This window comes from Polyodon spathula, chromosome 9, assembly GCF_017654505.1.
Source record: "Polyodon spathula isolate WHYD16114869_AA chromosome 9, ASM1765450v1, whole genome shotgun sequence".
In the NCBI taxonomy this organism is placed as follows: Eukaryota; Metazoa; Chordata; class Actinopteri; order Acipenseriformes; family Polyodontidae; genus Polyodon; species Polyodon spathula.
Window position 1 is genome coordinate 23,015,553 of NC_054542.1, and position 117,347 is coordinate 23,132,899.

General features: G+C 40.5%; 3 protein-coding genes across 5 annotated transcripts; all 3 read right to left on the reverse strand.

Moving 5' to 3' along the window:
* Positions 1-3,970: 3,970 nt before the first annotated feature.
* appa (amyloid beta (A4) precursor protein a) lies at positions 3,971-72,750 on the reverse strand. Of its 2 annotated transcripts, XM_041258918.1 has the most exons (17): positions 72,572-72,750; positions 44,865-45,032; positions 38,526-38,655; positions 37,961-38,073; positions 37,198-37,385; positions 33,882-34,066; positions 27,980-28,147; positions 26,290-26,423; positions 25,013-25,087; positions 24,013-24,171; positions 22,118-22,246; positions 19,855-19,954; positions 14,137-14,358; positions 13,799-13,852; positions 13,357-13,457; positions 7,190-7,336; positions 3,971-6,648 (listed from the first exon to the last, which is right to left on the reverse strand). In XM_041258918.1, the coding sequence occupies exons 1-17, from the start codon at positions 72,629-72,631 to the stop codon at positions 6,547-6,549; spliced, it is 2,235 nt and encodes a 744-aa protein (XP_041114852.1). In that variant the 5' UTR covers positions 72,632-72,750; the 3' UTR covers positions 3,971-6,546. The 2 variants fall into 2 exon arrangements, with proteins under 2 accessions (XP_041114852.1, XP_041114853.1); XM_041258919.1 differs by lacking the exon at positions 27,980-28,147.
* A 6,391-nt stretch (positions 72,751-79,141) lies between these two features.
* On the reverse strand, positions 79,142-89,410 carry cyyr1 (cysteine/tyrosine-rich 1). 2 transcript variants are annotated; one of them, XM_041258921.1, is made up of 4 exons: positions 89,127-89,410; positions 86,147-86,246; positions 82,673-82,830; positions 79,142-81,649 (listed from the first exon to the last, which is right to left on the reverse strand). In XM_041258921.1, the coding sequence occupies exons 1-4, from the start codon at positions 89,203-89,205 to the stop codon at positions 81,519-81,521; spliced, it is 468 nt and encodes a 155-aa protein (XP_041114855.1). In that variant the 5' UTR covers positions 89,206-89,410; the 3' UTR covers positions 79,142-81,518. The 2 variants fall into 2 exon arrangements, with proteins under 2 accessions (XP_041114855.1, XP_041114854.1); XM_041258920.1 differs by having other exon boundaries at positions 79,142-81,652; positions 89,127-89,347.
* A 14,293-nt stretch (positions 89,411-103,703) lies between these two features.
* On the reverse strand, positions 103,704-109,948 carry adamts1 (ADAM metallopeptidase with thrombospondin type 1 motif, 1). The gene is made up of 9 exons (XM_041258922.1): positions 109,314-109,948; positions 107,627-107,967; positions 107,336-107,468; positions 106,647-106,814; positions 106,174-106,463; positions 105,828-106,014; positions 105,453-105,628; positions 105,119-105,294; positions 103,704-104,820 (listed from the first exon to the last, which is right to left on the reverse strand). The coding sequence occupies exons 1-9, from the start codon at positions 109,936-109,938 to the stop codon at positions 104,103-104,105; spliced, it is 2,814 nt and encodes a 937-aa protein (XP_041114856.1). The 5' UTR covers positions 109,939-109,948; the 3' UTR covers positions 103,704-104,102.
* Positions 109,949-117,347: the final 7,399 nt, after the last annotated feature.

The following is a 117,347-nucleotide window of genomic DNA, read 5'->3' on the forward strand; positions in this document are numbered from 1 at the left end:
TCAAGTGGTCAGTGTTATGCTGAATGGAACTGTATGTTAACGAGTCTGGTTGCCGTTATGCTTCATGAACCACTGATTGGCTAAAGGGGGTAAAGGTTAGTTTTTCTTGCTGTAATCTTGTGTATGGAAGAGAGTGCAGCAGTTGCCAGGTATACCTGGAGTTTTTAGTATTCACAGGATTGCCCACCCAGACAGATCCTGTAACCTCTTTGTGTCTTGGCTCCTCCTAGCTGGAAAAGCAGAATGTCTTGTTGGAAACAAGAAGAGTGCTATGTTTTCTTTCTATATATATATATTTCTTCATTCAAATATTACTCTGTACCCAGTTTTGGTTTTCTGATTTAAACAAATTCCTAAATTGACACTTTTGTTTTTGCAGAACTTGCTAGAAAATGTGTGTCAATTATTTATATATATATATATATATATATATATATATATATATATATATATATATATATATATATATGTGTGTGTGTGTGTGTGTGTGTGTGCATGTATGTGTGTTTTTTCTTTTTAAAGGTGATTATATTTTGTGGGTTCAGGAAAATGATCAGCAGTGTCTGTGTAGGAATGTGTGTGTGTGTGTGTGTGTGTAGGATTTAGCATAATCCTGCCACCATGTTCGATGGCAGGGCGCTGTATAGTTTGCAACCAGTTGAGGAGTCACTCCAGGTGACTGATCTTGTTTCCTTTTGCATATGTACAACCTTGGCATTTACATTGTATATAATTACGTTTTGATAGCCATATTCCCGTTGTGTTCTGTTCTGTTTTATACAGTAAAGCTTGATTTTCTGCTTGTATGTTTAATCTGATTCCCTTGTGTTGAAATTGGACGTGGAATCAAGAGTAAAATTTTTTTTTTTTTTCTTTACATTTTGCTTTTTTTTCTGTCAAAAAATACATATTCTCATCTGTAACCTCTAGGTGTGCTGGTATATGCTGTTTTATTGGGTAAAATGTCCTTATACTTATAGCTTTAAGCTGCGGTTAGGTTTGTTACTGAGACAGGTAATTTCATTATTCTCTGAAGACACATTTGATTGGACTTCTATAACCTGGAGATATGAATGAGTTTTGCTAATTTACAGCCCAATGGAGAAGTCTGATTGATTGCAACACTCAATCATGACAGATTTAATGTAGAAAAAAAATTATATGTATTTCAAACTCCCTGATTTCTTTTGTTCAAAAATCTCTTGAGCTTTCTGCCTTTTAAAAGCTGTTCAACAGGTGCCATTTCCCTTTGCCCTGTATTATTTGATTTCTTCACCAGGGGGCAGTGGTGGTAGTAACCGTGGACAAGCTAATATTGAATGTTTACATCGTACGGTCTTATTCAATTACCAAGAAGAGATTGGGCAAGACAAGACAGGACATGACAGACTAGTTGCAATGCCTTACATGCAAGAAAAAAAAAGACATGGTACAAAAACACAACTTTAGGTTTGGGATAACTCATTGTAACTATATAAATAGAGTAAAGGTATTTCATTTGGAGGCACTTGTCAGGTGTTGCTCTGACTTAATTTTAAGAGTGTGGATGGGGGTTGTTCGTAACTGAGATTTGTCTAATATCCAAAATAAAAGCCCCTGACAGAATGATTGGCTCATCTGAGTCCCACAGGACCCCAGAATTCCAAGAGCATTCCAACTCCATCTATGAGACCTCACCTTTTAAGTAATAAATCAGTAAATTCAGTGATGTGGGCAGCACTATATATGGAGGGCTGTACATGTTTATATTAGTCATTAAAAAAAAATACACATTTGTCAATATGTGACCCCAATTCACTGCAGTAAATTCAGTTGCATTGAAATCAAAATGATTGTATCCTGGACTAAAGTTCCTTAAGTTTATTTAATGTTTATGTTTTTTTTTTTTTTTTAATTCTTAATAATTACGATATTGCATGATACAAACCCTCTTATCAGCAAGTCTATTTAAGCCCTGTTTTGTATGGCTCTCTATGGGGGACCCCCAGCCACATCTATACTTTCGCAGCTTATGCGCAAGCCTTATGCAGGCCACAACCTGCTATCGCTCTCCCTAGTTTCATTTCCAGGTCTGAGCACCTTTCTTACCCCCTCTGAGGCAGCTGCCTGCTGCCTGCTGCCTGACCTGACCTGACCTGACCTGGACTTGAGCGTGTCCTTCATGTTTGTTTTCTCATTCTCTTTGTTGCCAAGCAGCTAAATGGTATTTAGGAAATAAAGTACAGCTAACTACATCATAAGGCTGTAATTTTATCAAGGTGTTCTGGTAAAACAATAACCCCACCGAAGCAAAGCACCGGAACCTAAAGGTAAATGTACTCTGACTGTAGTTTATATTGATATAAATTCTTACTACTAATTGTATTAATGTATAATCATCAAGTAAATACATTACTGTGTATTACACAGCTGTGCTCTATTCCAATGGTTCCCATTTGCTGGTTTCCACAAACTCTTCACATTTATAATAAACACAAGTGTGGCTAGTGAAACAACTATCAATTGAAAAATAAATTGACCTTAACCTATTTAGACAATGGTGTCACATTTTTAAGTTACAGTATATTTTGCCTCATCACGTCCAGGAGGTGAAGCCAGGTCTCTTGTCTCTGATGGTTTGAATAAGCAGCTACTCCAGCCAAGCCAGTACAAATCCTTATCGCCTCCAATTGAATGGCTGGTCAAGAAGCTATCTCCAGCACATTTGTGAGTGACTGACAATCATGGGATCCCAAGGGTGAGGGGTCAGCCAGGATAGTTACAGGTTCCCTCATCAATAACTCAGCAGCCCCACTCATTATTTAATACTTGCTAAGTTAAACAGCTAAATCACAGCTCAGACAAAACCACTCCTCAATCATACAGGTCTTTTTGCGTAATGGCTACAGTACACTGTTACAGCGTGTCTTTGGTGTTAGAAGCTTCCTCCATTAGGAAATTGAAAATATGCTGCTGCTTTTGCTTATTCTTGCCTTCCCTGTTTATACTGCAGATATTGACGTAGTCTTACCATGGCTTCAGTGCAGTTAGGGCACAACTGATCCCACCACACAGAAGCAGATTCTTCAATCTGGAGCCTGTGACCAGATTAATGCAAACCAGCACTACAGTGGAAACCGAGGGGCATGGCCATAACCCGGCATATTTGGCGTTTGGTTCATGTTGGTTGTGCTCAGGAAGAGATTGGGAGTTATACAGGCATGTGCTGTAACATGGGTGTTTGTTGTGTGGCATCCGTCAGGCTCATACTTAGTTTTTATTTATATTTATTTACTATGTCTTAAAAAAATATATATATACATTTTGTGATCGACCTGTAAGTATATAGTAGATAAATAATCTTTTGAAAAAGAAGCCTGACAAGATGACAGCAGAAAATTCCTTATAAATGGAAATATTTATGTAAATGTAAATTAATGAATTCCTTCACTTATATCCACGATGTCATTGACATCGTATCACTACACATTTTGTTTTCCTTACAGTTCGAAGTTTGAGACCCACCTAGCATAATTTGCATTGGATACTCATCAGGCAAGTTTCCCAATCAAAGCCAGTTGGAAGGACAGCATTCTGCCAACTCATACAATCCTAACAATTCAAACTGGTTTGATCTTGGTCTGCTGTCAATGAGAATGATTTTAAATCTATTCCTATACAGGAAAGTGTTTTGGACTATGCTATTATACACAATCCAAAACGTACCCAAAACATCTTACACACCTGCTTTGTGGTAGAATGGTTTAATGTTTGTTTTACATAACCCTGGTACACAAAAGGCCCGACTCAGATCTGCAATACCTACTCATAATGTATTGTAATTTAACAGCTGACAATTTAAGGGTGCTGGCCTCCTACTTTTAAAGTACTGTGTAATCATGAAACCTTCTCCCAACATGCCCTCTTCGCAATACCCACCCCTCACAAACCTAAATCGTTACACAAAACCAAAATGCAGGACAGACACTTCTTTTTCCTTTAAAGTTTATTTATGTAATACAGTGTAGAAAGCTTTCTGAATCAAAGCAATGTTTGTACAGTCCCACAGAAGAAGAAAAAAATTATTATTTGCGAGTCCCTACTAGTTATTCTGAACCCAGAGCCAGCGCAAACCACTGCAGGCCTGTTCCACTGAGGGTCGGGGATAGGGGGCTTGAAGAAATTCCATTCATGGATTTAATAAGAGAAATAACAAAGTTCCTAAAATACAGTGGCCAGTCCTCAGTATAAACTGTAAATAACAAACTAATACCTATGTGCGGAGGTGAGGCCGTGTTCCGTTTGATCCCTGTGCTGTGGTTGAACAGGGTTGGCGCTTGTATATTGTACACCCCAGGATTATCAAGGCCGGGGTTGAATGGGGTCTACTACTGAACCCTTTTAGATCAGCAGTATCTGGGCCTGAAGAAACTTGAGTTATTTTTCCTTGTCGTCTATTGTCATCCACGAATACAAATTTATAAGCAATCAATTTCCTGCAACAAAAGCTAGCCAAAATAAAACCATCACAATCAGAAGCACATTGGTTAGGTATATATTATCCACACCACTTTGAACTTTGGGACAGTCCCGACTGGCAAAAAAACAAAAAAAGGAGACACACCCCTTTTGAGAATCGAATTAGAACAGCTTCTAACTCAACCTGATGGCATGAACCTGCAGGAATTAACTGGTTAAGAAACACAATAATACTGCAGGTGTGGAGTTTACAAAACCACAAATCTCCAGAGCTGTGTTTCTTGTCTTTGTTTGCGGTTAGGAATGTCTTCAATAGAATCACTCCGGCTGAAAAGTCTGGTCAACTTCAGGCCTTTGGCATTCTTACCAAAACAGAATTTGACTTTGATCCTCATTAGTAAGATGTTGAAAAAAAAATTTCTTTCAGCGCAATTTAGGCCAAAATGGATGTGCAGAGTGCTTGATTGAATGAACTGCACACTGGCATTTCTCCCACAGGACACTAACCATTCTGTGGAACAATAAAACTGGCCTGAGAGGATACCTTAGACAGTCAGGCTCCCTCACTCATCCCCGACATCCCAAACTTCAAAAAGGTACTACAGAATTAACAGGGACTCCTCGAAATATACATCTATTAAAAACAAACACAACAAACCTCAACATCATACAAAGGAAAAAAAAAAAAAAAAGAGTACAGAATGGAAAGGTGTTGAACAGCCTGCCTGCCCTGTGATCCCCACTTCTACCAGCCTGTAGCTATTCCTACACTCTCTCTGCTGTTACAGGACCCAACAAGTGATACCAGCAACCTGGCAGTGAGGAGAGAGAGAGATGCTGTTCCTTCATCCCTCTCCACCAGGCCATGCAGACGTCTCAACCCCGTGCTGGAGGCGTGAGAGCAAAGAAACGCACCGAAAACATTCCAAAACAGCAAGGTTTTTTTTTTTTTTTTTTCTATTCCTGTACTTTTTAATATCATAAACACAGAAAAAGCAGCAACCACCACCTTTACATGAATGCAACTACACAAAAAAAAAAATATTAATAGAATTTAAAAATAAACCTGAAAAAAAAAAAAAAAGTTGTAAGGAACTTCAACGGTAGTTTCTCACAATGCATAGTAAGCCAAAATAAAAATGTGAATTTAAAAATAAAAATAGCCTCCGACACCAGGAGGAAGAGAGCCGACATGGAAGACAAAGCCTGGACACAGAACTGAACTGATTTGATCTTAAAGCATGTTTCTCATTTTGTTTAAAATCACGTGATCACAAGATACTAACTTTACAATCCTGCTAACACAGTCTCTACATCTTAAAATAGCAGAACACATTTTTATGTTTTTTTCTTTGTAATTATCGTCATGCACTAAATAGTTACAGCTATCTTATTTATTTATACATTACACAGAAATAAAAAACATTCAATTTCAGCGTGTCGCCTTTTTTCTTTTTGGAGAGAAAAAAACAACAAAAAGCTCGCTGAAAAGTACATTTCACGAGGAACCCTCTGTCATCCAAGCGTCTAACACACAGCACAGCTGCCACCCGAAAGAGAGGGAAAGAAAGTTTACATTTAGTTTTTCTTCCTTTAAAATAACTGAATGCAAATACTAAGGGAATAGAAATGTACGTTCTGTTCGGCATGGAATACAAGTGCAGGGTATGGAGATTAGAAAAGACTGGTAGTAGGTAGGGCTTTGGTGATTAGGGATGAACTTTAAGTGTCCTGTAATAAGTCTTCACACAGCAGTGTGTAACAGAAACAGCTAGTGAATGCATGTGTGCAATGTTGAATTAGTCGTGTAGCCAAGCAGTGGAATATTAATGTGGGAAAATGTTAGTATTCCTGTTAGTACATACTGAAGTGAATTACATTTTAAATGCTGTTACACTTATTAAATGGTAGTTTGTGTTTTGTAGGTTGAGGCCATTTAAGGGTTAGGTAAAGAAGGAACAATTATTTAAAGGGTAAGGGTTAGGGAAGTAAGTACATTTTCTAGTTCTGCACTGTGTTTTTGGAAGGTGGGGGGTATGATTTGGGTTGAGGGAAAGAGGGAGGTGTGGGGAGGTGAGGGAAGGGGCCCTAGTTCTGCATCTGCTCAAAGAACTTGTAGGTGGGGTTCTCGTAACCGTTCTGCTGCATCTTGGAGAGGTGGCGTTCCTCAGGGGTCACTGCTGCGTCCACCTGCAAGGGAACAAGAGAGAGGTCAGGAGATCATCGCTCGCAGTCTGAGTGTGTGTGTGTCTGTTCATAACCATGTCAAGCACCTGTACCTTTCTGAATTTGCTATTGACAGCTGTTTACCCTGCACTGAATTAGCTTGTATGGTTTTTACTTATGGAGTTTTGTATGTGATGTAATAATTGTATGGAATTGTTGTATTAAAAAAACAAAAAAAAAAAAAAAAAAAAACTTGTTTTCACTTGGGTTAAATACAGGATTGAAAGACCACAATAGATCTCTTAAATATTTTATACAGAAATACATAATTTTGCAAAATCCAAAATTGCATCCCAATAAAAACAAAACTACTTTCAGCAGAACTGGTCTGTACAATTGACAAACAGAGACAGTGTGTGGTAATGGAGAGCTTACAATCCAGATCAGACTGCCTCCCTCCCATTCCCTCAGCTCACGACTAGACCACACTGCCTCCCTTCCAGTCTCTCAGCTCTCACGACTAGACCACACTGCCCCCCTCTCCCAGAAAGGACTGCCTACTCACCTCGACCACACCGTGATGGATGGAGGTGTACTGTTTCTTCCTCAGCATCACCAAGGTGATGACAATGACCGTTGCTATGACAACACCTCCCACCATGAGCCCAATGATAGCTCCTTTATTCGAGCCCACATCTTCTGCGAAGAAAACCTGAAAGACAAAAAAAAGAATGTGAGACAAATAGCAGTTCAAGAAACATTACTCAGCTCAACCAACCCCCCACCTCGTCTTCATACTGCCTGCTGTCTGTAGCTGTAGAATCGGCCTGATTTAGGTGATTGTTAAGCTGGCAGGAAGCCTCTGCATATTAAATTCAGAGTGAATACAGCACAGCAATAGACTCAGACTGTGATATCCGAAGGATCGACAGCACTGTCCACCCGTTGGTGTTAATCCAGCCTTGTGTAGGACCTGCCCTTTGGAGGGGCAGTTATTATTATTATTATTATTATTATTATTATTATTATTATTATTATTATTATTATTATTATTCCTTTGTTTTTATTTTTTATTTTTTTTAAATCTATGAATAAATACATGATTACTTAATCTCCATCCCAATGTTATAGAACATTTTCAAACCTGGTTTCACAATGAGTAGTCAAACGGTGAACTCCTGCACAACCCTACTTTAATCTCCAGTGATCTATAGTGACTTGAAAAGTGTGATAGGTCTAGGATCTAGGACTGCCAGCCTCACCATGTATCTGCGCTTCAGTCAGGACACCCACAGTTTGCAGGCGGCTGGAGCAGTAAGGTAATAGCACTGTGAAACATCAAGGCACTGCAGGTGGCCAGCAATCTGTCAGGGAGGTTTGTTGATGATGTGGGTTTAGCAGACAAGAGATCCAGACACCTTGCAGCACACCTAGACCGGCTACTTGAAGTTCGACTGTGTGTGTGTGTGTGTGTGTGTGTGTGTGTAATAGAGGGAGAACTCCAACAGCTCCTTTTAATAAACCACAAATTGTTTATCAAGCTATAACAGTATTTGACCATGTCATTTATAAACCACCCAATGCTCCTAGCCACATGCATGAATATTTAGCCTTGTTCTTTGCTTGTATCTTACTTTAACTGGAGAGAGGGTACCCCGTGTGAGCAAGTCTGACACACAAAGTAGAGGTCTTCTAGGAAGAGCAGTTCAAGCTTTCTAAAATTACAGTGGAATTTGAAAAAACTACATGACCCCAATTAAATGTAATAAAACAACCAATTGGGGGGGGGGGGGTTGGGGCAGTAATCATGAAGCTAATGGTCAAGACAGCTTAGAAATCAGACTTTAAACTCTCTGTTCACAAATCTGTGTAACTAGCTATTGCTGCTCCTGACTAGGATTCTGGGGAAAATAAACAGATCAAGAGGTAATGAGACAGAGAGGTAGAGGGGGGTGGCTGCTAATGGTAAGATCTTCACAGTAACAGTGGAAGGCTTCTCAGCAGGCTTCAGTTTCCACAGCAACACTCCCTTAGCAACAGTGCCCAGGAATCTACAGTCCCTGATAATTAACCCATCTGCTTTTAAGGATAGGTTTTCCTTTTCTTACAAGAATTATAAAAAGGGGGAAAGGAGACTTTTAGCACTAGTACAGACGTTAATAAAAGGAAAATTTCACAATCTATACATCTTTCAGACAGGAATATAGGTAATGCATCTATCCATCATTTTGACAGATCTTATTTACCTCACTATCTGCAATCCTCTTTCACCCAAGAGATGCCAAAGGGTGTGTACGAGTTTAGATACCAGTTACTGGTACAGCTCTTATGCTTTATGAAATTAACAGATGATGCATGTATTTGGCCCTGATGACTTACATACATCACAAATATGCTAAATAATCCTGCTGCGAGCTGCAATACAGTACAATAAACTGAAACGCAATTTGTGTCGAACTACATCTTCACCTTGAACATGGCTGATAACACTACACTTCAATTACAAACCAGCCAATCGGAGTACTGTACTGCACACCCAAGGGAATACTTCCATTGATTTGATCTCTGCTCTACTGTGCTAGCGAATATTTTGAATCTTGTTTATACTAAACGTTCGCAACAAAGGAAACTACCAAGACAGTTAGCACTTGCACTGCGATAGCTATAATCTGTGTGAATTCGAAATGTGTGATTACTGTTAGATGTGGCACTGGGTGGACAATGGTTTAATTGTTCTAGATATAGGACCATTCCTCAATGGATTACCAGACTCCAGTTTCCTCAGATAATTTGGTAGAGGAAACCTGCAGGCTCAAGAAAAGCTCACTAAATTTGTGCAGTTCTGGATATGGAAACGCCTCCCAAGTAAGCACTCGCCATCAGCCCTTCATCAAAGTTAGATCTGCTGTCATGCTCATCTTGACTGACCTTTAGTATACCCCATTTCCATTGCCCATCCAAGCCGAGCCAGAGCCAAGCGGGGCTGGCCTGTTCGGTCAGCTGAAGATCCTGTTCTAGTTTTCACTGTAGAGCCATGGTCCCAGTAGGATTAGCCATTTAAAAACTGATATCAAGTTTATAGTAAATTAATGAATACAGTTAAGTGAGCATGTGTTTTTTTTTTTTTTGTTGTAGAAAATCGGTACTATACCAACAGAACATAGAGCAGTGATGTTACCTTTTCACCGCATTGCTATTTACTTTGCTTGCACTTTGTTTAACATTAAAACAATAAATTAGACCACTGACATCCAACAAAGGTGCAGGCACTTTTTTTTTTCTCCTTTACACAACACTTTGCTTGTGGTTATACATTTCTTTAACAGTTTACATGAGGTGACTGAAATAAGGATCACTCTTGTTGAGCTGTAGGCTTATTTATCGTTTAGCATACAATGACTACCTACAAGTGTCAATTATAACTATGCTCAATTGTTTTTGTACAATAACATTTATTTTCCGGTATAACATGCAAAACAAATGTGTTGAGGAATGGAATTAATAATATGCTCCTTGGTCTTTACAAATTCACTGAACATTCTTTGAAGTTAAAAAGGTTAAAAACAATGATCAATTTAACACTTGTGCCTACATGCCAATATTACCACCAGGCTGTAGGGGGCAGTGCTTTCACAGATCTCCTGTACTGGAACTTCAGTGTGAATCATGTTCAACATTGTCCAGATCCAACACTGCAGCATGACTCAATGTTTAAAAGGAAAATGTAACTAATAGTTAAAATTAGGTTAATTTGTCATTTATATTCAACAAAATGTAAACTTCCCTGCACCTTTAGCCACTTCTCCCCTTTTCCTCTGTCACTTTGGCCACCAACGGCACTTCTAAATGTCAAGCACTTATGTAAAAATATTTGTCAAAACCCTTGATCTCACTCTGCAGTCTAAACTGATTTCTTCCCCCCTGCTCATTCAGGAAAACACATTTCTACTTTCAGCTTTATAATTGGGACATGTGCTGTAATTAACATGCAATACAATTTCACAATATATTTCTGTATTAGGGCTTTAAGTAAGCTACACAGATCACAGTACTGGGTTGTCAATGCAGATGTGCTGCAATTACAAAAGATTTAATTTTAAATGCGAACCAAACATCATCCAGTGTACACAGACAATCAAGAGGTTCATTCCTCTGGTTCATTTCTGCAGATGCTTGCAGTGATATAGTATTGTTATCAGTGCTGAGGTTACACATTACAGCAAGATTCTTCTGTGAGGTTTAATAAATATTTAAGCAGTGTTAATGTGCTGCTCTGCCATTCTGTGTGTGTCTGTGGTGTGCACGTCACGTCTCCTCCGCTAATCTGCTTCTGAATGCCACTTCTACCTGCCGGTGGCAAGACACTGGTAAAGCAATAGAATGCTTGTTATTATTTTGTTTCTACTAGGGCTATTCCCATTAATAAATTAAATCGCACCGATTATTCAACTAAAGTGTTGATCGCAGATTATTATTTTTTTTTTATTTAAAATTGTGCACAATTACATTTTTTTATATAAAATAAAATCAACCAATAGAAACGTTGCATTTTCTCTGCAGCAGTCCAATCATAACTGAGCGGAAGCGGGACAGAAACAGTTGAAGGTATTCTACGCCTCGGCTGAATGGCTTGAGTAAGTTTAACCAATTGGAATGTCAAAGATCTGCCCTGGAGCTGTTCAATCATTAGTGAGCAGAGAAGGGACATTAATACGATAGGGTAGCGGTGTAAGAATAGTTGAACTTTGTGCGATATTGATTGTTAAAGAGATACCCAAACCAACACAGGAAGGGGAGGGATATACTCACCACTTAAATGTAAATTATTAAAAGGCATCCATGGCTTACCAGTAGCTGTCAATTAAAAAAATGAACACTGCTGGAACTCTTGTTCCGTACAGAAAAGGTGATCTGGAACAGCACTGGCTACAGCAATCTAGGCTATCTAATGATGCCAGCACAAAAACACGAGCGTTCCCAAATCCACTTGTGAGCCACTGTAACACTCAAAACTTTTGGACAAACCCAGATTGACATTCAACTGGATAAGCAGAAGCCTAGGAGATACAACACACCACAACGAGCAGCAAGAACTGGTAATTATGTGGAATTACTTTCTCTGATAATTTCTATGACAGGATGCTAAGCAATCACTTGTCACTAGCCACTGTATTCTCGGGTACCACAAACAAGATTCAAAATGACTTAATCTCTTCGGTGTCTCAGATTTTTCTAGATGCAATAAGAAGTACTAAAGAAAGCCAAGTACATAGCTGTAATTGTAAATGCAGCTCAGCTGTCTTGTGTTTTCAGGTATGTGACTGACAGTGGCCCGAATTAAGAGTTATGTGAATTTGTTACATAAACAAACAAACAAAAAAAGATATATATATATATATTTTAGATTCTATTGAGTATTACTATGCAGGACAGCCGCTGTAAGATTGTACCTTTATTAAAAATGTGGACTAATTAATCTACAATTAGTCAACAGATACCCATAAATTAACCAAATCAAAAACTGAAAAAAAATGGAGGGACAGTCCTAGTTTCTACATGTGTGCTGCTACGAGTGCCTCCATAAATCCCCAAATTCTGATAAGCTCAATAAGTGGTTCTCTGGTTCGCAACTAGTATACACTTTAAAAATTTACCAATTTCTGAACTGTCACTTTTGTAGTTCACCATTCAGTACTTCCCCTACTCTTGACTCAAGCAAACATGTGTAATATATGTGATCGTTTGCAGACCAGGCTCTATAAAAAGTATCTAAGTCATACAGCAAATGCAATAACTGAAACCTTGTCTTGAATTGTGATGGCTTGTGACTTTCTCTTGGGGTCTTGATTGTGTTTTTCTGAGGGTGGTGTTTGGTAACAGGTTTATTTATTTATTTAGCTACTTAATTTACTTAAAACTTCACTCACTGGGATAGACTCATGAGAAGCAACACCATATTTTCATTAGCGGCCCAGGGAACTGCAGGTACACATTAATCTGTTACAGCAATCATATCAACATCACAGCCATGCACCACATTTATTACACAAAGAACCGAATAAATGAAACAAGGTTTATTACAAAAAAAATTAATAAATAAATTAACCCTTTGCGGTCCTATGTCGGACCAGGTCCGAAATTCCGATTTTCCCTTTCCGGTCTGGTATCATCAAAAAGACATAAAGCACAGGTCTCTAGTCATTTTTTTCTCTGGAAAAAGCAGAGAAAACCATTCATTGGCCGAGTGAGACCGACAGGAGCCGAATGGGGAAAAAAAAAAAAGGGGGGGGGGGGGGGGGGGGGCAGGGGCGTGGGAGCAATATAGCTAGCAGTTGCACCACAGAGATAACGATGGACACAAACAAAGGAGGTAGCTGCTTCCGCATCCAGCGCTCAAAGAATATCATGGACATTTGAAGAGCTTTTTGAGCTGTTATAGTAAAATAATGACATGGATCGCATTATTTAGGAGTTTGGTGATAATCCTCAGGAAAGGATTCATCAGTATGCACATCTATAAAGAGGTATGTGAAAAATGCAGCGAACAAGGGCTGGGACTTGGCTGGAGATCAAGTAATGATGTCGTTTTGCCATGTAATGTGTTTTAAACCTGTTTTACTCTGAAAAATAATAAATTTAAACAGCGTGTGTGAAAATAACTTGGACCTGACCCGCCTGACCAGCGCTAAATAAATGGACTCCACAAAGGGTTAAACAAGGTTAGACTCTCACCAGTTTCTGGTGGTGCACCTCATATCCAGAGTTGAGTCGGACCTCTGCCTCCATCCTCACTTCAGGGATCTCATCCATCTTGACGCCAGTGAGGCCGGAGCCTGGGGGAGGAAAGGGGGGTGAGACAGGCAGGAGAGGCCACTGCAGCAGAGGGGGGTGCTCCAGCTGAAGAGGGTCTCTGAACTGAACCAGTCAGTTACACTGAATATACTTGAAGACTAAATGACCTTTAATTACCAGCAGAAACCCATGACATAATTGTGATTTTGGAACGAGAGTAGGGAAGGGAGGAAGAAACCTTTGAGAAACAGTTCAACATATTATTGGGAAGCTATCTATGTACAACAACAGCAAGAGTGTCAGCTTGTACATGAGAAGAGGGGTGGAACTAGAGAAGGGAGAGGCGATGGGAGGGAGATAGTGAAGGAGTAGCGGGATGTACCTGGCCGGGTGGTGAGTCCTCGGTCAGGAGCAGGTCGAGCATCCACAGGCTCCACTGGGGAGAAAAAACAAAGAAATCAAGCCAGGAACAGGACAGTCATGGGGTCAAAGGTAATGTCCATCCTTCTGCAACCACTTTAATAACTACAAAAAGCTACTTATCTTCCTTAGGTGTTTCTGACTAAAGGAATATATCACCCATACACCTCCTCTATGGGAGATTCTGCTAAATTAAAGCAGCAGTACAGCTATTTCAAATAGGTGGTATTTAGACTAATTAGACCCCAGTCTATATTTCTGCTGTCCTCCCTTACACCCCCAGATATTACAGACTCCTACCTTCGTTCTCGGTGTTGACGGGCATGAAGCCAACGGGGTGTATGTATCCCAGCCCGTCCATGCCGATGCCTCCCTCCTCGGAGGGCAGCATGTCGATGGGGGCAGTACGGCTCTCTGTTAATGAGGGCATGAGGGCATCATTCCCGTAGCTGACCCGAGGCTCGCTCTGCAGGGCTGACAGCTGCTCCTCCACCTCATCCTGCTCCTTCTTTACCAGCTCATCTAAAAAGGGGAGAGTGGAGTGGGGAATGGTCACACACACTGAACACAGGGGGCACACGACCACACTGTACTAACACACATTCCATTTCTCTCAACACCTCCATGTTATATCTGCCGTATATTCTATGCATGTGGGTTCCTAAACTTGCGACTCTATTTATGTCTTCCCTCACTCAGACTATTGTTGTGTTAACCACATATAACTATTTTGTATCTTCTTTATACACTCCTAGTGTCAAACATTATCCCCCTTTTCCAGAATGTATTTTCTTTGACGCTATCTATCCTGTTTCTATGGGCTAAGGAAAATGCCCATTTTCTGCTTAGTTGCAGAAAGAATCTGTTCAATTGTTTAGCTTTTTTTTTTGGTTCCCTTTCAAGTACGAAATGTAATCATTACTGAAAGGTTATTTACCTCCTAAAAACCCAAATCCTGAATGCTTTATACCAAAGCTGCTCTTTGAGCCTGTGACGCAGTTGTGACCCCGTCTGAGTGATCTAAAGCACTGCAGTCACAGATCTCAGCACCATTTTTCCTTCCAAGACTGACCTGATCGGAGAGCTTTGTTCAGATAAGTACATTGTTGCTTATCTCTGTATATATTGCGTATTTTATGTGTTTTTACACATTTTGTATGTGATAATTAAATGAATTGGATTAATAGTTTTTATATTTACGCATATTTGTGTGCACTACAGGCTGCTGCTAGTTAAGTCTTGCTTTGTGCCCTGCATGAAGCCAGCGGCTCAAGTCGCCCCTTCCCAGAGACCCAGCAGCTTAAGTCGGCTGAGTTTTTGCTCTCCCCCCAGGCTGCATAGTCAGGCAGGAGTTTATTTTCTTTCTCATTTTTGCTAATTAGCACCATACAAGACGCAGGCTCAGCCACAGGCAAAACAGAAGCCCTAGGAGTTTGCTACCACAGGCCAGGGCCCCTTCTCAGGGAACCATCTGGACTATTGGCACCACAGACATCTGGGTGCCAACTACTGTTCAGACCGGCTATTCTCTATAATTGATGCATGGTCATGAGGCATGATTACAACATCAGTCACAGACAAACAAGATGCTGCTGTGGTGTCTTAGGAGGCGACAGCTCTGCTACAAAAACGGTCTACTTGCGTGATAGACCCCCTCGAGATGGAAGAAGGGTTCTACTCCAGATACTTCCTAGTGCCAAAAACAAGACAGTGGCTTCAGACCGATAGTCTATCCCAGACAGGTCAACCGGTATCTAAGCTGAAGATGTTGACAATGCAACAGCTGTTGCAGTCAAATCAGAGTGTGCCTAGACTCCAGGTACATGCTGACCACACTGTCTGATGAGTCTAGAGAACAGCCACCTGGTTTGAGCTCTTTCAGCTCAGTGCTCATGGTAGTAGCGTTCCAGAAACTTCTTCCATTGGGTGTCCTGCATATGTGTCCTCTGCAGTCCTGGTTCAATCGCAGGGTCTTCCAACTCCACGTTGAACCACGTCCACCTACTGACAGTGTCCCACCTGTGTCTAAGGACCCTCTCTTAGAGGAAACAGCCAGCCCATCTACGTCTAGGTGTAGCGCTGGGTAGTGTCACCAGAAGGGAGGTCATCACCACGGACACGTCTAGTCTGGCCTGGGGCGCTGTGAAAGGTATGTGGGAACCTCCCAAATTTTTTTTTTTTTTTTTTTTACACAAGGCTCAAGGGAGACATGTTCTTATACGGACAGACAACACAACAGTGGTGGCTTACATCAACCACCAGGGTGGCCTGCGGTTGCCCAGTCTCCTTCGTGTGGGCCGCAAGCTTTTGCTGTGGGTGCACAAGAACATCCTCTCACTGCAGGAAGTTAATCTGCCTGGGGTGACTAAACGGGCGGCGGACCACCTCTCAAGGAAACTCCCCAGCAGTTCTGAGTGGAGCCTGCAGCTCGGGGTCTGGCCCTTGAAAGGCTGCATACGAGCCATCGGAGACTTTCCAACAGGGTTATTGACACCCTACAGAATGCCAAGGTAGCGTCCATGCGCTCCCAGTATGGGTACAAGTGGGGCGTCTTCCAGACGTCACGGCTGCCTCGTGGGTTCGACCTCACAACTTGTTCCATGGCAGTTGTACTGCAATTTTTGCAGGACTTTTCTGATGAGGGGCAACTCCCCTTCATTTTAAAGGTCTATCTGGCAGCTACTTCAGTTTGCCATGTCAAGACTGACGGTCTCCCCAGAAGCTAACTTCCTGGTGCGCAATTTTTAAAGGGGCTAAACAGACTCGTCCACTGATGAAGGACATTGCTCCTCACTGGAGGCTAAACGTGGTGCTTAATGCACTCATGAAGCCTCTACTTGAACCTATGCATTCAGCTGAACTGAAATTGCTATTGTTTAAGGAGACTTTCTTGCTCGCTATCACCTCCGCAAAGTGAGTGAGTGAGTAGCAGGCATTTATTTATTTATTTATTTTCCACAGAGGCCAGGCCAAAGGTCACGCTCTGTATCAATCCTGCCTTCTTGTCGAAGACTATCTCGGCTTTTCATGGATGCTTTCCATCCACCTCCTTTCCAGTCTGCCAGGAAGCAACAGCTCCATATGCTCTGCACAATTTGGGCCCTGGAGTATTATGTTGGCAGGACAAAAAGTTGGAGACAGTCTGAACAATTTTTTTGTCTGCTATGGGGCAAAGTCCCGTGGTCAAGCCCTGTCTAAGCAGTGGCTGTCCATGTGGATAGCAGACACGGTCAAGACTGCCAATGAGCTGGCCAACTCTCCAGAAAAGCTCAATGCCCATTCCACCAGGGGCCTCGGTTTCCCATACCTTCACTAGGTTTTACAGACTAAATATCGTAGCTCCTAAATAAATACCCATTCAGTAATGGTTACATTTCTATTTCAGGGAACCAAGGTTATGATAATAACCTAAAGTTTATATCGTCAATTAACTTGTTTTTGGAATTCAAAATAAGATCCCGCGAGCTTGAAAACACACACACTTCCAGGATCATGTGGGATCTCAGTATCTGCAGCACAGCAACTGAAGAAAACACACACAGCAAGGGAACAGTAAGGGATTATGACAGCAAGGGACTACTGGAACTCAAAATAGATAAATAAAAAAAAATGTTATTACATGGCTATCTACAGCATTCTGTCTGCCTGAGGGCTACTCAAGCTTCACCTTTACATTCTTAGCTACTCTTCTCACATAAAAGCCATAGAACAGAAAATATGAAGCTAAAAATCATGAGTCAAACATAACTTCAGGTCCAACAAGCCACAGGAGAATTGTCTGAACCACCATCTTGTAGATCAGGGGCCATACTACAAAAGCATCCTAAGTGACATTCTTATTTTATCTTCACAGATAGAAAGTCCTAACTACAAAAGTTTAGGAGAGCTGATATTACAGAAAATGCTCCCCTAACTTATTTCCTATCTTAATTTAAGATAGGAAATAGCACATTACAGAACATTCCTAACTTGGTCATTTCCTAAGTTTCTTTCCCAACATTTAGGACCTTGGGGAAACCTTTCCTATCTGTCTGTTAGAAAAAGAAACTAGTTAGTTTGCAAGATCTGAACAAACCAAACAAAACCCTAAAAAGAGAAAATGATGCACATGTATTATTGTTGCTGTGCTTAAGATTTTAAGTTTTGTATCGCACAAGTATTTCTTTGGGTCTTATTATATACAGCAAATTCTACAGTGAACCATAATGATCCATTGGTATATTAGGGCTAGCTGTAAGGTCTAGATCTAGCCCCACCTCCTGAGGTAGTGGTTCGTGTTATGCACGGGGCAGCAAGAAGGACGCACTCACAAGTTACTGTTGGGGATTATGACTATGGATATTTTAAACTTTACTGAGTAATAAGATATTAAGTATTCTGTCATGTTATTGTATTACACAGTGAGACACTCCATTGAACTATAACCAGTGGCTCATATGTAATATAACTCGAAAAATACAAGTTTAGACTCTAATGTATAAAATTATATTACTGTACACTTTCTTTTTTAAATAGTGATATTTATTGTTGTAACTAGATTTTATTATAGATTTTTCTGTGATCAAAACCTTATTCTCTTCCCAGATTAAAATTTAGAGCCCCACGTTTTTGTTTAGATGCCATAATTTAAAAACATGTGTATTCAAGTGACAGTTACCTGAAGCTTGAGCTGTATCCTGTTCTAGTCAGAATCGGTCAGTTGTTTACGGATAAGATTGTCGTTAGATAGGATTTCCTAAATAAGATTAGGACAGGGGGAAACACTTAGGAAATTGTAGGCACTGCTGACTTAGAAAATGCTTCTGTAATACCAAGTTAGGAAAAATCCTATCCTAGCCATGAAAGATAAGATAGGAAATACTTCTGCAATGCAGTCCCTGGTTCATAAAAGACTTTGGTATTTTTTATGCAACAGTCAGAGATGAGAAGTGTTCTGAACTTCAAACATGTCTCCCAGCCCTGTTTCTGCTGGAGCTGCTGAAAGCTGGGAGAATAACATCAAAGTGGCTCTGGTGCTGGCAAAGCTGGACTGCCCGAAGCTGCAATTATCTCTCTTCCTCGTCCAGCCAATTAGCCAGGTCTACCGGGAGCTGTGGAGATATCCCACCCAGCAAGAAGCCGGCAGCTGCTCACGGGAGACTGCACTCTTAAACACACACGCAAAAAACTGCGGAAAACTACCAAGCCAATTACTGCAGGAAATTCAGATTGGACTTTTTAGCGCTTATTAACACTTGTTAATTGCCATACTAGAAATAAACACAGCAGACAGTTTAAGTAAGTAAGGTTGTTTCACTTTTCAACCTTTAAAACAATCCCTTCAATCCCTCAAAAAGCTAAGTGATCCTCCCATTGTTGCAATTTCAACAGATTCTTCACTGCATTTGACTGATCTCCAACTGCAACAAAACAGCAGTGTTAGAGCAATCATGCTGCAGATTGCATCACAAATACCTGTGTTCTTAACTTCTGTGACAATTATACAGAGATTACAAACTCCAAAAAGGATCCAGGCTAATAGGTCTAATTTGAGTTGTTTACATTTAACTGTAATCCTCCTGGGCTTATTCCCAAGGACATACATTAATTACCCAACTGAATTCTCTTTACTATCTGGCTGCTGCTTTACTGAAAGACACCTGATCGTATGTGAGAATGCTGGATTTAATCTAAGGCTTGGGATGTAGGTTCTCTTTGCACTATCTCCTGAGACATTCTTGAAACAAGATGCTTCATCTAAATGTGCTTCTCTTGGTGGAAACTGTTGAATAGATAAACACAACGGCTAGACCTTCCCCTGATGGAGTCAGGTCTGCAGCTCCATAGCAACAAAGAGAAGGCAGCTGTAGGAAAGTGATTAGTGCTGTGTGGAAGACAGGTTTGAATAGCGCAGCAGTTACGAGCGCTGGGTTGCAGTGTGGAAGGCAGTGGGTTTGAACAGTTCAGTGTTTAGAGTTCTGGGTTGCAGTGTGGTGAGTAGCAGGCCAGAGGGTGTATCTGGGCAGCTCAGTAACTCACCCACTTGATCCTGGATCTCTTCTGCAATGCCGGGCACCTTATAGAGCAGTCCTAGACTCTGATTCATTCGCTCCTCGATCACCCGCAGGTGAGTCAAAACCTGAGGGATGAGAGGGGAAAAGATGAGGCAGAGGGGGAAAGGGACAGGGAGCAATAAAATTATAGCGGGGGTGTTTGTGAGCAAGTAGAAGGAAGGACAGCAAGGAGCAAGGCATAATAAGGACATTTGAGAAGAGAGAGAGAGAGCGAGAGAAGTAGGGTTCAGTCTTACAAGCAACAGATGCGTGTTAATCACCTCTGCCTTGAGTCAGGGCGAATTGTGTCGAGCAACAAGACCGTCAGCCCTGTATTTCAGGATATTTAATTAGCCTGTGGTTTGGGTTTTTGCTAAATTCTGATACCAGCCAGCACCTTGGCTGTTCTCCACAGTTAGATTCAAAGATCTGTTAATATTAGAAGCCCAAGCGAAAAAGGCCTTGTCTTTCCAGGTATGCAATAATTAAGGCCCTGTGTAAATCGTGATTTCACGGGCTCCGCGGAAATTATGAAATTAGCCCAAGACAGTGATTTTTACAATATTAAGAAATACAAATAATTTCATAATTATTTTTATTTCATACAAAATAAATAAATAAATAAATCACATTAACGAAACTGTACAGCTGTTATTTGCCTGCGTGTAATATTCGCCATGCACACAGTGCTGTGCAGTCATTGTGACGTCACTATATGCAAACTAAGTGGAAAATTAAAATATTACACACTATAAACAAGAAAATAGATGTCTCTAAAGGGTAAAAATGTGCCTGCAGCAGATCACATAAAGCAGTATCCAGCAGGAGTTTTACAGTGATGGAGGTAAGCTCTTCTGTACATCCTGCAACTTTACTGTAGATCACTACCGAAACTAATCTGTTGACAGGTATTTAGATTCACAGAAAGAGAAAGGCAGAAATCCAGAACAGTACTGAGACTGCTTTACTTGTAAAGAAATAAAAAACGGTGACTTACATATTCCAAAAGTCCACTTAAAACTGTGAAGCACAAAACACATTAAATTTGGACCTGACAGAGGTGTTTGTTACAGAACAAATGTTACAGAAATTCTTCAGACTAAGTGTATAAAATGGTGTAATGATTTCTTCATGAGCCCAGCTGAGACATGAATACTTACCTAAAGTTGCCAAGTATCACAAGCAGGGGATTATGGAATTGGTAAAACAGTCTGATAAGGTCGACAGATGCTCAAGATCACTATATTTTACACACTGTATTTGTTTTGCAAGACCTAAATGGTGAACATGCATCTGACATACCAGAACTGAAAGCTGTCCTTGCAGATACACTTTACCTACAGGCTGTTAATTACAAGACTGTTTCTCAAGCTATTGTAAAGTGCTTGAATAACTTTGACGTCGATTTTGATGTCAGTGCATTTATCTGTGTATTTGCCGTTTAAAAAAAATACAAAAATTTAAAAAAAGAAACACACTGTACACATAATTTAAAACAGATTTCTGTGCACTACCGTGAATACACTTTGAAAGAATTTCCACAATTTTCACAGGGCCTTAGCAATGATGTTTCAACATTTATCCTGGAGGTCTTCTTTATCACCAGTGCAATCAGGTAAAGGGTATATAAATGCTAAGTAATCCCATGTGCAGCCTCTGCCTGCTTGCATTCCTACAGCAGAGTGGGCAACACAAGATTAGACTGTCATGTCAATCTTCCATTCTAATGCTAATTTTGACGTTTCCAGGGCAACCAGGGAATGTCAGCTAAAGGGAGGTTCCTGTTAGCCCTTCACACTTTAGAATGCAAGTCTCCAGAGGTATTTAACAAAAGTGCCAACTAAAATGTGACAGGCATGAAACAGGCTTATTAAATTATCCCTGGGCAGTACGGCTGCTGCTCGGGGCAGGGAGGGTAGTTTTTCAGCCATCCCCGAGGACTGGAACTAGCCAGTGCTTTAACACAGACCCACTCAGTAAGACTTCCTAATGCTACAAATGTAAAAAGATATGTTATTTTATACATATCCGATGGAACCCAGGAACCAATTAAATCGGATATGACAGGTTCTACTGTAGAAAAAAATAATCCCCTACGCAATAATGCAATAGGGGTGGAATAGAATAGTTTGAAGAGAAATTGATTTGAGAAAAAAATATCTATTATCTAAATATCTATAAAAATATACATTTGTTATGTGAGAGGTTAAAATAATACGCACAAGAACTTATCCCCATACTAATCCTACCTGGGGTCGGATCTGGGCAGCCTTCTTGGGGTCGACCATGTGGACGTGCTCAAAGTGCTTGAGTGTGTGCTGTCGGTCTTTTTGCTCGGCACGCACATACTTCTTCAGGAGGTTGAAAACATGACGGGGCTGGAAAGAGGGAGAGGGAGATGGAGAGGGTTTAATGGTATATTCCTAGTCCAACAAGCAACAGTATTAAAATCACTTCTCTAATCACAGGCTGAGTGGATCAAGCAACAAACAAACAAACAAACAAACAAACAAACAAACAGTCTCAGAATATTAGGTTACTATCATAACCCTGAAACAGAAATGTAACCGTATGGGCGTTTCTCATAAGCCCCCGAAACCTGATTATAATATGCCAAAGTTGCTTGTCCGACCCAGTTACGCAGTCATGCCCACCCCCGAAGGTATAAAACGACTGTTTGCACAGATCTCAGAGTCATTTTTCCTTCAAGCTTGCTGCAATCATGAATGCAGCAACCTTGAAGGTTAATGGTTACATTTCTATTTCAGGGAACCAGGGTTATGATAATAACCGAACATTCCCTTTCAAGGACGAAATGTAACTATTACCAAATGCGTGAGTATACCCAAGCCGTCGCAAAGCAATACTGCAGAACGACTGGAATGCTACAAGGCTAAGTCAAGAAGCTGCCTTGTGCGTTACCATTAGCAACCCCAGTAACAAGTAGCTAGGGCTAAAAACTCTAGTTCCAAAATATATATTACAGCATAACTAAAATATCACATAAATTAAGATAAACATAATAAATCAGCAAAAATTATACAGTCATAAGCAGCAAGTACGGATACCAGGTTCCCATCAGGTCAGAACTTGAGAGGAATAATGGTGCTGAGATCTGCGAAAGCAGTCCTTTTATACCCTAGGGGGCGGGCATGGCACAGCAGCTTTGGTATATAATATTCAGATTTCAGTGTCTTTAGGAGGTAAGCACCCATTAGGTAATGGTTACATTTTGTACTTGAAAGGTAACGGCCTGTGATGATATTGACAAAGCTCAATATAATATCTGTTATAGCTTATGACTGGGGGTAAACAGGCCATATATTTCAAGACACTGGGATTCACACCGTTGCAGTTCTAGAAATGAGCACCATGTGATCTATAATGTCATTTAATGTGTTCTTATAAAGCACAGGCTGGAACACTGGTGAAGCTTAAGTGCGAGTGCCTTCTACCGAGTCATCTATAGTTTAACACTAGAACTACCGGGCGTACATACATACCTAGAACTACCGCAGCGGTCTTTTTTACGTTCTATTAAAATGTGTTTAAACCTACTGCAGCGTCTCAAGCTATGAAACTGTTCTGTGTTAAACGTAGTCAAAATCGCATGTTTATTTTAAACATACCAAACATAGCGCTTACCTTTAATTCTGATTTCCTCACTCGTATTTTCTCATTTCTTTGTAAATCAGACATTTTGATGTTATTTTTTGTTTTTGAAGCCTGCTTGTTACACATGAGGGAAACCTGTTACACCACGAGCACTGACACAAGACTTGGGGGTGGTGTTGGAAGGGGACTTATGATTGCAAATGCTGGGGTATAAAACAGAATGGCTTTAGTAGCTCAGAGACGACTTTTAACATGCAGCGGGGAGCTTACGACACTCTGTGAAGCAATAGAGAATAGTGCCTGAGATTTGTTTGACTGTTTTATACAGGTGTTTTCTGTTTACCTTTTTATTTTGTGTCTGAGTTCGACTGTTAGCTATTCAATGGTAATTTCCATCTCCGGTCTTGCAATAGCTGGTTTGGTACACTATTATTACACAAGTAAGACCACTCCGGTAGTTCTAGTGTTAAAATAGTCATTCATACATTCTCAGGTAAAATTAGTATTGACTCATTTCAGCGACATATACCTTTGGGGGATCGGCCTGCAGTGCAGTGAGGTAGTTCTCGAGGGCGATGCGCCTGCGGTCGTTCAGCATGGCCTCCACACGCGCCATGTGAGTCTCAACCAGCTGCTGCCGCTCGCTCGCTGCCTCCTGCTCCAGAGACTCTACCTTCTCCTGGAAGTGCTGCCAGAGAGAGAGAATGAGAGAAGTGAGAACACGAGAGAAAAAAGAGTGAAAGTGTGGAAACAATGGGGGAGAGGGGGAGAGAGAGAGAGAGAGAGAGAGAGAGAGAGAGAGGGCATGGGGAGATAACATGAGGGGAAGGAGATGTTTGGCAGTCTTTGTATATTTACTGGGTGCAGGAGTGTATACAATGGCAGCACAAGCTGTGAAACTAACAGAATTAGCTGTCATTCTTATTCAATGTACTATTTAATGACATTAATATAATCAATACAGTAATTGCTTCTCTTCTCCTGAACTGTACATCGCTAAAGGTCAGGGTCGAAGAGGTGAAATTGGCTAATTACCAGCAGCCAGAACAAGTGAGGAATGTTCAATGTTTTGGATTTAACACCATGTTATCTGCTTCTGCAACATGATCACTTCTGAGCACACCTCCCTGCTTGGTTCACCCAACTGCTCTGCTGGGTCTCAATCTGCTGAAAGCCCTCTGGAATGAATGAGACTGATGTCTCCACATTGATGCTTATGGAGGACAATATGCAGGATGGGTATGGGGGGGCAGAAGTGTGTGTACAAGATGGTTAACAAGCCAGTTTGACAATTTGCAGTTCTGCTTTGTTTAAAAAAAAACAACAAAAAACAAGTTCCTATTGAAATGGTACCTGTCAGATGTACAGTATTAAATAATAAATTATGTTTTGATCTATATCAGTAATTGTATGTGTAACTTTAATCTCACCTACTCCAAGATGAAGAGTCATTTTCTGGCCACTGGGGTTCACAATGTTACTGGCATGTTTCATTCCTAATTTTCCACAGCAGCCTGCTTGCTACTCACCTGGATGACAGCCTTCTTGTCAACCCGTGGCATGTTCTTGGCCTGCCTCTCTGCCTCCTCCCATTCTCTCATGACCTGGACAAAGACAGGGATAACCTCTTACATCTACAACTCTGAATAAAACAGCTTTTCCAGTAAGCAAGCACTTCCAAGAGGTGTATTGTTGAGCGGGTTTCATTGCTACACACCATGATGTAGAAATGTGCCATCTTAGATCGGGTTCACATGTATGTTGTTTAGGATTGGGAAGACTCTTCTATTGAGTTAGGAGAGAAATAAGCGGTGGAGGGAGGGCAACCAGTCCAGTATTGAGTTTTTGGAGGCTACTGGGACAACACCAATAGAGAAGACAATAATTCAGATCCATCCAGTGTGACCCTCAGGCACCAGGAATTGCCTGTTTATGATAGGTCTCTTTATAAACAAAACCAATCAATCTGCATGAAAGCAGGAGGTTTTGCAGAATGTTATTGTTACGGGCAGTTGAGTCAAATGGATGAAAGGGTAAACAGAAAGGGAGACCACTGTGGCTGCCCATCACAGCACCTAATGGAGCCCACGCACAGCCCTGCTCAGCGTAAGATCACATCAAATTCCTCTTTTCTGTGGCTGCAGGCTTCAGTGGTGAGCATTAACACTGGAGTTCATCATGCATGGAGGTCACCGACACAGCCAGCATTGCAGGTCCTGGAGCTTTGTCAGACCTGCTTCTGATAAGAACGAGGACGGCTCCTTGAAATGCACACAATCAGGTGACTCAACTGGAATGTGCACAGAGGCAGTTTAACACTGTCTGAATCTCCCTTAGCTCATCATAGTCACAGCTCAGCAGTGTGCACAAGCCTGCGCTACACTGGAGCCTGAACTCATATGGGTCAAAGCAAGGTTGGGCATGGTTAGCACTATAATAAGATAGATGGATTGGAAAATCAGGTGTTGCACAAAGTGGTGCTTGTCATTCAGTATAGGGGCCCTCAGAGTTCAACCAGTGGTGTCAGAAACATATTATTGTACTTCTGACAGCATATTCTTGAATCAAGTTCTACAGGACAACTGAAAGAAAACAGGAGGTGGTTTGTGGCTGGATATTTTAACAACATGTTATTTAAATACTCATTTCCATATCATTTTTTTCAAGGAATTCTAAAATCAATGGTTTATTGTCAAACTATATATTGTTTTGAATACAATGTCTTCCAAGTCACTGTACGATTATAATGGATTAAGTCTGTTCTAAAGCCCCCTCCCAGGGGAAGGGCAGTGATGGGCAGCCCTACCTGAGACATCCTCTCCCGGTGCTTGGCCTCCAGGCTCTCCTTGGCCTTCTGGAAGTGAGCGTGTTCGTTCTCATCACCAGGAGTCTCCAGATACTTGTCCACTGCATTGGGGGTGCTAGCAGCTGTAGTTGGCACTGCACACAGAGAAGGGACCGACAAAAGGAAAACTTAACTGCAGGGAACTAACAGTGGCACCTGAAACTCTCCAGTTACTATTGGGCCTTCCCAGTACCTCAGCCCTAACCACTAAACCTCACTACATCCCGGTCCCTCGGTATGAACCACAAGGCTGATTTATAGATGACATTGCCACTAAGACACATTGCTTCCCAGTCCCTCATCCCAAAATCAACAACAGCAGACCCTGTTCGAGGGCAGTTTATTAAAGAATTAAAAAAGGACCCCCAGAAGGAGCAGCCTGCGATGGAGAGAGCAGGCAGACTGGCGGGCTGGCTGAGTGAGGGGAGGTACAGCTTCTCTAATATTTCAGCACTCTGATGCAGGCCTGTGTTTAGTGCTGATGCGGCACCATTACTCCCGATTATACAAGCTTTATTACTCTGGAGTTGCAGGGCATGCAGACAGGTTTCACAAGTCAGTAAATCTCTCTACCTAGTTCTTATTTTCTCTTTCTCTCACTCGTCTTTCCCCTCCCTCCCTTAAATCTTCTGCTAGTGTTTAATGGCAGTGTCAATCAGCAGCTCCTCACTTCACGGGGGCATCTGCGTGCCGGTAATTTATGTTCACAAAGAAATCAATCTGCTCAGTCAACTCTGGCCGGTTTAAAATCCAGTGGATTTTTGTGAACCAGAACACTATAAAATAATTATATTTGTTTTAAAAAGAATTTGCCTTTAGAATTGTTTTTTTTTGTTGTCAGTTTCAGAATTTTTTTAAAACTTTTGTTTCCAAGAACTGTGCACATTATTATTATTATTATTATTATTATTATTATTATTATTATTATTATTAAGGGCTCCAGACTGCAAATGTGGCAAAAAATAAATAAAAATGTAACAGACACACCACAGTACATTTGTGAAAAAAGATTGTGAACTTCCAACATCACCCCACCTCCCCCAAAGTATTAACGTACTGAAAAACAAAGTATTAGATTATCAGACAAGAGAAAACTGTAAAACGAAATACTGTAGTTAGAGAAGATCAAACAACACTGGGTTAAAGTCCCCACAAGCACACCCCACACACAGACAGAAGTGGCTTCCATACCGCAGTCTGGTGAGGCGCTTCCCAAAATGCATACAAGAGTTTGACCAAACTAAAACAGGTGCCTGCAGGCAATATTTTGGGACTGAACAGATTTAGCCATACTAGTTTTTATTTACTGTAACTTAAATTGTGTTGTACTGCTGTGGGACTAAAAATTTATAAGACTTCTTGTTTTGGATACAGGAGAATGTATGAGACATACATAGGCATAGATGACAGGGAAGAAAGAGCTGTTCAGTTCTGCCAAACCTGTGTGGACTACTTGAGCTTTATCAGCACCAACATTTAATAACGCAGCCAGATGGCAAGACATACAGCCAGAAAGGTACGGAGAGACAGCAGCGAAGAGAGGGCTGAGGAAGAAAACAACGTTAACCAGGGTTAGTGACAGGGCGGAATGCAGGAGTGAGGAGAGAGAGAGCCCCTGTGCAGTCGAGGAGGGTTGTGCATGTTCACTTACGCACGCTGCCGCACACCGAGAGACAGTACACCTGCGTCTCGAAGTTGTTGCGGTTGCCGCCACAGCCACCGTAGATGAACTGGACACACTGACCGCTGGCCAGGTCGAAGTACCAGCGAGGGAGCATGGCACGGCATGGCCCAGTCACAGCCTCTTCGGAGCACACCTCTACAGGGACAAAACTCTAGCTTTAATATCACTGGGGGGCTGACAAATCCCACCAGACACTGCTTTCACCTCACAAACCGCGAAGGAAAATGCATGCTTTGTTTTGGAGATCATATTGATGACAGAGGGTTCAAGGGGTGTTTTTTCCAAATCCGTTTTTAGGACTAAAATAAACAAAGCCACAAACTGTTGTTGACTTCTTTGGGTGTCATTAATGTAAAAATTTATTTTAAATCATAGGAAAAAAAAAAAAATGTAAAGCAGCAGCTTTCAGAATAGGGAGGAACACAGTGGATAATGCTGGGATAAATATTCAAATCAATAATTCAACAAAAACTGTTTGAAATGTACTTGATGCCAAAAATGACCATGTTCATATTCATTCATATAACAATTCATAAATGACTATCAAAAAAAAAAAAAAAAAAAAAAAAAAACAGGAAAAAAAAGAAAGGAATACACAAATGAGGAAACCAGGTAATTCAAAATGAAACACTTTTAATATTTGTTTTAATTTTAAAAGAATATTCACAAAAATGCCTGTTTGTCCAAGCACTGGTGGTTAAGGATGCCGAGATGCACAATTTCACTGTCTACTAGGCTCTAATTACCCCATCCATCTCGGATTCCCCACACTGGAACTAAATGCACAGGAGTTCCAAGAAACTCCTTCATAAAATGAATTACTCAGCCCCACCCTATGTCGAGAGAGCCAGTGCTCTGACCTCCCTGCCTCTGCAGCCCCAGGACTGGGCACAGCAGTGACCTGGGAGCTCCAGAGCTCCGGCACACTGAACACAATGAGAACACTGTCGCAGGACTCCTCTGTGCTTGACCAACTGTTTAATAACCTCTGTGCCCAGGCAACCACAGACTGCTGAATACTCAGTATTGCACAGTATCCAATGCACAATGGACCATGGTTACACATTATTTGGAAAATTGTGAATGTTCCAAAACCAAGAGTGTCGCGGTTCATGGTCTAGTATCATTTTTGAAACAATAACCAGACATTTATAAAAAATAAATAGTGCATACTCGGCTCTGGAACAAAGACTTACTGAAGCAGGGCAAAAAATTTGAGAAACCTGAACATGGGTCCCTCTAAAAAACACAATCCCATTTTCTGTCTTCATAATGGATACCGGAATCAAAGTTCATACTTTGTTTTATGTGTGTCCAAGTAAGAAGAGAATAATGCTGCACAAAACAATCCAATTGAGAATCCCAACAGTCACTGCTACTGGGAGTCTGTTTGCTTTGGCCAAGCTGATATTGCTGACCAGCTAAATAAACAGGAAAAGCCATCCAGTAAAAGGCTTTTAAATCGAAAGTTTACCATTTGACTGGAAAGCCTGCTGAAGGATTCACCTCCTGGCCTCAATACAACAAGCAATTGCTGCTGCGGTGGGGAATATGAGGTTAGACAATAAATTGGGAAAAATACGTATCAGACTAATATATAAATAGGTGTCCCTCAAATTAATTTGTTATGCATATGGAATCCCTGATATTTATTGTGTAATATATACAAAAGCTCAACAGTCTAAGTCAAGCAGCTATTGTAGCCAAGATTGAACTAATTGCTGATGCTTTTGAAGAGTCAAAAAAGTGATGGGACAAAGACTGAGGCAGAATTCCCATCCTAAAAGTAGTGGCAAATAGGCGTGTGCCAATACTGATATTTTCCTTTAAAAAAAAAAAAAAAGAAAAGTTTAAGGTATTAATTCAAAATTTAATAAAATGGTAAATGACTAGATAAAACAACGCTCTTGTTTTCCCTTTTCTGCACAATTATTGTGTGTCAATCAATACCAATCTGACAGTGTATTTAATATAGAACCGATTCTTTATTGGTTTTGATATGAAATCGTTTTTATTTCATGTAGCAGGGCTGAGGCCCTGCACCTGTAAATAGTGTTTTGTTTGATTATAAATACAACTGATTTAAATTTTACAAATCACATTTGTGTTAAATATGGCAGTGCGGGGAGGTCAGAATTCCCTCCCTGCCTAATTGAACTTCAAGTGCAGCATGTGGCCAGGTGCTGAGTGATTATCAATTAACCCTGGCCATATGACTTTAAAATAGAGTCTCCAAAGCCAGTCTTTTGTTCTCTGTGTTGTTGTTCTTTGTCAGCAAGCTGGAAGTGAATGGGCTTGGAAACCTCACGACTGTGTGTACGAACCAGGGTGAGCAAACAAAGCAACCACTTGTGATCACCCTGTGTGTTAACTGGGATCTGAGTGCTCAGTATAGGGATCAGTTTAGGTGATTTTATCCCACTCCAGTTTATTTAGCGCAGGGGTGTCAAACTCCAGACCTCAAGGGCAGCAGGCTCTACTGGTTTTCATTCCAACTTTAGCTCTCAATTAACTTAATTGATCACATTATTTGTTCAATTGGACATATTTAATATTTTTTCACAGTCTTATAGTTGAGTTCCAAAAATGCACTTGATTCAAGGTACACTACCTATAAAACAATGAGTCCTGGAAAGGCGAGTTAAATGTGTCCAATTAATCAAATAATTAGACCAATTAAGTAACTGAGAGCTCAGACGGAACGAAAGCCAGAAGACCCTGCGGCCCTCCAGGAACTGAGTTTGGCACCCCTGGTTTAGTGTGTTAGGGAGAAGGTTCCTGGAGCAGGACCTCCCTTTTAGTGGGAGTAGCGTTGTATATTTTCCTCCGCACTAGGACTACCATTGTTGGTACCCTAGAGCGGCCACCTACCACTGCACATGACTGCAATTTTGTAAATAAAACCTGGACACTTAAGAAGCGTTTCAACGTTGACCTCTGTGTCTGTACTGTCAATCAGTGGATACCACACAGTAACAGAACACCCCTGTTACATTTCACTTTCCTTAAAATGCATAATCTCTGCAGTGAATTGTGGGATTGTAGTCCTAGGCAAGATGTAAACTCTGATTAATCTCAAAGAAATGCACATCCTAGCTATTCAGTTAGGTTAAGGAAAGGTCACATTTACGTGATGAATCAGCTGCATTTCCCAGTTTTGCAACATATTTTCATTGCCCGTTTACAGCCTCGGTGCGACAGCAAAGATGTCAGCGCCCACGATGAGAAGAGAAGACAATGCAGAAGTTAATTGCCACTGATTGTAAATTCAATTGTAAAGATGAAGGAAGGTCAGCTTTTTCATCTTAAAAGGTAATTATTTGGAAAATAAAGATTGGTACACCCCTAATGGTAATCACTGAGGAACGATTATGTATCTCTCAAGGACAACTGAACCCCCTTACTCTCCCTGCATTCTATTAAGAGCGTTTTGACAGGTGTTCATATTCTGACACTGTTCATGTTTTTTTCTGGCTCAAGTGGTAGGTTTCCATTTTTGACAAGGATATGACTTGTAATGAATATATGGACTTGGACTTGAAATAGCACAAACAGTTGCAGAATCATTCAAAGTACATATAAAACACTGGAGGAGAGGGTAATTGAGTTTGGTAATTGAATGGTACTTGAAGTGATGGTGCTGTTTTTGAAATCATTTTGCATTAGACGCAAATTCAAAGACAGAATGACCGGGTGAACGACACTGTTCCAAATTACGATGAGTTGCTAAGCAGATGCAGAGCTTGATCTTAGGAAAATAATTAAATCAGAATTAATTTAGAGTTAAGAACCAATGGCATCAATACGGTGTGCAAGAACGACTCCAGTGTTTCTCCGCTGCTGTTTAGATTAATAAAATAAACCCCTCTATCTTTTCAAAAATATAGTTAGTCAGTGAATGGGCAAAGCAGGGGGAAGGAAACATAATTCTGATCTTGCTTACTGATGAAAAACGATCTGCAACAACAGTTTCCCCATCAAGATAATGAAGCAGTTCCAGTGTCAGTAATCAATCTCTGGCTGAGACACCGAGCCAAGGAAGTTTCATTAAAAGAGCAACAATCCGTTATTCACACATGAACTGTTTATACCACAGCCTGATTCTAATAATTTGTGATTGTCTTTGTGTAACTTGTGCGTCAAACAGTTGTCCAATAATATACTGCAAGATAGGAAACACAGCCGCAATCATACAGACATTAAAGCTTTGAGTTTCCAAGTCTAGATATTAAAACCCACAGCATGTACCCACTATTGACAAAATACACATTGTTAGTCTAATGCGCACAAGATGAATAATACAAGAAAGCAATTCATGAAGTTCATCTGTCTCGCTGCAGATGGAGCTCTACTCCATCACCACACAGACTCTCTCACATTCCTGTTTGGAGTAAACTGTGATTGGTTCTTTACAATGAAGCATCATTATTTTAACAAATTTATTATTAAACTGACAGCTTCAATGCAACAATCGCCACCAAAGCATTTGCACAAAATGGTGGCGTCAGTCTCTGACACTTCACTCTTCTCGGGTATTGAATCCTGTGAAAACTTAAGCGAGCAGCTTCAAATACCTTTTAGCTTTTAGTCTGACCCCTTTATGAGGTTTGCTGAACAATGAACAGTCTTGGTGCTCCAAAATTGATTTATTATTTATTAATCTATAGCTAGACTTGCTACTTTGATTGTAAATCAGTAAAGCTCGTTAATCGTCGAATTCCCAAAAAATATGAGTTAGACTGAAATAAATTCTATAGGATAAACTTTTTTCTTACCAAAAATAATAATTTAAGAAATCATCTTTAGTCTGTGTAGTTTTTATACTTGCTGTCTGTCAACTCAGTGGTTCCTTAATAGGACAGTGTGGTTCCACCATCAGTCATTTCATCCTGTTCTGAAGCAGCGCTAGAATGCTCTCATTTGTTTAAATGACTGTCAGTCATCAAGACCGACTGTGCACTTTCATTTGCCAGCTACAGCACCTGTCATTCAAAGCGCCTACTTTGAAATTAGCGGGTTAAGGTGTAGGTAAGCTTTTGCTATTATGGATATATACGGTGACAGTTACTAGTTTGATTTGAAAATGGGGCACGAGGAAAACACTTAATGAGTATTGTGCACAATACCCTGATGGAGGGCCGAAGTCTCTGCAGCAGGACAAAGCGGGCCCGTCTGCCTCACCTCCAGTGGTGCTTAAGCAGGAGAGGGGCGGAGCTCAGAATAGGAAGTGCAAGTTAGTTCTGTTCAACTATCTAATGTTTTGTTCTGTGCATATTATTTTACTTGTAAACATATGCTATAAAAGTCTGTGCAATACACTTTATATGCTGTGTTTTCTACGGTTTATTTGAGACAATTTTTAATATGTGTAGGAACTTTAGCTTTACAAGGTATAAACCTCACTGTGACCAAACGTTATTTCAATCAGAATGTTGGTAACCGTGGTTTTGTTGCATGTCGAATATGATAAAGGGGTTTTTCTAAATGAGACGCTTCAATAGCATAAAGATATCCAGGCACAGCAGAAAAGCAAATAAGGAGGAAATACTCTTCAGCTATCTAATTTAAGCCTCATGTATTCATTCTATAGAATTATTAAACAAATTCATGTACAATCAACTACAGAACAGTTATTTTTAGCTGTTTCGGAAACAAATTGAAAGTTATCCCATTAAGTGGTTAAGCAACTGTGATATTTCAATGAAAAACCATCACAAAACAAACACTTTACTCTAGACAGTTGCGTGATAAAACACTAAAAATAAAAGTTTCCAATTATACTGCAGAGCAGATGAAGCCCAACACAAGAGAATGTTGACAGCCTCACAAAGAGGTTATGAAGAGAGAGCTTTGGAAAGGCGCTGCTCACCTCTGACTACCTCCTCTACAGACTCGGTGGTGGTGGTGGTGGTGGTCGTCATGGCGATGCTGGTGGTGCGCTCGTTGGGGTCTCCCTCGGGCTCTTCTTCTCCCTCATCATCATCCTCCTCGTCATCTTCACCCAGTGCTGGGTCTGCCTCCTCAGGGTCTTCTAGCTCCACCTCCCGGGGCTCACTGATAGGAGGAGACAGGGACAGGGGAGGGGCTTATATTTGTAAATTCTGTTTTCTGAGAACATGCAGTTAATCCTCTGGTTGAAGCATCATCAAAGCGTGGTTAATTCTTCAGTTTAAGCAACCTCAAGACATGGGGGCCAAGGTGTTTATAAATCTCTGCATGAGTATAGGACAGCATATTAAATTGTGATAGTAACACGTAAATTGATTTTTTTTTTTTTTTATAGATTTCAATTGTTTTGGTTATCCATTACATTAGCGTGTGCTCTTATTTGCACAATTATACAGTAAATGAATACAATACACACATACATTTATAAATACAGGTGCTTTTTAGGCATGCGGGGAGGACAGCTATGGATTGCATTCTAGAATAATTTATGAGGCTGTTAACATGGGATACAAGGTTTCTCTATACACTGTACTATTTCTGTATTATATTATTATTACCAAAGCAACAGACATTGATGTTTGATGTTTCAAGTGGTTAGCAAAGCAGAAGAATGTTCTTTTGTACAGGGTTTCAAATCTATTCTGAAGAGCAGCAAGGGAATCCTGGTTTATCAAACGTCAAAGCAACAGAGCACAGAGATAAGAGAGCAGAACAAGACCAAACTTTCTTTAACACCGCCCTTCCTTCCTGACATTTCAGACTGTACCGGAATGTTCAATTTTAATGAAAAAGCTTTTAATTCAGTACATGGGAACCAGAACAATACAAAAAAAAATATTATACAAATGCTATACAGAGAAATCTGTACTGGAGATCTGACAACCAGCAAATTCATTACAGTACAGTGCGTCATAGAAAAATCAGTAGTGTGGACCTAAGAGCCAGTTAATACAATACAGTACATAGAGAAATCAGTACTGAGGGTCTGAAAGCCATCTTATACAATACAGTATGTCATAGAGAAACATGTTCTAAAAACCTTGTAACTGGAAAGTTTAATACAATAGAATACTGAGTAGTTGGGATCTTGGAGCCTGCAAATTCAAGCTTCCATGACGAATTCAATGACATATACATGTCTACTGGAGAAAGCAATAGACACACTGGATGCTCTTCCAGAAGGACCTAACAGGGGACTTTCCACTTGGTCCTGTTTCTTTCTCAACAGCAGGGAGCTGGAATGACATTTCCCTTGTAATTTTCTCTCCTAGCTTACAGCAGTTTAGGCAGCGAGACAGAAAGAGACAGCGCTGGAGGTCTCAGCAACCCAACTCCCCCTCACGAAAAACAGCAGGACTGGGAGCTCAGCAATCATTCTGACATGGGAGAGAGAGACCGTTTGTGTGTGTGCATGTGTACTGTGTATGTGTGCAGAGCTACCCTCAGAGAGAGAGAACAGATGCTTTCAAAGTCTTGTTTGAAGCATTAAATGTTAGAACAGCTTTCCTTAATTTAGGAACAGCTCACTTGCAGCAGATAATATAGCCTGTGTTTTTGCAATGAGCAGACCCTTGCAGCAAGGTAAATTGGAGGCAAAGTAGAGCCATGGGCACAGTTTCCTTGACTTTAAGGGAGTTGGGAATGTTACTTGTGTAGGTCACCTCTCTTTATGGGATAACAATGAAAAGTGTTGAATCGGTAAAAATAATTCACCATTTAGAGTGTCATTACCAACAATTTAATGATTGGTAATTTGGTAATTGGATTTCACTTCTTTTGTCTCTCATATTGTGTCAATCTTGTCATGGAGTTTGAGTTTGAAATTCTACTTACACAGATACAAGTGCCTATTGTAAGTGAAGATATTAGCAAGCACTGTTTTATACATAAAACATGAAAAGTGGCTTTAAAAAAATAAAAATGCAAAAAGTAAAAACAAAAGGAAAGTGAACCAGAAAAGGGCAGGAAAGTTACTGATCGTTTTGCCAAATCTACAGATGCAGACCTAAATATCATTCTACTTTCGTAGACACACCCATGGGTGCCTAACTTTGCTGAAAAGTGTGTGGGGGGGTGGGGGAGGGGGGGATGGATGCTAGAGAATGCTTTTCACGTTTTGTCATCAGTTCAGCTCAGTTATCACAGCGAAACCAGCTGCTGCGAGACTTTCGGGAAAGTGAAGGCTCTCCATCGCAGGGGATTGCTTGGTGCTGATATCCTGAAATAATAAGTACCTGCCCTCACATGGAAATGCTTAGTGCTAATTGATTAAAACACTAAATGCCAGCCCCAACATGGCAATGCTAATTGGTTGAAACAGTTGATTATTACAGGCAGTGCAGATCAACCACACTTATAAGTTAAGAGAAAAGTTGCGAGTGCAGCCGCCAGCACTCCCATTTCCCGCATCCTTGGGCACCAAAATAAATACATATGTACCACTGGGGCGGGTTAGTATGTGAAATTTACCCACCTCAGACTAAATCTCACATTTGGCAGGTGCTAATTTAGAACCCTGCAATTCCTCCAAAAGAGATTTCAGTATATCGTAGACTACATTAGTAAATATTCAGGTGTGGCCTTTTCTTATCAATCAGCATAAAGTAACAATATCAAACAGGGTCCGAGAGAGAGACAGAGACACGTAACAGTTTTGTTTGCTCCTGCCAATAAAGCGCTAATAAATGTTGGATGGGAGTGAATGAGGAAGGAGATGGGTTAATCCTGCTGTTTGGGAAGGGAGAGTGGGTGATGTGGAGAGGCAGAGGGTGTAGGGCTAATCCCCCTATTTGGAGAGCTTCTGGACCCAGATTTGCTAACACAGCACTTCTGCAATGAGCTCTCTTTGAATGCAAAGAGCTGCTTCATCAGTTCTGCAGTATAAACCCCCTGCCAGTCTGTCCATCTGTAAACAGGGTCTGGTTTACATGTACTCAGGAGAATGTAGCTTTTATGTTTATCTATTTAAACTCTGTCAATACAAGTCATTTTACAGAAAGGATACCCAAGGATAACAAATTAAATTGTTTATCTATCTAAACTATGTCAATACAAGTCATTTTACAGAAAGGATACCCAAGGATAACAAATTAAATGGGAGATCTGCTGGGGCCTACTAAGCCAGGCAATTTTGCAAACTTGGTGGCTGGCGCTGTGGGCTGGATAGCTGACTCAAGAATGAGCAGCATGCAGGAAACGAACGCTGGGATTTCTCTGAACAGCATAGCACCTCCTACCTGCCGTCAGTGTAGTCTGCATCGGCACCACCCCACCAGACGTCCGAATCGTCCTCCTCCAGCTCAGTGGAGTCCAGTTGGTTGGCGTCGGAGGGGCAGCACACAAACTCCACGCCACGGAAGCGGTCAATCCCACAGGGCAGCAGCATGCCGTAGTCATGAAGATTCATCGAGCGGTCACCACAGGACTGAGGGAGGAGGAAGGGGGAGACACAAGGGGCAGGAAGCATGCATGAAAGGGGATTTATATTTCTTTTTTACAAATGGTTCACAAAAATCTAATAATTGTATTTCTATTCATTTAAATATGTATATCATTTCTTCCAGTCAAAGGTTTAAAAAAAAAAAAAAAAAAAAAAATAAAAAAAAAAAAACTTATTTGCACTCACTTTCCAAAAAGCAATTAAATAATTAACAGTATAACATTTGTGAGAAATTACTTCGGAATAGTAACAGGACTGCTCCTTGCTGCAACAGTTTTCCATTGCTAGTTTCAACTGCTTTATACCAGAAAATCTGCCTTGGTCGTTGCACGCTTCAGAATAGCTGGGTGCATCTAATCAAATGCTCTAATCACAGGACCAACAAGGTAGTATAAAAATACATACCATTGTCATTTGAAATGACTTTGTTACAAAATTCCATGTAAAGTTTCATCAAAATTGTTTAAGATATTCTGAACATACAATACATTTGTATAGGCAGCTCTCCACTATACCTGTCCCTTTTGAGAGTGCAGCCATGTGTGCGAGTCTGCCCTTACCTCCTTGGCGACGGTGTGCCAGTGCAGGTGGCTCTCACACATATCCATACGCTCCTGATGGAGGAATTTGCACTTCTCAGGAACCAGCAGGGCATCACTCACAAACTCTCCCACTGCAGAGAGATAGAAATAGAAACACCATCAGCACTGGCTTTCTAGACTCACTGCAGTACTCAACACCAGGGCTGAATACAATCTACATGTTATATATGTGTTTGCATAACTGTATATGCCTCTATGTACCAGGCTTACTGACTTGTTTCAGTCTTTTTCAGCCCAGGGTTCTTCTGAAAACATTCCTTAGAAGCAGATTTTGATCACTAGAGGGGTGTGTAAATATAATTTCTGCACCCTCTGCAACTGTGAAATAATAACTAAATAAATAACATCAATTCAAAATCACAGCTGCAGAGGGGAGAGAAATTGGTAGACAGAGCTTGTCCAGGTTATCATCAAAACACAGATATTCGCAAACACAATGCTAGGCTGCTTCATGGCAACTCCATCAATCAGTATGTCAAGGCCTGGCTGTGTTGCACATCATTCAAATTCCCTAGAGTCGTACCCAGGCAGCGGTAGGGCACCACGATGTGAGGGTGGCTGCGGCACTGCTTTCGCCCCTTCTTGCACCAGCTCTGGATAGTCACCGGCTGGTTAGCCTCCACCACGTTGGTGATTTGCAGCTCTGGATACACCTGTGGGGCAGAGAAGGTGACATGTTGAGATTCAGAGAGAACACATCCATCTTTCCACTGGGTGCACACTGCCTGCAGCAGTTCACTGCTATGATCAATTTCTTCCAGTACATATTTATCCACACAGGGATTCACTCGTTCATTAGGTGATGTAGCATTCATTCTCTTCGATTTACCAGATCTGCCCGTCAACAAGACCGGGCTACGAATGGGATTTTAGTCGAGAATGAGTCATGTAATGATAAGGCTGAAATTACTTTGGGGAAGAATTGAAGGGGAAGCTTTGACAACAGCTTATCTAATCACCTTGCCACATATTTAAGAAATTTGCTTTTTAAATATATTGACTACATGTAGCCTTCCTACTTTTCATTATACATATGGTTACATTAAGCAATTTTCACATTTTTTTGTCAATACACACTGCAATAATGCTCTCTGCCCTGGCTCAGTTCAGAAACACAGATAGAGACACGGGAGGGTGGCTCAAGTGAGAAGTGTAGCTGGGACATGACTATCAATATAACTGTGAGCTGGGGTTTTCACTGCACCACCTCACTCTCTAGAATATACCAGTGCAGCAGTATCGCTTACTCCCTTTTGAGAGAAGAATTACGGTAAATTAGGAGCCAATTTTCATGCTGACATTGATGTCGTCCTCAGAGTATAAATCAGCAGTGTGCTGCACCAGTGAATCACAGATACTCCAAAACAAAGTGCACTGTTTGTTTTGGCTAAACTCTTGTAGCATTCCAGAGATTGGATTAACAATTCACCATTTGGTTTCTTTTGTTCAGTGAAAAACGTAAGAGGCACGAGAGCTGTGGTCCAGAATAAAAACAAACAAAGAAGCAGGCCGAGGTCTAACTAACAGAGCAGTGTGGGTGTCCGGAGAAAGGGTTTACACGATGTGTGGGCCCAAAACCAACTGGCAACAGCGTCCTTTTACACGCTGGAATACAATCAGCGGTAAAAGCTATAAACTATTATGTTTCTATTTAAACAGTGCATATATAACACCAGGGATAAATGCCACTACATCACTGTTGAGGAAGAAAAGTTGGACCACAGGCACGTTATAGGGGGTGATGTGATGAAATGTCTTTTGGGACTCAATGTACTACTGTATTCCCCATGATAGACTGGCGCAAGCAGTCAAGTTTCACGGCTCTAAGTTCACTTTTGCACATGTGAGAGCTAGATAGTAAACAGACAATTGAAGTTGCCTGTCGATACTACCACTTTAAGACCAACAACAATGGGAAAAAAAAAAAAAGAAGCGACGATGTCACTTTTTCCAAATGACAGCAATAAAGCAAAAACACAAAATATAACCTTGAAGAAACCAACAGGAGTGACCCCAATAGAACAGGATTACACTTATATCCACAGATGTGTAACAATGGCTCTTCAAGACGTCTGTGTCACTGCTCTATGCCTCCCTGAAGCACCGATAGAACTGTGCATCAGCTCTCCAGGCTTTCACTGCAGCATGACTGAATCACGAGGCTGCTTGCTCATACTGATTGGAACGTGCTTTCACATCTACGAGACTACCAGAGATTGCTTTTCACACTATAGTACAGCACTAAATATTTTGCCAACACTAAGACGTAAAAGGTGCAGGCATTTCAAATCTTTTTTGCAACACCAAACTTGTATTTTAGTTTCCTCTTTCATTGAAAGGTCTTGGTCCAAACTTGCTAGTATTGTAGTATTTTTTTTTTCTTGAAGCTTTTCTGGGACGTCACCCTTTGACTTTAATTGATTAGTTCTACGAATCTTCAAATTAAAAAAGTGGTTGTGTGGTTTTAAATAGAAAGGGAGAGGGAGGCAGATACATTGCTGTTTAATAAATCCAGTTTATGTTACACAGAATTCCACAGAAAACTGTTGATTTGTCAATGAAATCACAGTCGGAACAATTCAACACAGAAGCAAATGCCATTTTATTACACAACAATCATTTTAACAATTTGGTATTTATTGTAATATGCATTTCAAATGCAACACTTGATTGAAGGAATAGGAGCACGCTAAAAGAGCAATGTTTTTCTATTGACTGTGTGCTATAGGCTCAAGTAAATATACAGAATGTTGTAAAAAGTCAAGCACTCACCAGGTATCTGCTGTTAAGCGTATATTTTTATTACTATCATTATGAAAAAACAATGAAGTGAATTCATGCAGGCGCGTTGCTATGGAGCGCCATTTGTTATCCAGTCGTTAGTTTGTCAATTTGTTTGTCAATTCGTGAATTGGTCAATTTGTCCAGCAAATCGTCCATAAATGTCAATACAGTAATTCATAAACGTATTTGTAATTCCTCTAATTCACTAATTCATTTGTCAAATTATTAATACGAAAGGCTGTACGAACCTGCAAACTTCCCAACAACCAGACAAACCTCCAACTGTCAATTTCGCACTGTGCCGAAAACACTGCAACCTTTCTAGCCAATGGGAGCACACTAATATTTTAAATCAATGAAAATCCAGCCTCCCTGAAAACTGCTTCAGTCAGTAATATTTAGAAGGGTGTTTCAAAAGATTTTATTTAACAAGTTACTTGAATCTGCTGATTTTCAATGGAGACTTCTGTCTCAGTGCACAAAGCGTTGTGTATATAGAGAGTTAGGCAAAAAAATTTCTATGCAGAGTGTAAGAAATGTTGCTGTTTTTCACCATGTTAAAAAAAAAAAAAAAAAGGCCGGTAGTTTGTTTACTGTACTATACTGCTGTGTCTTGGTATTATTTTTGGTTGTAATGTTATGTATTTCTAAAGTAGCCAGTGTTACCAGACTGTTAAATGATTTAATCAATAGGCTTCTCTAGAGAGATGTTTCTGCGCATGCGCCAACGAACGGGATAGTGCTCAGAAAATAGCATTTTTCATAATAAGTACGTATTTTGATAATTTGCTAATGTTGCCGTTTTATGCATTTTTTTTTTTTTAACATGGTGAAAACCAGCAACATTTCGTACGCCTGCATTGACTCTCCATGTTTTTTTTGCCTAACTCTCTATAGACCACAATGCTTTGCGCGCAGTGAGACGGAAGTCTCCATTTAAAATCAGCGGAGTCGAGTATCTTGTTAAATAGAATATCTTTTGAAACGCCCTTCTAATAAACTGCAATATTATTGGCTGAAGCAGTTTTAAGTGAGGCTGGATTTTCATTGCTTAAAATATTAGCGTGTGCTCCGATTGGCTAGAAAGGCTGCAGTGTTTTCGGCACAGTGCGAGACTGACAGTTGGAGGTTTGTCTGGTTGATTGGAAATTTGCAGGTCCGTACAGCCTTTCATATAAATAAACTGACAAATTAATGAATTATTAGATGAATTAACAAATATGTTTATGAATTACTGTATGAATTGACACATTTATGGACGAATTGACCAATTCACGAATTGACAAACAAATTGACAAACTAATGGCTGGATAGTTTTGGCAAAATGGCGCGCCATATGTTGCGGCCACTGGCCTTCGTCAGTGCAGTAACATAATTTAAACTGCACTGACGAAGGCCAGTGGGTGCAACGCGTCTGCATGAATTCGCTTCGTTGTTTTTTCAGAATTATGCTACAATAATAAACGTAACACTTAGCCTTGTGATTTTAGTTTAGCATTTCATAATTTTAAAGTAGTAATTATATATTAACATAATATTTTAACTGTTGCGTAATAAAATAGCAAAAAACGAATTACCAATCAACTGAATCTCATTAACTTGAACAAGTATCAATTAGGAAGAAATATTTAAAATGGCATAAAAAAAATGTAACTTAAAAAAAAAATTGGTAATCCACAGTTTCTTGTGACTACTGATTCAATACTTATCGTTGCTTATCCCTAACTTACACAGAAATTTAGGATGACATTTAAAAATCTGATTGAGCTAATCACTAATTCAAATAAAGTTACACAAACATTTAAAAATGCTGACAATGCCTGTTGTGGCTATATCCAAATGATTTTCACCTCCCTTGATTCAGCCCCCTTAAACAATTGGCACTTCGAGTTAAAGCTTAGAATAAAAACGTATATGGTTTTACATGTCCTTTTGTATTGTGCCATTGTAATGAGCCTGCTGACAGGATGTAAGCTTGAGTTTCCAAACCCTCCTGTTAGAACAGCTGGTAGCCAAAGCTCTAGTCGCTAGGCAGGAATAGATGAGAGAAAAGTGTTTAGAAGGGGCTTGTTTACCTGAGTTGAGGCCTAAAACCCTGTACAATAATTCATAGTATACTGTAAAGTGTGCTACTGAAAAGTGTATGCGCACTCCTGCTCCAAGTAAACAAACTGAAGTTATGGTTCCACTCAGCTCAACGGCTTACCAGGCACGTGATGAGGAAGTATTTAAATAGGCTGGTTAAGGGGATTGTACTGGGGCTTTGTATTAGAGTACCAGAAGAAAGGTGGGTGGAAAAGTGCCTTAAACAGTAACAAAGAAAGACAGTATAAAAGCAGAGCCTTGGAAGCAGTGCGAGGGGATGAAAAAGCAGCTTTGAAATGCGCAAGACAGAGACAGATTTTATTTACAATATTGTTGCATTATTAGGTTGGGATTGGTACTCTACCTGCAATCAAACATTAAAATAAACTTGCCATCAGATTCAAGCTGAATAATTTCCCACTGCTTACCAAAGGGCTGATGGAAATTTTATAATCTTTTGTTGGGATAGCGAGTGAGCAAACAAGGTCAGTCAAACCTCCTTCACACACAAAACCCTTATACTAGGTAATTAAATCGCTTCTCATTGCCTTCAAACATTCCAGAAATATTATCTCTGTAAAAAAAGAATTTGTTTACACACCACTATTGCATTAGCAAATGACATTCCAAATGATAAATGAGAATGGAAACAGGCTTTCAGGACAAGATTAGTTCATTTGGGAGTCAGGTTAATTTTTCCCCAGCAAAAAAATAAATAAAAAAAATAATAATAATTCTGTGAAGTCACCCTTTGATCTTTTGATTGATTAATTCTATTAATCTTCTGACTAAAAGTGGCTGCGTGGCTTTAAAGAGAAGGGGAGTGCAGGGCAGATACACTGTTGAATAACAAATCCACAGTTTGCGCTATGAATCCACAGAACACTGTCGATGATTCATCAACAAGACCTGTCAGAATGATTCAACAGAAAAGCAAATGCCATTTTATTACACAACAATCACGGAAACAATTTCAGTATTACATATTTCAAATGTCACACTTAGAAAAGGGCTTGCGATTTCAGTTCAACATTTCATATTGTTTGCATAAAGTTATACAATTATACATTAATGTAAAAGAAGAAAAAGTTGTCAAATACAAACTGAGACTATTTACAGTATAACTTTGAACAGAGCTTTGGGTTTCTAACACTCTCGACAACTAAGGATGGATTTAAACAGGGTGGTGTCTGTAAGTTTATTTGTTCTGCGGTGTCTTTTCCTGTGGGAACACAGATTATTTTAACAAACAACACAAAACTAAAGTAAACCCTAGATCCTGTTTTGGAGCGCTAACTAAATGTAACAGGACCCCTAACTTTTATACCCGTCTTGCTTGTTAAATTACAAAACAGGTGTATTAGTTTAAATGATTGCCAGTCAATCTTTTTTCTTGGTTAGCTATGGCATTCTGGTAGATATCGTTTTTCATTCCTCATTTAAACAGGAAGAACTACATTTATTTAATGCCAACCTTACATTCCAGGTAAAGACTGAACTATTCAGGATTCTATGTAGCTCCTGTCTACAATGTTATCCCATATTCTACCACAAAATTAACTTCCACATAAACACCCCCTTCAAATTTGCATTTCTCAGGTGCAGGAACAGCAGCAATTTCATCACAACTTAGTAAATCTCCATCAATTACACTGATGTTCGATTTGAACTCAACTTTTGCATTTCCTTCCTGGCTTTAACCACTGCTCAAAAAGCTTACAGCCAAGTCAAATAGTACACTGAAAGCAGCACTCGCCAACTTTGCTGGGCCATCATTACAAAGCATCTATCACTGTGCTAAGTTTGCACTCATTTTCGCAAATTGAAAAACAAAGTGCTCATGTTCTGAAACTAGAGAGAAAAAATATGATGCACGAGTGAGCTCTTAAACTGACCTTGAGAATGGGGTTAACTAAGGACAGAGTTAAACAGCCCTTAGGTTTCTTCTAGTTTTCTCTTCAGTTTGTGATTGATAGTTTTAAGGGATGCTCACCTCCTGGCAGTACTGCAGGATCCCCTCCTTGGTGCCGATGCAGCTCTTGGTCCCACTGGGGTCAGACTCCCACTTGCCAGTCTGCACGTTGATGTGCATGTTGAGCTTCCCACAGAACATGGCCACCTGGGGCTCTGCTAGCAGACCCACAGATCCATCGGTGGGCACCTGAAACAAACAAAACAGGGAATCCACAAATTAAAACATTTCAATTCTGTAGCATTTCTTGACAAGAGTTCAGCACCAGGTTTAAAATACAGTGGTACAAACATAAGCATATCTAAGCTGCATGAGTTGCAAAGCCTTCAACCACGTACTGTACATGTGCACCAACCACTACAGACGTCTTCAGTGTAAAACCATCAAGACCCTTTCTCCTGTAGTGTGATCTGCACGGGTATATTATTCAATACATTATGAATGTAGCCTGTATCCTCATCTTCACTTGTATTTGTAACAGTCCCCTTAAATACATTTAAATACATTCCAGCAAGCTGAACTGTAAGTGCTGTTTGTGTTCAGATGGGGGCGCTCTTTTCTATAGGCAAAGACCTGACCAATATCCACCCTGCTGAAGCAAGGAGACTTCTTTCAAAATGAAGATACTTTGAAATGTAGTTACTTTACAACTTCACTGCAGACCCCACAGCAATGTTTTTCCACAGATCATGAAATGTAGCCTATATCAGGCGACCTCAATTCCCTCACCCTGAACTCCAATATAGCCACGAGAAAAAACGCTCTTAATGCCACTCCATGGGCAGTACCAGTGTTGTGAGCATGAACTGGCAGAGCTGTGCCCCCACACACCAGCCTAGAAATATTTGTTTTCAGTCACCGTCAGTAAATGCAGTGACAGCAGGCGAGTTTGTTTCATGGTCCCAGGGTACAAAAAACAAGAACCAAGATCCTGAAGGACTCGTTACTGCATAAATTCAAATGTGTTCCTGTTCGTTGTTACAACAACTGTGCATTCAGAGCCCACTGAAGCAGACCCTCCCCCCCCAAACACAGAAGACATGTTCAATCAGTTACGTCTAAACTGCTCTGCAATTCCTGGATGTGCCCGACTGGATGATAGGTACTGTTCACAAAGCTTTAACTCAGGGACTTATTGTAAAGTATTTTTTGATGGATTAGATCAAGATCGATAAGCCTGGAACCTCCTGTGCTTAACTGTCAAATTGACTCAATTAAACCTGTGAGCAGATCATAAAGAACTTGCTCATTTAATAGTATCTATGAAACCTGTAATGACATGGAACTCCAGGACCAGAGTTGGCCAAAAGCAGACCCTGTGACCCTACACATTCCTCTCTCCTACCTGTGCCTGCCTCGCCCCACTCAGCTATTCCATCCATCTGTCTGAAGTTAATTAATTATCCTGCTCATTGATTATGTAATCACAGTAATGTCCATTAAGCCAGTTTGAGACTATCATACTATGCAAGTGATGTGTTAGCGAATGGGATTTTCATGAGCTCTTTAGAAGCAATCAACCCAACAATTCCTTCATAAAACATGCTCTGCTTTGACCACCCCATTTTCAACCTCCATTTTAGATTTAAACTCTCAGGGGATATTTTGGGGGAACCAGAAGTACTCATTCCAAATGTTCAATTACAAATGCGTTGACTCAAATACGTATGCTTTGATTAATCAAAACCTGAAATAAACCATTTTAAAATGCAGAGATTAAAAACAGTAATGCCAGACAATGTTGTTCATTTATGATTGTGTTAAAACATGTACAATAACACCTTGAAAGCATTACATTCCACTGTAGTTAATTACTTTGTCACATGATATTAAGTCTCAAAGTGGTTTTAATGTCAGGAATTGATCCAGTGCTTACTACTTTAATATCCTTCAGTATTTACTGTAGTGAAAGGCGCTTAAATGCCTGTTCTGTAAAATTGTCAGATTAGGTTTCAAAATCCTACAAATCTATACTGACCATGGTTTGCCTGTTTTAATCCTCTTCTCTTTTTATATTCCTCTAAACTCAACGTGGTCTGAAACCTAAACACCCCCAGCCTGCCTCCATGTCCCTCCCTCTTTATGGGCAACCATTAAACAATGTCAGTAGAGCAATTTGAAATTGTAATCATACAGCAAATAGTGGCATTGCAATTATGGGAACATATTTGGCAGGGAGTTGGGCCAAATTAAACAGTTTCCATAATAAAATCATTAAAACACTTTTCTGCAATCTGTCTAATATTTCTAGATTCTCAAAGGAATTACTGTAGGAACTAATTGAAACTGTACTAAATCGCTGGAACAAAAATATATCAGCAGCCCTGGAAACTGTCACAGAAAGTCATTTGAATAACCGCAGAACTCCCGAGTGTCTCAGAGCTGTGGAATGTATTGAATTGTACTTTAATAACTGTACCCATGCTTGTACAAACATGTCACCATTCTGAGATTATTGGCCAGGAATCTCATTCTAAAGATTAATTTAGAAGTGTATTTCTTTTTTTTTTTGTATTCCAATCTTCCATAAAGGTAATAGAACTGCAATCACTGCGATACACATCTCAGTCCTGACAAGGGATACATTATTGTAGAACAGCAAGTCTATTTCACGAACACAGCTGTGCGATTATTTTTAAAGTGGTGCTAGAAACATGAAAATACTTGATACCTAACACAAAGAGACACATTCAGTTTGAAGGGTTCTGGAGTAGCTAACAAAATATAAATCTAACACTAACTTCTATTCGTTATGTAGGTTTGACATTCTGTTTTTTGACGGAATAGCACATACTCATTTTTACTTTAAAAACAAATTCTGCTAAAGAAATATACTTGCATCGCTTACTTTCAGGTAGTCTATCACTTCCTGTGTCATTTCACCTCACCTTTATTTTGAGATCAAACATGTCAGCCAGTTTTAAAATTTCACTCTACGTGTGTACCATCCAAAAGGATGCAAAATAATAAACCCACAGGAACAAGGTACCAGATAGCATTATTTTGTATGTAAATGCATCTTTGCAACAATGTTTCTTTAAAAAAAAAAAAAAAAAATGCACAAGTGGGACCTACAGAGCAAATGTGTTTTTTTTGTTTTTGTTTTTGTTTTTTTAATCTAGATCCCCCAGTAGTGCCGGCAGTATTTATCTCAGCTGCTGATTACATTGATTGAACACTCTTTTTAAATGCTACATAATGTTTTGGTTTTTTTTCCATTACTAAAAATACACAACAGCTTTTAATGATTAATTACAAAAACAGACCTTCAACAACATAACTTCAGATGGGGTGAATAATATGGATAGGAACAAGTTTGGGATGTTTCACCAAACTGCACATCGGAGATCAATCCTGTTCCTCTTTGTTGTGTCTGTGCAGTGGGGAGTTATTAGCGCAGCATGAGTTGTGTGAGTGCAGGTGGTGCTACATACTTTGTGGTGTACGGGGGAATCACTTTAATAAGAGGCTCTTTATTGTTCAGTTGTGGTCTGTTAAGGGTAAAAAAAAAAAATACATAATTAGCCTTGGAAATATCTTCCTTTTTCCACTCTAAGACAGCTTGCTGGAAATTAAAGATGTAGTACTTACTGGTATTAGTGCTACGATCTGGCTCTGAGACCTGTGAAGCACGAAGGGCATTTTAATTCAGTTCGTGCTATAACTCTGTAAAGTAGGCAAGCACAGTTTTGTGTAGCGTTCTCGGGCAAGCAGGACTTTGAGATACATTCATTATTTATTTACTGTTTGTTTAACAAATCTCATTACAAATCTATAATCATGCAGTGATGATATTTCTAGCAATCAAACTTGATAATGATTTCTGTTCAGTTTTCAAGTAGCCTAAAATTACATGTAGATGAATGTCATTTAAATTATTGTGCATTTAAGTTATGAACTGATGGTTCTGATTTCATATAAATATTTCTGAAAAATCGGCTATACAATTAAGTGTGTTACACGCAACAACAACTGCCAGACTGTTTTACGGCTTCCAAGCTCAGTACAAGTTGGAAATGTTGGTAAGCTGTAACACTGCAGCAGAAGTGTCAGCAACAGATCAGTTTTATGGAGCAAATTTATTTCAAAATACTGCATTAGTTTAATTCACGATGGTTTAGAACTTGAAAACACCTTAGTAAACATGACCCTATCTACACACTGTAAGGAGTTATAAGCTAGTTTTACATTTGAACTTAGATTCTGAAAGGTTTTTAAAGAAATGTGTCAGGCAGCCATATTGGTTTACGCACAAACACCATTTTTTTAAACAATCAATTGTATTGACACAAGGATGGTGCTTGTCAACTTTGAAGTTAATCAAATAAACAATTTTTCAACTGAGTCGGTTTTAAATGAGAAGAAAATGTAGGTCTGACGGCCATCTTTTTTCCAAAAGAACACAACTTTTTTTCTCTATTTGAATTTCATTGTCCCCAGGAACATGCCTACCAAGTTCAGAGTTAGTTGGTTAAACGGTTTTCAAACAGAAGCAATTTAATGTTTGGGCGTGTTTTGGCAAATTTGTGGCAGCCATTTCTAGCATCCAACGTCTGCTTTGCAAACTTGAAGTGGGTTTGGTCGCTAGTGACATATGCGAAGCCGCCATTTTGGTTGACACATGAGCGCAAATTTTTGCATTTGAACTGTAATCTACAAGAGAGGATACCTGCCAAGTTTCATGTTGATTAATAATAATAATAAGTAATAATAATAATCATTATATCGTGCCTTTCATAGTGGACCACAATCACAAAGCGCTTTACAAAATATGAGACTAGGGTATGTGAACTATGCATCAGCTGCAGAGTCACTTAAAACGTCTCACCTGAAAGACGAAGCACAAGAAGGTTAAGCGACTTGCTCAGGGTCACACAATGAGTCAGTGGTTGGAACTGGGATTTGAAATCGGGGATCTGCTGGTTACAAACCTGTTTCTTTAACCACTGGATCACACATCCTCCCACATTACACCATGTGCGAACAGGAACAGTTTAAAGTTTTGGGAGTGAAAAACAACAAAATAAATGAATTTAAAAAAATAAGAATAAAAATCTTTACAATAACAATAGGCTTTCCAAGCCAGCTTAGAAGCCTAATAATGCCAACCAATTATTTACACATTTAAAAATGGAGATTACACTTAAGCGGGTTGGTGATTCCCGGTCCTTACATAAAATACTACTTTACCGTTAACAGAATGCATTATGCTACATTCATTATTCTACTGAACTTCAATATTAAATCACAGAACCATCATCATTTATAACATACTTAAATAAAGCAAACTTCAATCACCTGCCTGTAATTTTAGGTTACTTAAACTGCACAGAAATTGATGTACCTTACATATTGTTAATGCTGTGCTCACAGCATAGTCCTTTAGTATAGTCTTTTAGCTTAAACCATTTAGCGGTCATTTGCTGAAGTTGATTTTACAGGAACAAAAAAAATCTACAGTTACAGACGCTTCATAGAACAAGTTTTTTTTTTTTTTTATCCCCATATAAAATTATAATACTCGTCTATACCAAATATGTCATACACATTGTTTAAACTGAGAATCTATTTACAGTCCACAATGCTTTCAAATTAGACATGTAGAATCTACACAGACTACTCCACAATGATAAAGTAAAAAAAAATGCATATAGAATATAAATAAGATTTATAAGAAAAACTGATTAATCTCAGTTGCAGAAGTATTCAACCCCTTTGCTATCACCAAATCAGCTCAGGTGAAAATTATTGTTTGTAAGGTCACAAAATTAATGAAATGGTTTCAGCCTGGGTGTACTCAAAGTGGTTTAACCCTTTGCATTCCTACGTCAGACCAGGTCCGGCATTATTTCCTTTCCAGTCCAATGTCGGACCCTGTCTGACATCAAAAAGACGTAAAGCACAGGTCTCTAGTTGTTTTTTCTCCAGAAAAAGCCAAGAAAACCTTTCAATGGCCAAATGAAACCAAAAAAAAGGGGTCGTATCTCATAGCCCAATGCACTACAGAGATAACACGGACATAACAAAGGAAATAGCTGCTTCTGCATCCAGCACACAAAGAATATCATGGACATTTACTCAGCTTTTATTTGATGTTATGGTAATAAAATAATGACTAGGATTGCATTATTGAGGAGTTTGGTGATAAAACGAGTGCTCAGGGGAGGATTTATCAGTATGCACGTCTATAAAGAGGTATGTGAAAAACACAACTGAAGAAAGGGTGGGGTTTTTCTGTAGATACAGTACTGAGTGTCCTTTTGCCAAGCAGTGCCTTTTAAACCAGTTTTACTATGAAAAAAAATTAAAACAGCACGTGTAAAATAAACAGCGCGTGTGAAAATATATTGGATCCGATGCGTCTGACAAGCGCTGAATAAATGGACTGCAAAGGGTTAATGTGCTTTCCCTGTGCGGATACATCACTTTGCTCTGTGCTAATCGAATGCAGTGGCTTCTCAGTGTAACCAATCACACTTCCCTGCCGGGGTTACTCCTCAAGATGGGAAGTGCGGAAACAGACAGCCTGTGGGCAACACCAGCTCCCCTTGGGACTGATCTGGGGGGTTATTGAGGAGGACTGGAAGCAGCTGATCCAGTTGACAAAAAATACCAAACAAAATGATCTAGGATAAGGGGTGCTTGAACACCTAATCCTAAAGCAATCATCAAGCAAAATGTTAAGCAAAACAGCCCCAGGAACGACAGATTACAGCTCTGTGAATACATTCATTTTAGATTTAATGCATCACTGGTGCAATTACTAAAACTTAATCAACATGCCTGGGGAGCGATCAGAGGATGCTGGCTAATTAAAGTACTTATTCCCCTCGGGTATTCAAACTGTCCATTACACTGTGGGAAGGGTTCTTGCTGATCCAATATCACAGCTAGGTGACACACTGGTACCAACTGGTGGTGTCTCAGATGGCCTGTACCATGCCCAGATCTGAAACCACACTCCCAGTTACTCAAATCCAACCACTAGGCTGCACCGACTTCCTCACTTACACTCAACTCTACAAACACCACAGGTCTTTTTGTTATTACAACCCAAAGCTGCGTAATTCTTTCACAGTTTTTTTTTTTTTTTAAATCTCAAGTGAAAAGCATACTTGTCTGGCCTCTTGGTTTTTTTTATTTGTACTGAAAGAACCCTTTTCCTTATGGTTCACTGTGTATTAAGGAAAGCACATTAGTCATTCTGGTAGAACAGTACTATAAAGCTGCACTGTATCCCCTACTGTGAACCAGGCCACACTCTCCAATCTGGACTGCAGTGCTCAGGGAATCCAGGAGCAGGTGGGATCCCTGTTTGAAGCAGACATGCCAGCCTGTGTTGCTCCAACATCCCCTCACGCGCTGGCGTGGTAACAGAACCTACAGGCACTTTCAGATACAGTACTGGAAACTATCCTGGAAAAGATTAACCAAATTTCATAGAAGTCTTTCACCATTTACCCTTTTTAGCTTTCAGTTGAACGAACTAGATCTAGGCTCCGCAGACCCAACAGTGTGCATCACAGTTCAGTAGTGCTCTCATACAGCAACTCCACCCATTACCTCATTGCTGAAGATGAGATGACTTCTTCCGAGTAGATATCACTCTTGCCCCTTCAGAACCCAGTGATAGAGAAGCAGTGTTGAGAAGTTCTTGGGCAGTTCTTCAGTGATAGTGCAGTCTTTGCAAACACACATGAGGACATCATACTACTTTTAACATGGGCATTTCCATATTTATTTCCAGTACATGTGCTTCTTCAGGATTCAGCTGTGAAAATCTCTTACGTGTTCCTGACTCAGAGGATCCATAATACCGCAGTGCAGTTAACAATTAACAATTTGTTTTAGATAGGAATAATAAAACAGCCTATACTATTAGAAATGTTTCAGTTAAACTTTAAAAGTTTAATAACCTTTGATCATCCGAATGGACAAAAATGTATCCACTGTGACAATAAATAAGGCATTTAAATACAACACTTGCTTGTCCCCCCCCACAGTGCGTTTATTTTCAGCTTCGTGTTTTGGCACGAAATGTAGCAAGACTGTTGCAGGGTCAAAAAAAAAAAAAGCCTTTGTAATCTTTTTTTTTTTCTGTTTTTTGTTTTGCTGCAGGACAAAATATGCATACACCTGCACATTTCAAATGTTATCTTGATTTCCAGTTTACTGTCAACAATGTCAAATGCACAGTCACTACTTCATTGAAGCATTTTACAGAACTATAAAATAAACAAAAAATAGACAACGAAAAACATGCTGAGCTGAGAGATTTCAAAATGAATGTACAAAGAGAGTAATGGAAACATAAACAAAAAAACAGCTTAAGCTGGCACTGAATGCTACAAAGACTCTCTTAAAAAAAAATACCATGTGGTTTTTAAATTAAGGAGACCTCAGGTTAAACTATATGGGTTTGCAGATCAGGAATAGTACATCTTGCAGAATTTCAAATGAAAATGTAAATATGATGCTGACCCAGTGAGATTTCAATTAAAAACTTATGCAGAAAGTTGCTCTGTACGATCACCATGAAGACAAAGCTTAGCTTAACTAACCATTTAGATTCCAATCACTTATTCACACCCATATTGTACGAGGTGAAGTAAACTGTATAAAATAGTACAGTATCTAGTCTGTTGCCCAACCCTTTAATTTGTGGTTCATGTCTCATCTGATGTAGCATCCTGTATTCATGTGCAGTCACAAAAACACAATTTTTTGTTAAGCCCCGTAGTAAATAATTTTTGTAATATATCTAATGATTGTAGGTACCAGTTTGTCCCCCACATCACTATCAAAACTGTTAAATGCCAGACAAAAGGACTGGGTCTCTCTGCCGAGGCTGGGTGATAAAGGTTTAATAAGCACCAGTAAACTGATCTGGGCAGGTCACATGGGTCCAAGCGAGGGGAACAGGAGGTTTCAGAAAATAAATCATCAGAAACACAGAACATTATTCCACCATCTCCCAGACACAGGGTCAGGGGGATGTGACATCATTATTTGAATAAGCACTTTCTTTCTGGCACAGTCACTTGTTTACCTTAGCAGGTTGCTTTCTTATTCTGCACAGAAACACTAAAGCTGAACAAACAGGCTTTGCTGTTAAAAGTCTGTTCAATTTGGCAGTGATCCTGTGTGGCAGTGAATCAAGAGCAATACTTACTCAGTTGAATTGCTGCCTGTTGTTGTCTGAGGTATTAGGTGAGGAGAATGAAAGAGAGCTGTCTGCACCTCTCAGAGACCTACAGAAAGAATAATGGCTCCCTGTTCCTCTCACTAGTAATAATATGCAGAGAGTAATGGTTTTGTGTATCAGTCCATGCATCACACTACACACACACAGAAATACTACTGAGTAACCTACTGTTTCATTTGATTCCTACAGCTCTTGGTGACACTGATGGTCATATATTATTCATTGTTTAAAAAAAAAAAAAAAAAAAAAAATTCAAGGGATAAACAGACCTGTAACACACAAAACACTGAAATGGAGAAACTAGATGGTCCTGTGTCAGGTAATAATTAGATCCACACACACACAGGTGCCTGACAGCACACCTGTCTTTGGTAGAGTTCCCTCACTCACAGCAGTGGGGGAATGCTGTGAAAGCTCTACACACTGTTGAGCTTTGCTCAGAAGCAGTGCTGCTGCCCTCCCATCACAGGGAAGGGACAGAGAGGGGCTGGGAAGAGCTGCGCTGAAAGGATTCTTTGTGCTGGGGAACAGAGGAGACAAAGGCTAAGAGACAGAGAGAGAGAGAGAGAGAGAAGAGATAGATAAGGGAGGGTTGAGGGGAGGGGAGGGAGTCTCCAACAGCTCAACATAACCCAGCAAGACTGTGAGGCCAGAGAAACCCTTCAGTCATATATCCTCCATACTGGGGGGGTGGGTGTAATCTCTAATACACAGCAAAGGAAAGGGCAGCAGGGCTATCAAACCTGACACTAATGATGACACACTGCCAAAATGCAGCAGTGGGCTTCAATAACAGCCCTAAGGGTTTACCATCACCAAATACAGCAGTGTAGTCTAATAATCTTGGGGCCACTGAATCCAGCCACTAACTGGTTCCCGAGGGTCACACTGGCATCCATTTCTTTATTGCTTCTGTATGTTACCGCTCAACTGAAAACTGTGATGTCATGCCCTGGACTTGAAAGAAACTGCCTAGTGCACATTTACTTCCCAGACACTGATGGCAGAAACAAATCATCTGCCTTGAAAAGATGCAGTTATTTCAGGAACTAGTGACCTGATCAGTCCCCAGTTTGCCAAATAGCAATCTGTTGATGAGCAGTGGTGGGTCTGAGCCATCCTGAATCCATGTTCACACCACTCTCAGTGTAGCAGTGCTGCAGCCTGAGAATAACTGAGGCAATACAGAGAAAAACAAGTACAGCTCAAGGTCACAAAAGCATAACCTTGGTTTTAAAAGAGCATGTTTAAATGGGCCTTAATATTCACCCAAATAAGATACATTAGTTTAATGTAATAGTGAACTCTTGCTACAGTAGATGAAATCACAGCTGATTTTACAAGATGGTCTTCTTTGATCTTTTTTGGGGAAAAGCCAATATTATAGAAATGGACAGTATACCCAATTTAAACTATTCATTGCATGGTCTCCCTATTAAAGAGCCCAAGCAAATACTTCTCACAATTTCAGACTGTGTAACCATTTCCTATGAAATGGGAAACACCCTAGCTTTCAGTTGAGAAAATTGCAGGGGCCTGTAGATTGAGGAGGGACAGCAATTCCCAAATTAATATTCTACACAATACATTTAAAGAGTAAGTAGCAGGTGTGAGGAGGGAGAGGGTTAATTTCCTCCCTGCTAGAAAAAAACCACGGGCCAATGCACATTTGTTTGTTTTTATTGTTTAATTATCATCCTCACCTAGGGATCATTTCAAATTAGGACCAGGTGCAGGGTTTAAATAGTATACTGGCTGCTGAGTAGAAGGGCAGAAAGTGTGCTCTGCTTCCGAGCAGTAAAAGTAAGTGCTGTGTTAAACCGGTGTGGTTTGTTTATACTGTTTTATGTCAGGTAAATGGCTTGGCAATCCTGCATGTTAGTCAGGGACCTGTTAATGTATAGTCAGAGTTAGGCTTTGTTTTGGTTTTGTTTGTTGATTTGTGTTTTGTGTTTATTAAAAAGTGCGCACCGGCGCTGCAAAATTCAATTTCCGTGTCTGGGTCTACGTTTTTAAAGGGGCAACGAACCTTGAGAGTTGCAGGATCTATCACACAGGGTTCTGAAAAAGACAGCTTTACACACCCCCATGTGTTGTTATAAACTGTTCGTAATTTTTCTTTTTATTAACATCCTGTCAACTTTTTACACTTAAAACTTTACAGTGTTTCAAAGCTCTTTTCAAAATGCCTGGTCTAGTGCACTGATAGTGTATGGATTATTGTCCAGATTGTTAAACAAGTAGCACAGAAATAACGAACCATGATATGGTACGGCTCAGAAAAGCCAGAGTACTTATGTTTTTTTCTTTCTTTTTTTTTTTTAACGCTCTTCCTGCAGTGATTTAGAGGACAGATCTCAAACCCTATTGCACTAGAGCAGATATTTTGAAAAAAGCTTTGAAACAGATTTTAAAAGTTTTAAGTGTAAAAAGTTGTCAGGTTGTTAGCAATGAAAATAATTTACAGGTATGTTATTTAAAAACAGTTGTAGCAACACGTGGGGACATAAATGGCTAGATTTTTCAGAGACCTGCTATTTACTCTAACAGTGGCTAAAAAAATCCATATTGTATTAAAACTATGTCACTCACAAAAAGGTAATAAAAACACAACAGTACCCTTCACAGTATCTAAACAACCTGCCAGTCTGCCTGTCTGAGTTTCATCTTTTTATGCCTGGTCTTCTCAAGCACTTTTTTCTGTACAGGCTGCCATCTCATATGTGAGTGTTTTACAGTCTGCTGTGATGACTAACAATCCAGCTCCCTGCCCCTGCTGTATGCCACATTTCTCACTCTGCTGTCCAAATCCTAAAATGTGCACAGGCAGACAGAAAAGGCCACTTGCGCCATTGTGCTGCCCTGGGAAAGAATATTTACGGAGGAAGCTTTAGGTTGCCATTCTAAAATCTAACAGTAAGAATTACAGGGATAGTCAACTCGACAGAATGCAGCACTGAAGAACACCAAGATTTGAGAGAAAATTATTCTGGCATCAAAAGGGTGAATTCGTGACGCTAAATAAAAGAAAAGTAATTTATTCAAGCCATTAATTTGGATTAGGCTGCAGGTGTACTGTGATCAATCCACAATAGAAAATTGGCTAGATTCTTAAAGCTACTTACTTTGAACTGTCACAACAATACAATGTTACCCAACCAGAATTACATAACTCAGACATGTCTGCCTAAAGTTGTCTAGTACTTGTTTTGAAATGTAGGCTAAATGTCTTTTTTCTTTCAGTCAAAAAAATCACTGACAATAACGATTTACATAATGCAGCAACATTGCAGGTGCTTCCTAGTACTGAGTTCTGTCTCATTCTGATAATGTCGTAGGTTACACACAATCAATTTCAAGTTTAAAAAATGTAAATGTAGACAAAGATTTGGTTGAATAAATACTGCAATGTAAACAAGCACAGCCAACAGTTGGACCCATGGCTCTCTGAATGAATATAATTATTTGCCAGAACCTCAGTAAGCTGTCAAGGCTGTGTTTGTGTAACCCGACCTACTACCCAACACTGGAGCATGGTTGAAACTACTCCTGGGACGAACACAGGATTTTCACGTTCCGATATTCACTCAGTTTAAATATTCATTCTTTAAAAAAAAAAAAAAAAAAAAGCAATAAAAGCCATTATATTTCTCTGAGCGCAGGCAGAGACAGTACAGTAGCAGTGGTACGAGGTGTGGCCGTGGCCCAAGTGTGCATGCCTTTACAGCAAGACCTTACACTATAACATGTTAAAATAGAAAAATATCCCAGGAGTAAAGAATAAGTTGTGTACGACTTACTTTACCCCAGTGAATTAACTATGAAACAAAGGATGTCAAATAGCAGTTCAAGTTAAACGTCGTTTTGTTTATTCCCAAAATAAATAGTAAAGCTGACATTGCATTTTATTTATTTTCATTCCTTGCCACTTCCTCGCAGTAAACGGTGGCCAGACACATTTTCATAAAGTAATAACATGAGGTTTACTTGTGTCTTTTTGTAGCTGAACAAGCAAACGAAAACTGAAATGCAACTTTAAACACTTTAATTAAAACAAACGTGGAAATTACGTTTTAAAGCGAAGAGGAAAAAACTCACCGTTTTGATTCTCGTTTATTACATTCCACATACAAAATCGCAACAAAATATAGACATAATATATAGTCTATATAAAAATCACTACACAACATTTTCAGGAAGCTAGGTACTGTTTAAGCGAGGCATTTCAGAATGACGTACTTGCCTTATTTCTGTCCCATGAGATTCTGGCTCACTCTAAAGCAGCACAATGTAATTTTGTCCCAGATGGCTTTCCATAAAGAGCATTATGTCCGCGCATAATCTAGTTTGTTTACTTTTTCTGTCTGAGACTTTTAAATTGACTCAAGAGCTGCTATATTGATTGTGTTTCGTTTTTTTCATATACTTTTTACTATCACATCACACAGATCTCTTCTAAATTTGTCATTTTTTGAAACTCTTGAGCAAATTCTGGTGCGATTGTAATTGTGTACAAGGTATTTTTGTCATTTGTAGCGAATAAAAACATCTGATTTTTGTATCTGAATACATGTCAAAAATATTTGCTTGAGTATTTGTATATTTGTACCAGCACTAGTTGAGACTCTTCAGCAAAAAGTTCTAGTAAACAGAAGGCCACCTGGAACAGTTCTGCCAGATTGCAGGTTCAGATTGGAGACCCACCCAGAATACTATACCAGCTGTGCCATTACACACATTAACCATAGAATGCCCAAATCCTTTTGTCATAATCTTATGTATTCCTGGAAAGAAAGCCTGATGATCCAGAGGCAACTGGCAGCACGGTAACGTGTGAAAGCCCCAGTTGCAAAATTGAAAACTCTTCTGTTCCCAAATAAATTCCTACAAATGCAATGAGAAACAGGCCAAAATAAAGGATCTACTTATCAAAAATGCCTTAACTGCAGCCTGCTAAAATTAAACCTAAACTTTTCAGGGGAAAAAACAAAACAAAACAAAGGAGATGTACTATATGTGCTGACCCAAGCATTTGGTGCAGTGAATGCAGCCCTGTGTACAGTTCTGGAATTCTCCTCGGCGGTTTGTGCACTTGAGATTGCGCTGTGTTTTCATATCAGGAAGTGGGAATCTGTGCTGGGCAGATATCTAGTGACATGACTCTTAACAACAGTTTCCTTCACTCATCAGCTCTAGAAAGCACAAGAACGGAGATCAGGAGGAGATTGGAACAAAAACGGAATGTAGATCCCAACTCAGGAGATCAAGTCCCAAACATACTTACTAAACACAATGCTGTATATAATACAAGTGGCAGTATTTGCAGCCTAGAGGTTTTACACAGCGAATACTTTGTACACCTCTTTATAACGATATACTGGAGGGAATGTAGCTGGATGGATTACAAAACCAGTATTCCACTCTTTCAGAATAACTCAAACCTGTGGCTATAGCAGGGGGTCCACTTCAGGGAACAGCTAATTAAAATACAAGATGATTTCCTAATAAATAAGCTGGAGCAGTTTGCATTTGGGTTTAACCTCGTTCCGTGCTGTTTTCATGAGCTCATTGGGAGCATGCACAATGAACACAATACAAAAGGACACGGAGCAGGCACACTAACAAAATCAGAACATAATTAACACTTGCAAGACAGGAGGCTTCATGCTGATTTCCCAATCTGTTTGAGCAGGCAGGTAGTTAATTGCTAGATCCACAGCAGCCTCGTTACATTTACTTCATGCCACGGATTCCGAAAGAGCTTCCTGAACACAATATACACATGAAGCCCTCCAGGCAACGTGTTAACTCAAATACATGTCATATTTTGCCATTGGGTAATAAATTAAAGAAGTGCCTGATATATGGCAATGAGATAATTTCTTCGAATGGAGTGCAGCTTTTTTTGGTTGCTGCAGTGAAATTCACACCACTTGTTCTCACAGCATTGTAAGTCTTCCAGCAGTTATCATTTTCTGCCCAAATACTGAATACAAAATGGAAAAGGCACAATGCTAGTTATAAAGACACATATGAAATATTTAAGATGTTATGATTGCATCTGCTTTTGAAACTGCAGGTTTCTTTTTCTTTTCTAGATTAAAAGCTTAGCAGTAAAAGTGGCCTTGAAGCTAATAAAGGGAATGTACACATTTACAGCCCAGTAAACAGGTCTTAATTTCTGGAAGCCCAAACACCACCACATCTTAAATACTGGAGTATTTATTTTTCTTTCATCAGCCACACACTGCACATTTCTTAATTTTTTTTTTTTAAATACCAACCACTCTAAGGCTGGTTGCAAATTCCCATAAAGGACTTAAATGTTTTATTTAAAGACCGCTGATGCAGATCTGGAGAACGAACAGCCATACTATGCTGTGCTAATGGAAAGCCTGTGTTGCATCTTGGGTGAGCAGGTCGAATCCCTCTACAATATGCCGGGGCTGCTGCTCTATACACTACATACAGCACTGACCTGGGATTAGCTGTAACCCTAATCTACTGCCACCCTATGGGCTTGTTTCTTGCATCGATCTTTGTGGAACAGTGGTATGAAAACAGAGACAAATAATACATCAGTCAGGAGGTCAGATTCCTAGGTGATGGGACTAAAACACACCTTGCATAATAGCACGCAGTAAAAGGCTTGTGGATGCTTTCCCACTTCTCCCCACAGGAGATTATGGTTTTGTTGTTTGCATGGAGATGGTAAAAAGTGGGGAGGGGGGTGGGGAAGAAAGGAGGAGGGAAAGGGAAGGTGAAAATTAGCAAACAGGATATATGCATATGCCTGTGCTAATTTAGCTGCAAAAGCTTCTAATTGGATCTTAGGCACATGGAATTGCCAATTACTATCAAGTTGCTGATTGCTATTTCATTCCACTACTGCTAAAACACTACAAGAACTACAAACACTCTACCTTCATTTACGAGGTGTCAAGAACAGTTTGCAGAAACATCATAATTTGAACTTTCTTCTGCAGTCTGACTTGATAAAGAAGTAGTATTTTAAACCTGGAAATGTAATGAATGGCACTTTGGTGGAATTTACCTAGATCTGAAATAAAAATTGTACTTGTATCTAGTGTTGTTGTTGTAGAATGTACAGCATACATCATACGGTGGTCTCTTTAAGCTACCACAAAAAGTGATCACAAAAAAATAAAACCAAATTAAAAGGGACACTTTCTCTGTACCATTGCACCTGCTGTACACACATATATGCTACTGATTTATGTCTACAGTCACACACTCACATGACTTGAATACGACTGGCTTAGTCTCAAGAGGCTTTGATGGCAAAGAAACTGTTTTAATATCAAATCAGTCCTTTAGGGTAACAGGGAGGAATCAAGATTAACCCTCGTTTTGCATTTAATCAAACTGATTTCCCATGTGCAGCAGCCCACTTCAGATGCACAGGCTCATTTGCTGCTGTTGCTTTGATTTTTATTACACAGCTGGCCTGGGGAGGGTCGGAGGTACAGAGGTCAGGTCTCCAACTCAATACATTTCCACACTTCAAAAAACGAGCCTGCCTTTTAAAAGAGCGACCCTGTAGTAATAACTCCTCAGTAAATAAATGAATACATTTCAAAGAGATCCATTTAGGTCCCTGGCCTCCTCTCCCTCTGCCTGCAGCTCAAAAGTCTTTGAAGCACACAATGTGAAATTAGGATCTTAACAAAACTGCATTCAGAGGATAGTTGTGTGTGGATTGTATGGTAATTAAACTGAACACAGATACTGAGGAAAGCGCTTTCTGTTTCTGGCAGGAGCGATAGACAACATGGAGTTGATCCTGGCTTTTGACAAACTGCTGACCATAGACAGATGGCATAACAGCAGCTTATGTCTCTTTTCCACTGTACGACTGAGCCGCGCCAGGGACGTACTGAGCCCTCACGGTGCGGTTAAGGGAAGCCTGGGTTGTTTTTCCACTGCAGAGCTCAGCCGTGGTAACGATGTCACACGCAACGAAAGACAGTTATTAATTATTGTTATTAATTAACTCAGATTGCCAAAAGATTCGTAAACAAATGGTGTTCAAAAATTAAAGTACAATGGTACAGCTGTATCTTGTGATGAGTCAAAGGGGTTTTCGGTCTGTGATTCAGCCTCCCGACAGTAGGTGGCATCAAACCAACTCGGGACTTCCCTTACCAAGATCTCGTGACCATGGCAAAAGTCATCTTTTGAGGGGCGGCACCTTGGTGAGGGGCGGAAGTACGAGTATGTAACTTCCAGCCACTGGAGTCAAGTGAAGGAAAAGGATACGTGTCAGCTGGGGATTGGTGTTCCACTGACTACAGAGGCGGGACATTACATACTAAAGGGAACGTACTACTGTGTTCGGGGTTGGTCCGAAAGTAAAGTAGGAGGAGTAACGGGTGAAGGGAGAGACTGGTTTTGTGCAGCGGGTTTTTTTGAAATACTAACATTTCTTTTGTCTTTTTTTTGTTTATGTATGGTCACCACGAAGACAAATTAAAGACGAGTCATCACAGTTTGTTTTGGATTTCACCCCTGCACTCCTTCCCTCACACCATTTTGTTTTTTTGTTTGTTATTTAATCCTTTTTGTTGTGTATAGAAAATAAAAATAAATTATTTTATTTCTGTACACATAAATTACTGTCTGGACATTCCATTTAATACACTCTCGCCTCACACGTGGTGTCAGAAGTGAAAATGGATCCAGCTACAGTTTTGACAATGTTTAGGGAGCAGGAGGAGAAGCGAGAGGAGAGAGAGACACGGCACCTGGAACAGCTCGCCCAGTTCTTGGGACAGCTGGTAGAAAAACTATCAATATCAACATCAGAGAGAGCGGTTGCCCGGATGTTTGCAGCTCAGCCTAATCTTCAGAAGATGACCTCGGAAGATGATCCCGAGGCTTTCTTGATTACGTTTGAGAGAGTGGCAGAGGCTGCAGAGTGGCCTAGGGAACACTGGGCCATGAAATTGGCACCCTGCCTGACAGGGGAAGCTCAGGCAGCGTATCGAGCCCTGACGGCCACGAATGCAGGGGACTATGTTAAAGTAAAAGAAGCCATTCTCTCACGCCTCGGGATCACGGAGGAAACATACCGGCGCCGTTTTCGGGAATACCAGCTGTCCAAGGGGATGCGGCCCCGGGTTGCGGGACAATATCTTTTAGATCAGTGCACCCGGTGGCTGCGGCCAGAAGAACATACACCCCAAGAACTGGTGCAGAAAATAGTTATAGAACAGTTTGCGTCTATACTACCGCCAGGGAATCGAGAGTGGATTAAGAGGAATAGACCTACCACTCTCGAGGATGCCCTCCTCCTGGCGGAGGCCTACGAAGACGCAAACGAAGGTGCCGGGTCAGACCCCACTCCTGCCCCTAAACTAACTCGGACCAACCAACCAATGAAGCCCAGAGGGGGTAACCAGACCTTCAGACCATGGAGGTCGAGGTTAGCCCCATCCTGGGCGAGAGAGAATCCCCCTAACCTGCCGGTCGCGGACTCGCAGGACAGATTAACTCCGTTGATGCCTCCTAACCAAGTGTGCTACCAATGTAATGAGCCTGGACACATTGCCAGGAATTGTCCAGTAAGAAAGGTGGACCTGGCGACAAGATCCTGGTCAGCAGTAACAGGTAGGAACACTGGGGAATGTCGGGAGGGCCCTTATCAGTTAAGAGTACAGGTCGGGGGAAAGAGTACTTACGCATTTGCGGACTCTGGGTGTGCACAAACATTGATTCGGCAAGCTCTCTTGGATGGGGTAGCCTGGGAGCCACAGGGTAAAGTGGCTATCTCCTGTATTCATGGAGAAACTCGGGTTTATCCCACCACTAAAGTTAGACTTATTGTAGGTGATTATTCAGCTTGCGTTAAAGTGGCTGTAGCGCAATGTTTACCATACCCTGTTCTCCTGGGAAGAGACTGGCCGTTTTTTGATCGTATTTTAGGTCGGGAAATGGTCTTAGTTTCTACCAGGGGACAATTAAAGCAACAGGAGAAAACAATTGGCGAGATTTTTCCGTTGCAATCCGACCTGTTTAACCCTAAAATCCGCCCAAGAAAAACAAAAAGAGAGCGTCGGGTGGAAAAATATGAGGGAACTCTGAGACGACAAGGGGAGGGGTCTGACACAAAAGTAAACCAATCGCTGAAACGGCAAGGAAAGGGAGTAGGTATTCAGTGTAACCGGGGCTGCGAGGTTACTGAGGTGGAAGGTCATGTAATAAAAGACACTCCTCTCTGTGTACCTAGCCATTGGGACCGAGATATTGACTTGGGATATGAACAACAAAATGATCCCACGTTACAGTATGCTTGGAAACAGGTTAGATATATCGAGGGGAAGGATATGCAGGAAGGACAACCGGTGGTATTTCCGCATTTTTCTGTATCTGGGCACTTATTATATAGAATAACCCGGGCTCCCGGGACGGGACAGCTCGTAAAACAGTTATTGGTTCCTAGGCCTTTTCAGTCAGAAGTCATGAGATTGGCGCATGACATTCCATTTTCAGGTCATTTGGGAACTGAAAAGACTCAGGAACGAATTCTGGCCCGGTTTTTTTGGCCTGGGGTTTATGGTCTGGTGCGGAAGTATGTATCGGAGTGTCCTGAATGTCAATTAGCTGCCCCTAAGTCAGTTCGCCCCGCACCTCTGGTTCCACTTCCAATTATTGGGGTTCCGTTTGAAAGGATTGGTGTAGATTTAGTAGGCCCTCTGGAGGGAACAGAGTCAGGATATCGGTATATTTTAGTAGTAGTGGACTACGCAACGAGATATCCAGAAGCTGTTCCCTTACGCTCTATGAGTGCAGAAGTAGTAGCAAATGAATTGGTTAAAATATTTTCTAGGGTGGGAATCCCGAAAGAAATTCTCACTGATCAGGGCACTAATTTTATGTCAGACTGTATTCAGCAACTATATAAATTATTGAAAATTCGTTCAATTAGAACCTCAGTTTTTCATCCACAAACGGATGGGCTTGTTGAACGATTTAATCAGACTTTGAAAAATATGTTGCGCCGCTTTGTAGATCAAGAAAAACGCAATTGGGCTAAACTGCTTCCCTACTTGCTCTTTGCAGTTCGCGAGGTACCACAATCCTCAACGGGGTTTTCCCCGTTTGAGCTCTTGTACGGTCGGCAGCCGCGGGGTATCTTGGATCTCATAAGAGAAGGCTGGGAAGAACAGTCAAAGGAGTCTAAAAATGTAGTAAAATACGTGTTGCAGTTACGCGATCGCTTAGAATTAGTCGGTCGATTGGCACATGACAATCTCAAAGCGGCACAGCAGAAGCAGCAACAAAGCTACAATAAAAATGCAAGAATTCGGAACTTTCGACCTGGAGATAAAGTGTTGTTATTGTTGCCCTCATCGGAATCTAAGTTGTTTGCTAAATGGCAGGGTCCCTTTCAGGTTATTCGAGCAATTGGTAAAGTCAATTATGAGATCCGACAGCCTGGGCGTCGGAAAGAAAGTCAAATTTATCATGTTAATCTCCTGAAACCGTGGAAAGAACGGGAAGTCCATTTTATATCTCCTGTACAGGAGGGAGAGGATTTTGGACCCTCAATTGAGCCAGAGTCAGCAATTGAGGTCCCGATGGGGGAACAATTAACTCCTGATCAGCGTGAAGAGGTAAGCAATCTAATTAAAATGTTCAGTGATGTGTTTTCTAACGTGCCTGGAAGAACGCATTTGATCGAACATGCTATTATCACTCCGCCAGGTCTAAGAGTTAGACAGAGACCGTATCGCATTCCAGAGAGTCGGAGAGATTCTGTTCGAAGGGAGGTGGAGTGTATGTTGAAACTTGGGGTAATTGAACCTTCCCGAAGTGAGTGGTGTAGCCCAATAGTACCAATAGACAAGCCAGATGGGTCACTACGATTATGTATCGATTTTAGGAGGGTGAATGCTATCTCCAAGTTTGATGCATATCCCATGCCTCGAGTAGATGAACTCTTAGACAAACTGGGGCAAGCTCGGTTTATTTCAACTCTGGATCTGACGAAAGGATATTGGCAAATTCCATTAACGAAAGCCTCTCGTGAGAAAACGGCATTTTCAACCCCAGAGGGTCTTTTTCAATTTTGTACTATGCCGTTCGGACTTCATGGAGCGCCTGCTACTTTTCAGAGACTAATGGACAAGGTTTTACAACCTCATCGAGAGTATGCAGCTGCGTATATCGATGATGTAGTCATTTATAGTTCTTCCTGGAGAGAACATTTGACTAGATTAGAAGCCGTCTTACAGTCTCTGAGGAGGGCGGGGCTCACAGCGAACATGGCAAAGTGCGCTATTGGAAAAGAAGAAACTAAATATTTAGGTTTCATAATGGGTAAGGGTAGAGTGAAACCGTTGGTTTCAAAAGTCCAGGCTTTGTTGGATTCACCGGTACCTACCACGAAAACCCAGGTGAGATCACTGTTAGGGTTGGCTGGTTATTACCGCCGCTTTATTCCACACTTTTCCACTATAGCCGCCCCTCTCACTGATCTCACTAAAAAGAACGCTCCAAATAAAAATAAGTGGAGTGCAGAGTGTCAGACAGCCTTTGAATCTATTAAAACTAATTTGAGTCAGGCCCCAGCATTAATAAGCCCGGATTTCAGCCGAGAGTTCGTCCTGCAGACAGATGCATCGCAGACTGGTCTGGGGGCGGTTCTGTCCCAGGAGAGAGATGGTATAGAACACCCGATACTATACATCAGTCGGAAGTTACTGCCCAGAGAACAGAGGTATTCGGTAGTGGAGAAAGAATGCCTGGCAGTGAAATGGGCAGTGGAATCTTTAAAATACTATCTTCTGGGACGACCCTTTGTACTCATCACAGATCACGCTTCTTTAAAGTGGTTAGACACGATGAAGGATTCAAACGCTAGGATTACGCGGTGGTACCTGGCGCTCCAACCCTTCGCCTTTCAAATAAGGTATCGTGCGGGTAAGTTACATCAAAATGCTGATTTTTTTTCCCGGGAGGGAGGTAAAAGGGAAGGGTTAGAGGTTTCCGAGTGTTCCTTCGGCTCCACTCTGAGGGGTGGGATATGTGATGAGTCAAAGGGGTTTCGGTCTGTGATTCAGCCTCCCGACAGTAGGTGGCATCAAACCAACTCGGGACTTCCCTTACCAAGATCTCGTGACCATGGCAAAAGTCATCTTTTTGAGGGGCGGCACCTTGGTGAGGGGCGGAAGTACGAGTATGTAAATTCCAGCCACTGGAGTCAAGTGAAGGATAAGGACACGTGTCAGTTGGGGATTGGTGTTCCACTGACTACAGAGGCGGGACATTACATACTAAAGGGAACGTACTACTGTGTTCGGGGTTGGTCCGAAAGAAAAAGTAGGAGGAGTAACGGGTGAAGGGAGAGACTGGTTTTGTGCAGCGGGTTTTTTTTGAAATACTAACATTTCTTTTGTCTTTTTTTTGTTTATGGTCACGACGAAGACAAATTAAAGACGTGTCATCAGTTTGTTTTGGATTTCACCCCTGCACTCCTTCCCTCACACCATTTTGTTTTCTTTTGTTATTTAATCCTTTTTGTTGTGTATAGAAAATAAAAATAAATTATTTTATTTCTGTACACATAAATTACTGTCTGGACATTCCATTTAATACACTCTCGCCTCACACTTGTATTGCTATATTTTGTTAATATATGTAAGCAATAAGGCACGACAGGGTGTGGGATATACTCTAATATCCACATGCACAGAGTGTGTAAAATATTAACTACATTCAATATCGTCAACCAGCACTCGAAAATACTGCACTGCAGAGACCCTTGTATCGAGTAGCAAACACATGTTTCGCATCCATTTTAGAGTAGATGGAAACTATGTGTTTTTATTCCACTTCTCAGAGCAGGATTAAGCTACATGGAAACGAGTTAGATACAGTATTTATTTATTTTTTAAATTTACTTGGAAATTGCCATCCCTCAAAATCTGTTTATAAAACAGATCTACACAGGGTAAAATACAAGGTCAGATACAGGTATGTATTGTAGAATGCCCATAGTTAACAACCCCATTTAAAATCCAGTTGGGACTGCCCTTAAAAGCAACACTGGTCTGCAGAATTTTAAAGACTGCTTCGTGTTAAAGGGTTGACCAATTCCAATCCCTGTATGTCAGGTACAGTATACTGTAAGCCACTTTGTTGAGTTTATTTTTTTCTTTGTCCCCCCACCCCTCACTTAACATAAGAAACAGCTTTATGTCACATATCCCGAAATCAACCTGTAACAGCTGTTTTTACAACTTTAAAAAAAAAAAAAAAAAAAAAAAAAAAAAAAAATGCTGAGTCTGACAATACTGAGCAAAAGTGCCTGCTAAAGGACACTCGAACTGGTTTACTGAACACCAATACATCTCTAAGTGGACCAATAACCCCCCACCCCCCACCCCAAGCAACAACTGCTCTGATCCCATCTTGTTTTAAGCATTGTTTCTTTGGTATTGTTTCAGTGGTCACGTAGCAACTTGGATCCCAGGAACATACACCCCCAGCCCCACCCCTACCCTTTCACAGTTCATGTGCCTCATTCCTCATGCAACACTGCTTGGGCTACAGCATTTTAAAAAGAAAGGCTGTTTCTGGAAATTAAAAATCACCCCAGGCAATCTTATTGGATGAGCAAGGTCAACTGTAACATAGTGATTGTTTGGGCATCTAGATGGACGTGTAAATTTACAGCTCAGTTACTGAATTTAATGTCCCAATTCTACCCATTCAAGAGAACCACTTCAAAGTCAAGCTACAGATCAACCGTACAAATACTGTTCTGGTGTGAAGAAATACAACGCACCACAACAAGAATAATAATCTTTCCTTATCCTACTTTAGGTTCTTTATTTTGTAAGATCAAATAAGAACAGAAAAAAGCAAAAATTAATTTTAATGGCTCATGTCCCATACAAACTGGAGCCCCTTGCTATTAAGACTAGTCCCATTGGTGTGCACACACACACACCCAGGTCCTCAAGTCTGTCATGTTTTACAGCTACTTGACAGAATTGATACAGGAAGGGATACCACAATATTGACCATTATTGTTTCAGTCGGCGTGACAAATACAGGCCCTAAAGTGTTACTTTTAACCCCTGTGACCTGGAAGTGAGAAGATTGCATTGTTGTTGTGCTGGATAAAATGGAGGAATGTTTAGAAGCAACCATGTGGCGTTTCATTATTAGGGAAGACTACATAACAGGGCTGCTGTTTTATTGACTTAAATAACACACATTTTGTATGCAGCAAAGTTGTAGAGTAAAACCTAGAATAAAAACTTTAGCAGAGTAGAAAAATATTTTGAAAAAGCATGTTTTTCAACAGACACCAAAAAATGCTTTGTTGAAATATTTTATTTCGAGTATCTTAAAATCCATTGCCTTTCCTCTTACTAGCTTTACTAACATTATTACCGGTTCCTCTTTTATTGCAGAGTTTAATTGTTTTTTCAGGCTATGCAAATATTTAAAACACAAGGCATAAACTGCTGCAACCTAGTACTTTTGCTTTGGATCACACTGTCTGATTGCAGCTGCTCTAGAAGGAGAGGGTCACTGATAATATGGCTAGAACCAATAAGAGGTAAGACCATGGATTTTTGTACCATGATTCTTTAAACTTAAGAATGGTCCAACGTGCTGTGCAACTCTGAGTTCATACACTGGTAAACGGCAAGCCTGAGGAGATTCATTTATTCCCTATGATCCTCATCACTGTGCGCAGAACTCACGGCAAACTGGGAGGGTGAAATCACAGCTCTCATCGGGAAGATACAGATCATGCTGCAGGGATTTAAATCAGACTCCCACTGCATTCCCAGTTTTATCATGAGTTTAACAGAACACATCCAAACTTGTTACCTACAGTATAGACAGTGGTTAATCAAGCTCATAGTAAAACTTGGAATGGGTGAAACTGCAATACAACAGGAGTCTTATTTTCTTGAACTTCAGATAGGATGGTGACTGGCATCCTGACTCTAACCTGTCCTTATTCCTCTGGAGACCAGACATGCTGTGCTAACGACACGATTTGTTCTCACAAAAAACAGAAAAACAAAAAGATCTAAATAACCAAAACATTACAATTGATCCTTTTTACCCTCACTGGAATGTGTATTAACCTCACTGACCTTTTTTTTTTTTTTTTTTTTTTTTTTTTTTACATTCCTTTAACACAATGCCTAACCGGTAAGGCACACGTGAGGGAGCTGGGTCCCTACTCCAGAGAAACAGATTATAAACTTAGAATTTAAGGCCCAGTTGAAACCTGGTTTCTTCCTTTCCAGGATGCCATGGCAACATGAGTAAGGAGGGACATGTCTTTGTTTCCTTCAGCAGGTGCAGGTTTAAAATTGAAACATTCCATTACAGCAGGCACAGATACAGTTCCATCTGAAGATTGGCTGAAGCCAGGCATGCTCTTTAGTCTTCACAGCTGGGTAAAGATTGCTTTGGGGAACCTCTGGGATATAATGGAAGTTAACACAAGCATGAGAACTGCTGTACCTGGCAGAGTCAAATGTCTCTAGTAGTGAGGGCAGTATAAAGGTTAGATTTTGATTAAGGGCAAGAAACAGCTATGATTTCCAAACATTCCACTGACTGTATGACCTTGGTAGATCTGTGTGGGAAGGGAGGGGCCTCTGCCGCTCCCCAACTAAAAAACAGGGTAGGAGCAACACAGAACTGGGAAGACAACAGTGCTGCGATACACCCCTGGTTCATAATTTTGTATACAGTAGTTTTTTATTTGCAAAAAAATGGTAATATATTATATATTATATCTCAAACCAATAGGATAATATACACAAAAGAAACCTAGGCAAACCAAATGTGTCACTGGCAGTAGCCCTGTCTGGGTTTTTCTGTTTAAGACAACCCAGTCTCTCATTCCTAGGAGTGTCAGTAGTGTTCAACAATCAAGCGTTTTAACGCCTGTACTCCTGCAATCAATTTACACCCTTTCACCCACCCCCCACTTCTCCTCCTCCTCCTCCTCCACCACCACCTCCACCACTCCCTCTGCTTCTCACACAGTCAAGCAATTGAACATATATATCCCTACCCTAATCCCTGTGGATACTGGCTGAACTGTTATTACTGTATTATTAAATGCATTAAAATGTATTATAACGTGTGGTTTTACTCAAATCTCATGAATGATTATTCTGATAACAATAAATATTATTATTGATATACTATTACTATTTTGAAGTAAATTTTAAATGTCCGTAATCTCCCCCTCCATCTCTGTCTGGCCCCACCTAATACCGTGTGGCAAAATACAGATTATATGCACACTCTCCTAGTCCTAACATTACCGCTTCAACCTATCTTGTTTTTTTAATTATTATTATTTTTATTTCACATCGATATATGCACCCTAACCATAGCCCGCAGCTCAGTCATCTCATCTTAGCTGCCTACTCACTGCTAGCAGTTTTGTATTTCACTGCCCCTTGTCTACAGACTTACTGCAGTGCAGAGACGCCATCTTCTTTCTGTCTCCCTCTCCACCTCTCTCCTTTCATCTCCTCCACATAAAAAATATAATCTCCACGCAGAAAGACAACACACCTATGTAAATACGCAAACTCCTTCGCAGTATATTTTTTTTAAAAAGGGTTTCCTTTACATCTAACTAACCAGACAGATGCTATCTCTCTTTTCCAGCCTTTCCACAACGGGGAAAATGCAACGAAAACAGTCAGTTTTGTCAAAAACACACACGTCTTTTAAAAAATATACATGTAGCTGCTATTGTTCAGCAAACTATGTAAAAGGAGGGAACTCCGAATATAATCTCTTGCTGGGTTTCAGACTGTAACAGATGTCAGTTGATTGACAGCAACTGCAAACGAACGTTATCAGAAAACACGCAAATTCACAGCTCTGATTATTTATTTAGATTTGCATCTGCCCTATGTAATGAATACACGAGGCGACCAAATCTGTGCATTTTTCTGGAATGTCACAGAAACACCTATATAAAAATCGATATCAGCAATTTCAATGCCAGTGGATCAATCCAACCACAGCAATTACTACACTATCACAGAACAATTAGAAAATGATGGAATAATGATATATGTTGGTTCTTTTGGATCTGCAGATTCCCCTTTGACGTAACACCAGTAATACATACAATTATCGTTTGTAGGTAATAAAATCAATACAAAAAATAAATTAACTGCGCACACACGTATTTCCTGAACGCGCAGAAACATTCGAATTACAGCTTTTAGGTCATCGCTTAAAAATAAACCTCGTCTCGCAAAAGGTCTCAATAGACTGAGGCATTCCGGTCTTTTTTGTACTCCCGTATTTAAGTAGTATTGTGTTTATTTATTTATTTATTTACACCCGTAAATTAAATAAAGAAATGTAAAGAAAGCTCGCAGTGTCTGGATTATTCATTTCACTTGCAAACTAACCGTTCAGCTGTCTTGGCTTGACTAAAAAAGGAATTGCATTCCTTAAAAAACTGTTTTATTTTTGTCTTTCTTACCTCCAAAGCCAGAGCCAAAGTAGCCACTAATAAAAGCAGCAACGCCAAATGTTGCAGCATGTTTCCCGGCGGCGGTATGTCCAAAAAGTTCGAGGTTCGAGGGGTGGTGCTATATGCTGGGTCCCCGTATACGTGTATGTGTCCGCTCTCTGGAAGTATCGCTACGGTTTGTGATGGAGAACAAGCTGGGCTGGAACAGCTGCTTCAGGCTCCACGGTCACCTGATCAGACAGGGAGACAATAAACGAGTAGAAGGAGGAGGGGTGCAATACCGACACTATATAAAAAGCGCCACTTTGTGTACAATGTAGGCATTACAAATACGTTTCAGTATACCTGAAATAAATTATGAGAACATTTTTAGAAATTACTTGTTCACCAAGAACAATTAACCAATATATTTATACCACTGCACTTTAAGATGTTCATTAGATTTTTAAAATTATATTTTACCTTTATAAATATTTATGCAAATTGAATGTAAATTACGGTATATACACAACGTAAACAATCCACATAATGTGGAATCGTTTAGAAAATAAAATAAAACCATTAGTGTACATACCAAATGATAAATCGATTACAATATAAATGGTAACATGCAAACTAGGTAAAAAAGACAATAGTAATTGTATATAAATTAATGAGTTTTAAATTTTCTTCAGAGTCCCTTTTTGTCCTTTTCATTGTTACTTCGACTCAAGTAAAGCCCATGTTTCCTGCCACAACACAATCAGTTCACTTCATATGTTACTGGCAAAAATAAATAAATAAATAATGAAAACATTTTCCTATGTGCAACACTGAACTCCAGTTTCATCACCAGTGACAAGAAAGGGACTTATGGGCTTTACCAAAGTCAAAATAAAAATCACATGATCAACAGAAAGCACTGTTAATGTGCTAGTGAGATGAAAGGAAACGGGTTTAAAGCATTGAGTATTACCCGTGCAAAGGGGCAGTAACATTCAAAACATACTCAAAGCACACATACACACCAATAAATGCATAAATAAATCATTCTAACGCAACTAATACATTATGAGAACATGGCTAACATGAAATTGTCTCGTTAGAGATTTAATTCAAGATGAATTTCATTCTGCTGCCAGGTAATGCATATTTTTAAATGCCACTCAGACAGTAATCATTGCTCAGTTTTAAATTAATTTGACTGGCTTTTTTTTCAAAATGCTAACCAGATGCCAACATAATTAGATTCCTAAACCATTTCAAGTCTCCTTCTACTTTTTAGTCTGCATTCAAATGTTATTCTATTCATCCAGTCTACCCGAGTAAAAGTGATATAGATTTTAAAAATAAATTAATAAAAAAAAATAAAAATAAAACATTGCTGCAGCCCAGTAGCGGTTTTAGGCTTACACAGCCCATGCATTTTTGTCGTGGCTCAGTAACAAACAAAACATGTATTTACCTGAGGTATGCATCAGAATGAATGACTAATCTTTTGCCAGTTCTTTTTATCTATACGCCAAAAGCCATAAACAGAAAAAAACACGTCGTGTTAGGGTTTAAAACCGTGAGCACGTTTATGTCAGTATGAGCAGAGTAATCATGGAACACGATTTAAGCAAAAAACGGTAATATATTTTAAAATGAAATAATTTCGACACACTACAAAGTGTTGCAAATTTGCCGGGAGTACATAGGTGTCTCACACGCGTAGGGCTGCGTAGTTGAATGAACCTTGAAACAAACGTATATATGCGTTTCCAGCCAATGCATAGTCCTCGCCTGCTCGACTAATATATCTACAAGGGCATTTTCTGGGTCTCTATCCATTCCTAACCTTAGGAAGTATTATTGACTTGTGTCTGGTTTTGACTGGCCTCTCGCAGTAGTGTCCGGGGAGAGAAGCGTTTCTTGCCTGAACCCGAAATTAAAATAAATATATAAATAAATAAAGGCAGGCGTGCTCGAGTTATTCTCTGCAGACCAGATAGTCCCAACTAATCAGTCAACAGCAGTCAATTTACAGTGCTCGTTTATATGCTGCAAAACGTATACTGTTTTCCTGAAGGGTCTGCAATAACAGATCTGTATTTTCCTGCAGCAAGTCCACTTTGAGCTGAGGCGGGACAGACACAGTTGAAGATCTTGGGAATTTAACCAATTGGCAAATTCAAAGATCTGCCTGTTTGCAGCTGTCCATTCATTAATGGCTAGAGGCGGGACATACATAAACTAGCAGTTACTGGGTAAGCGGTGTAAGAATAGTTGACTTTCGCTCGATATTGCTTATTATAGAGAACGTTATTGAGAATTATAATGTATTAATAACTTCGAAATAATATTTCGAATTGCTGTTCAAGACATCGAGGCTTGGGTGTCTGTCAATTTTCTTCAGCTGAGACCCAGTGACAGGGGACCAAGGCGCAGTGGATGGCACCTGGGTTGCAGCCCCAGGCAAAGGTGCAAGCCAAGGCAACCATGCAGTGACGTCTGGGTTACCAGGGGGAGCGGAGCAGGAACCCAGACAACCAACTGTGCCTGGTGGTGCAGCAATCTGGGAGTCAAGCCCTGCGACCATAGGTCCAGACATGCAGCTTGGGTGTCTGGGAGTCCAGGTTGAGGGATCCAACCCCCAGGCACTAGGTTGTGGCACAGGGGTGGTGGTTGGGCCTGTGGTGGAGGTGGTCTTCTCACCCCCTCCCCCATTCTTTGTAGCCAGAAGCTCCCTTTTCTTGGGATCTGGCAACAGATAATCCCGCAGCAAAAGTGCTGCTTGTGCAAATAATTCCCTGGGCAGTGTCATGCAGGCATCCCTGGGTGGCGAGATGTAGGCGATGGCAAGTGGACAACCCCGGCTGAAGCAGAGCTGGCAGCAACCACAGGCGAAGCAGATCAGACGCCCCTGAACGGGGCAAGCATGGCATCCCTGAGCAGAGCGGCTTCAGCATCCCTCGAGAGGTGATGACAGGAAAGGAGTCCCTGGCCAAGGAGGTAGGAGCTTCTCTACTCCCTCTGGTGGTGGAGGCGGGCACAGCAGGTAGTTTCCCTTTTGTGGCGGAGACAGGAGCGACAGGTAGTCTATCTGTGAAAACTGGTGCGGCTCTCCCTCGGTCACTGGGGACTGGTGCGGCTCTCCCTCAGTCGCTGGAGACTGGGGTGGCGCTGCCTCGGTCACTGGAGACTGGTGCGGCTCTCCCTCGGTGCCTAGAGACTGGTGCGGCTCTCCCTCAGTCGCTGGAGACTGGTGCGACTCTCCCTCGGTGCCTGGAGACTGGTGCGGCTCTCCCTCGGTCACTAGAGACTGGTGCGGCTCTCCCTCTGTGCCTGGAGACTGGTGCAGCTCTCCCTTGGTCACTAGAGACTGGTACGACTCTCCCTCGGTCACTGGAGATTGGTGTGGTGCTCCCTCGATCTCTGGACACGTGTGCTTCCCCTTCTCAGGCTGTGGATGCTCGGCCTCCCCCCTCTTGGGCTGTGGACGCTCTGCCTCCCTCCTTGGGTGTTGGAGATGGCCGGGTCTGGTCTGGCAAATAATTCAAAACAAGCAACATACCTGGTTGTACTTTTAATGGTCAGTGCAAATGTTTACCTTACTCCATTCGTTCACAGAAAGTCAACAGCAGATGTTTTACATTGTACTGCTGTCCACAGAGTTTATTAAAAAAAAACAAAAAAAAACTTCCACTTTGTTTTGTCAGTCAAGGCGGTGTACTCCTTAGCATTTAGGATGTATTTATATTCAACATAAAGCTAAATTAGCATTCTAATTTCAATGTTACTAAAGTTAGGCTTCCTTTTTAGCACTTGCTATATCCATTTGTTTCACGACTGCCTAGCAACAGCGGCTGTGTGAAGTCATAAGGGAACTCAAACGGGGGATCTGTTAACATTAACTGAAAACAAGGCAACAAAATTGGCAACAATTTCAAACAGAATATGTTTACTGTAGAATTTTGCTGTTACAAGCATTCTATGATTAATTAAGGTCCTTACGTCTAATATGCCAAGCTCATTCATATTGTAGCGTTCTGTGCTATGGAGGTAAAACAGACTGAGGGAGACCAGATGGGATTCGAAATAAGCTTTTTAATCGTTAACTAAAATGAAACAAACAAACAGTGAGTCCTTGTTTGGGCCGGGGTTCACGCCAAAATAAATATGAAAATGAATTATCTCCCTCACTAAACTGTCATTCGCTTTCTTCTTATACACTTCTTCTTCAGACTTGCTCTGTGTTATCTCAGTGTTTCACAGTTAGGTGCTCTTCATCTTTTCATCTTTTCATCTTTCCCTCTGTCCCTCTCAGTTCCTTTTCCATTCAAGTCCACACGCACTCTTCTGCTCACAGCTATCTCCACCTCTTACTTATAGCCTCCGGGGCACCCACCCACTACATACGCACCCATACACACACGAAAGACGTGCCCCGTACCAGAACAATACACAAAACATTAAACGAGACATAACAAACAAGACAAACACAATGCCCCTGATGCCGCCATCGCCAAGGTAGTTACAATATGAATGCGCAGGGTTTAACACAGACCTTCAACTCTTGTCAAGTGGCAGCATTTAAAAAAAAGACACACTTGCTTCTACTACTAGCTAATATAAGTCTTTTTTGTGTACTCAAATATGTAATGTGCTATTTGAATATTTTACTTTTTATTTTCGTGTAATAAGTGTATTCGACTACACTGACATCCCTACTTGAGAGGGCTTTAGAGAGTTATGTTGAATTTTGTAAAACTAGGAGCTCTCTTTCCCCTTTCCAAAAAATTGGAGTTAATTAAAGACTGTGGTGGAAGCACTTTGAAAATTTTGCCCGATATCCAGTACAGAGTGCAGGATAGAGACAGATTGACCCCTGCAGATGAGACAAGGTCAAAGCTCTAGTGGCGCTGTAACAATGTTGTTCCATTATGTTAAGGATTACAATGTCTAAGGTTTCTCATTGATCAGGAATTTGAGAGTAATTAGTGTAGTAACCTTCTGATGTTAAATATCTAGGGGTAGATAATAATATTTTAGCAGCATTAGGTCACATATTATATTTAGCTTGGGATACAGTTTCTAAGGCACAAGAAAACAGACTGATTGTTTAGAAAGCTGTCAGATTCAGTGATAGCCAATAGCAACTGTAAGAACAATCTTTCCAGAGGCAGAGTCATACAGTTCTGTTTATATACAAGTTACAGGTAAGTGTTAGAGGTGTGTGGGCCAATTCTCACACAGGTGTGACATGCCAATAGCTTTAATTGTATTTATTAATACTGTATATACAGTACTTCATCACAAAAAGAAAACAAGGAATAGGGAAATAAAAGCACAGGACTGTGAATTGGGTATGACTGAATGAACAGCATAGAGAATTCCTGTATCTATGGCCTTTCCACAGTTTTCTGAAAACTCCAAATTAGGCATCAGTAGAAGTAGTGAGTGATAAACAGTAAACCTGCTGTATTGATTCACAGCTAGGCACTTAAAGGTGTGAGGTTGCATATGTGAGGTGGTTCTCCCCGCCCCTGTGCATATCATGTTTTATTATTTTGTATTTGTTGTATTATTATTTAAATGTGCTGTTTTGTGTTTGTTTAAAAACAGTTTTATTGTTATTATTGTTTGACAGCCTGGATGGGGTTAAAATGCCCCATCCAGATAAAATCGTGCGAATACGCGGTCAACAGCAAGTGCTTATTGATAAACTGGCTGTTAACCATGTATATGAGAGAACCTGTGCCGAATGTGGTTGAGGGATAAACTAGATAATTGATAACCAGTTAATCCCTCTGCCACAATGTAAAAACCCACAGCTTTGTCTGAACAAGGTGGTGTGTTCAGAGGCGGAACAAGAGACGCGAGTCGTGAGTAAGGAAAGTAAGAATAAAATCAATTGCTACCAGCATGTTACTTGTTTTTGCATGTTTGTTTTGTATAAGTCTTTCTGTTTTGTTTCAACTTTTTATGTATTAAAACTCGCAGCAGTGCTTGCATACCCCAGCACTGTTGTCTGTCTACTTCCTGGCCTGACTTCACCATGAGTTATCCCATTCACAGCATAGTGCAAATTAACTAAATCAGGCTATTTAAAATAGCTCACAGTATTCAACTTCTCAGAATAATCTTCTAAATCTCAGAATCAGGTGCCATTGTTTAGAATATGTAGGGATTGATCTCACTATTACAAGATTTAATGATTTTTATAATAGGATCAGACATTATTGAAACTGTATACATTCAAAAGTGAATAGCTTCACCTACCTTACCTTGTCACATCGTGACAAGGTAAGGTAGGTGAAGCTTGTCACAAAGCCCTTTACATATAATTTCACGGAATTTATCAGTTTAAATAATGTTTTTTGGTTCCCTGTACTGTGCTGCCTCCTGCTGCCTAAGTTATTGCACACTTCACTGCAATAAAGTCAGATCCATTGTGCAGTGTTAAGTAGGTCATAATAGTTATCAGACAATTAATTTAGAGTTGAAAGTGTTATGTTCTAAGAAAAAGGTATTCTGGTTCAGCTTTTTTGTAAATACTTACTTTTTTATTTAAAAAAAAACAAAAAAAACAAACAAACAAAAAAACTACTACACAAATACACACATTTATTTTATTGATTCATCATTTGTGCTTATCTCAGGAACAATTAAATCACTTTGGTCTGCTAAATATATTCTCAAGGTGAATTCTAAACTTTCAGACCTTCAGATATTTTCAACTGTTAAAACAATTACGAAGGTCATTTCCATTATCGAACCTGGTATGTTACAAGAGAAAAAAAAGAGAGTATTCAAATCATAGCTGGAAAACATCTGCAGTCCCATCCATCTTTAACCAAAATCCAGGCGCAGACATTCCCCATCATGCTGCTTAGAAACAACACAAGTGGGTTCAACAGATATGAAGGCTTTGCTTTGCTCTCTCTCTGCACATAGTTATCAATCCTGTGTTCATGACAGAAGGTTAACTCTTCTTCAGATGTCTTTCTGGACAGAACGCAGATAAAAACGACAATTCTGCTATAGGGACAGTCAAGCTCAGGCAATCCTTCAGTGCCATTTCTGTAGGTCAGTCTTAATTAACCACAACACGCACAGCATGGATGCTAATGTTGCTGAGGACGGAGGAACTTAAAAAAAAAAAAAAAAAACAATAGTATACAAGCTGCGACTTGTGTTCGTCCATACTACCAAATAAAAGCAGTCCTCTTTGTTCGTCCAGTGTAATCCCATATCCTTTGAGAACTTAATGACATTTTATATATACTATTGTATCCATAGGATTATTATATTAAATTCTGTAGTCCACTGCAACCTATGTGAATATTTTAGCGCAGGAGAGGACATCTAAATTACTTACAGTTTATAGCAAGTTGCTCAGATTTTAGCCAGATTATTCAAAAACATGTTCTGAAAATGTCTTTAACAAATGTCTGGCGTGTTCCTCCTCCGCTATATTTTTTTGCTCAAATTAACTAACCCCATAAAGTCAATTATCAATACACAGTCAGTGCAAACCATGTGCATCATATTTTTCAGTATGTTTTAACAATAAATTATAAAACAGTACAGTATGGTCCACATACATTGTATGCATGCCACATTTCTATAACAGTGGCCAGAACTAAAGGATATAGCAGTAGACCATATGATACACCAAAATAAAACTCTGCCATTCACTTTCATTGGGATTCCAAACTGGTGTTCGACCACAGCAATAAACAAACAAAGGCACTCCCTCAGATGTTTCTATTCTGAAGACGTAGCATTAACTATAGTAAACAATACAAGGTTTTATTCAATTCTATAGTATAGTACTTAGTACTGTAATGTTTTTATTTTACAGTGTTCATCAGCTTCATCAATATCACTCTGAATATGTTTTTGTTCTTTCCTTGTGCCCCTGATCTTCAGAAACTAGACTTCTACTAAAACAATTCAAACTTCTTTTGCAACTGTGTTGAAAGACACCAGATCAAGTAAACATTTTATACAATGTCAATCCAACATTAATATTAAATAAAAAAACAAAAAAAAAAACAGAACATTCAGTCAATTGTTACTAAACAAAATTGCTTAAACAAAGCCGTTTTTGAACAACTTAGATGCACAAAACAGCTGTTTTGATGCAGCATTATAAATGTGTTAACTCTTTTTTGACATGAATAAAATGCGCATGATTATATACAGAATATTAGAACACTATTCCCTCCAACACTGATGTTTTCCACACAGAACGTTGCAAGAGCAACTTAAGACACCTCAAACAACCATGCTGATCTACAACTTCCAAGGCGCGTACGGATAAAACGTGGTCATATGATTAATTAACTCTAAATATATGTCTTACCACTACTTTATTTGTTGAATTGGACCACATCAATTCCTTGTTTCTGTGGCATCAGCTTCAGGCATATTATTTCAAGGAGCAATAAATATGCAAATCCATTTACTGCTCCTTAACATAGAGGGTTGAACTGTGGCTAGAATGCATGTTATTATTCCATCCTAAAATTAAATTAAACATGTGAAGTCTTTATCTCGCTCTGCCTGCATTGAAATGGACACATCCCTAGCTCGGTCTTACTATGTATCTTCACCTAACATCTGCATTTTTCACAGGTTTCCAAAATTGCTGGTGACAGAACTACCTATAAAAAAAGCTCAATCTTAATGCCACACCTGTAACCAAGCACATTTCTTAGCCACAGTAGGGTTTATGAGAGGTCAACACATTCATAATGGAAGCTCACTAATTAAACATTGATTTACATTTGAAATGCCTTCCAATATGAGGAACAGACTAATTTTTCTTAAAACTGTCTGCTTGTCCCTTACAAGGCCCAGGTATGGTTTCTCAGTGCTCAGTTCGACCCAGCAGGGGGCTGTGCTGTCTTCTAGTAGTCCTCTTCAGCTCCCTAGTTTTCGTTGTGTACAGTGTGAGAGGTGTAGAGCTGGGAAGGAGGTGGAGGGGCTATTTCCTCGAGTATCCTGGGTAGGGTGGAGGGGGAGAGTAGGGGACAGTTCTGGGAGGAGTGGAGGTGTAGGGAGGTGGCAGGTCGGCATGGTAATCCATCTCAAACTCACAGCTGTAAGGAGGAGGTGCTGCTGAGGAGAGGAGAGAAGACAGCAGTTAGACAGCATGTCCTTCGAGCAGCTTGCATTTCATTACCAGAAAAAGCACAGGGTGGCTAGAAAGACACAGCCACTCTGCAATGTTACCGATTTGAAGGCAAGGTGTTGCATGCCCCTGCAAACATTCAGTCTGCTGTTTTGAATGCTTTCCCCAATAATGAAACACTTCCCAGAGACATAGGGTACCCATATTTAGCAGTTACTGCTATAAAAACTGGATATGCAGCAACTAGAGTCCTACAATTATGTTGCCTATCCTCCTGCAATCCCAGTTTAACAGCACAAATTATTGTAACAGACAACCTTTTGCTTTGTGAAAGAAAATATACTGAAGGCATAATTATCTCCTTTTTTAATAATGCAGGTTTTACAAAATAAGACAATAGCTTGTTGTATACTACACTACACTTCAGTCATTCAAGAGACAATACCCTTCCACTGCAAAACAGTGGCACCTAGTGGCCACATGGGTTCAAAACACATATAGAATATTCACAGCAAGTGTTTTTCCTGTGTTAGTTACATCACTCAAAATAGATTGTTCCAGAGAGGGTAACAGACAGGGCTTTTGTCTCTCAGACAGTCTTCCAACTTGAAGGAATAGAAAGCTGGTACTCAAATTCAAATGCTACTCTTGTGATGTGTTAGAATTTATTGGAATGCCTGAACAATATAAAAGTAAGTACAACTGTTTTAAGGAAGAAAATTAAGGCACATTTTTAGAGAGGAATACAATTCTTTTAACAGTATAAAAGGTTACTGAACATGTTTTTTTTTTCTTTTTTTGTGTCCGTTTTTTTTTTTAATTAAGGCCTTTCTCTTTTTAGCTGCTGTCTCTCTGAATGACTTGTCACCACAGCTAAGTAATGGGGGAGCCTGAAACATACCCGGTGAACTACCAGTTAGGCCATGCTGCCAGTAAGTTGTATGAATCAGTGAATTAAGGAGGAGCCCTGTCCTTGTGGCACTCCTGGTTCTTGCCCCGCCTCTTACCCGGATAGCCCCCGATGGTGCTGATGTGAGCGGTCCTGAAGACACCCACGCGGGAGCTCCGCCCACTCTTCATGCACATGCAGATACAGATGGCCACACCAGCGATCACTCCCATCAGGAACACGATGCCAAACACGATCCCTGCGATGGCGGTGCCCCTGCGGAGACAAACGGAAGTGTCATATAACAGCACAGGACTGCACTGAAACTATTTTGGGGGTTATATGCAGTATAAAAATATTATAGTACCCAGCACTCGTATCCGAACAAAACATCAGTTTTAATAACCTTTGCATAGCAGTAGACTGAACTTGGGATCACTAATATTGTCCTGATTTGGAGTTAAAACTTATAGAGCCTTGGGCATTAACAAACTGTCCACTGCTCCCCCTGGGGGCCACATGCTGTAACTTTCTTTAAATGGGACCGCTTAGCCAACATTCCTTAAGGGGTTAAGCACAGAACAGTGTCACAGAAAGCTTAATCTCAATAACAGGGATGCACAAAGACACAGGCACCCCTGTCAGACTGGGATCCCAGCTGCTCCATCTGCCACAGACAGGTCAGTGTTTGTCTGTGCCCCAGGCAAGCTCTCTGGGCTGATTCAGATCTTCCAAAGCTCCTTAAAAGGGAGCAAGTTGCTTTTTATGGCATCTTAGGACAGTTGTATCTACAAAACAGAAGACTACCTTCATTTTTGTGCTAATAGTTTTGTTGCATTTTCCCTTTCACACAATGGTGCTAATGATATGCATGTTTATGCAGTGATACAGTAAATCTCATTTTGAACCTTTCAATCTTACCTGTGTAACAAAGGCATTTGCTACATATATGCAAACAAATCTAGGTGAATACACACCCCATAATACTGAAAAATAATACAATTCACTTACAGTACATCCTAGCATATACAACACTTCCACATAGGATTGACCTGGACAATTTCAGAGCAATCCTATTTTTTATAATACTGTTCAGCACATTTACTTAGTAATAAAGAGTAACACAATCACTGTTGTAATATGGTTTCTAGTTATACATAGCTTGATAATCTGTTTTTTAATACAAAGATTACTGCTACTTGACAAACTGATGTGTAATTGTACAATTGTGAAAGGCTGATTAGTTATTTTCCTCTGCCATATCAGATCAGGGATAGTGCTTAGCATATACTCTAAATTAGCAAATAAAAAGATTTGATACAAAAGGTTTTTGTGGCATGTGGACATGTCTGATTCTTGCATGTACAAACAAAGTTTGCAATTAAAACAGCCTGTTTTCCAAATATGGGCATTGAGCTTGATTTACTTACTATGGCTGGTTAGTATCAGGCAGATCAGGTCAGGTAGGTCCATAGCCCTCTCTACTGTGCAGCGACAGTGAGCCTGTGGCTGGTGTGTTGACCTCCTGCAAACCACATACAGGAAACCTCCTTGAATGCTCTAATTGCACTTACAGACAGATGTCTGTGTGCCTGTCTGCCTAGCCACAAAGCTGTTTAGCCCATCAGTCAAGGTGGGTGATCCCCCTGTCATTTGTTGGGTAGTATTAAGTTTGGGTGAATTGAGGAGTTGGGGGAGGGGCTGCGCTTCCCTGGACTCGAGGCTGAGAGACTGGCAATTACTCTTCTACAGACTCATTAGCATTCAAAACGGATGAATTGGAGTGAAAGTATAGACAGGATGAGTTTCTGAAGACTCACCTTCAGGCATCAAAGAAACAAGTAGCAAACCCCCTCTTCAAAACGAACAAACAATAATTGTTCTATTTTAACTCAGTAAAATCATTTGTCTAATTTTTAACAAAGTTTATTTTAGTAATAAAGAGCAACTCACAGAAGTATTTATTTTCCAATTGTACATAACCATTGCTAATCTGTTTTTTTTAATAGAAAGATCACTGTTACCTGTATAACTTGCTACAAGTTAATTAGTTACTGTCCTCTGCCATACGAGATGCTGTATTTTAAATATGGTACTAAATTGAAAGTAACTTGTATACAAAGAAGTTTTTGTGGCACACAGACATGGTTTTACGCATTCACAATTTTATGATTTCAAACTTGTGAAGATTTTTAAAAAAGTCTGGAATATAAATCAGTTTTGAGTGTGTCTATTTAAAAAAAAAAAAAAAAAAAAAAAAAATGAAACACCCTGTATTTCAAATATGGGCATTGAGCTTGCTTTAGTTACTATGGCTGGTTACTATCTAAAATTTTGTGAGAAATGCTATAAACCAACCATTTAATCGATCAACTATAAACCAATATATTTAATCGATTCTCAACTCAAACAGGACATACTGTACCTAGAGTACGCTAAATTGTAATAATCCAGGATTTTCAATCATTTGTCATTTCTTTTAAGCACAAACAAGGATAGAACTGGTGAACATCTTTCACTTCACTGTACAATGCTACAGAGCCACAACATTATACTGGTGGCTCCTGGTATCCAGTCACTTCCTGTGCTGTAGGTCTGAATCACAGGGGATAAAAATCTATCTGGGACATCGCCTTTGTTAACTGTAAAAGGTCCAACTCTCTTTTTGGCTGGGGGGGGGTTTGTGGAGGTGGGAGTGGGTGGGTTATTTTTCTGAATTCATGGAAAGAGCACCAGTTGACTCACTGGTCGACTTGACACAGAATTACCCAAGTGGTGCATTATTAGGGAACATGACTTTGTGCCAACAACAGATACAGTTGCGGTTCCCCTTGATACCTGGCTCGGGAGTACTTGGCACTGCTGAGCCTGTGCGGCCCGTCTGGATACTGTCTCTGTCTGTTTACACTCCAGTGGAGGGCTAATGTCTACAAACAGATCCCACAAAGCAGCAGGGTGAAACTTTACAGGTTTGTAAGACAAGTGAAAACACAAACGCTAAACAAAACCATGCGTACCCAACCTTTCCAAATTCACAGAAAAAAGCCCTGTCACGGTAAACAACAATCTCAGTTACAGCACTGTCTCAAAACCAAAACCACCATAGGAACTGTACTAAAAATTACTAAACAACACAATTCATCTTTCACCCAAGTGCAACAGTTCATTTTAAATCATTGCAGCTGCCCTTCATAGCTATTTCTTAGAATCTTTAAGCTAATCTTTAAGCTTTAAGCTAATCTTTAAGCTAAATGCTGGCTCTTTCCCACCAATCTGAAATACTGTATTTGAGTTTGGTCAGTAACATTTTTTGAACTATATTGGATTTATTCATTACATTTTAGACACCTGGCCAGTCACCAGTTTAGCAATCAACATAATTTTTTCGCAGTATAGTTATTATGCCCTATTTTTCTATGACAGCTACTTCACAGCGAGTGTTTGCACTGACAGATGTACTGTGAAGTTTGAATTAGACCTTTAAGAAAGGGCTCAGCATGCTTTCGTTGATGAGAAGGCACTGTGCTGTGCCAGAGCCCTCTGAGGGCAATATCCTTCTCTTCTGATTCGCCGGAGTTGGATTGATACTTACGAGAGGACGTTGCCGATATAAGCGTAGTAAGAACAGCAGAAGGGAGGAGAGCCATCACAGCAGTACCTGCTGCACACATCACACTCCGCCAGACACCCCCCTGTGAACAGCCCATGAAGACAGTGTGTTAACCCCTGGTAATAAAAAAGAACTATAACTCCCACTCAGGCAATCACAACACTCCATTAACAACATTCTGTTATTTTTCTCACAATGACTTTGTTGTCTTGAGTCGTTTAGGTAGGTAAATAAACTCTTAGCAATTCGTCCCTGGAAAACTAAAAAAGATAATGATGTTTGCTTGTGTCTCTGGATTCTTTCAGGGGGGAACTGCAAAATTGAAAAATATGGTTAACCAAAATATATTTAGTAAACATTACACTACTGGTGTATTTTAAAAGTACTGTATTGGATAGTACTGTTGTTTTGTAAGTTAAGGGTAATACAGTTTGTGACTGTCATAATTAATCTTGTTGATGGGACTGTTTAATCCAAACGTGTGCTGTTTCGTTGTGGGCAGATAAACTGAAACACTACCAGAATAATATGTAGCAATGCCATGCAGGCTTAACCTTGCATTTGAAAACCCTGAAATCATATGGTATATTTCTACAGTCTTTGTTTGAATAGTTCAGGACATTACCCCAACTCGAGCAAGTGAAAAACAAATGTACTGAACAGATTATGCATTTTTTGTTGCTTGAAAACCTTGCCTGGACACTTAACGAAACTGAGACACCCCTTTTGTATTGGAAAATTAGTGAGACTACTATAACTGCAAGGACTGAGATGAGATGGGGTGGTAGCAGGTTGCAAATTAAGCTGCACATAGAGAATTAGCTGGAAAACAAAAGTATGAAGCAAAATAAAACCTGGTACACCATCAAATTCCCTATTAATGAAAGGAAACACTGTTCTGTACAATAGAGAGTATGCTATAGATTTTAGATATCATTTATACATAGCAAGCATTGTTTGTATGGATATTTGTCCCAGCAGTAATTACCTCAATTACACTGAAGGCGGCATTAATCATAATTATTGTGTACTTGACTTATTTCTTAGTCCTTCAGCCTGCCAAATGGAATATTCTTGTAAGCAAATCAAAATTCATTTATTATAACAAGGGAGCATTGAATACCTCGAAAGACAACGCTCTGGTGTGATACTGAGTGAGCTAGCAACTTTACTAGGATCACTGGTGGGAATTCTCAGTGGCTAAGGGATCCCTACATGGTGGTGTCAATGAACTCCACAATATAATCCATCTCAACCCCAATATGACAGCTCTCAGGGTTTCTTAGTTCATTCAGACACACTACAATGTTCTCAATAAGCTTTGGACTAAGAACACCATGTGCTGGCAAGATGAGGAGCCTCCCTCCTTCTTTCCGCCTACCCTGGGTCTCAGCTTGTCCCAGGAGAGGGCCCCGCTCTGTGGAGCAGGGGAATGATAATAAACTAAGAGCGTTTACCACCCACTACAGAAAAGGAAACCATGAATGGGGGATGGAATGATTATTTACTGGTTGTTCCAAGGACCTATGTTTAGTTCTTTATCAACCAGTATAACATGCATTAGTTTTGTCATGCGAAAGTATGAGATGACCTATATTCACTGTAATTCTAAGCATGATTAAAAATGTATGTGATCCAAATGCATATACTGTACTGCTGTACCAAACCTCCTATTAATCTTATGCATCAAAAATGGATAAGTGGTTCTCAAGACATATAGAAGACGTATGAAGTGCTGTATGTACAGAACCGACACCCGCTACATGAATATTGTATATGACTCACTTCCAAGCATGCTTAATTATTTTAAATCCAGAGGCAGGAGAACATAAAATGATCAACACAGTATAAAGGTAGATGAGGACTAAACGACAGTGCTCACTTAAAACCCTGCAATCGATCTGGCATGTTTTGAAGGCTGTTATTTAACATCAGCTGTGTTGAAAGTACTTCCTTTATCAAAGTTTCCTGTAACATTTCAATGGAGAAAAATACAAGAATACACCTTGTTCATTTGTGTTTTGCTTCTAGAAGAGCCAATGCGGATTTACCTATAGGTTCCTCTAGTTGTACTGATGTAGGGCAATTGTATTGATGCACAATCATATTGCATAACTTTAAATACTCAATCATAGACTGCACCATGAAAGGCTTCCTCTTGAAGCATTTGTCTTATTGTTTAAGATTATTTTTGCAAGTTTTACTGTTATACAGTGACAAGTCCTCAATATCAGAAGAGTGGTTGTGAGGGTTGGTCCGCCAGGTCTACCTAAGGCAAGTTTGAACATATGAAAATGTCTGAGTGGGCGTTTGTTTAAACATTTTAATTCAGGAGAATGCTGTTGCAGATAGTAAGTCACCAATCCACACATTTTGGGTCTGTTAGGGCTAAAGGTACAATAAGGGTTACAATTAAAATATGGTGGCCAGTAGTGAGGACACTGTACAGCAGACAAGCAGTCCTTGTGGAATGTCATGGAAGGTGGGACAAAAATATCTGTTAACCATGACTTCTACATTCTGTCTGCAAGTAATCAGAAAATATCCTACCTTCATCTTTCTCTCAAAACATAAATTACTAGTTCTGTCTTGAAATGCTACTAGCTATGGTAATGGCACCTCATTTTCGCTAATACTGTATGTTAGTTGTCTACTGAACGTTGGGAAGAGGGTTCGAGTCGAGACCATAATTTAATGTAACTAATGTGTCAACATTTCAACAACTACAGCTTATTTCTACAGCCGATTTGTTCATTTGAAATGGTTCTCTCTCGGTACGTCGTCATGATAACACTATAGATAAACAGAAGTAAGCCTGTTTGCATTTGCTCTTCTATTCTGTGCATTATGCGTTAAAAAAAAGCCAGCACTAACCCGATGCAAGAATCGGCTTCACTGCATTGTTTGCTGTCAAGCCCAGTGTCTTCCTACATCAGCACCTATACCAATATATATGTCTTACCTACAAAGATCCAGAGCAACAAGCCGTCCCGTAGTGGCTTTAGTCCGGAGTTAGTTTTGTTCGTGCCCGCCGTGTCCATCCAGAGAGACTCTTCCCAAGACGCTCTGTCCTCGCTCCGCGCTCTGCTGTTCAAACTTTTAAGGCTAGCGGAAGTTGGTCCTGCAGCTTTTTTTCTTAGAAGTTTACTCGCCACGTTTCAAGGGGATGCAGACCGGGCATCAGGGGGTGAGATAAGATTCTTATCGAAGACTAAAACCAGACTGCTATATATATATATATATATATATATATATATATATATATATATATATATATATATATATATATATATATATATATATATATATATATATATATATATATATATATTATATATTTAAATGTATAAAATCATAAATAAAATTCCAGTTTGCTGCTAGCTGGTGATGACGTTTTGTCTAAATTGCTACCAGTCTACTGCTGTGCATGTTTAGCTCACGTCGCCATCCGCGAGCAGCATAACTTTGTGTTCTTCTTTGTTTTAATTCCCAGATTTCTCCCCTGCCTGCATGTCTATCTGCATCATCACTGCGTCTTCACTCTTCCTGCGTTTTTAGCTTCTCAAATTACAACTCCGCGGGAGGCAAGGCAAGGAGAGGGGACGGATCTCTTTAAAGATACAGGAGCATTTGTTCCTTCCATTTCACCGATCAGCGATTGACCCCAACTCTAAGACAGGCTTGCTATATACAATATGGATTTGGTTGTCGGACTCGGAAAATATTAAACACAAAGTAATTATAAAATTAAATATATATATATATATATATATATATATATATATATATATATATATATATATATATATATATATATACAACCTATGGTTTATATATATAATATATATATATATATATATACATCTATATATACCAACCCCTCTTGTTTGTTTATAGATTTACTGAAGAACAATATGCCAATGACAAATAAAAAGCTTTTAAATCTTAAGATGAGTAATATGATTTGTTTGTTACTTCATGTATAATTTACAGTTGCAGTTTGAGCTTGTGTAGTAAACTGTTGTTTCACAGTTTAATATATTGTAACAATAATGGTAAATTGTAATGTGGAAAAACACTGAATTTAAAAGAACAAAATTGAGTTCACATTAATTAACAAAATGTACACAAAAAGCTAAATTACTGTGAGTATGAGATTATAGGCTTGTTCATCTAATCTTTGCCTCTAGTTTATTCTTACTGCTCTGTATACCTTGGGAAGTACCTCAGTGCTGGGTCTAATCACTGAAGAGGAAAGTCTGAAAACTGGAGACAGAAACACCAACCAGCCAATCAAATAATTTGCACTTCCCACTCATAAAAATGTATCTATTGAGTGGTTGCTTTATGAATTTTATCCTACACTGAGCTTCCAATCAGACAATGGTTCTGAATCAATTATATTACCATTGGTAGTAATGCTGTGGTCTGCTAATGGCTCAGGGTGAGGAACTGGGATTATAATGGGATTGCCATGGGATTTTTTAAACATTTCTGCAAAGGCAGAGACACATACAATATAGGGGACGTGTCATGTCTTGTATCTCATGATCATAATTGAAATAAAGTAAATAAAAAAGCACAATATCTCCTTGATCCCTGGTGTTATAAGACCAGCTTCTGTCCAGTGCCATTGAAATGGATTTGACTATGGCACATGAAGTGTGGTCTTTGAGGTATTTGTATATTCCATATTGAAGTATAAAATTCAACAAATAATTGAAAGATCTTCATCAGAACAAGAAAAGGAGGCAAGAGAATACAACTAGGGCTGAAGAGAATGTATTTAAAACCTGAGGTTACCCATCCTTTAGTGAGAAAAAAACAGTCACAGCTGGCAAGCATCAATGTTTCATTTTTTATATTTGGTGGAAAATATATATATTTTTTATTTTATTCATTGTGTTTATTTATATGCAGTATCCAGCCAAATTATTCTTCATCATTCCATAAAATGAAAGTGTTATCTCCTTCGTTGTTTTAAATCAATTATGTGTGTGTATTCTCTAACATTCTAATATTTCCATAATGTGCAGTAAAAATTGACTCTTGGGTGGATCCCAGTTGCTGGAGTAAGTAAAATACCTGGATACTGTACCTACATTGCAAATTAATGCTGTTTTGGGGAAAGCTGCTCATTGGGAACAGCTGGTCTGTAAACATTTACACAAGCACTGCAGTCAGTCTGATTGACACATCAAAGTAGCTTTAGTGTGGCCTGCCACTCAGTGGCCAAGAGTGGTATAACATCTCCTTCAAATCCTCCAGTGTTGCAGAGCGATGGAAAGTTTTCCAACTAGTCTTTGCCAATTCCGTGGCCTTGCTCTATATTTTGGAACAGACTTAAATAGGAAAAGAGTAAATGAAAAGACTGGAAAGAATGCATTTCAGAAAGTCTAACTGAATGAAAGTGAGTTGTGACATGTGTATTAGGAAAGGATGACCGTAAATTGCTTTTCCATGACGTCCAACATATTCATAATTTGTTTAATGCAAAAGTCTTAAACTTTAATTTTCATCTATTTAGTGGCTGATCAATCAAGAAAATAGCTTTAGTTTCTGGGAAGTGCCACAGTCAAAAAGTATCCCCTTCCATTTTTGTTTCGTAGCTATCTTCCACATGAAAGAGATTAAAAATGAAAGAGGGGGAAGTTGTACTGCAACAACACCTGTAAACTAGCATCAGTCAAGAGCTTTTAGGTTTGCTGTCCTCTCTTTGCCTAAATCAGCAATAATAACACAGTGTAACAATTGTTTATTTTTTGGTTCCTGGGTAGTAAGTGTTATTTCCTAATTGCTTATGCCTCAATATAGAGTATAGTATAGAAAATATATATATATAGAAAATGGCTATTATTCCCCACAGACTTTGCTTTTGTGACCAGGACAGTGATATTTTGAAATTTACCTATTTTCCAGAACATTCCAGATAGATTCAGTGCTGAGTAAACTTGGAGTAAATTCTAGAACTTTCTAGAACTTTCCAGTAATATAAATAGTAGTATAAATACAGGGGCCTTAAGCCCACCAGTTCAGTTTAGTTCCAGCTGCCTAAATGGATACATATCTACATTTTTCTGAGATGGCATCAAGAGGCTGCAATGGTGGCATTCCTGATGGGTCTCCAAGGCGGTTTTACCAAGTTTCCCTGCTATCTTTGCCTTTGGGACAGCAGGGACACCAAGGTGCACTGCCACATGCGGGACTGGCCACAGCGGACCGAGTTCTCTGTGGGGAGGAACAACGTCAAGTGGGAGCCACTGGTGGACCCCCGGAAGGTGCTGATGCCACCACTGCACATGAAATTGGGCCTTATGAAACAATTTGTCAGAGCTCTAGATAAGCAGTCGGCAGCCTTCAAGTACCTTCAAGACCTCTTCCCTAAGCTGTCTGAGGCAAAGGTCAAAGCTGGTGTCTTCGTCGGACCACAGATAAAGAAGATCCTGGAGTGCAATGAATTCCCCAAGAAGCTCACTAGTAAGGAGAAAGCGGCTTGGAACAGCTTTGTCGCAGTGGTTCGGGGCTTCCTGGGCAATCACAAGGCCGAAAACTATGTGGAGCTGGTTGAGACTCTGGTGAAGAACTACGGCACAATGGGCTGTAGGATGTCCCTCAAAGTTCATATCCTTGATGCTCATCTTGATAAATTCAAGGAGAACATGGGAGCGTACTCGGAGGAGCAAGGCGAGCGCTTCACACCAGGATATATTGGCCTTTGAATGCCACTACCAAGGACAGTATAACGAGAACATGATGGGAGACTACATTTGGGGGGTGATTCGTGAAAGTGATTTACAGTATAATCGTAAATCCCGGAAAACTACTCACTTCTAAATCTTTTGTAGTCATTTTTGTATTACTTTAGTATAAATACATGTTAATTTGGATTCATATGTTGTTTTTTTCTCACTTTATGTGAACGAAAAGACAGTTTTCTCATTGGAAATAGGTAAATTTCAAAATATCACTATCCTGGTCACAAAAGCAAAGTTTGTGGGGAGTAATAGCCATTTTCTATACTTTTGAGGCATAAGAAATTAGGAAATAACACTTACTACCCAGGAACAAAAATTGTGTTACATAGTGTAACCAATTCAAATAGAAGTAAATCATTTCATAACATCTTTCTAGTAAGTTCCTTTATTTTGCACAAGACTCAGGTGAAGCCAATTTATCTACTGCCACTACACTATAGTTTACTATAGGCTCACATGCTTTCTATGGTAACAGAAGATTTTTGTTAAAGACCCAGTATCATAGTTTAACCTTCATAGTGTGGCATGCATTCTCTTTGAATTATAAACATTTTTCCTTCAAGTACCAGAAAAAGCGTTCTTGCTGTGTTTTGCTGTTGTCTTGTTTTCACATTTCAGAGAGACCGACTTTACTGTTGGGTTGTTTGAATGAATGCCAGCTATCAAAGTGCTATTTTAAAATAATACTGATGTTTTCAAGACTGCAGGAAATGGGACGTACCTGCCTACCGCAATAGAAGTGGAGCAGAGGAGGAGAAAGAACGACACTCAATTTCGATTTTTTATAAATGACTAGTAAAGATATAAGTTCTTGGAATCATGCTTGTTATAAACATTTGCAAATGATTTATTAAGAGAAGTGTTTTCAAGACTCGCTGTCCTGACCACAGTCGAAAATAAAAGGATAAACATAGGCAAAACAAAATCTAAGATAATTTCTACACATACGCTAATTTCTGTTCTACACGCTAGTTAAAGTGGCAGTTATTACAACGTTGTTGCCCTAATAATAACAATAACAATAAACATTTATTAAAAACAGGAAAGTGAAATGATGTTCTGTTTTATTTATTGCTGCCACAATATACAACAAGAAAATACATCACCAGAAAAAGTACTAACATTTATTTTAAGTGATCAAGGAAGATAGGAAACAGCATTGTAAGGTCCAATACAGCAGATAATGTTATAACTTATATGGATGTGATACTGGCTTCATACTAAAATGACTGATTAATAAGTATTATAAAAAATGAAAAATTGGTGCACATTTTCAGAAAAATAAATGGAGGACAGTGTAGTCGTGGTGAAAATGGTTTTCAAGTACACTGAACTTCTACACTGCTTGTTTTGTTAAAAAAAAAAAATACACTTGTGATTCGGTAGTTATTTAAAGAATGTAAAATACACTTGTTGAAAACACACAGAGACAATATAGCGGAAACAGATTTGTTTTGTTAATTCACTCCTAATAAATATTTTAAGGTGAAGATTAAGTAATGCACACCAGGGAAAGCATAACAGATCTTATGTAAGTGAGGCTGGCTCTTTGGTACAGTGGCTAAGATGTGTTGCTGAAGTGCACGAGGCACCAGGTTTATGCCCATCCACTGCATGTACATTGGGTTACCTAACCCTATCCATCTGGGGGCCCCTGGAAATCCCACCGCAGTAAGCTAGATGCTACCAGTTAATAACTAAACAAAACGATCAAGGTAAAGCCTGACCAAAATAGCATCACAATTTCTGTCACCGTCCCTAAAACTCAGCTTCTAAGAGCTACATCTTCAGAGCCCACTAAAACCATTCATAGTATGATATCATTATTATTATTATTTACATATGTTTACTAGAAAGGGGAGAAATTGCAGATGTGATGTGTGGATATTTATAGGTCAATAAAGTTTGAGGTATACCGGATGACTTCAGTTGAAGACTTCCGACCGTGACAAACTGCCAGACCAAAAGACAAGCAATGAACTTGTGGACACTTGAATTTTAGACCTGACCTAGGTGTGATATGGAAGGTGTGAAAGGGTTCATAAAAAAAAGATTGCTACCCTGTGGGGCAAGCTGTAACAGATACTCTAGTAACTGATCAGCATTTCATAACACTATCATACTATAGCACACTCTTCATAACATTACTATCATTATGACACAACTTTTACAAAGTTTTGGGATCAGTCAGCTACTAGGAACCTTGATGGGTCGAATGGTCTCCTCTCTGATATTCTCATGTAATTAATTCAGTCTGGTGCAGAGAAAAAGCAATACATGTGAAAATCTTTTTTAAAAAATGGGAAATATTGGCTGTTAAGATATTTGTCACAGATATCAACAATAACAAACATTTTATGAAAAACTATTTTTGCTTATCTATGTGATAGGATATTTAAAGATGTCATTAATTTTCTCCAAATGTGGTAATATAATTTTATGCATATGGTTAATCTGTACTGTCTGTTTTTATTCTCTATACCGTTCATGAACTTGCATGATGATTGTTGAATGAAACCTGAAATAATAAAAACATGTTTGCTATGTGACGTCAAAAAACCCAGGGCCTTATACAGGAAAATACAGTACTTATAGAATGTACTGTTACCATAACCTGGCAGTGAATTACCAAATGAATGAATTATCTAATGGTGAAATATCGAGGGAACACTGGAACTACGATTTCTACAAGAAAATTGAAATCCGTGATGTTAAAACACATCTAATTAATCAGGGACACTCCGAAATAAAATATTTAAAATTCCTGAAACCATTGGAGATTAGACAATAATTCTAACAACCTGCACCGGGCACATGAATGGAAGTAGTGCTTGAAGTTTACATCCTACAGTTTCTGTTTTACTTTGTACAGTATGTTCTGTTTTAATGGACCAACATGTCTGCTTTGAAATGTATTTAGCTGCATTTATTAGGATTCATACATAAATGATATCTGTAGCAGGGGTAAAGGTTGCATACTGTATTGGGGGAGGGGGGGGGGGTGTTGTGAGGGTCAAAGCTTGTGGACTTTTAGTGTTTAACATCACATTCTAATACACTATGCCATTTATTTTTCTGTTTGTGTCGTGTATCATTCAAATTAAACAATCAATCCTGCAACTACATGTTGATCAGAAATAAACAGCTAAAGCTTATATTTTTATTGAATAAAAAGATAAATACAAATGTTTTAAATTGTGGGATGAGGAGTTCTAGGGGAGGGATATAGCAGAATATAACATTTTTGGTTAACATTTCTTTTTTTTTTATACTTCAATTTATGTCTGAAGTTCATTAGTAATAATTCCCGGTATTTAAAACTTTACAGCAGAGCTGTCCTGAGAGCAGTTTGCATTTCACTACAGTTTGGACGGAAATGACCGAGGGAAGTATATAATGTTGTTAATTGCCAGAACTTTCAAAGAAGTTTGAACTGTTGGGAAGAGGAACTCCTAGCCTGCTCCAGGCATCTCAAGGAGGCTGTAAATGAGTCCAGTCCTCAAACCCCTCACATTATGAGACCCAGCTTCTGTGTTCAGTAGCAGTCTTAGTTAAAATTTCTCTTTAAAAATGTTTTCTTCCTAATGGTTACCATGTGGATTTCACTAGGGGGCATTGTGCACTGATAAGCAGATAAGAAAACTGCTTTTAATTATAACAAAACAAAAACATCTCGAAAACCTGGCAAAGATCACAGCAGCAGATAACAGGAACAGTCTCATCGTGGCTTATCTGTGGCGGCTTTCTGGTGAAACACTCATCTGAGTAAAGATTTAGCCACAGGTTTTTTCATCCACAGTACTGTTGCTTTGCAATTCAGTTTTTATTTAGTTGCTGCTCTATTTAGTGTTCTTCAAAAGACACAATCACAATCAAACTAATGACAAAATTGTGTTTTTTATTGGGATGGATATTATAAATCACGTATCAGAAATAAACCAACATTCCAGTACATCTTATCCTGTGTATAGATGTCATCCCATCTATAGAACACTGCACCCAATTCCAACGTTCAAAAATCAAAGCAAAACAAAAAACACACATACCTGGTGCCTTTTGTAAAATGGCTCATCCAGTTAACTTTACTCTTTCTTTCAATTTTAATGAACTTGACATTAGTTTCTCTGAAGAATATATTACCGAATTTGCAAATAGAAAAGTACTTTTGTTTTAAAAGAATAATTTAGCCCATGACACAGCACCTGTAGGCTAAAATGTAATATCCACAGACTGTGTTTGACAAAAATAAATATATTTTCAGTTTTAAAACTATTCCTTTGTACAATCTTCATTTTTGTGACATAAGTTAATCCATCGTGTGCAGGGTCCTCTTGCTCAGACTGCGCAAGATGACATTGTGTATGTATAAAATAAGAGACACTCCACACACAACATATTAACACTTGTAAATGCAGACTGACAAGGTGGCTCTTCAATATGTTTTTTCAATGGTGACTCTCAGATCAGTCTTTGCAGTTACCATTGCACAAAACCATCTGGTAGCAAATGGATAACATTTGGAGTACCCACTGTGGCAGACCGCATATATTTGAAAATGCCTTTATTCAGCTTTTTTTTTTCAAAGTCAAAATCAAGTGTGTGGTTTGCCGGGTTAGGGCTAGGACCCCACACAGAAGTGTTGTTGAATTATAGCCCAATTTATGGCATACCAGTGTTTCCCAAGCATCACCCCTGCCTTGTTCTTTACAGTAATAGCATCGGTCAGCTATTCTACACAAATCATGTGTTCATTTTTAATCAGATGCCTTATGCCGTACAAGGATAAAAAATTTGCTGCAGATTTTTTATCCTTGTACAGCAGCTGCAATATTATTAAGTCTGAAATCCTGAATTGTGCCCACATGTGCATCAGTCACTCAAAGTGTCCACCTAACAAGCATGCATTGGCCAAAACAATCAATTTGGGAAAATTGTGGTTTCTTTTTAAATAAAGGTTATTGCAGTTCAGCACCCTTTCTTGTGAGAAGCACACATTGGAGTTCTCCTGGTCTCCGGTGTATCAACATATATTTGTGTCTCACAGAGGTCAACTCAATTTACATCTGGGCAGGGTAAAGCAGTCCTAACATTATTCCTATTCTTATAAATTGCTATAGTTATTAGATTGGCCCTTTAAGACAGCTGTTTGGGATGGCTACCTTTGGAACCCCTGATGTTATTTGCAGCTGTGCAACAGCCAATCGATCGCCTCACAGGAGCATCCACAGTCATGACAGCAAGACAGGTCAGTCATGAGCTCTGCCTGCGGGTGGCTACAACCTTGGTATGGAAAGGATGAATACTTTTGTATTTGAATGGACAGTGAGATTTAAGGCAAAATTAAACATTGTTTATTTTGAAAGTATTATTGCTTTTTTCATTGAGAATGATAAAAAAATGGAAACTTAACTTCTAGATGATGAATAACTGAATATATCAGCAATTTATTTTTCATGTAGTGTAACAAAAGGAATAAGTCCCCTAATAAGATCACTGCCATATAAAAATCACACAATTGCCCTTACAGTACATATTCAGGGCATGCCTCATGCATGTACTCATACAATATAAAAGTCTGTTTTAGTAGAGCGGTGATGGAAGTGGATTGTAACGTCATCTACAAGGTAGTTCCCTTTCAAGTGGAATGACAACCATTACCGGATGGGAAGAGCCTCTCTGAGCAGCCCTATCAGGGGCCTGCTGTGAGGGGGAAGTCCCTCCCACGTCCTGCTGAAGAGGGACGGCCTCACAGTAGCATATCGCCATTTTCTCTCTCACCTCACTGAGACAACAGTAGGATCGCTTTGCACTCTCCTTGTGCTGGAACTTGGCTCTTGCACGGCGAAAACACTCAGGATCGAGTCTCTAGCCTGCAAAAACTGATTTGCTACGGTAAGCTTCCACTATTATGAGTATTGAGATTGCTAGTCGCCTTAGTTTCCTCAGGTAGATTCTACTGAATAGAACTGGTTTCGACCCTTCTATAGAGATTGTCGCTAAGCTCTTTTCTCTTTCTTCTCTCGTAGTCACTTACATTGCTTAATCGCGTGAGCTATTGTGTCAGTTGCTGTTGGGTGATCCCGCTGTCACGCGGTGCCAACCCCGATGCCATTTAACTCGGCTCCAGCTACCATCCAGCTCGGTGCCTACCACGCCCTCCTCGGCGCCGACTCTGACGCTGATTGACTCAGCTCCAGCTCTCGGCACCGATCGCGCTCTTCCTTAGCGCCAACCCAACAGTGATTGACTTGGCGCGGACTACAACACTCAGCGCCGACCGTGATCTTCCTTGGCACCGACACCAACGGCAACCTTGATTGCCACGTCCATCTTGGTGCTCTACCAGTCGCAGTTAGCAGCAAGACTGCAGGAGTGGGCAACGGAGACAGATTCGGGGGAGCTGCAGGCAGTGATAGGAGTGATAGGAGTCTCTGGCTGCGCTGGTGGCCACTCGCCGACATCTTTGGCTGACCCAGGCAAAAGTGACGGAGACGGAGAAGGCTGCTTTACTGGATGCTCCAACAACACCGGGGCAGACATTCGTAGTGACTGTGGATGTGAGCCTTGAGAGGTCCCACAAGGCCACGGAGGTTGCTTAAAAGTTCCCACGCCTTTCTGCCTATCACCAGTGCCCTAGGTGGCCTTCCCAGTCTGCTGGGGCAGCTAGGCCTGAATGCCGCCCTCCACCTCAGGCCAAGGAAGCAGACAGAGGGAAAGCCGGCGGCAAGGAACCACCGCCGGGCAGGGGTAACTGGTTCTCCGGCTGGAGACTGAGGCTGGGGCCTAAAAAAGATGTGCCCCCTCCCAAGCCCAAGGGAGACACAACCCATGGCAAGGCTGCACCCAGGACTCCTGGGTGCTCACGACTATGAGACAAGGTTACGCTCTACAATTTCGCTTAGGCCCTCCACCCTTCAAGGGTGTGTTCTCTACCACCGTCGGACCATTGTGCACGATTCTCCTCCAACAGGAGATCGCCATTATTCAACAAAAGCACGCTGTGCTCTGGGTAAATCCAACTGATGCCCTCAGCGAGTTCTACTCCAGGTACTTCCTGGTACCCAAGAGGGACGACGGTTTCTGACCTATTCTGGACCTCACAGTCCTCAACATCTTGTCTTGGACGCACAGAAACTTGCGTTCCATCAGGATGGTCCCCTCCCCGGTGTAGCCAACAGAGCAGCAGACTGCCTGTCCAGAGGAGCTACAGACAGCTCGGACTTGAGACTGCACCCTCAGGTTGTGAAACAAATTTGGGAGAGGTTTTGTAGAGTACAAGTCGACCTCATTGCCCCCTGTGGTTCTCTGTGGAGAGAGAAGGGGATCCCCTGGGAGTAGACGCGCTAGCTCACCCCTGACCACAGGTGCTCTTGTATGCGTTCCCTCCGCTACCGCCTCTGACACTAGAGAGGATCAGGGTGGAGAAAGCCCAGGTTTTGCTGGTCGCACTCAGATGGCCGAGGCGCCCCTGATTTGCTCTCCTCTCCAACATGTTGAGGGGCCAACTGTGGCAGCTCCCGCTCTGCGAGGACCTCCTGAGCCAAGCGGAGGGGTTATTGTGGCACCTGAAACCGGCCCAGCTCCAACACTGGGTTTGGCAATTGAACGAAGCCGTCAAACCATACGAGGACTGCCAGACGCAGTGGTAGTCTACTAGGGCGCCTAGCACCAGAGCCCAGTATTCGTATAAATGGAAGGTTTTACAAAACTGGTGCATTTCTGGGGGTCACCACCCTGTGATTTGCCCTATTGAGACAATTCTGACCTTCTTACAACACTTGTTTGATGCGGGAAAATCTGCATGTACTCTGAAGGTCTACTTGGCAACAATATCGGTGTGCCATGATAAAATTGAGTCTGTGTCCGCTGGGGCACACTTCCTGGCAGTGAAATTTCTTAAAGGGACCCGGAGGCTCCGTCCTCAATGAAAAGCATGGTCCCTAAGTAGGATCTGTAGCTGGTGCTGGGGGTCCCCCATTTGAGCCCATGGCCTCAGCAGAGCTGCGTCCTGTTTCCCTCAAAGTGGTGTTTTTATTAGCCATTATGTCTGCCAGAAGAATAAGTGAGTTTCATGCGCTGTCCACCAATGACACCTGTCTGGCTTTCACTGGTAATGACTCACGGGTAACATTAAGAACTAACCCGGCCTTTTTGCCAAAGGTGGTGTCTTCATCCCATATTAACCAACCAGTGGTTTTGGAAGTCCTGATCTAGAGGTCAAGCCCTTTCGAAGAAAAGTCTAGAACACTGGATGTCAGATGTCATACGCTTGGCATACGAACAGACTCCCCCATGCCAGGGGACATTACGGCCCATTCCTCCAGGGACCAAGTGACTTCGTGGGCTCTCTTCCATGGCGCCTCCTTGGATGAGCTTTGTAATGCTGCTACGTGGAGATGTAGTCAGACATTTGCACGTTTTTACCACCTTGATGTTGCAAACTGAGCGAAGCCCTTAGGCATCATGAGGGCTCTGGTGGCTATCACCATGGGGCTGTACTATCGGTAATCTGGACTCAGTCGATAGTGGTTGTCATCCCACTTGAAAGGGAACGTTAGGTTATTACCATAACCCTGGTTCCCTGAAAAGAATGACAACCATTACCCTTCAAGGTCGTTTCCCCAGTTGACCTTCGATTTCGTAAATGGCAATATGCTGCTGTGAGAACGTCCCTCTTCAGCAGGAGGAAGGGACTTCCCCCTCACAGCAGGGCCTCGATAGGGCAGCTTTTTTATATGTGCTCAGTGATTGACGGGTCAGAGAGGCTCTTCCCGTTCCATAATGGTTGTCATTCTTTTCAGGGAACCAGGGTTATGGTAATAACCCAACGTTATTTGTAATGAAATATTGGACACGAGGGGAGTGGTTTGTATCTGTGACATTGTGATGCACCTATACAGATATATGAAACCTTTGGAATAACACTGGCACTGGAAACAGAGCATTCACAAGAAAAAGTCTCCTTGTAAAAAGTTTTGTGTAATTATAGAGGAATGGGATTTTTGCTCAGAATAGTGCCACCCTGTGGCTGTTTCACTGCAGGAAAGACTAACTGGAAAAGGTCCCACAACCCAATCCCCAGAAAAATTACAACACCACAGCCTGTTCAAATGTCACTGTTTATTTTATTAATAAATCTAGCATCATATATATATATATATATATATATATATATATATATATATATATATATATATATATATATATATATATATATATATATATATATATATATATATAATAAAAAATACTGTATAAATACTCTATATTGTGTATGTCCTTCTGTTCTTTAAAAAAAAAAAGTGATAACTTATAAAGATTATATTATACAAGCTGTACAAAAATAAATAATGTTTGTAATATCTTTACAAGAAAACAAAATTCCTTCTCAGAAGGAACTCAATTCAAAACATACTTATAAAGTAGAAGGCTGGTTTACAAATCCTGGCTATCAATTACACATTTAAAACAGCCATGCTCCCACACCAGGGGGGATACTGGACAGTTACAAAAAAAACATTAAATAGAACAACACTGTACCCTACAACCCAATTATCAATGAAAACAATCAGCTATGTACAACATGGTTTACATGTCGGAAAACCACAGTTACCATGATACATCTTTAAAAATAAATGTTTAGGCTGTGCCCGATGATGGAGAATTCTCAAAATGTGGTAACAATACTGTTACAAAATAATTCATAAATAGCAATTTCCAATGAGGAAAGCTATTAAATAGAGATGTGAATGATCAAATCATTTCGGCAAAGCCAGTTGCAAAGAAGGGTTTGTTCTACGCTGCCAGGTTGCAAATCCAGGACCTTCCAAATGTCCACGGAACTGGACGGCGTGGAAGTACAATGGAAGTCATAGCTTTGCATGCCAGCAGAAAACCCCAGCAAACTCCTTTTCAGTCAATACGTTCATCTAAGTATATATTATTTTCTCCAATTTCCCTTTTTTACTTGGCAAATACAGAATGTGACTTTACATTTTTTTTATTATTATTTTTTATTTAGTGTGTCCAATTATAATCCTCCCCCTGATTTGTTTTTGCCATCACCACAGCAATTCCCCACACGGCTCAGGAGACCAGGAGGTTCTGTAGGCATCCCCCAAACCCACGACCAAGCCAGCTTCCTTTCTCACTCAGGAATGAGAGAGGATGTCAGCAAATTACTGACCTCTGGAGGACAAAGGCCAGCCCTAGAGGTGTCTGCTCTGAGTTCACTGGGCACCTGGCCAGCAGGGTTCGCTGTAGCACGGTGAGGAGAAACAGTCCCTGCCGGTTTTGCCTCCCTAACACATGGGAGTGCCAGAGCCAATGCGACGCTCCCTTCGGGGTCCCCAGCGAAGACCGGCCTGCTTCGCACAGCCAGGATGCGAACCTGCTCTGTGTGACTCTCCCTGCACACCACGTGCCTGTGCTTTTACCAGACTGAGCCACTCACGGACCCCATTATATTTTTTATTTTAAATCTTTTTTTTTTCATTTTGTTTTTAAAACCCAACAGCAGCTTGTATAACATATATTATTGAACTAATGTTAAAGCAGATATATATAAGATTGCCCTTCAGTGCCGAGGTAGGTTGGGAGCGCTTTAGGGCTAGCATAATATATTAGAATAGATCACAGTGTCTTGATCTATTTCAATAATACCCCCGCCCCACCCCCAATGTGGTGAGATATGTCTTGAAGCTGTGCAGACTTCCAATAACTCTACTGGGTTTGCTTGTATTTAAAATAGACTACAGGGCTAGAATAAATTTAGCTGGTCTTTTAATCAGATTGAGATTTAGGCTACTGGAAGCACATTAAGATTTTTACAATGTTGTCAAGTCACCCAGTTTTGCATTTAATGCAAATTGATCTGCACAGCTCTAACATAAAACATATGCACAGCAGCTTGGCACCCTGAAGAGCTTATTAAAATAGATATATTTTCCATTTCCTTATGAATCAACACAAAAACTATAATGCCACAGCTTGCGACTTATCACAAGACACCTGAAGGCCAAGGGTGAAAGGTTGGAGGCTCTCCCATGCCTATCCTAGAGTTTGTTTCCCGAATGATTTAAAGTCCTTTTCAGTGCATTCTGGTTTGAGTCTGTTTAGCAATCTCCCTCTCCCTTGCCCTCTCATCTTTTTGGGACACCCTCCATTCCAGCCTCTCTGCATGTTTAGTGACAGTTCGTCATGTGACAGAGGTCAAGGAGTGGCCTCGGTCTCTGCCCCAGATCGCAACTCTCCTGTGGAACAGGCTTGCCATCGGACCCCATACACTTAAGCAGACGCTTCCTGAAGCCGCGACCACAGGTCCTGGAGCAGGCTGACCATTCTCCCAGCAGCCAGTGCGGGCAGTCTGTGTCTGCGCAGGGCCTGGTGTCAGCTGGTCGCAGCTCAGCGGGGCACTCTGAGGTCAGTCGTCCTCTGTAGTCCTGACAGTCTACCACTCTCCTTTGAATACCCCCTCCGCAGGTCCGAGAGCAGCTGCCCCACTCGCGGATCTCCCACTCAGAGCCACCTGCCTCCTGGATGGCATTGAAGCTTTTTCTCTTGGTGGCAATGGGCCTTTTGGTAAAGTACGAATACTTGATGCGAGGCCGGTAGGAGTTGCCAACCGATAGCACCTGGATGGTGAGTGGTTCAGCAAGCGGTCCAAAGCTGCGAATGCGCTCCAGGGAGGCAGAGGAACCGCTATACCGCAGCAGGGAGCCCTTGAAGGAGATGTCCTGCTCCAGTGTGGACAGGGTGTACTCCCCATTCAGCACATACGAGCCACCCTGTGTCTTAATGGCCAGGTAGCTCCCATCATGTTTCGAGCCTGCCTGGATTCTCTGCTTCACATCAAGGTTGGTGGCCCCCGCAGGGATTGTGACCACATCTTGATAGCCAGGTCTGGAAACAAAACAGGGAGGAAGTTAGCTTCATGGATACTGTGGGTATTTGCTTCAGCTTTCCCTACCAGCATCCCAAGCATGCAGACCTTGATTATAATAGACAAGAACATCTAGATGCAACTTGCAGGTGTTTGCTAGAGTTCTGCTTAACAACATGTGGTCATGGAAAGAAAGTTTGGACTCGTTTGGTAAAGTTTAGTAATCGTTTACTGGGCTGACTCCCTTGATTCACACTATTTAGACATGGACCTGCTTTCAGCTCCCAAGCATGCAAAGCCTTATTTAGCAGGACTCACTTTGTTCGGTCAAGAGATCCAGAGACTTTTTTGCAGGTAGAGCCATCTCCTCCACACACACCACACTTGTCAAACTTCTTCTTGGAGCCGATAACTCTGTCACAGCCAGCCTTGACACACTGACCTTGAACGCACACTGACGTGGAGTCAGGACTGCAGGGGGTACCGTCAATAACCTGAGTAAAACGAGCACAAAGAAAAAAAAAAGAGAGATTAACACGGAGCTCACAATGGGATGTATGGATGTATGGCTGCTCTACTGAGAAGTAAAGGTGCATTGTGGAGTTTAAACCCTTCTACAGCCCCACCCGTCCAGTTAAGCCCTGCCTCTCACCTTAGACTGCAGTACGAAGAAGTAGCCTGTCCCCTTGGCGCGACATATAAGTTTGCAGCGGTCTTTGGGGGAGACCCCTGTGTATTTGGGGACCCACTCCACAACTGGGCTGGGCCCTAAGGAGGCCTGGGAGAGGTCGGTGTGTGACTGGCATTGCTCTTCACGGAACGAAAGGCCTGGGAAAAGAAAGGAAATCAGGGTCAGACCACAGCATAGTTTTTGTTTTATAGAGCTAGATTTCCACACAAATATTAGAAAAATCTAACTTAATTATGAGATTGCTAACACTATTAGCATCTGTTCATCTTTTCCACAATAAAAATGTAGGACCTTAACTTCTAAAAGCTGTAGTGAATGTGGAAGCTTTGCTCTTACCGTTGCCGTCAGGGCAGTCCATAGTGTTGCAGGAGTGGTACTGAACTCGCTTCCCCTCGCAATACTTTCCTCCGTTCTTGGGGACTGGGTTGTCACATTCTCTGAAGGAATACTGCACCCCTCCACCACAGGTGCGCGAGCAGTCTCCCCAGGGTCCCCACGCTCCCCAGGCACCGTTCACTGGAGTCTGAAACACAAAACACCAGCCAATCAGCACCACCACACTCTCTGAATGTATGCTACTGCTGTGTACTGCTTACATTGTAATTCCAAATGGATTTAAAACTTCTAAATAGATCGAAACACTGATGCTGGGTTGAATGAAAGCACTGTGAACATGTCTCACCTGGTAGAGGGGCACGTCGCTCTTGCTCACGCATTCTCCTGCCACGCACCAACTCCCAGCTCCGCAGGACGTTCCATCAGCCCAGGGGAAGTGCTTGGTCTGGCAGACAAGCAGGCCGCCCGCGGAGGTGCCCGTACACCATAGTGTGGTGCAGGTGCTGCTGAGGTCAGGACAGTGGCGAGACTCCTCTCCAAAAGTGAACTGGCACTGGCGGTCAGCTTCATATAGAGTCCCGGGTAGGACCATGGGCAGGGCCACTGGCTTCTGAGGCTTGTCCAACAAGCACTCTCCTGAAAGAGACAAGGCACTCACAAGTTTACATGCTGCCACATACAAGGGCACAAGAATTAGCCAAAAACTAACCAGATTTATTTTTTACTATAAACATTCAGACTGTTTGTCTAACACTTGTGTGGGTTAATTGTACTGTCTGCACCATGGCTCTAGACAATACTGAGGGAAAAGAAGCTCACCATGCCCATTGTCCAAGAAGGAAGTGATCATGTAGGCACTGCAGGCAGACCAGGGCTGCTGCCGATTCAGGTTGGATAGTGTAGACGCCATCATGTGAGAGCTCCAGTTGGGGCCGTTGGCACTGGCACAGTGCTTTGCATCGTCATGGGCCATGTTAAACACATGGCCTGGAAGGAAAACACAAACACACTCAACACAAAGACATTCACAGAATCGCTGTCACCTTTATCTTTAGCAGTTAGTATCGAGCTACTAAACAAAGATCAACTCATAAGCATACTGAACAGTCCCAGAGCCTGCTGTATCCCATCCGCTGTAGCCTACATGTGCCCAACAATGTGAAGCAGAGTTACTCACATAGGGCTGAATAACTAAACAAGACAGGACAGCTGACTGTGTTCCCACCAACTGTGAGGACACAGTCAACCTCCAGCCAATAACTGGGAGTTAATTGGTAGCCATTTCCATTGATAGCACATTCTGAAGCACACAGTGTGCCTTCTTTATGGGACACCCTTGGAGGCATACTTGTTTATCTAGCAAATCGGAAACATGACAAAGCAGAACCATATCTTGCTGGGAAGCTGCAGAGCATTTAGGTTCAACACACTCCAGTTTCTTAAGAGACTGGGTATCTCTAGGTATCTAGAAAGGTCTCCATACGCAGGGGGTCGGGGTGTTCTCTTACCCAGCTCATGTGCTGTAGTGAAGGCTGCCTGCAGGCCGTCATCCTCAATAACGGAGCAGCTGCGCTCTGGTTCACACATCGTGCCAACGTCCGCCATGCCAAGAGTGTCACAGGTGTGAGCGCCACACAGATCCTGCATGGGGAGATAGAGGGAGACCTGTTACAACACCACCATTTATGAAAAAACTGCCAGCCCCCAAACAGAAAAATGCTCTATTTTTTTCAAGTTCACATGTTCATTTGCCCGCTAACAGTGGTGGCAGTCTGAAATGACAGTTAAAGTGGGCATACCTGTCTGGTAAACAGGATAGCAGTGTCGTAGTGCTCAGGGTGGCGGTCGTGTGGAGGGTTGTGCTGGCGTTGCCACTTGCAGAAGTTGCGGAGGGTGAGGGCAGCGTTGGAGGAGACATCGGGGCCCTTCTCCTCCTCGTATATGACCATGATCTTGACTATAGCCAGGCTGATGGGGTTGCGGATGCTATGGTGCTTGTAGAGCTTAGCTGCCACCGCCATGACAGTCAGCAGGTACTGCTTCAGCCCAGCACCGTGGAACTCAGCCATGGACTGGTCAGCCACAAGCAGTGTCTCCACATAGCGGGGCGTTGACACAAACCGCTTACCCCTGCTGCGGCCTGGAGAGAGATTGAAAAGAATCGTCAAATCGCTGTCTGTCACACCAAGCAACTAGACTGAAACAATACTAATTTATTCCATCAGTCTATTCCCAGTGTAATGACATTCCTAATCAGACTCCACTTACAGCACTTTACACGTTACCCTTGTGGTAGAATTATATATTTTTGACTTTCCACAACACACAGCTATACATTGGACAACTTATATTTTCCTTCATGTCAGTAACAGCATTCACCTAAAGAATTATAAAAAGCAGACCACCCACCCCCCAACCCCCCTTCTCAGTCCAAAGCTTGATAATCCCACCTGTGTTTGTGGGGAGTTTGCTAAGGAAATGGCTGCCAGAGAAAGAGGGAGAGGGAGAAGGAGTGTGGGAGTGAGTAAATTGTTGGCAAAGATATGATAACCTGACATGCCAATATATAGAGTGACAGGAACCACACTTGGAATCAAAGAATAAGCTAGTTATTGTTTTACAATAACAAACACAGTAGTCAGTGAATGCTGTTTCTTTTCCCAAGGACATTATATTAACTAAGTTAGAAGTAGACAGACAAGCCAGAGGGAGAAAGACAAGCCAGAGGGAGAAAGCAAAAAAAAAGATCCCCCTGCCGCCTCAACCAATACGCATGTAGGTGGGAAGCCTCTAGGTTGGCTGTCAGACAAGGACTACCACAGTCAAAAGATAACTGTTGCTGGTAGAGAACGTAACATAAGACTGAGTAAAACCAACAAACCGCTGGCCGGTTATTTCGACCAAACTGGTGGCTGCATGCCACAGAACTTCAGAAAATGTCCCCTAGTGAAACGTTTTATCTACCTTTTTTCGATTTAACGCTTTTTAATAATAATAATAATAATAATAATAATAATAATAATAATATAATAATAATAATAATAATAATAATATTATTAATAAATTATTATTTAAAATTCGAATGCGAGTGTAAATCTTAACTATTACAATAAGTTTCACTTCAAAGTGAATGCACAATAATAATTATATCTCAGTGAAAATATGACGGCTACGCGTCTGGTACACCTGGACCGAACTTGCAAAATTCAAGTTTAGTCGAGTTTCAAACAGTTTGCTACTACCATGGTTGTTTTAGAAGGTCTCTTCCGGGTTTAAACCTATTTAAAAAAAAAAAAAAAATTCAAACAAACAAAAAAACAAACACCAACAGGCCAACAGCTATACATTTAAAAAACAAAAAAAAAAATATATCTATATATATATATATATATATATATAATATTAATATATATATAATTATATATATATTATATATATTTTGATACGAAAGAGGTATTTAAAAATGCAGTACTGTTCTGGTTGTACCTGCTTGTTCCTGGACAGTCCCCCGCTGAACCTGTGACGGCTGGGTCTCCGCTACCCGCTGCTCTTGTTCATTCACTCCACACTTGGAAGCGCCTTCCCCGGTCTGGGAGCCCCGGCTCCTCCGGCGGATGAGGTGTGGCTCAGCCCCCTCTGTGCTGTGAGCGCCGGTGCTGTTGTGAGGCTGAATGAAATATTCGTCCCCTTGGAGGTAGAAGCCGCCTCTCAGCCCGTTGCAGAGATTGAGCGCCGCCAAGGAGCCGGAGTCTCCGTTTACAGAGCCCGAGTAAAAACAGCGAGCCAAATTGGCGCTGTCAGGGTTACTCTGCTTCTCCGTACCAGAGATTCCCACGACCTGAAACGTGAAGCCAGGGGCTACGAAGGTCTGGTCTGGCTCCAGTTCTAAGGTAAGCCGTTTCCCAAAAGCATCCAGCTGGTATACCCGTTTCTGCCCCTCTTTCTCCTCTTCCTCCGGGGTGATAGTCCGCCTGCCCCCTTCTGTTCCCTGGGCATTGGCAGTCCCGTCTACCCGGACTGGTACCGCAATATCTTCCTCCCAGGCGCCGTACACTGTGCTGACCCAGAATATAGCCATGATAACGGGTGATATATTAAAAAATGACTTCATTTCCCCCTTTAAAAGTGGCGAATTCTTTTTTATAAAAATAACCAATATAAAAAATATATATATAATATATATATATCTTATATTCTATATATATATTTATATAAAAAATTTTACAAAAAGGTCAACTGACAATGGGAACAAGTAAAAATACTGTAACCGTTTTCTTTCTATGTACTGTATATAGTCCTTCTGCAATTTTTTTTTTTGTTTAATAAAAAGCCAATCTATCCAGTGGGATACCCGTGCAAATTATGTTGCAGGTAAAGTTTTGCACAAATAAAAAAATAAAACAATTCTTGCGAATCCGAAATTCAACCATCAAGTTAAAAAAACAATAAATTTCTTTCATTGAGTTGTCTCTGATTTGCAACTGTTCTTTGGCGCTCGTGATAGGAGTCTGAACGGTACCCTTTGCTCTGTGTTTCAACTCAAGGATATCTCCAAACTTCCCTCCGGCTCCCTTTTTAAGTAAGCAATCCCGCTCGAGCGACTTTTATATCCTGTTCCGAGCCCTCCCCTTTCCTGCAACCCCTTTGATCTGGGAGAAGCCAAATTCGTGCGCAAGAAAACGCAGTTAAAAAAATATAAAACTGGACGCCTGCCATACTAATCAATCACTGAGGAGGGGGAGGGTTGGCTGTTTTGGGGATTTTTTTTTATGTCCGACTAGGGGCGGGGTCATTACGCGACTCGAACGTAGTGTACAAACCTTAACTTTTTCTCCCTCTCCAAATCTCATCCCCACCACACACACACACTCGTCACATAACTAAAGCAAAGCAGACCGCAGTTTAACACCGAAGGCAACACCATTTTTTTTTAATTATTAAAAGTCCAGAACACTTGCAGATGTCTATCATACAGAGATCAGAAAACCCACATACGTGTCCTTCTTATTTACATGGTGAGTGTGTGTATGGAGGGGAGGGGAGGAGGTTCTCCCTGTCCTGCAGTTCAAAGATTCCAAGTCAAAATCACAGAGGCAGAGGAGATTGGAATGCCGCTACGCTGCTGTTGTTTTTAAGGTGGAACCGCACGAATGCCCACCCTAGCGGAGTGCTCTTAAGGACAGGGCTAACCCTAAATCGTTGCCCTATTTCAAACTCCTACCCAAAAACATTGATATAACCAGAAAGCGCCGCCTAAATGAGCAGCCTAAAATGGTTAGTAAAACTAACCATTAGTATCTTACTAGATAAGACAACAGGAACCATAGACAGATTGATAGAAATGTAAATACGTGTATAAATCAATACATTGGGGTTCCTAGCCTTTTCATATACCAAGTTATTCAACAATGAAGTGTTTATTTTTGATATACTATATTTTTTTCTAATCACACATTGTTTCTCAACACACAGTTGCCTCTTCGCCAACCATCGGCCACACTCCCCCACGTCCCTGGACTCGAACCAATAAGCCACACTGCTTCTCAGTCCCTGGACTCTCACCAGTAAGCTACCCTGCTTCCCATTGCAGCTGGAACAGCTGGCATTAGTTGCCTCTGCACTGCTGTCACTAATCTTCTCAGGTGGCTGACGTTTCTTCCGCTAGGTGATGTCATTGACTCCCTGGAGAGCAGCATTGTATGAGAGCGAGAATTAACAAAATAGAAGCAAGCAGGGCTTTGGAAGAGTTTGGTGGGAATGTGCGACTGAGCTCCTCTTTCACTTCCCTGAATACTGTGCCCTGTGAGGGGGTGACTCATACACCACAGTGTGACCAAAACCAGCCAAACCTAAACAACAGCACTTGGGGGTTTGGAAGGATTTAGACAGTGGAAGTACAGTTCCCTTCATAATCAGCACAGGAAAGAAATTGCAAACCCTGTTAATAAAGGTAGTCATGTGCCAGAGAATTAACTGCTGGTATGCACCCAGGTCGCTCAGCAGCGCTTGCGGCTCACCTTCACAAGGTCACAGGCTGATTTACGTGGCAGCACTGCACCCTTCTCAGCTGCTAATCAGCTGCTCCAGCATACGGCCACTCAGTCTGTCCATTTCGTTCAGTGCCAATTTCTGTGAAAAAATTGGACACTCAGAACGCAATGTCATTGTTTTGAGTACTTTGCTTAACCATCTAAGTGAATTTTTTTCTAGGTTTACAAATCTACACTCAAAATCTCTCTCTCTTTCTTCATTGTTAACATGTATCAGCGTGGAGTTGGCCTTCATGCTCATTAATGAATTGTGTGTTGTTTACTTGGTTATCATCATTTATCTGGCTTTGTATCTAGCGGAATTATTCTTCCCCTCAATCACTCACTGCCTTCACCTTCAGTTCATCTTCAGTTTTTTTAACATGCAGTTCAATTTGGAAAGTAATTGTCTTGTATTTCCCTGTTACAACCCATCTCTCTCTCTCTCTCTCTCTCTCTCTCTCTCTCTCTCTCTCTCTGAGATCATACTTTAAAGTGTTGTGCATTCATCACAGCAGTAATAAAGCTCATGACACAATATACAAGATATATTCAAATATAATTTCAATAATTTGTATTCAGGGTCAAGTAGTTGAGTGACTTGCAGACATTAATGCAGTGGGTTTAATTAGCTCATTGGTTAGAGAGCACAACGGTACCTATTGAGTGGAATTAAACTTTTTTTTTTATGATGAGGACATTCTAGATTCATTTGAGTTTCCCCTGTTTTACATTGTAACATTGTATTGTGCCTAAAAAAAGATCACGGTGCGTGTGGCACAACTATACAGAACCACCTTAAAAACTGAACCGACTAGAGAAAAAGAAATAATAACTAACGAGTAATACCGCATTTGGCCGCCAGGAGGCTCACTTGCTCTATAAATAAACTTGCCTTTTAATGTGAAAGTTTACAGTATGAGACACAATAGCAAGAAGAAGAAGAAGAAGAAGAAGAAGAAGAAGAAGAAGAAGAAGAAGAAGAAGAAGATGCACCATATATCAGCATACCTTTGCATGTTTTTGCATGGATGGCTTTGACTGCAATATATTGGGTTTTCATAAACCTGTGGGGTTATATATTTTATACATTATTTTCTTTATGTATTATAATGGTACTAGACCAGTACTAAGTGTCTATAGATTTCTAAACTGGAATTGAATGAAATGAAGTGAGTCGATGGACGGATTCCTGTTTGTGTTTGCGGCTGCTGGTCTTTGAAGGGTTAAGTGCGCCAGGCTATGTGTGAGAAGGCCTCAGAGTGATTCAATGGTGAGCAGGGTGGGACATTCCTCAGGTACTCTCCAAACCTCTTCTGCGTCCCGCACTCTGACACTATTTATAGGTAAACCTGCCCTCACCCAGCTAATCTTAGAAACACTGAGTCCTGTGAAGCTGTGAAATTGAGAGGTGTGTTCTCAGGGTCTGGCCCAAGGCTGTGGGGCCCGTGGGGGGGCCGGGGGGGCCCCACCCCCCACGGGGGGTGGGGACGACAGGAACACAGAGAGACCATCTCAGTAAAGGCCATTCAGGGTCATTCAATAATATTATCCTTGTTTTAGAAAAGGACCTTTTGGGTAGATCCATAAAAGCCTGTGTGAAACCATGTCTTGTGTTTAGAAAAACTATAGTTAGTGATGTGGTCAGATAAACTCAGGTGTGGATTAGTGTGGATTAGATCCATATTAATCTTTTGTTTATATCCACATGAAGAAATCTAATTATCTTGATGGTAGTCCTAGTTGGAAACTGCTGTTCTTTTCTTTTTTAACAAAGGCTTTCAAAAAAAAAATGACAATGTTTTAGTTTAGAAAATCACAAGAAGATGATGTCCAACAGGTGGCGCCATAAGACCAAGTACATTTTTTTACCATCTGTAATTCAGAGGGACAGACAGAGCTGACCCAGATACTGCACACAAGGCTTGACAACTTGTTTAAATACAATTCCTTTAGTCAGTGGATCTGATCCCTCATATTCAAGTTTCACTGACAGTCACATTTTCTATTGAGAAGATTTGTTTTCTGAGCAATATTATAAAAAAAAAAATCACAAAGCACTGTTTGGAAATACCATATTTAATGTTCACTGTAGTATACTATAGGGACTGTAGTATTTTACTTATTTTCATAGTGAAAACCTGACTATGCCCTTCATTTCAGATTCATCTGTGTTTTACTGTTAACAATAGTCATGGATATAGGGTATTTGGGCACAGTAAGGTAAGAAGCTAATCAAAGAGTAGTAGTTATAATTGCCAATAATGTTTAAGACATATACAAACACAGGGCATGGTTTTATTTTTCATTTAAACTTTAAATTCATGTTCTGGTACATTCAGTAAGATTTCCATAACATAAGTTTTACTTATTAATTTACTTAACCGGGAGATTTACCCATTGAGACCGAAACGTAATTTACAAGCAGTCCTGAAGTTACCAAGCTTTGAAAACTGAGCCCATGAAATACACAGATCAAATGGTCAGATTGCTTGCCATGTTAGACTAGATGCTCAGATTCATCCATTAACACATGAAGGCTTTCAGCGATTTGGATACCTGACATGGAACCCTTGTGTTCTGTGATTGTCCTCCAGTTACTGTACCATCCTCTCTATTAAAATGAATTCTTTGATTCTGTGATTTCACGCAAAACATCCCCTGCGCCTGTGAAACACAACCCTGTCTTATCTCTCATGCTGGTATCACCCTCTTTAGGTCTAGGGTTGTATCTTTATTCCATACAATGTTGTACCAGTATCTATAAACTAAAACACTTTTTACACACAATGATGTGATGATTCTGTGATCTGTGATCAGAGGATTTAAACCCGTATTTCCTTAAAGAGCAACTTTGTATGGGAATAATAACAATAGAGAATAATATAAAACACCCATTAAGAGATGAATGTCCCTGTGGAAGGGCTGAGGTCCTGGACATGCAAGAAGCCTGTTTTGGTTTGTTTATATTCGATTGAGGATTTTGTGTTTATCTTTTGGAAATTATTAGACAGCAAGACGCTCCATCTGCTCCATTAAAGTCCCTTTAACACTTAAATACATTTTAGATCCCGGCAACAATATGCCTGCTGTGTGTGATGTACAATGATATTTCCAACAGAAGAGAATATTTATATACTATATGTTTTTTATTTTTGGCATGCACTGTTGGAATTTCTGTATAGTGGTAACCTGGCTGTGGCCTTCATTTTACAGTAGTATATGTTTTACTACTGATATAGTGAATATGGAATATTCCAATATATTCTGTACACCGATTGAGATTCTGCAGCCATCATCTTCCCTTATCAGTTGCTAGCCACTTGATGAGCCTTTTTGTCTTCTGGGATACTTCTTTAAAGACAGGACTTGATTCCCCGATTGCAGAGTCCCTCTGGGATGCAGATCCTCTAACTTATTGGACACTCACCGTAATGCCCCCTTCCAGCTCGGATGAATCTTTGCTTCCTGTAGAAAAGACTGCTGTCCAATGGTGTTAATCATGCTCTCATTTTCTTAAAGATGAAAACTTTTAAGAATGAAGAAGTTTCCATTTCAACCTATTGGGAATGTCTCCCACCAGTGCTGCTTTAAAATGCATTACTTCAGAATGTAGGTGTATCTGGATAAGCCTCAGCAATACTGAATATAAGCTGCACTGCAGCACAGTATAAATGAGGCTAACATACGAATCTGAAACAGATTCTTGTTAAACAGTTAAGTGAAATATTGAATATTTAATACTAGATACACCTTGTTGTGAGCTTCTGTAGGAAGCAATGTTTTGCATAAAGATTCTTATGGTTTATTTTTCACCATAAGATGCTGAGTTTCAACAAACAGATAAACAAAACCACAGGTACAAGTGATATTCTGTACAGAGTTAATCTCTACGAGGAGCAGGGAATGATGAGTTCAAAGGTTGACTTGTATTAGGGGCTGTATAAACCTGACAGTTTATGTGCCTCAGGTTTCTCTTCACCTTCCAACTTTAGCTGCATATGCAATTAAACACACAAGGGGTCGCTGTTGTTGAACCAGTCAATCTGAGTTTGAAAGGATATGGAGGTGATGGTGGGTCCTACTGGTCGTGTGTTGTTCTGCGTGTTCGTTTTTCAGTTTCTCATGGTTATACTATAGTTTATCTTAATCTACCATGCTTGTGAAATACGGTTTACCATTCCTCTCCCAGTTAAACAATAGTGGCCTGTGGTTTACCACACTTTCACTTTATTATGCTTTATATTGATTGGGCCACTGTTGTTTTTATAAGATGAGCATGATTGTAATCTTTTGTGTTACACTAATATGCTGTTCAGATGAGCCGGGTTTCAACAAACTTGCAGTAGTGTCAGTATGCAAATCATGAAAGACTAAACAGCATCGGTTGGCTTTCAGTGTCGAGCAGGGAGGCAGTGTGCTATTATTAACACAGATAGAGAGTAGGTCAGTTACAGTGAACAATCCAAGAGAATCAGAAAGGGCAGAGGAGGGCGCAGCTGGGAGATGAATGGAGAACGAGGCAGTAGGATCTCAATAAACGAGGAGCAGGGGACTGCGAATGAGTTTCACAGTGTTGTCTTGTTACTTCGGGTCCTTGGTCAAATAAACCCCTGAAACAGTTTGGTTATGATGCCCCCTCAGTTTTTTCTTGTTTTCCCCACCTTTTCCCCCCAACCCTTTTAGCCTTGGCATATGCCCCCAATTAAACACGCAGGGGTCTGTTGTTGTGAACCCATGTCAATTCTGAAGGTTTTGTCAGGATTTGGTAAGGGTGTGTGGTTGGGTTCCTGGTTCCGTGTGTTGTTCTCCCGTTTTTTCGTTTTTTTCCTCTAACTTTACCCTCGTGGTTTTCTACTATAGTGTTTTTGTTATCCCTTATCTACCATGCTTTGGTGAAATAACGGTTTACAACCATGCCTCTCCCCAGTTTTAAACCAGCCCTTGTGGTTTTATAACCGGGGTAGTTTCTACCCCACTTCTTATCATGGCTTTTTTAAAAGTGGGACCCACTGTATTGTTATAAATGAATCTTTCTTTTCGGTTTATTTGTATGACATATGTTTATTTTGAGTGTTTTACGAAATGTGTGGGTTTTCTCTCCTTATACCATATGACTATATAATATATAAAATATATATACCATTATATATATAATATGATATATAATATAATATATATATCTATATATATATATATTATAATATTATATCGGGGTCACTAGAACTTATTTTCTGTAATAAAAGAATTTTTTTTTTCTTTGTTAAAAATTTTTATTAAAACGTGTTAACTGTAAACTTGTTAAAATAATAATAATAATAATAATAATAATAATAAATAATAATAATAATAATAATAATAATAATAATAATAAATTATTTAATCACATCAATTTTACATACAGGTTGTACAAACAATAAATTATTTCAGTGCTGTGTTCATCCTTTCCCTAGTGTAGCCCCCTCCCTTTCTGCAGGAAGATGGCTGAAGT

What these genes read in the sequence shown, in the direction of transcription:
- appa (XM_041258918.1), bottom strand. Translation starts at nt 72,631, where the DNA reads ATGCTGCAACATTTGGCGTTGCTGCTTTTATTAGTGGCTACTTTGGCT. An exon ending in ACAAGAAGGCTGTCATCCAG is followed by an intron (nt 24,172 to 25,012) that starts GTGAGTAGCAAG and finishes TCTCTCTGGCAG; the next exon opens with CACTTCCAGGAGAAGGTAGA. An exon ending in AGAGATCCAGGATCAAGTGG is followed by an intron (nt 14,359 to 19,854) that starts GTGAGTTACTGA and finishes TCCCCTTTTTAG; the next exon opens with ATGAGCTGGTAAAGAAGGAG.
- adamts1 (XM_041258922.1), bottom strand. Translation starts at nt 109,938, where the DNA reads ATGAAGTCATTTTTTAATATATCACCCGTTATCATGGCTATATTCTGG. An exon ending in GACTGTCCAGGAACAAGCAG is followed by an intron (nt 107,968 to 109,313) that starts GTACAACCAGAA and finishes ATCTCTCTCCAG; the next exon opens with GCCGCAGCAGGGGTAAGCGG. An exon ending in CTATCCTGTTTACCAGACAG is followed by an intron (nt 107,469 to 107,626) that starts GTATGCCCACTT and finishes CTCCCCATGCAG; the next exon opens with GATCTGTGTGGCGCTCACAC.
- cyyr1 (XM_041258920.1), bottom strand. Translation starts at nt 89,205, where the DNA reads ATGGACACGGCGGGCACGAACAAAACTAACTCCGGACTAAAGCCACTA. An exon ending in TATATCGGCAACGTCCTCTC is followed by an intron (nt 82,831 to 86,146) that starts GTAAGTATCAAT and finishes TTGTCTCCGCAG; the next exon opens with GGGCACCGCCATCGCAGGGA. An exon ending in CACCATCGGGGGCTATCCGG is followed by an intron (nt 81,653 to 82,672) that starts GTAAGAGGCGGG and finishes TCCTCTCCTCAG; the next exon opens with CAGCACCTCCTCCTTACAGC.